Raw genomic sequence first — 115,582 nt, 5'->3', positions numbered from 1 at the left:
TCCTATGTTAGTCTTTTAATTGGTTAATAAGCAAATGTATTATTGCTTTAACTCCAAGACAGAATATAAACCAGCTTGTATCGATAGCCTGGTTATAATGACTGATGTGGAAATCCTATTTAAAAAAATAGCTGTGTTTTGAGAATTACAAATATGAATCAATATTAATACATTTCTACGTCTGTAATTCTCCTGGAATATATTGACTCTACTGAGCATGCTCAGTGTGGGTGTATTTCTGAATGTTGCACTTACAAGCACTTTAGCTAGGGATGCTTTCAGTTTAACGCGGAACACCTAGCTGGCCCTTTCCCATTCGTGGATTCCTTTTCTCGCTGCCGTCATTCATGTCCACACCATCTTGCAAGGAGCACATGTGAGACTTGGTTAGGTGATTTGACACGAAGGATAAAGGGTGAGTGGTCTATCTGTTCATCTTTATCTTGAACATCTTCTGTGTTATATTATTATAATGTACTCTGTGAGTGAAAGCATTTGAGTGTGTGTACACTGGTTATCCATCCCTAATGTGTTTGATGGGAGGCTCCTATATGTAAGGGTTTTCACATGACTATACTACTGTGTCACAGTTCTGAACATCGCTATTCTAGTTTCTACAACCGCTCAAAATGCCATGGAGATAATATGTAGTACAATTTTGTTATCACCTGGAAACCAGGTAATTAACCCCTAAATACAATTTAATTTCACTCTGAAAATGGATGTTGGATGTTAAATTTATTCTGAAACTAATAAATTTATTACTTTAACTGTTTGCATTTATAATAATTATTAAATTCTGGCAAAGATGCTTAAAGATAGACTTAAGGTTAATTTGTAAATAATATCTGCATATATAAGCAGTCATGCTTTATTCCATCACTGCGATCTTTGCATTTTGAAGTGAATAAAAAAAATGATAGGAAACATATATTTTACATTGAGATTCATTCTTGTCGGTTTTCTGTAGTATTAGAGTGGTTGAGGCCTTTACTCACTTGAGGTATTTTCATTTACTTTATGTGTCATATTGCCAAGTATACGCATAATTGATTACTACTTACATTATTGATGCTATTGATAGAAATTATATTTATGGCTCTCAGACCTCTTTAATCCTCCAACTTTAAAATATTGAGGATATGTATACTCCAGGTACTGTTATAAAATATTAATTTCAATGAAATACTACTAATGAACCATGTTTGCTTAGTTTGAGTGCATTATTTCAATCGGCTGATCTTTAGCTGTCTGTGTAGCAGAATGATCTTAAATCTCGGTGTAGCGGAGTGTCAATAGAATATCCAGTCCATGTGCGCAACTGACAGTTAATACATTGTATCCACATTAGATTAGTACAAGCACACCGTAACTATTGCCATATCTTTATTTGCATATTGATGTCATGGTTCATTTAACAAAGATTTTATCTTGAAAATCTTCCAGCTATCTTCAGTATTTTAAATGCAAATGCCAGTCCATATGTACATCCAACAGTTTCACTTTCCATCTCTGTTGAGATTTATATATAATTTATTCACTTCATACAGCACTGTATTCACTTCTGCCTTTAACACTAACTAATTAAATTTTCTTGAAAACAGCTTCCCAGCTGAATTTTTGATAAGACATATTTGATTAAATTTGCACTCCAACTGATATTATTGTGAAACCCTGGTTGTTGTGACTTGCACATCATAAAGTTCAGAATATATTTACATATTATATCTGCCTGTAATATGATATTTGTTTTTCCCATGAGTGATATTTCGAGATTTTACTCGAAGTAGATTATATCTAGTTTGGAGATTTAACTCTAGAATAATTCTGAAAAATTCATGTGATGCTGAGTTTTATTGCTTGGGAATGACAATTGAAAACTCTGAATAAATTTTTATTTATTGATTTAATAGGAAATTTAAGTTATTACTTTAGTGACCACAAAATATTATATTTTAGGACACATCTCTCATTTTTGCCATAGAAGTTGCACTTTTATTATATGAAATTGTAAAAAAAAAAAAAAAAAAAAAGTTGTATTATGTTGACAAAAATGATAACCAGTAGTAAGATTTTGTTTTCGTTTTTGATATTGAAATTCTAATGTGTCATTCTAGAAGACGATTGTTACTTGACATTGTATTCACTTAGTTACTTTTTCTCAAAGTTCATTTCTTTGTTCGCTTTTTGATCCTGCTCGTTAATAACATTTCACTAGTCTGCTTGCGCTTGAGATGAAGTCTATGACTCAGTGATTACAGCTTACATTGCTGTATTACTCTGGGAATTGAATCCATGTTTAAGGATTATCAGTATGTATCCAATTTGACTCAATCTATGAGAATTCCTCTTCTAACCCAGTACATTTGCTGTAAAGTTCAAAGGTCAATATGAAAAAACTGTTAGCATATAATCGTACTAGGAAATTTGGTGTAGTCTCATCAAGATTTTTTTCAGTTTACCAGGATTACATTTCTGAAACCATAAAAATCATTTTTGAGCATTATATTTAATACCCGGTATGTTTGACTATTTTCGCAAACTGATGAAATTTTTTGATCATTTTTCAATACAATTCTGTATTGCAGAATGTAATAATCCTCAAGTGTTATATCATTTTTTGTAAAAATCAACAGAATTATAAAATAATAGATTCAATTTTCTTAATCAGGTGATTGTTATCATGCTCATGATCATCTTTTTATCTAAATAACCATACTCAGTACTTTCTGTCAAAATTTTGCATCCTATCAAGTAATAAAAACAGTTTGCTCAATTTCCGTCCACTGAATATAAACCAGGGAAAGTGTTCAAATGCAATGTCAATAACCATGAGCATGTCAATGTTAGTGTTGTAGTTTGACCAGATTTTCTCCCCCAGATTTGTTTGCACTTTTTTCTTATATTCTTCAATATTTCTGGAAATGAACTCCAATTTTGGAGCACACAGACAGAATTTGAGTAAATTTTCGGTTTTGACTAAAAAAAAAAATTGGTCATTTTTGTCTCAATATTCTGAAGGAAAGTGCCCTAAATTTTGTGAATTTGTAATGAAAATGGAAAACTGATGGTGACAAGGTTATCTCAAATAAGAGAAGGTTTTTCTTTGCCAGTAAAATTTGTAATATACACTGCAATAAGTGAGAAGAGACATTATGAAAGAACATGGTATTTTGCAGATTAAAATTGAAATATGTTACTCGTAACATAGACTTATTGTTTAACTTACTTTTCCTGAGGCTGATGACATGTTTTAAATTAAATAGTAATCATTTTTTTTCAAAACAATCCTTTGCTTGTAATTTGTCTTTCGAGGTGAAAATGTCATAATTTGATACCATTACTATATCAAGAAAACAGTCTGCACTGACAGCAAGATTATATATTTTGTCTATGAGCCCTGAAAAAACCCATGTGACCCTGACATGTATGCTTCTGATAGTGATTGTACACTACAAAATTAAACTAACTTTGCTTGCAGTCATAATAACCTTTTCTAGATTTATCCATGGTTTAGTAGCGTCACAAAAGAAAATCCGATACAGCTTCAAGAAACAAAGTCTTACAGCAAAGTCTTGCTTGGGCTGTTTTGTTAAAATGCTTCTTATCTGTGCATGCCATCTTGGGGGTATGTAATTCTATTCAGAAATGATAAAACTATATAATATCTTCACACTAAAGTTTGGAAAATACATAATGGTACAACTGAGGTACATAATTCAGTAACATAACATTCTTGTGTCAAAATTGTGTTTAAATACAACGTCCATGTGTTCTCGAAATGCAATGCCTTCAACTCATAGTCTTTGAGATAAAGAGATTCGTATACTGCATCCCACAGCCCACTCAATTGCAATCTGTGCAAATAGAAACTTCACTCTTGCAATTTTTAGCCATACATCAATTTTGATCTTCACAAACTAAAAGTATGCACAAAACATATGTCGTAACTGTATGTTTGTATACCCATGAGCAGGAAATAAGTAAGCCAACTTGAGTGCTGTCTATAAAGGTTCATATTAAAATGGGGGATTCGTCACCCTGCGCATGCCATAGCGTGTCATTGTTTACAAACAAGCGTCTACCCATGAGCCTTTGCGTTTTTAGTGTGTGTTATTGTTGCTTGGGACTCAATTCCCGCACATGCGCAGGTGACCACTCTCCCGCTTTAAACCTGTGGTTTTTGGCACTAGATGTGTGATGTAATGTTTATGTGATATTGTAGTTTAAAATTTGTAATGCTGTATAAAGTAGTATTGTATATCAGACACTAAAAAACAAAAGAATTCGGTGTTCCACAACGCTCGTTCTAAAATGTGTCGGCACTCTTTTGAATTTTTCCTTGGGGTAAACTACCACACCCACATTGACATGTTCCACGGTTATTGACGTGACATTCGAACACTTTACACTGTTTATATTGGACACAGAAGTGCTATAGCGTCACTGAATGCAACGTTCACGCAACTCAAAATGTTTTTGATTGCCATTTTGGGCTATTATCTCTCAGTAAATGATTACTACAAGCAGAAATAAAATGTATAATAATAAGATTAACATGTTTTTATGGCATAGGAATCAGAGAGCACTTTTCCCGGTGCAATCAATGGACCTGTTCATTTTGCAAGAAGTGTATTTTGATAGCAGAGAAAAACTTTTCTATGTTTTGAGGGCAGGGTATATTGTGTGCAATTTTTTGGGACAATTTTGAGATTTGTTCAACAGGAGAAGCATTTAATTAGATTATCTTTAGGACACGGAAATATAATATTTGCACATTGCTTCAAACTATCCCTGTCTTGGCGCCTGCAACTCTATTGTTTTTTTTATTTGGCTTGTATGCACAATACAAGATATTCCTATTTGGATTTTTAATAGTCCAACATTTAAAGAGAACCCTCTCTGCCAAAATGAAAATAAGATAATGATCGATTTTTCAATCCAATTTTTTATACATGTACCGGTAAAAGTAAATTACACTCTTTATTCAGCGTCCCTGTGCTTTAATGTCATAAAAAAAGTAATATCAATAATGTATTTTTTTTATTGCTGCATTATGTAATCTTTTTACATTTTGCTTTGTAAGATTATAAGCATTAACTTTTCACAAAATATTTAATTCATCATAATGTTTTTTTGTATTTAGCCCAAGTATTGATCAAAATTGATTTGATTAACCACTAATTATTTTTTTTCAAATTATACTATTAACTAAAATTAAATTATGCCAAATTTCACAATGGAGTCAGCTGATAAGTACATGTAATACATACAAAAAACAGTGTCAGTTGGCAATGTATTGAAAAGCCAGTATGGCGTACTGACGGTGCAGCTTTAATTATTCGCTGTGAAGCAGGGCATTTGTATTCTCTGCTCCTATCAGCTTTGAGAAAATGTAGGGGGAAGCAATATACGAGTATAAATTAATGTGGGACCCACACATCAAATTGAATGGATATTAATATAAATTTGTGTATTGGGTAAAATGCCATTTTATACCATTCATAATGGCCATCTGTGGAAGTATTCAGCAGGGATGTGTTTAATAAAATATCAGTCAGTTTTTCCCTTCAAGTAGTGTTGTTTTTGATAATTGTGTGGAATGACCTTTCACATTTGATGTGATGTATACTTTGTTAAAAAAAAAGAAGCATTTCTACCATTCATATTGAAGGTTGAAGTGTGTTAAACTGAAATAACACTTCAATGACTTTGCAATTGTCATATTGCGAGATTTTTTCCTAATCGTATTTTTTAAGCAGATAATAAGGATGAAAGCTTCTGGTTAATGAACCCTTTGTTAAAGCTCTATAGAAATAAATAAGGATCTATTGAAGTGTGTTGTGCTTTAGGGTAACACATCATTAGGTTAATCATGATATATTTTGGAACTTCCAGTACATGACTGAGATGGAATTTTTTGGTCAATCTGTTATTTACTGGCCATCAATAATCTTTGAGAGAGAGTACCTCATTAGCATAGTACTAACGGTTTTTCAACCATCATTTTGCTAAGGTATTGTACCACATGCATGAACTGGAGAGTCAACATAGATATTATAGTTGAATAAGTTCCCCTTTTATAGCGACAACCACCTGTTAACTTGGTGTGGTGTTCCTTCCTACAAAAATATGACAAGCATATCACACATAATTAGGGTTAACGCAATAAAATTTTAATATTTTATTGTCTCAACTCATCCCTAATGTGATTCATTTAGTTTTTTACATAGTAACCAAAAACACAATACATAAATACATAAACCAAAATTTGTATTCAGTGTGCAAGACTCATTATTATTATTATTTCAGTAATGTAAAAGTTTAACAAAGTCTTTCCCTACAGATTTTCTATTTTCTGAAAAGTGTACACACATGTACATATGACTTCAGTTGACCATAGACATACCTCTGTCATTTTCAAACGTGTCTGCATTACTGAATGATCAAATGTATGTAAGTTTCGTATATGCAATCTATGTACCCTAGAATATAATACTAGTGCATGTTTTATTTTTTGGAGGATTGAATTTAAGTATTATTCAATTACCTCCCATCCAAAAGTCCTGTATTACTGTGTCTTTTTCTGGTTATCATCCACACAATTAAAAATGTGCACATCACAGCTTTTTGTCAAAATTTCAGAGAATAAAAAAAAAATAAGAAAAATTTAAATTAAATAAGTATGATTTAATGTGGGACCCATACATCAATTTATTTATCATTATTATAACATTGACGTGATTATAAATTTGTGTTTGAGGTAACTATTTTATACTATTCATAGTAGCTATCTTTTGTCATTTGTGGAACTATTCAGCAGGGGGTGTGTTTATTGTTTCTTTGATAATCGAAATCAGTCAGTTTGATAATTGTGTGGAATGTCCTTGAAAATTTCATATGATGTATGTTTTGTTATGACTTCAAAAAAACAACAACACTTCTCCCAATCATATTGAAGGCTACAGTGTGTTAAACTGATAAAATATTTATGTACGTTTTTCGGGGTTCTCGTTGTCACTCATGGAGTTAAAAATGTGCATGTCACAACTTTTTATCAAAAGTCAATTTCATAAAAATAACAAAAGCAAAATTCATAAGAAAATTTTATATAAAAGCAGATTTTATGACAATTTAAAAAAAAAAGCCTGCATGGATTTTAGGACAAACGCAAATTGACCCAATTTTTTGAAGTTTTAATCTGGGGTTGCACTTGCTTGCCAACACAGCAAATGACATATGCACACAAATATTGCTTTTTCTGAGCCTTGTAATACCCAGTCAACATAGAAAGGAAATAGAATGGCGTACTCCAGTGACAATGTACACACTCACATTTTTCCAGGCATAAAACTGCATGAATACAAATGGTTTTTCCTCTGTTATGTTTTCACAATACACATCCCCTATTTTTTATAAATGAGTTCTATTAACTATGATTTGCTGTAATCACGTTGCTTGTATGTGTGCCTATAATTATGTTGGCGTCAAATGCACAATTGTTTGTCAAATTTTACATAGTATACATGTATATCTTTGTCACATTTGTGGATAATACACTACCATTCCATCAAAGTTTGACATGCCTTCGTTTAAATTAGGTGGAAAATAATTTTATTTGCATTCTTATGTACTGTTAGTTAAATCTCTTAAAAAGTTTCTTGGATAATTCCAATTATTCCAATCATTTGTTCATTTCATTTCTACATTGAAATAGTCAGTATTCAGAAATCTTATATGTAATACTTCTCATTCTGTTAAAGTATGTGTGTTTCTAAATTACTGCCATGTACAGCAGCATGGATGGACTCTTGTTTTTTGTATTCAGTTCACTGTGCATGTATTTTATTCTGCTTGCTATACTTGATTTACCTAAATCAATGATGTATATGTAGCAGACACAGTCACAATCCAAGTAATAGGAAATTTATTGTTACAATCAACTTTTATTCGCTACATTGAATATACATGTACCATTCAGAGTTAGATAAGTGTGCTCCTAAAAATAAATTGAACACCCTACATGACCCACCAATATGTTGAGACCATTTAGATTGTTGGATTTCTTCCGTTACAGTGTGCGCATGACTGAGCTAAAGTTGGATTAGCTACTGCTACATGTAGATTAATACAGTGTACATGGTGTGAATACGTAATATGGGATTGTTCGTGAAATCTTAATCAGTATGCAGCAAAGCAGAATAATGTTGTCTTCATTTGTATGCACTGTCAATCTAGGATGACAAATTGGATACTGTCTGAGTTTGACAATGTAGAGCTGTAAAAGTGTTATGTAGAATTAATTTAAAAAACAACTCTATTTGAAAAATATCAGGCAAATTTTCTTAAAGTATGCTACTGTAACAGAAAAAATAACGCTGTTTCATGTTACCATGGATATGGAGCTTTTAATTATTGTACGCGATAAACTAATGAGCACTAATTTGTCAAGCGTTTTATGATGAACTAGCTTAGGTTCATTAATTCAGCAGTCATCTCACCCTTATACCTTGGCGGAATTTTCACTAATAAACCTGTATTCACACTGTCATCTGAATTATACACAAAGGTCCAAGGTCTGAAGCTTTTCCATGGTAAATGGAAATCAAAGTCACATCTTGTGATGTGTTTCCATGGAAAATTGAATTCAAAGTCAAAGTTGTTTGATTTTCGGTTAAGTTAGTAACATGATGCAAAATGACAGTCATATCATTCAATTTAACGGAGAAAAAGTACAGCTTTTGAACCTTCCTCCATGGATGGTCGGCTTCAGGGACCATTTTATTTTTCCTAGTCATTAACAATGCAGCAAACTGCAAGCCTGTGCTGATCAGTGAGCGATATTTGTTTTCAAACTTTCACATACGGTTTGGCAAAAATGTACCCATATAAATATGGCCTATATAAAAGTCAAGAATAAATTTTAGTATACATTGTACTTGGAAAACCTCACACAGACAATATATTTAATTTTTTAGTTTTAAGAATCTATTCATTCTTTGTTTGTTCGGATACATGTCTATGGCGATTTGTTTCACGATCGAATCAAAGACTGGCAGTGATTTTGTTTTTTGTAAATGTGGTATCTTGTGCATGGTTTATCATTTTCATTCACATTTGTTATATACATTGTACATTTCAGATTACATGTCCATGACAATTTGTTTTACAATCAGATCAAAGATGGCTGATGGTGGCCATCTTGCTTTTTGACCATACTACTATTATAACTCCAAGGCTTAGGCACAGTTTTCATTCATACATGTATTTGGCACATGCATCATACATATTTTATCAGTTTGTTTTATAATCAGGTCCAAAATGGGCCACTGGCTGTTCATATTACTGATTGTCCGTTGTCGTCCGCCGTCGGCATCAACTTTACAATTTCACCTTCTTCTTCGAAACCGCAAGTCTGATATGCAAGTACCTTGGATGTTGTCTCTCAGATTTGTTCATTTCATGTCAAAATCTCAAATTTTGTATTTTTGCTGAATATTTTTGTGATTTTTGGTCAAAATTGATATTTTTGACTTTTTTTTTGAAACCACAACTCTGAATGCTTGCTAATTTGGTATATAGGCACCTAGGGTGGATCGCTCACAGATTTGTTCATCTCGTGATTATATCTTCAATTATTTAATTTTAATGAATTCTTTTTGTCATTTTGGTAAAAAGTGATATTTTCGACTTCTTGTTGAAAACTGCAAGTCCAATTGCTTTGATATTATTATACATATAGGTACCGGTACTACATGTGACCTCTCTCAGATTTGTTCATTTCATGATGATATCTTCAATTAATAGTATGATTATGCATCAGCATAGTCTGTGTTAATGCTGGGCAACGATGCTCCAGTCTTAATCTTAACACATGACTTGCACAACACACGCCAGTCGCATTCCCCCGCACAATGACATCAACTTGTCCTCCCATTCATCTTCAATTATCTAATTTTAATGAATTCTTTTTGTCATTTTTGGTGAAAAGTGATATTTTTGAATTTTTTGTTGAAAACAACAAGACTGATTGCTTTGATACTATACATATTGTTTATTTTCTAATGATATCTTCAGTTCTTTAATTGAAATGTGCTATCTCAGCCGACATGCTGCTTGTTTTTGATTTCTTCGACAGGATTTGTTTTCATTCATATTTGATTAACATTATACATGTTGAGATACATGTCCATGAAGATTTGTTTTGTGTTCAATTTCAAAATAACAAACTGTTAGCCATCTTGTTTTTTTCAAAATATATAGTTGACATGTTGTTTTCTCTTCAAATTATACATGTTAGAATTCATGTCCATGACAATTAGTTTCACAATCGCATCAAAGATGGTTGACTGCCTACAATCTTGCTTTTTGACATGAGTCTTGTTTAATTTCTGATCGTATATTAAGATTTTGGAAGAGTCATTTAATACATCTAATTTCTGTTGATACTAGACCAGCCAATTATTAGTCCCCGTTCGGACGAAGTCCGAAAACGCAGACTTATAATTCGGTCTCCATCTGTCCGTGCGTCCATCAGGAGTCATATTTCAGAATCCTTTGAACCGATTCCATTCATTCTTTACATGTGTCTAGTACTTTTTGTGGGACATATGCACATGCAGTGGTTTAGCGATTCGATTCAAAATGGCCTACTGGCAGCCATCTTGTTTTTTGAAAATGTTGTATTTTGAACATGCTTTGTCAGTTTTCATTCAAACTTGGTACATAAATTATACACGTTAGGTAGGATACATGTCCGTGACAATTTCTTTTGCGATTGGATCAAGGAAAGGGTCGATTGACAGCCATCTGACTTTTTGGCCTTACTACTATATTTCCAAGACTTATGTACCATTTTCATTCGCATTTTGCACATACATCATACATGTCACGTTGTTTCATAATCAGATCAAAGATGGCCGAATAACAGCTGTTTTTATTTTTGGCCATATTACTATATCTCTGCCACCCATGTATCATTTTCATTGATATTTAGTATGTCATAAATGAAAACATGTACATGCCAATTCAATTTGCAATTTGATCAAATATGGCCGACTGGCGGCCATCTTGTTTGTTTAAAATGTGATAACTTGGACATGCTTTCACTTGTGATCTATGTTTTTCTTTGCTATGTCTTAAACCGGAGGGGTTGTCGTGCAACACATGTTCGAATTTGATGTAAATAAACAATCTGTTGTATTCGCCATTTGGGACTCAAGTTTCAAGGACATGCTCGCAACCACACCTCCACTTTATTTATGACAAGCACAAAGAGAACTTTAAAAAATTTAACGGGGACTGTGTAATTTTCAATGACTTGTTCACTCTAAATTATTAATTGGCATGAATAATATTTTCCCCTAATTTCAACAAGGACTATGTCATTATTAATGTGAGTAATATTTTCTGGTTTAAGTAATTCTTGTAATAATTGGTTGACGACTTGATCACTATTATTCTTGGACAAAGCATTTTTTTTTCACATTTCAGATAGCTTTTCATCTACTATTGTCTTGTCCGTGCAAATTTTAAAGATGTTGTATGTATACAATAGATTTTATGGCTAATCTAGTGAGTTACTCTCAATCATTATTAAACAATTTGTTAATCATGTGGATAAAAAATGTATCTCAAATTTCAGATTTGCTACATCTTGAGTTGGTGGCTGACATACATGTACTTGGGGCTCTGCGTTTTTTTTATTTAATTAATTGTCAGTATGAAACTTGGATGTCATACCTTTGTCACTTTGTAATAAAATTATCTTCACACATGAATGACTACATGTATAAATGTGTGACAATAAGACTTAATGAATCATAATCTGAATAAAAATTGTATTGAAGTAATTTATTGAGGCCAACAAAAAGGTAGACCCTATTCTTAAAATTTATGATGATGACTTGTACGCTTCACAGAGGTATGTTACTCAATTAAAGTAAGATATTCAAGATGGGTGTAATGTTATTTGTCTAATTATAGATGCATGAACATGTAACAATTTGCTGTAACTTCATAGTATGAAAAATAACATTGATCATTTGTCACTGTCTTCCTTACAAAGGCAATGCTCAATTTTTAACCAGTATTTATGTGTTTCTTGTTTCTTTCAATTATCTCTTGGGAATGCTACTTGAAACCAACTAACCTGGCTCAATTCAGTCAGTCAAATACCTAATAGTTTTCATTAAAATGTCAAGTCTTGGTTGTCTACCTGTGTCACTTACATTTACAAACACTACAGTGTATCTAGAGAAATGTGTGCAAGTATTGGGAATGGGGGTGGGGGTGGGCGGGCTGTGTTTGTTTTTAAAAAGTTCATAATATTTGGTATACATCATTCAGTTTTTATTTTATTAGTCTCTGTTTAGACATAGTCTAAAAACAACCACTATTTTAGTGCTAACAATTTTTCAAAATCAAACATTTCTGCCAGTCCGCAACTAGATCTTAGTCGTGCATGGACATATTTCATATTTCCTGGATTTGATTCAAAATTGCTGACTGACAGTAAGTTTGTTTTTAATGGATACTGTTTTTGGAGCCATATTGCTAACATGATTGGACTGATCATGCTCAAACTTTGTACATGTATCTGTTTCAGAATTTGATTCAATGCATTATAGATGTGATGAGCAGAATAAAAGGGGGAATCGCACAAATAAATTGGCTCCACTTTGTATCATATCTATCACCTGCATAATGCATAATTTAAAAAAAACTAAACTAAACTGTGGTTATTAATTGCCTAATCAGCATACTAATTACTTTCTGCAAGTTTTGTTCATATTTTCACAATTATCTCAAAATTGTTTGGAATATCAATCTGTGAATATTAATTAGCCAAGTTGCTTACTAATTATAAACCATGTTTTTTTTTTATTCACAGTTTTCTCAAATTAATAGATACTAGGTACAAGATGTTTGTGTAGATAAATGAATATTAATATATATATTAGTCTGCTGTTTACAGCTCAATTAATTTGCAGAGTTAGCAATTAACATGCAGGAGCACATTCAGTTAAATTTTTTTTACTGAATACATTAGTGTTTGAATAGAAAATCTGCATTCACATTTAAGATCTCCAGAAGTCTGCGTGATATAATATATCATATTACTTTTCACTCTAGTAATTTTATTAATTGTCCATACATGTATTGTCCAGGGTGAGCATTTACTATTAAAAGAGAGATGCCTGGAGGAGGCGTGGCCTCAACAATATATTGACAGTTATATTAATGGATAAATCTGGATTATGCAGCCTTTGAGTTCAGATTTACCAGCAAGATTTATGTAGATGGTTATTCTTGTGTTCCAACAGAAAATTTTGTGATCTCTAATGCCCTGTCTGTGAGTACCAAAGAAATATTCTTAAACTATAAGCAAGCAAAAATCATCTTGAGCAAAAGAGAAATCTTGACACAATCACCTTCCTCAGATAATGATGAACTTTAACTTTCGCAGCTTTGTTCTTTTCTTAATGATATCTTCACTTCTCTAATTGAAATGTGCATTGCTAACACTAACAGTAGAGCTGTCTCATCCTAGAAGCTGCTTGTTAAGCTTAGCCACGCCTTTTCTTTCTTGGTTGTGTTTTGATGCATTTTATCCATTCACATTCATTTCAATGGCTGTTCAGTGATTATAATCATACTAAAATACATAAATGTGATTTAATTAAACCAGCTTAGTATTAATACACTAATAGGCTCCTCGTTTAATCTGAAGTGCTTCTGAATCAGTTTGACATATCGGTATATTGATATACAATGTATAATTAAAGATGGGACAAACAAATTACTCAAACAAAGCCTTGAAGGCAGAGGAGCTCAATCTTCAAATGCACTGCCTTTTAACAAATTGCATGTTGTAAGCTTCCAAAGACATACCAAAATAAATAAGGGAAAAGGGGTGTCAGCAGGCAAATTGCTAAAAATTAAATCCCATTAATTGAATCAAAGTTATTTGAAAAGTCAATATCTATTTCTTGTATGAATACAATATTGCTGCATAGATCACCAAGTAGCATGAGCAAGCCCATTTTTTGTATTGTACATATTCTTGACTATATTTCCATTAATAGTCTCTAGGGGAATTTTATATTTAAATGAATCTTTCAATCTGTCTTTGGGGGATATTCCCAGGCGTCACTGGTTTACTAGCATGTTCACTTCTGAGGCAAGGTGATCTGTTTGTTGTATTAATTCGGAGTCAGGCAGCACATTTTACTTGGCCCTAGACAGAGTTGTGACTGGCATGGGAATGAGTGGTATATCCACACCAGAGTGATATCAAGATAATTAATTGTTCAACTTTAGTGAGTTTATTTATAAAAAGATTGTCATAATACAATTGTATAAGCACTAAACATCGGAAGTGCATGATGGGAAATTTTGTCAACATAAACATTTTAGATACATGCCTGTTATGTCTTGCAGTCTAAGAACGTTGAATTACAGTATAGGCGGTTGCACTGTGACATCATTTTGCCAACCAGCATGTCTGATAATAAATTCCGCTCACTGATCAGCAACAGCTTGCAATCTACTTTGACAATTTTCCCCACAAGTTGTTTTATTAACAGGAACACATACAAGTATATTTGATATAAATAACAGCGAACAACAGTTATTTTATCATCATGTGTACATCATGGATCTGTACATCAATGAAAAAAATAATTTGCACATTAAGAGCTTATTAGGAACTAGCTGCGTCAATTCCGTTTTTTTCAAGCAGGTGAAAATAAATAATGCTCAGTAAAGGTTATGTGCGTTTAAATTAATAATGTGATTTTGAGTTCAATTTGCTTAGAATGATTGGGGAGTATAAATTGAAGTCCCCCTTCAATGAAAGCAAGGTAATTTGCATGTTTGATTCAACATGTTTGATCAAAATGGTTTTCACAGTGCAAATTATAATTGGTGGCCAGGTACACATGTAGCAATTTTAGTATACATGTAGTTGTTATAAGCTGAGATGGTAATCTTCCAGGGATTCTGGCTGTGCCAATGGCTGACAGACTTGAGTTAGCTGCTCATGATTACACATCACAGATTAATTCAGACATTTCAGACGTGGAAAGTTCTATTGAGTGGATCACAACACCTTTTATCTATTGAATTTCAGTAGTGTATTATCCTCCTTATTTCTGACTACTTTCTTTTTGTGTTAAATTTAAAAGCTTTTGGGAATTTACATTACCCTGGTAACCCTGATTAATAAAATGTGATGCTAATAGATTTATGGGTTGTTTTCAGTAAAATAGACCTTAGAGAATTACTTTATTTATGTCTAGTCCTTTGGTAAACCATAAAAGGAACGTCTTGCAGTGGATGATGAAGTTGTTGAAAATCTGCGTAGGTGTCACTTTATACTCGTAACTAAAATTTGGCAGTCTTTAAAGATCATACATGTAGTACTTGTTTGTATTCATGCTTATGGCAAACAGGAAGCATCTGTGAATTAATATCTCGTTTAGATTTGTTTGATTGTATTCAGTTGCTTACTACGGTACATTAACAAATGTTCATTTCTTAGAAAAGCCATATTTAATGCATGATTAATATATTCATCTGTTTGACTGCAATCTGATCAAATAGTAGTCATATCTATTTCTGATGACATACCGTATGTATGGTAATCGTACTCTAGGAGCTCTTTTGTGATAATGGTATTAGGTAATTTGATTGTACGTGTTACATTTGATGCTTGGAAGTGTGTTATGTCATGTGTTCTATGATGGATCTAAAAGGCTTGTATGACATGTTATCTATGTTTTCATTGAAGCTTAAGGACCTTATACTACTGATCAGAGTTATGTAGTCACGTTCTGTGTTGGCATGTTGTTTAATTAATGTCGTAGACACTCAGGATGTCTTTGATCATATTATGCAATCAACTGCAGATAAGCTACGACAGTGTTCTGCCTTTCCTCTCAAGGGAGTACATCAGCTTAGAATCATAAAAAGCACCAAAGTTTAGGATCTAGTCTGGTGTATTATTCATCACGTCTCTATAATGCAATACTCAACTTACTATATGCATAATTCATAAAATTAATTGTAATTTTTGATCATACTTACAGTATCTTATAAAGATTATAATTAATTTATTTTATAACACTCTTGTACATCATAAATAAGAATGACTGCATTCGTCATAAAAATGCATTTTATCAATGTGTGTTTAATATATTATGTTTATGACACAAATCTTGCCAGTTTCTCGCGTGATCTTATGTTCATGTGACTTCGCAGTTCATTGTTGTTATTCTTGGCGCCATTTTAAAGTCAATTTCTCTGTTATTGTTCCTAAATAAGTGTTGTATTCTTTGATCCCACCACCATCTGCAAACACACCTCCTGAACTTTGCCATTGTTTCATGGGGCTTGTATCCCCCCAAGATAGTATTTTTAGCTCCGCTGTCGACTTTGTCGAGTGGAGCTTATCGTATGAGTGATTGTTCGTCGTCGTCCATGTCAATGTTTTACTTTTTCGACTTCTTCTTGAAAACTACAAGCCGATTGTTTTTATATTACATATATAGGTACTACATATGGACCTCTTTCAGATTTGTTAATTTCGTGGTGATATCTTCAATTATCTAATTTTGATGATTAGTTTTGTCATTGTTGGTGAAAAGTGATATTTTTGACTTCTTGTTGAAAACAGCAAGTCCATTGCTTTGATACTATACATATTGTTCATTTTCTAATGATATCTTCTGTTCTTTTATTGAAATGTGCATTGCTAACAGCGAAGCTATCTCAGCCGACTGGCTGCTTGTTTACTTAGTTGTACTGTTATCTGTAGTTGTACTTTTATCTAGATAGAGATTTATGTATTTTATTAATACCTCATTAACCATCCATTTGCAGCCATGCTGCTTCAAACAGCTAACCTCGGTAGTTCGCAGCCACCCCGCATCTACCATAACTACTAACTTCTTGCAGCCAACGCTGCTCCTCCACAGTATAGCCACAGCCTTCGCTGTCTATACCTCAAATTGCAGTCATGCTGCAATCTCTCATTACACTACAGTGCCGCGGCTGAAGCTTCATTACTAACACATGTTTTTGAGTTGTGTGTTATTTCAGAGTTCTTGCGTTGATTTGGTGAGGGCTCATGACATGTACATCCTGGTATATTTCTTGTATAAAGCCAATGGATTTCGTTGTGTGTCCACCTGTTTTGCCTAAGTAATAAACTATTTAATTTTCATATTTGTGTTTGTGTCATAAGTTCAAATTAATTAACCATCACTTTTATGAAATGAAGGATAAATTCTGGAAGATAAAAATTAATAAATTTCTAATTCTAATGGTATCTTCTACTTTTGTTTATATAGAATAAAATATTACTGAATACTGTTTCATATAATGGATAATTTATTGGAGTAATTCTTGGAATCACAAAAACAGCAATGTTAAACATTCTCTCTTCGACATTTGTTATCACATGCATTAGGAGAATTGTATTTATAGCTTGAACTTGGAGAATTGCCATCAATCAGGTGATGTGAATATTAAAAATGCTTTTCTGTGAAACTATAGAACACTATACATGTGATGGAATTTCTATGGTTTGATAGTTTGACAGTGTAGGTAATTTATGTAATAATAATAATAATAATCTTTATTGATAAACGTATCCTTAATTGTTTGTGATGCAATAAAGGTTAAATGTTGAAAGTTAAAAATAGAAAAATAAAAAAAAATAAGAATTAGAGAACAAAAAAAAAAAATGTATGTATAGCTTGTATATTATACTCATTGCATATGTTACATCTTGGTATATATATATATTTGCAAGTAAAATATTCATACAGATACACATGCAGCCCAGATGTGTCAAAAGATTATAATGTATTCAAGTCTGTATTAAAAAGTGTATTTTCATTAATAGGTGTTCATCATAATGCTGACACTGTGAGATCTTTTCCTGACATTCACATATCATCTATTTCACTGATGTGTGGAATTAATTGAAATTTTACATTCTTTGATGTTGCCGATAACCTAACCTAAATCTTCACTGCCACAGTGTCAGTTTCTTAGCAATTTTCACAGCCAGCATGGTGTCTTCAAAAAAAGAGGTATTGACATTCAATCTTATAACATTAAATTATTTACAAATATAATATATTATATAATTGGATTAATTGTAGTCTCAAATTCAAGATAATATGCAAATTATTCAACTGTATTGAATGAAAAATGGAGCAATAAAAATTAAAGTTAGTATTATCAGTTTCTTTTTAACACATTTCTCAGAATAGAATGTCTGTCTAAATGGTAAGCTACCAAAATGCATGTTTAATTTTTACACTATTTATTTAATTTATGTTAATTTATTTTGTGGCATAATTTCTAGTAAATTACCATACTACAGCTGCAATGGTACATGTACATCTAGGACTTTGCAAATATGAAAATCAAAATCATTATGTCCTCCACTGTGATGATTCAGTTAATGTACTTATATTTAATATCCTGCACATTGTACACTCAATTTTATCAAATTCATGAACACAAAGCTTTAAAATAAAACCAAACAATTGTAATATATATGCTGTTTTAATCTTCCATGACAGGAATCATTATCATTTATGGTTTACTTTCTTCATGATCAGTTTTCAGTCAAGGTTGAGAAATAAAGTGAAACGTATTTATTCAGTTATACCATTTTGGTATAGAAATGAGCAATTTCATATGCACCAGGTCTGTCTTACCTGATCCTGTTTCTTTTGATATATTGTTTGATAGAACCATTAAGATTGCTCACTGACACCCAGATGGAAAGACAGACAGACAGACAGACAGACAGACAGACAGACAGACAGACAGACAGACAGACAGACAGACAGATCAAGCAACGTAGGCTTTGTATGCTCTGTACATGTGAAAATTACAGCTGTCTCAGTCAGTACATTTAGTACGTGCCATTGTATAATACGCCTTACTTTCATTATGTCAATTATAGTTTTCTATGCATAGTCACATACAGCTTTTTGTAAAGATTTAAAAATCATGAATCTTAGTGGTGCTTTTTAAAACCTTTGAATTTTAATATCACGACATTAATAATTACCTTTGTGATGTAAAATTGTGTAATCATGTTACATTTATTGATTGATTGAAGCAGAAAAATAACTCAAGTATTACCTGTCCAGGCCTCATTACCTGTGAAAATGCCCAGTGCTGTAAAAACTTTAATGCTGATGTGACTGAGTACATTGAATGTACCTTTCCTATTAAATTTTCGTGATATTCAGGCTACAGTAAAACTGTAAGACTTTAGAAGCTGTATTCTACTTATTAAATTCATCTTCCATTTGGACAGCTGGAAGCTTAAAGATAATTCTTGCATTTGATCAAATTCCGAAACTAAGCAGCTGACTTCAAATCCAATTCAGAAAAGTATAATTGCACAGAAAACTACTACCGTGATCAATTTTCAATGTTCATTCCTTATTGTCTTTGAATAAACTGTGTTGTGTGCATCTTAATATACAGTAAGTAAAGACCTACCAGGGAACAGGGACTTGTGCATTCATACATTAAAATCTTGGGACTGTAAGGCTCTGAATTTTTCACTGATTGCAGGAAATATAATGCATGTACAAGTTGCTCAAATTTCAAAGATTTTTAGTGCTTTCAAATGATTGTTTCAGCTTCCCACTTAAGTTTTATTTGCTTACATTTTTGAATAATGTTCCAACACACATGGATCCACAGTGACTCATTTCTGCTACCACTAATTCAACGTGAGGATAACTCCAGAACAATCTTCAAATCTTTCCCCGCAACTCATATTCAGACCATCGAATAGTCATAAGACCCCAATGAAGCCCAGGAGTGATCTATCCCATAATGCATCATTAAGTAATGATACATGTACATAATCAGGAACTAACAACGCAATACCAATTGAATTCTTACGTTGGAAGTACTATCACTGTTAAATCATAATGCCTCCATAAAACAATTGAGAAGAAGCAATAACTCTAATTCACCCATTAATGGTCTACCATTCCACTTGTCTGATTAATTAAATTCACTTAATTAAATTAACTCCCTTGTTGAGCAGTATTTATTGTAGGTATTCCCCAGTACCTTTAATTATTTCCCCACGTAGAACCATTTTTGCATTCTGAGGTCGATATCAATAATTACCACCCAGTGAGTGTTATTGGCTAAGACTGAGGCCAATATAAAAAAAAATACCATCCCTAAGTGGTTGTGTGTTATTGGCTAAGGCTGAGGTCGATATCAAGAATTACCACCCAGTTTGTTTTATTAGCTCCGCTGTCGACGGAGCTTATCAAATGAGTGATTGTCCGTCGGTGTCCGTGTGAATGTTTTACTTTTTTTTGGACTTCTTCTTGAAAACTACAAGCCTGAATGCTTTGATCCTTGGTGTGTATGTACCTAGGGTAGACCTCTCTCAGATTTGTTCATTTCATGATGATATCTTCAATTCTCTTATTTTGGTGAATAGTTTTGTCATTTTTGGTAAAAAGTGATATTTTCGACTTCTTGTTAAAAACCAAAAGTCCAATTGCTTTGATATTACATATATAGGTACTACATGTGGACCTTTCTCAGATTTGTTCATTTTGTGATGATATCCTCAATTCTCTAATTTTGGTGAACATTTTTGTCATTTTTGGTAAAAAGTGATATTTTCGACTTCTTGTTAAAAACCAAAAGTCCAATTGCTTTGATATTACATATATAGGTACTACATGTGGACCTCTCTCAGATCTGTTCATTTCGTGATGATATCTTCAATTATCTAATTTAGATGAATATTTATGTCATTTTTGGTAAAAAAGTGATATTTTTGAATTCTTGTTGAAAACAGCAAGTCCGATTGCTATACATACTATACATATTGTTCATTTTCTAATGATATCTTCAGTTCTTTAATTGAAATGTGCCTTGCTAACGGCGGAGCTATCTCAGCCGACAGGCTGCTTGTTGACTAAGACTGAGGTCGATATCAAGAATTACCATCCCAAAGTAGGTGAGTGCATGTTATGCTGATGTTGATATCAATGATTACCACCCGGTGAGTGTTATTGACTAAGACTGAGGTCGATATCAAAAATGATCATCCCAAAGTGGTTGTGTGTTATTGGCCAAGGTCAAGGTTGATATCAATAATTACCACCCGGTGAGTTATTTGCTAAGCCTGGGGCAGAGAATTACCATCCCAAAGTGGTTGTGTGAAATTTTATTGACACAAAAGAGGTATGGTTCCTCCCATAAACAACACAACACAAACATGCAACATCAAATGGTACCCAAGTGGGTGGGTGTTAATAATGCTAAGAATAACAACCACTGGTAGATGCTAATCCTTGATATAAGCCAAAGCTGAAGTCCAGTAAGTGTTATCCCTGATAATGCTAAGAGACTGTTCATAAGATATCAGATATCGAATGTGAAAACTGACATAGCTTGTATTGGTATACAGTTCTAACTCTTCCCATCGAACATGATCTAAGTCTTCCGCACTGGCACACCATAAACCAGGTTTATAGAGCTATAACTTAATTTCAGATTAAAATTGGTCCCTGGAGCTGGCAAATACTGTAATACATGTTTAGCTGTATATTGAGCATTAACACAATTAACAGAATCTTAGTTTAGCTGAAGTGTGAACTATCGCATTATGAGAATATACTTCCTGTTGAATTAGCTACATCTTTAATTAGTGAAATAACAGATTAGCTAAATTGGCTAAAATAACATGCTAGCAAAAAAAGCAGTTACTGTAGTCTTCTGTATCAGCCATATTGTTTCATCTGCTGATTTCTATGTCGTAGCTATATTGATGGAGAAGCCACTTTCAAACAGTCATGAATTGAAAAAGGACTAATAACATATTTGCAAAGATTAATAATTACTGATCTTGTAACAACCAATCAAATTAACTGTGTTATGAAGGATAATAATCACATTTCTTGAACTCAGTATAAAACTATAAATATCACATGTGATCAGTGAGTGATCATGTTACTTCATTACTACACAATACACCTGGATATCTATCTTTACTTGTCAGCAATGTGTCACCATGCATACAGAAAACTATGCAATCATGCAGTCAATTCTTCTTTTAAGAGACATTTTTGACAGCTTGCAGCTGGCCTTATCTTCATTAAAATTCATTTGGGGCTTGGCTCATAATATTAAGGCCCAAGGAAAAAAATTCTACATTTTGAGTATCAGTCTAACAACAAATTAGGTTATCTTATATTTTTTCCCCCAATTTAAGACTTTAATGTTATTTCTTTCCCAATTTAACCATGCTTTAAACACAGACTAATGATTAGTTTGAGAAAGACCACAATTGCAAGTCAGTGTTTTTTTTCCAAACATGTTCAGATCATCAAAAGTCATTGGGTGGAATATGGCTAATTTGCATAAAAATAAAATAAAACTAATATATTATATTTTTCATTGAACCTAATAAATTTAAATTTGTATTTTCTTCATAATGTAAGCATCAAGACGACAATGTCAGAAAATGTATAGTCCAGTTATATAATTTAATGCCCTATTGGTAGCATGTCCTACATAAATAACAAGTGTGTAAATAAGTCTGATTTTAATTATCCATCATACAACAAACACAATTGTTATATTAGAGATGCACTACTAATAAAGCAATTACAGTACATGCAGTTAAGGTGTGGCCTTATGCTAGCAGTCATTTCTCAGACATTATTCACGATATGGGCTTGACATTTTAACTACATTTGTATCAAGATAATGAAGAAAAACCTTTTTAATTTTTTTTTATATTGTCATTAAAGCTGAAACAATAACATTTAAGAACAGCCATTGGGAGAATGTATAATAATTTTGAATTGTTGGTATGTATATTAGGCTTGGTGTCTGTTCTGTTTTAGAAAATATTTAATATTAAAAATATGAGAAGACTCATACGACTGATAAATATAATGGTAGTAGGAAATCTTAATCTTACCAATTTCTATTATAGATTACACTTAGAATATTAATGTTTTTAACTAGATTATAATAATGAATAATGTTATTATAATTAGTCATAATGTATATGAATATAAACTTAACTCCTGAGAGATTTTCATAATAAATAATCAATTGATCGATTTGGAGTTTAATTTGTTTTCAATTATCACAAATGTTTTAAAGGAAACTTAATATTACTTTGTCCTTATTTCAATAAAAGTGAAAGTTACTGAAATGTTCAGTTGTGATGTATGGGCGCTATTGAATCAGTCATGCACAACATCTGTCACATGTAATTACTCTCTCATTAGTACAAGCACACCTGCTGGCTTTGAGGTCATTTCCCATCATGCAACAGTTCACTATATGATCTTAAGGTGTGTATATCTTGCTATAAAAAGAACAAAAGAGTGATTTTTAAGTTGTGCTATACATTACCAAACCACACCGAATATAAACTTTCGTTTATAAAGTAATAACCAATTACGATGTGTTGATGATAAATTACTGCTACGAGACGAGTCTGTCCCATGGGAAACAGAATACATGTATGTACAAGAAACATGTAGCACTGACCTAGAGTTCACTATTGTATGGATTAGAATAAACTTTAACAATGCTTGGTTCATTATTAGCAGTTGCAGGTGAGTTAAGATGGATATAATATCTTTACTTGAAAGAAGGGTTTATTAATTAAGGCCTTTAATGCTGTTCCAAAATGTTGTCACCATAGGTCTGCAACTTGTATATAGTATATGTTCAAAGTTAGAGTTTATTAGCAAGCAAATTGAACGTAAGGTTATTCAGTTCACATGTATTAATCTGAAAGGTGCATTATTTACTTGTACATTGACTGTAAAAATGTGTCTAGAATTTGTTAGTTATTTTCAGAAATTCACAGAAAATTAGTGTTTTATTAGTGTTAGTTTTTCACATTTTGTCACTAATCCTTCAGCACAAGATGTTCTACTTGTAATGCCTTTGGGAAATCTCCAAACCGACCGTTCTAAATGTGAGCAATGAAGTTCTAAATGATACACATGAAAAACCTTTAAATCTATGTTTTAGACTTAGCTGTATAGAATCTGATCTCAACATGCCCATTTTTGGGGCAAAATTTAAGTGCCTCAGAAATTGATCAAAGCTCCAGAGGGAAAGAATCTTGTTTCATATAAGGGGATTTTGTCAATTTCATGTGTTTCTTCATTGTGTGCTACTGTGTCACAGACTAATAATAAGACATATTAATACCTACTATCGTTAATCTTTGAATAAAAAAAAATGATCAAATGAAAGTGATTTTGAAAGTTGACAATGTCAGGGAAAGGGTCACTCTTATTGATAATTAATTTTGCAAAAGGAAGCAATTGTGAATTGGAAAATGGCAAAATGATGTAGCAGTGAAATTTAACGATGTACAGTATAATTAGAATTTTTTTGATATTCTTTATTTATTGCATTGATGTCAAAATACCATTGAGGTGGTGAACAAGGCCTTTGAGGTCTCAATACAAAATTTGATTTTGTGCATTTTCAGTAAACTGGGGAATTGTATTTGCATTAAAACATTGAGAAAATGAATTATTCATGTTAAGTTTCCTGGCATGTTATTTTTATTTCAGAATAAATAATGCAACAGACATATCAAGCAAATATGCTTGATATAACTGAGGCTTAAAATCCAATATGCATTTTAAATATTAAATTTGCAATTCATTCACAAGCATAGGAAAATATACATGATAATTGATGTGTAAGATTGTATTATAGGATTACAAATTGAAGACTTGATTTTTAGCATTGTTTTTGCACTCTTGCTTCATTTTTGAAAATAACTCCCCTGTTATTGGGCCCCATCAAATAATTATCTCAAAATGAATTTCATATATTACGTTAATTCACACCACATACAATGAAATATATTAAGTGCCGGTACACTGTCAGCGGTTCTCAACTTTGTTTTGTTCAACTATATACTATATAGTATATATTGCAATTTGATTGTAAGGTTTCCTGCAGAATCCAACATGATGAATCAATTAATATACACTTCACTTCAATGCAGGTACTGTACATTAAATTGACAGTACATGCTTTCCCGTTGACTCAAATGTGATGCATGATTTAGAATAGGAACATCCAGGGTATTTTGAGGTCTAATGAAGTGACCTTTATTTGAGCTGAAATTGCTAAAAAATGTATTTTGGCTGTTTTGTATGGCATTTATTTTAACTGAATTTTGATGAGTTGAATGTAGAACACAGGGAAAAAATATGTTCACTAATTCATCCCTTCAGCGAAAATAGCAAAAATAAATTCCAATTATTAATAATAAAGTATTTTACATTCTGGAGAGCTACCTAGAAACATAACATAATACTGGAAGTGCATTAAATATTCACTGGGTTTTAGTTATTAAGTTCATTGTTATTTTTGCTGATGAGTAAAACCCGCTAAAAAATTCACATGGACTTGTAAAATTACAATAGAACTCATTATTTTGCTGGTAATTCTGCGAATTTAAAATTCAGTCAATATTCAAAATGTACAAATAGTGAAATTAAATGCCAGCAAAAATATATGGTTTTACGAGACTAAGTAACTTAATTGAAATATGTACTTTTGTACCCTTGTGCAACTATCATGTTTACCTATATTATTGCAACACTTATATCATTTAAACTTCTAAGTAAATTGGAAAGAATATGAATATATGAGTAGAGGTCGATGCGATTGTCTACTGTCTGACTGCATACTTCAGGGTATCCTTGTGATAACCTTATTTTCACTGACTTACGAAATTAAATCAGCTTTCAGCATATTCACACTTTGTGATAGAAACAAGAAGGCTAGTGTAGCTGTCTCAATCAGTGTATTCTCCACCCACACAGATTTCTCTTAATTTATTGAATAAATAGGAATAGTGAGTGGTGTTAACTAAATACACTGATGAGATTTCTTCCCCCAATGGGATTATATACAGTTGCACCAGTGAATGCAAAACTGTTTCATTTAAAAAAAAAATTGCTAGATTACATATATTTCATATATTAGCTGACAAGTATTTTTTACACTACTGTGAAATACTTTATTTTAGCTGGAATTAATTTTCGCTGAATAGACTTTTTGGGTGTTTTGTATGGAATTTATTTTCACTGATTTTGATGAGTTCAGTGTAAAATATAAGAAAAAAGGTCTATTCACTGAATTTTATTTTCACTGAATCCTTCACCAAAAAAAGTGAAAATCAATTCCAAGCGAAAATTAAGTATTCTACAGTACCGGTATATTGTATTATTTTTCAAACCACTTACATACAATTGTTATCCCTTGAGTTATCTGAGGCCTGCTGTTACCAGGAAGAGCAGCATTTGTGGTCATGTGACTGTGATTATGATATCCATCTACTGTGTCCTGGACAATTTTAGGTTGGCTGTCATTGAATGAATCTAATTATGCATAAAATCAATCAATAGTTTCACGACTTTGCTTATCAATTGAGCGCTAAATTCTTCCATTTAACGGTTCTTAGGTCTTTATGTGTAATTGTGTGTTCATAAAAGAATGATGCTAAGCTTTATGTGTGACAATTATTGCTCACATAAAGAAAAACTACCATTATCATAATTTTACTAATACTGAAGTCCAAGCCCTGGTGTATATTGTTCAATGTATTCCTAGATAAACTACATGTATATTTGTTGACTGTTATTAAGCGTACCAAAATATGTTTTCATCCTTACCTCATCAGATTTCAATGAAATTTTGTGCACTGGGTGATATGGGGATAACTGAGTGACCAAAATAGTTCTTTCTTTTAATCTATGCATATTAATCATCTAATTTGTCTAATAATATTACCTCAAATTTATATTCAATGGATGTTCTCATTAGACTATAAAAGAATTCATTAGAGACTGGGATTTATGTGATGTGTGATTTTTTAACACCACATTTTTGCAAAGTAATTAGTAAACACTGTTTTTTTATAGAAATATATTTATTATGAACTACTTGTAGCTAATATGCTAATTTAAGTTATCAAACTAATAAAAGTAAAATATTTTATTTTACCTTCAACAAGCTAATTTTCACCTTTGTAATATCTAGTAAATGAATTAATTGTATTTAGAATTCAATTTAACCCTATTAGAATAGTAGTAGTATATATTCGTCCATTACAAAATAGTCGAGCCAATATAGTTTCAAAATGTTATAGCAGATTGATGATTCTTGATAATATTGAGGTCAGTACATGGTAAAATATTTGCCATCTCTAGATTTCTCCATTTTGTAAAATCTTGATAACAAAAATTGGATTTATTGATAATCATCTAATTTGATCTTTATCTTGTGTCTTGTTGTAATGAGCTTGTTATTACCGGCTCACAATTGATGTGTATGTGTCTTCTCTGAAAGTCACAAATACTGATACTTTTTGGCGTACTGATGCTCTATAAAAATACTTTCACCTGGAACTATTTTCCTATATTTTACATCAAAAATCAGTGAAAATAAACTTCATACAAAACTGTCAAAGTGTTATTTTCAATGAAAATTAATTCCATCTAAAATAAAATATTTTACACTACTTCAATTTTTGCCATGTACTGTTTTTGAATTTTTATGATTACTGCTTTGGGGAAAATAATTGAAAAATTTTCATTTGACCTTGGTGGACTTTGTATTTTGGATTCCATCCATGCAAATCATAATGGGATATGCATATGCACATCAATTTGTTTGGTTGACGTGTGGCTGACTGTCAGCCATTTTGTCCCAAATTACATCCAAACTGTTTCTCGGGCATACCTGGACTGATTTCATTGTGCCATTGACATTGGTATTTTTTATGTAAGTCAATTGGTTCACAATTTGATGCATTATTTTTGTTATAAGTGATACACTTTCACAGATTTGTTTAATTTTGGTACAAACACAAGTCTTAATTGGTTGCATGAATTGGTTTAGTTTTTTAAATAGTGAAATTACATACATACTGTGCCAAGTAAATTTGTCTTTCTCCCATTCTGCCCAATCACTGTCAAAATTCAGTAGCACGTACACCTCCCTAAACTGCCAGTCAGTTGATAAATATTAATTAGTGAGTGCATTTTTGTACCCTATTTGCATTTTAATTGTGAATCAATCCTTTTATGGGCATGCCGGTAATGACTTCCCTGTTTAGGTCATAAGAGATTATTTTTAAAAAAGTACCAACATAGACTCTGTCATTTTCAATGACTTGATAGTGAATTAATTGTACTTTCAGAGAGTACCAGAATGTGTGATCTTTCGGAGATCATGCATGAGTACTATTGCCCACTCTGTCTGTATGGCATTGCGTTTCTTCCCAATAATCAAACACAGGTAGAGATGTCACTTCATTCTCAATTTAAAGGTTAACATGGTAGTGCTTAATTGGCATCACATCTCATGGGATTTAATTATTATCTATGAGTGTTCAATAGTTACAGTGTATGTGAACTGTGTGAAAATGTGACTGATCAGTTTATTCAATGTCTATAATATAAATGGTGCAACAGTAATGTAATATTGTGCCAGACTGATTTATCACTGAGTAAAGGATTCAAATCACAAAAAATTTGTGTCTCTTACTTTTAAATCACAAATTTTGATTAGCTCCACTGTCGACTTTGTCGAGCGGAGCTTATCATATGAGTGATTGTCCGTCGTCATCTGTGGCAATGTTTTACTTTTTCGACTTGAAAACTACTAGCCTGAATGCTTTGATACTTGGTGTATATGTACCTTGGGTAGACCTCTCTTAGGTTTGTTCATTTCATGTTGATATCTTCAATTCTCTAATTTTGGTGTTTTGTTAAAAACCTCAAGTCCAATTGCTTTGATATTATATAAGTACTACATGTGGACTCTCTTTCAGATTTGTTAATTTCGTGGTGATATTTTCAATTAGCTAATTTTGATGACTATTTTTGTCATTGTTGGTGAAAAGTGATATTTTTGACTTCTTGTTGAAAACAGCAAGTCCCATTGCTTTGATACTATACATATTGTTTATTTTCTAATGATATCTTCTGTTCTTTAATTGAAATGTGCCTTGCTAACAGCGGAGCTATCTCAGCCGACCTGCTGCTTGTTTTGAATATACATTCTGCAAATATCAGATACTGTTTTCATATTTGTTTATTTAATATTTATAATTAATGCAAATTAATTATCCTCATTGAGACATGTTCTTGAAAATTATTATTATAGTTTTTTGGTATTCAATGTTGAGATACAACCTTGGCATTTACATTAAATAATTGATTAAATAGCAAAGAGGTCAGTAAGTTATTATGAATGGAACATTTCATATTAACTCCATTAAAGAAAATATTGATTGCTATTTTCAGCAAGTCAGAATATATTATCATAAAGGTATTGAAAATTTAAATATTAAAATGCACTAATAATGTTCATTATTTCATATTCTATTGCCAAAATCTCTAATCAGAATTGGATGGAACAGTCAAACAGAAGTAATATAGACAGCAGTAAATGCACTCTGCTTAACAATTTGTTTTGCCTAAGGTCTGCAAAACACATATTTACTGTTGAAGCTCATTATAATACGTCTGATTTATTTTCTGATATGATCCAGGTTTTTGAATAGTTCAATTTATGAAAGATAATCACTTCATTATTTCAGTGCTTTATTGCATCTCAATATGAATAAATTGAATTTTTATTTCTAAGGGATTAGAGAAATACTTCACTCCAGATGCTACTAGATTATTCTTACTTCTGAATCACTTTGGAGACTGTCAGTATGAATTTGAAATTCTTGTGATATTTATATATCATAATAGTCATTAATATTTCAATATACAGTATACTTTATATTCAGATATATGAAGGATATATTTTTTATTACTGATAATAATAGAATGCCATGTCCTCGACTTGAGGTTTGTGGGATATGGAAATTATTTTCATGAGTGATTTGGATATCCTGCAGCAATATTTTCACAAACAGAGTGAGTGAAAATACAGCATGTATGCATCACATTACATATCTAATAGTATGACAGATAGTATATTTGTTAGTATTTTCACAAGTTATGCTGTACATGTAAGTGTAAAAAGTGAAAATAAAGCAATGGATTCACTGCAACACTTTCAAAATATAATTTTTTAGTGAGTATCTTTGAGTATTTTTAAATTATTAATGTTTGAGAAGATTACAGTGTATGTGAGGCGTGATAAATTTGGAATGGTACAAATGCTATATTCTATCCTAAGGTTTATTTTATCTAGTTGTCTGAATTGTGACACCTTTGATAATCACTTCAAGTAAATCATTCCAGAAATACCATAAAAAAATATATTTTGTCTTTTTCACATACTCACTCACAAACATTTCTTTTTTTTCCAGACAAATGAAGTGTGTATGCTAGAAGATTGGATTCTTATCTGAGTGATTCTAGGAATATTAATACCTAATGGAAACAATAGATTTTGTGTGATTCTACAGTATATAGAAGATTCAACAATAATTATTCAGCCAATCATCAGGGACCTAATTTACGCTTGGATGTACTGGTTTGCAGATAAAACTGAAGTTGCGATACGATATAATCCTATATTTTTTTCATAGTAAGGTGATATTATTTTATAGTTGCGAATAAATATTTGAACTCTATTGCACCTGCTGTCGAGAGAGCTGGTTTTCTTATTTTTATGTGGCTTTGTGACAGTTGATTTATACTCAGTAACCACAAGAACTTCAGCAATAATTTGATCCGTAGACAGTTTGTCTGCCGAGTGTAGTCTTATTCCGTACTTGCTATTACATATTGGCCAGCTGTCAAAGAGGATATTACAATTGCGGGTCTACCTCGTATAGTGAAATTCAATTCAACGCTGGCTTCTTATTGAACTAAAATCACCCGCTTTAATTCAACCTCAAAAATGAATTTTTTGAGGCGTCGTTTTTCTGACCCTAATGCTGCAGCAAACATTCCGAATGGGTACCTGCAAGGTATTGGTGTGGATGACAACAGAGAAAGAGTTTTGCAGGCTGCTGGAGCCTCACCACAGACAATACGAAGGGACTTAGGTTTTTTAAGTTCATTAACTGGGAGAACAGAACCTAAAGGCAAAACAAAGACCCTTCTGGTTATAGATGACCCACATACAGACTGGTAAGTAAAGCCACTGTCAAATTTATTATTTTTGATGTTTGTATTATTCAAAAAGAATCATATGTACTACATGGCTATGAGAAATTAGATTATTCTTTATGCGTTACTAATAATCAAATAGCATTGTTTGATATATTCAGTCTAAGCTGACATACTAGTACCACTTTCTCATCATATTCAGTCTAAGCTGATATACTAGTACCACTTTCTCATCATATTCAGTCTAAGCTGACATACTAGTACCACTTTCTCATCATATTCAGTCTAAGCTGACATACTAGTACCACTTTCTCATCATATTCAGTCTAAGCTGACATACTAGTACCACTTTCTCATCATATTCAGTCTAAGCTGACATACTAGTACCACTTTCTCATCATATTCAGTCTAAGCTGACATACTAGTACCACTTTCTCATCATATTCAGTCTAAGCTGACATACTAGTACCACTTTCTCATCATATTCAGTCTAAGCTGACATACTAGTACCACTTTCTCATCATATTCAGTCTAAGCTGACATACTAGTACCACTTTCTCATCATATTCAGTCTAAGCTGATATACTAGTACCACTTTCTCATCATATTCAGTCTAAGCTGACATACTAGTACCACTTTCTCATCATATTCAGTCTAAGCTGACATACTAGTACCACTTTCTCATCATATTCAGTCTAAGCTGACATACTAGTACCACTTTCTCATCATATTCAGTCTAAGCTGATATACTAGTACCACTTTCTCATCATATTCAGTCTAAGCTGACATACTAGTACCACTTTCTCATCATATTCAGTCTAAGCTGACATACTAGTACCACTTTCTCATCATATTCAGTCCAAGCTGATATACTAGTACCACTTTCTCATCATATTCAGTCTAAGCTGATATACTAGTACCACTTTCTCATCATATTCAGTCTAAGCTGACATACTAGTACCACTTTCTCATCATATTCAGTCTAAGCTGACATACTAGTACCATTTTCTCATCATATTCAGTCTAAGCTGATATACTAGTACCACTTTCTCATCATATTCAGTCTAAGCTGACATACTAGTACCATTTTCTCATCATATTCAGTCTAAGCTGATATACTAGTACCACTTTCTCATCATATTCAGTCCAAGCTGATATACTAGTACCACTTTCTTATCATATTCAGTCTAAGCTGACTTACTAGTACCACTTTCTCATCATATTCAGTCTAAGCTGACATACTAGTACCACTTTCTCATCATATTCAGTCTAAGCTGACATACTAGTACCACTTTCTCATCATATTCAGACTAAGCTGACATACTAGTACCACTTTCTCATCATATTCAGTCTAAGCTGATATACTAGTACCACTTTCTCATCATATTCAGTCTAAGCTGATATACTAGTCCCACTTTCTCATCATATTCAGTCTAAGCTGATATACTAGTACCACTTTCTCATCATATTCAGTCTAAGCTGACATACTAATACCACTTTCTCATCATATTCAGTCTAAGCTGACATACTAGTACCACTTTCTCATCATATTCAATCTAAGCTGATATACTAGTACCACTTTCTCATCATATTCAGTCTAAGCTGATATACTAGTACCACTTTCTCATCATATTCAGTCTAAGCTGATATACTAGTCCCACTTTCTCATCATATTCAGTCTAAGCTGATATACTAGTACCACTTTCTCATCATATTCAGTCTAAGCTGACATACTAGTCCCACTTTCTCATCATATTCAGTCTAAGCTGATATACTAGTACCACTTTCTCATCATATTCAGTCTAAGCTGATATACTAGTACCACTTTCTCATCATATTCAGTCTAAGCTGATATACTAGTACCACTTTCTCATCATATTCAGTCTAAGCTGACATACTAGTACCACTTTCTCATCATATTCAGTCTAAGCTGACATACTAGTACCACTTTCTCATCATATTCAGTCTAAGCTGATATACTAGTACCACTTTCTCATCATATTCAGTCTAAGCTGATATACTAGTACCACTTTCTCATCATATTCAGTCTAAGCTGATATACTAGTACCACTTTCTCATCATATTCAGTCTAAGCTGACATACTAGTACCACTTTCTCATCATATTCAGTCTAAGCTGATATACTAGTACCACTTTCTCATCATATTCAGTCTAAGCTGATATACTAGTACCACTTTCTCATCATATTCAGTCTAAGCTGATATACTAGTACCACTTTCTCTTCATATTCAGTCTAAGCTGACATACTAGTACCACTTTCTCATCATATTCAGTCTAAGCTGACATACTAGTACCACTTTCTCATCATATTCAGTCTAAGCTGACATACTAGTACCACTTAATTTCTCATCATATTCAGACTAAGCTGACATACTAGTACCACTTAATTTCTCATCATATTCAGACCAAGCTGACATACTAGTACCACTTTCTCATCATATTCAGTCTAAGCTGATATACTAGTACCACTTTCTCATCATATTCAGTCTAAGCTGATATACTAGTACCACTTTCTCATCATATTCAGTCTAAGCTGATATACTAGTACCACTTTCTCATCATATTCAGTCTAAGCTGATATACTAGTACCACTTTCTCATCATATTCAGTCTAAGCTGATATACTAGTACCACTTTCTCATCATATTCAGCCTATAAGCCGATACACAATGTATACCACTTCTTCAATTTCAACTGGTTATATGATTCTTCTAAAACTGTAAATATTTAATGATGTCAGCATCCATCATTCCAGGTCATTTCTTTCTGAATTCCTGTTTTTTTTAATACATTAGTCTTTTTGGAAGATAGAAAAAAGAATAACAGAGCTACATGTAAACACTAAATGAATCATTGAGTATATATAGTTATGGTTCCATTTCATGTACAGAGTTTGGTTTTGATTGACATTGTATGTGCATGCATGAAATGAAGGTGGAAATTACATTGCAGTCAGTTGTAATTTACCTCACACATTGGAATTGAAGCCCATTCATGAATAAACAATTCTCCCTTTCACATGTTGTAGGCACGTTTTGCAATTCTGCATTTTCTTTGATCTGCCGACAAAATGCTAGAAGCCATGAGTGTGTATATTCCACAGTGACTAATTACACATTAGTGAAATGACCCATATAATCCTTTATCTGGCAAATAATCCCTGCTATATATGCAAAATGATTCATGACTGGTATATATATATTTGTATTGTAATTAGTGCCAGAGCAATTATTAAACTAAATCATTCAATGTACATGCATGTATGGTGAATAAAGGAATTCTCATTAGTGACATTTGCAGTGTTCTCATCAAGAAGTAATTATGTTAGGAAGAATTGTCCACAGGTTTAGACAGTATGAGACTATTGCCAGGCAATGTGTGACTTAATTGCGGCTGAAACATGACGAATTATCTAATATACAATTTCAGGATTATCTGTTGTAATATGACCTAGTAACACTTGCTCAATGTGGAAACAGGTTTGTTTAAGGTAGCAAGAGAGGAAAAAGAAAAACAAGGCATTTTTTTTTAAACGTCTGTTATTGACAGTTTATTCATCGTTGGTATCTGGTGTGTAATTTCAGTTCATTTTCCAAAACACAGTTGTGGATAAATATTCATCCGCACATTTTCATTACCAGATTAAGTGATGTATTATAATACAGTTGATTAGATTTGCTTATTGATTGAAGCTGTTTCAACATAAGAAAGGGTCTTGAATAAATTAGTTGTGTGATACGCTATCTTCTTCAAGTTACCACTCACTCTCACTGAAATGTTCTTAGTTTTGTCACTTTCTGGGTAACAGTTCACCACTTTGTCTCAGAATAGCAGTCCTATTAGATCAAATACTTGTATTTATAAAAGTATGATAAAAAAGGTGTACATTTGATAAGCTGTTTATTTGCTGCCAATTAAGTATAGGGAAATGTTTAAAATTGTATCACAACTACTTCATCTAATGTCATTCTGCTACACTTTTCTTCAAAATTACACCATCTATTCACACGAAAATGGACTAAAAAATTATGTATCATAGACATGGCTGTGCACCAGTGACTTTAAGTTATGACCACAAGATGACAAATCTGTTCATGAAATTTAGTTTCTCATGTTTGACGAGCTTGATCTCCAGAAATAAGATGAACAAAACAATTCCAAGACCAGAGATTATTGTCAACAGTAAGAAATGAACAACAAGAAACGGCCAATCCTGCAAACAAAAACAATGTTATCAAGGTTCATGGGAATCTTTATTATTACATCATCTTTTGAATTCATCAAGAAATTTAATTTCTGGAGATCATTCTGTGTTTCTTGTGGAAATGTAATGTCTTGTATGATTTGTTGGCATATTAATTTATATTGAAGCATATCATAACAAAGTGCAGTTCATCTTCATTTCATTCTGTGTACATGCATTGTCTGCAAATTCTTAAGCAAGCATTAACATAAAAAGTATATTATCCCATTTTTCCATATTCCATTTTTCTGGAATCCTATTGTCATAGTTGCTCCTTCCATGATGCTTTAGTAACTGGCGGAGAATGCCCTTATCGCAATTGCACTTTTTCACTAGTTACGGACTGTGTTCTCACTATCCGCACATTTTCACAAGCACAAATACCTCTCAATAGACTCTATATAGTGAGTTTTAACATGATTATGAAGCTTAATGCCACTTTAATAGAATTTTAAACTTCATTTTACACTTGTAAATTAACACTCTGTATTTCCTTACAATTTTGTGAGACAGTTTGTCTCATCAAAGTGAAATGTCTCAGTGGAGCAAAAAGCACTGTCTTTTGTAGGACTACAAATGCTCTTTATCAACAATTGACTCAAACTGACATCTGAATTGTAATTAGTTCCCATGGGGAACACGCATAATCTGGTATAACTTCAGAAAGATGAGTGTGTTTCCAGTTTGTCATGATGTTAATGTGACGTACAATGGTACTTTGAGTCTGTCAATCATTCTGCCATCCCTTGGATAAGGGTACTAGCTTGGTTTACTTTTTTATGTGTCTGTGCTAAAGTGGGGGGAGTCGTCACCTGTGCATGTGTCAGATGGCCATAGCGTGTCATTATTTACAAACAAGCGTGAGCCTTTGCGTTTTTAGCGTGTGTTGTTATCGTCGCTTGGGACTCAGTTCTCGCGCATGCGCAGGTGATGACCCTCCCGCTTTAATATTTAGTGTGAGCATAGACCTTCTCTTTCTAAGGTCTATGGTGTGAGGTACACTGCTTCTTTTGGCTCTCATTATTTTGTTAAATTTTGAATGATAAGTACTAATAATATTTTAAATTAATGTGCACATTGATTTTACTCCTTGATTACTTTCGCTATGCATGTTCACATTAGGAATCTTTTACTTGCTGGAAAAACTTGATCTTGAAACTTGAACTTAATACTTGAACATATGACATGCTCATCAAGGGAGATGATAATATTTTCTTTCAAGTTGATAGCTCACAGGAAATCAAAAAACATGTGTATCAAGCAATATGAATTGAACACAGTGTTTTCTTATTTCTTATTGAAATGCTATATCCATGTACCGGTATATCAGCATGAAATAATAGCTGTTTTGCAAAATTGTCATCGCCGTTCTTGCATGAATATAATAATGAATAATTAATACCATAACAGGAAATACACTAGCATTAGAAATGTGTGCAGAATATTCATCTTCCATATTTGGGTCAAAGTACAGATAAACAACTGTTGTAATCCCTCTCAAACATGAAGGATCAACAATACTCGACACAACCTGAGATATTGTACCATGTATGTAGCTTTTATTTTTATTATGTTTAATTCTGAATACCTCAGTTTTGAGTATACTTTATATATTCTCATTTTGTTTCAGGTCAAAATATTTTAGAGGTAAAAAAATACATGGAGAATATGACATAAGAGTTGAACAGGTAAATAATATTCTTTTTAGTACTTGTTATTTATTGTATTCACCTCTGTATATCAAACTTCACACATACATCATATTCATCCAATTCAAAATAACCAATTGGTGGCCATTTTGTTCTAATGAATGCTGTTCTTGAGCCATATCTTGAACAATCATATTTAAATTTCACATACATGTCAAACATTGTATCACTTATTGACATTTATTTGTTTGAAGTTCTGATTCAAAATGGCTGACTGGCATTGTTGTAGTAGAAATGCACCAAGATCATGGCTTTGTGAAATTAGATTTCAGACTATTAATGGGTCGCTATTGTTTAATTGTGGTAATACATGTAACTATAAGATTTGTCAGAGCTTTCAATTTGACTCTTGTTTTGAATTATTGCATTCAGCTCTTGGTGATGTGTATCTTGGGACAAACGTTTGCATGTACTTCTATACAAACTTACATTGAAAGCAGTCACTGCAGTGTGTAATGCAATTATTAAGGTTTCCATTATTGAATTGATACTAAAAAGCAATTAACATATTTCTATGGCATGAATTCTCATGCATAATTGTGTATTACATTGTACATGTTCATGTAATCTGATTACTTCATGTAATTGTGTGAATTGCATGCACCTTTTATGTTATTTACATGTATGTGCGTCAATTCCTGTAACAGTTTGAGCTGAATTCAAATTTTGTATTACTGAGCATTTTACTGAGCAGATGTGCAGTGCATTGTGGGAGTATAAAGTCTGACTTTTTCAGCACATGTTAATGAACAAAATGTTGGTACTATGAAAAATTATGGAGCCATTTGAACTCGTCCTTCTTGAAAAGTTTACCCCAGTATATTTTTCATTTTTTATGTACTATGAATACTAGTTCCTAATAATGAAATAACGATATAGAGAAAATAATTACATTTTTCTATGGCATAGCATTCTGATGAAATATTATTAAAGAACAGATTTACAACAATGTATTAATGGTAATAAAACTAGGTCATCCTGAGCTGTGAACCATCTCATCATGCCTTACAAGTATACGCCCTCTATAGTTCATTTTAGAATATTTTTGATGATGATGATGCAAGTTCTATTGGAGATTATGAACAGGAAGTGAACAGACTAGTTCATGTAATGTCAAATTTCATAGCAACACTTCTTGCCCTATTAGAGATTTACCTTAAAAATAATTCCCTGTGCCTGGCTACTGTAAAACCTTTTATTTTCACTGGCATTTAATTTCACTATATTTGTATATTGAACGTATTCACTTATTAAATTTGCCGGTTTGCCAAGGAAACAATTTATATTATTGTAATTCTACATAAGTTTATGTAGATATAATTTTTTTCAGTTAATTTTACTTTGTAGCAAAATAGAAAAATAAAACCAAAGTGAATAATTAAATGAGTATTCAATCATTGAATATGGTTACAAAAAAAAATTATTAACCATGGTTTTAAAAAATATAATGGAGAACAGGAACTCAGTTGACCAATTGTCAATTAAAATTTCTGCTGAAGTATGGATTAACGCTATGAGAAATTCAAAATGTCAATATTTCTATGGAAACGAAGATGAATAGCACCTCTATTTATTTGCCTGTTTAACTTGACAGAAACTCAGCAAATTCATTTAGCTGTAGTTCTTTAAATTTTCTGCATTTTTGTTAGCTTTTGGAAGAAGAGTGTTACTGAAATGAACAAATGTTATTGACTCTTGAACATCAACCCTTTTTTATTTGTATTTAATTTAATAAAATATATAGCTACAATGAAAGCATATTGATTGTGGTCGCTGATCTAAGAACTAAAAAAATTCATTATAAGTTTCAGCAGTCAATATTCACCCACCCCCTAATAAAACCTAAAACATAAAACCTACCCCCAGTTATAAAAACTTGTTAAGTTGTTTTGCGCACGTTAGCAATAATAGTAATATTTATTTTAACCTTGCACTGTATACATGTAAACCTGATAGTATCTATTCTATTCTATTCTATTCTACTCTACTCTACTCTACTCTACTCTACTCTACTCTACTCTACTCTACTCTACTCTACTCTACTCTACTCTACTCTACTCTACTCTACTCTACTCTACTCTACTCTACTCTACTCTACTCTACTCTACTCTACTCTACTCTACTCTACTCTACCCTACCCTACCCTACCCTACCCTACCCTACCCTACCCTACCCTACCCTACCCTACCCTACCCTACCCTACCCTACCCTACCCTACCCTACCCTACCCTACCCTACCCTACCCTACCCTATTCTATTCTATTCTATTCTATTCTATTCTATTCTATTCTATTCTATTCTATTCTATTCTATTCTATATCACATGACACACCGTTACGACTACTGGCCTTTAATAAGCTTAGCGGAATGTCAGATTTTGGAAAAAGAAACGGTAGATACTTTTACAAATCACTCCTGAAAATAGTCATCTATTTTCTTGGCTTTACAAAAAAAATAGGTTTCACCACCCTCTCCAATGCTTATTCACCTTGTATTACAAGGACTGTTTTGGGAATAAAACATCTGAGATGCATTGCTTTTTAACGCATAAAATCAATCACAGAGTAGTTCAACAAGTTCAGCACCAAAAAGATAAGATCATTCCTAATACTTAAAGATAATTTTTCAATCACTAGAGGTAATATTTACTGTTAAAATGAAGGCTATTCATACTAATGCCTTGAATATGTAATGAATGAATAAGTGAATGATGGGTGAGCAGATGTGGTATTGGGCGTGTTGTGTGAAGTGATAGATATGGGATGGTAAACATGTACGGAGCTTTTAAATGGATTAGTGGATGGATGAAAATAATGATTGAACGAATAAGAAATAGATAGATGGATGTATAAATAGATGGTAGAATTAATGGATGGGTGGACGAGGAGTCATTGAAAAAATAATGAATGAATGAATGAATGAATGAATGAATGGAGGATTGGGTAGATGGAGGAATGATTGAACAAACAAGGAATGAATGAGTGAATGGAGGATGAATAGATGGAGAAATGATAGAAAGATAGGGATGAATGGATGGATAGATGGAGGAATAGTTGAGTAAATAGAGGAATGAATGAATGAGTGGGTTGACGTGATAATGGGTGTGTGGTTGGATGGATATGGGGAGGAAAGAATGCGTTGGTTATTGTGTATGGATGAATGGATGGGAGAATTTTATTCATTATAATCAAATACATTCATATTGATGTTTTTTTAATTAGAATACACTGTATTGCCTTATCATTAGAATTGTACAGTACATTACAACTATTTACACAAATTTCATGTGTCCTATATAATAGTTGATTTTGTTCATTTTGTATGCCAACAGTGTGAGTTTTCTGAACTGAATCTAGCCTCGTATTCTGATGGTGGAACAATGGTTGACATGCAACTCTACAGACAAGGCACTAAAATTGTTAGGTAAGATACATTATATCTCATCACTGTATAACTGTAATATAAAGTCATGTTATCTTGATCCTTCTGAGTGATTGTCTCCATCCAGCCTTGGTATAGCTGATAGAAAGTAATGAGCATTTTGTTCATTTGTGTGTGGAATAAATAGTAATAATACTGTATATCTTAATACCACCTTTGCAACATATTTTTACTTGTGCATTCATTAAATGTTACCTTGAATGATTACCCATTGGCTGCACTTCTTCCTTGAATTTACCATTTAAAATGCACAAATTTAGTTTCTCTTATTTTTTTAATAACAACTAATAAAAAAAACAAATAATAATTTTTGCTCTAGATTTGATGAGCTATTTTTTTACCCCTCTCCCTTTTCAACCGTGACTTATCAGCCACGTGAGATCATTATTATTATTGCCTCATTTTAGCAAGGGCATAGGAACTAGAGTTATTCGGTGAGTTTGTTGGTTTTCAGCTAGGTGTGCACAACCTTTTATCACTATATCATCTCATTTTTTGAACCCACTTCTTTCCACAACTTATTTATTGCAGCTTTTTAATAACATTATTTCATTGCCTGGTTTTTCAGCTATAGCTGTTTATTTGTTTAACACTATTAAATAACACACACAGTAAAACTAACGGTTCTTAAAATAGGATGTGTTGCACTACGTTTTAACATTTGATTTGATTGTCTTTATAGTGTACAAGCTTATTTGGGCAATGTTAGCTAACTTCATATTAAACAGAAGTAGATACAGTTTTAGAATAAATACCTTTTAAGCTTGAACTACACATCATTTCAATTCTTGATGGCAGTTCTTGTTACAAATTGTTGGAATTAGGCTTTTATAATCTAAACATTGAAAACAGTGAAATTAGGCTGCCCATCTGAACCTTAATGGCTACAGTTAGTACGATAAAATGAATGTGTTTTTTAATCAATCATGTTGCACAAAGGATGCATCTCATACCGACTTGAATGATTGAAAAATACACAATAAAGATCAGAATTCAGTGTGCCTTATATACTGATTTGGAAGAATACGTAAGCATCAGAATTCAGTGTACCTCATTCGCAGATTTAGATGATTGAGGAATACTTAAGAATCAGAATTCAGTGTACCTCGTTTTCTGATTTAGATGATTGAGGAATACGTAAGAATCAGAATTCAGTGTACCTCGTTTTCTGATTAAGATGATTGAGGAATACATAAGAATCCGAATTCAGTGTACCTCGTTTTCTGATTTGGATGATTGAGGAATACGTAAGAATCTGAATTCAGTGTACCTCGTTTTCTGATTTAGATGATTGAGGAATACGTAAGAATCAGAATCCAGTGTACCTCGTTTTCTGATTTAGATGATTGAGAAATACGTAAGAATCCGAATTCAGTGTACCTCGTTTTCTGATTTAGATGATTGAGGAATACATAAGAATCCCAATTCAGTGTACCTCGTTTTCTGATTTAGATGATTGAGGAATACATAAGAATCCGAATTCAGTGTACCTCGTTTTCTGATTTAGATGATTGAGGAATACGTAAGAATCAGAATCCAGTGTACCTCGTTTTCTGATTTAGATGATTGAGAAATACGTAAGAATCCGAATTCAGTGTACCTCGTTTTCTGATTTAGATGATTGAGGAATACGTAAGAATCCGAATTCAGTGTACCTCGTTTTCTGATTTGGATGATTGAGGAATACGTAAGAATCAGAATTCAATGTACCTCGTTTTCTGATTTAGATGATTGAGGAATACATAAGAATCAGAATTCAATGTACCTCGTTTTCTGATTTAGATGATTGAGGAATACATAAGAATCCGAATTCAGTGTACCTCGTTTTCTGATTTGGATGATTGAGGAATACGTAAGAATCAGAATTCAGTGTACCTCGTTTTCTGATTTAGATGATTGAGGAATACATAAGAATCAGAATTCAATGTACCTCGTTTTCTGATTTAGATGATTGAGGAATACATAAGAATTCGAATTCAGTGTACCTCGTTTTCTGATTTGGATGATTGAGGAATACGTAAGAATCAGAATTCAGTGTACCTCGTTTTCTGATTTAGATGATTGAGGAATAAGTAAGAATCAGAATTCAGTGTACCTCGTTTTCTGATTTAGATGGTTGAGGAATACGTAAGAATCAGAATCCAGTGTACCTCGTTTTCTGATTTAGATGATTGAGGAATACATAATACACTATTATCCAATTTAGTATACAAGGTACACTGGATTGGATGATTGAGGAATACTTAATAAGAATCGGAATTCAGCGTACATCATATACTAAATTTGGATGATTGAGGAATACTTAATAAGAATCAGAATTCAGCGTATTTCATATACTAAATTTGGATGGTTGAGGAATAGGCAATAAAAACTCACTTGTGGCATTGATCTATCTACTGTGGTCATTACACAGACTAGTACAGAGTTTCATTTACAAGAACAACCTCTTATCAAATTGTGAAAATTTGTAGCAACAATATTTTTGGTATATGTGCATTCTGATACTGCCATATGATGGCCACTCATCAAAACAAGTGGAGGTCTCATGTTAAATTATTTTCAAATTGGTTCTGTTAAGAAATTGTTTCAGCGAGGTGCATCTTTTTGACTGATAAGTAGACATAATGTTTCTGGATTCTATACACTTCAAACTACTTGTTGTTGGCTTTTGCATGCTGACAATGTTTGTATCTTTCATCCAACTACTACATCTAAGCAATAAATGCTTGCTGAATTTGCACACTTAATCTTTAAAACCTTCTGTAGACTACCTCATATTTGCAGGACATGGCGTGTCTCTTTCTAGTCTCTAAAATTATAAAATGATTTTCTTTTTAACTAGCCTTTTCATTCCTTCTCACTTAATAGTCTTAATTCTCTTTCTGGGCTGGTTTACCATATAGAAATAGGCAATTCATAAATAGATCATATATCTTCCACCTTTACAATTATTATAGTATGCCTATTATCATTCCAGTGTCTATTACCTTGTGACTCTAATGTATTGATTATCATATATGACTGCTACTACCATGTTTATTGAATGATGTACTGCATTGCATAAAAGATGACTTCTCCCACTTTTGTTGATCTTTCTAATAATCTAAAATTAGTCACACTTCAATAATGCAAATGCAATATATACATTGTATCGATAACAATAAAAAGATTAAAATAGCCTGAGTTTTATGAGCCTTTGAAGTGATGCAAGTTGTATTTATGAATTTATAATTGGGCAAATGAAAACAATAATTATTCATCAAAATGTGACTTCCATTTTCTGAGAGTTTTGCCTCCGTTACCAATGCTTTGTCAGTACAGTAGCCAGTGTGGTTTGAATCCATGTTTAGCCAATTTAAATGTATGTGCATTATTTCATCATAAATGCATAATTCCAAAGCTTAAACAAGAAAGTGCCAAAAGTATTCATCAGGCAACTTGGCAAAAACCTGTTCCTAAAATACTCTGACAATCATAAGTGCCATTATCTTTTTTGTTGGCAAATTACAGCTCCCTATTATGCATAATTATTCCACTCCAGCTTGTATAGAAATTTATTGAATTTAACTTTTGATTATGCCTTTCTGACTGACATCATATGAATAATGGGCCTTGTTGCCAATCTGTCTTGTTATTGTTATCTGAGATTTCAGTTGTTAGGAAATCTAGAACAGTAATTTGCTTGAAATTGCACCCTCTAGCCTTGAAGCTGATAAATCTTTTGTTTTTATAATATAAACTCAATACCTTCCTGTCAATGACATTTGACTGCAAGTAATTGTTTTAATTGTGTTTTCTTTGTTTAATTGATAGGTCTTTTAAACCAGCATTTGTGTTAATCCGACAACATGCTAGAGGTATGGGTGTGCAAGAAGACTGGAAGAATCTTGTACTTGGCTTTCAATATGGATGCATACCTAGTGTTAATAGCTGGGAATCAATCTATAACTTTATGGATAAACCTTGGGTGGTAAGTGTATGTTTCTTGCCAAATAATTGCAACCAGAGAACATCAATAAACAAAGTATGGTTAACCATTTCAATTTTATAAGATACAAAAATTTGCTAAGACATGCAAAAACATTATTATCTAATTATTATTTATTTGATACTGGACAATTGTACTGCATATTTACCTTAGTCATTATGGAATATACATGTATTTCATCTAAAAAATAAATATATTGAATATAATATTGATATTAATCAATATTTTGCAAAACAAATAATGCCTGTTTCATTTCCAGTTGACATAATTTTACTTTTATAATGTCCAAGTTGATAATTTTTTGCACATTTTTATGTGTTTTATTTTCTATAATTTTTTTTGTTAATCAAGTTCATGTAGTTTTTGAAAAAAATATGGAAAAAACTGTAGGTTTATACTGTGAAAGGTGGCAAAGGGACCAAGCGTTCAAAGACTAAAAGCATTGAGGCGAGACATATCTTGTTAGGACGAGTTGGGTTATGAGAAACACAAACAAAATGGCGGCCTGCTTTTATTATCTAATACAAACAACATAAAACTGATCTAACATAAGAGCCAACGCCACATTGATGCTGGAGGTCGGCGTTCTTTCAACACCAATCTGACGCATATCACGCAAGGTATGCCGGGAGTTTGTTCGAAATTTTGAACGTTTCGAAGTCAGTTGTCGGCCGGCCGGATATAATAAATTGTTTCAGGGGCCTGTTTACTAAATAATGATAAATGAGACTTAGAAATACTAAAGATTAAATTATGTATGACATCAATATTTCACTCCCTAAACAATATTTCACTAAAATATGTAAAAAGCAATATCAAGTTTCGTGTATAAACACTGGTGTAAAGAGGCGATGGAGTGCTATTCTAGCCAAAATGACATATGACACAGGTTTGTGCTGGGACACCGCTTCCTGTGACGACACAACGCCAACGCCATCCATGGTCAGCACTGTATAATTCTCTCTGTAATATCATGTGAGGGCGCCCTACAATGAATACATCCTGACATTTCCTGCTGAGATTCTTTACATTCTGACTAGGATTCTGATGAATCAGGATGATGCTAATCAAACCAGATCTTGTGAAATAAAAAAGTTGTAATAAATGATAACAAACTATTAAAAGAAATTATACGTGTATATCACAATGAAATAATAAACATCATCATTGTTATGGTATTATTTTTCATTTCCTTTCAGACAATATCATGAATGAGCTTAAAACCAATTTTGTTTTGTTTGTTTATTCTTTTGTTGCAGTTCGCTCAACTACTGAAGCTTCAAGATAAACATGGCAAGGAGAAATTTCCAGTTATTGACCAGTCATACTTCCCGAACCATAAGGAAATGGTGAGTCAACTGAAAGATTTTTCAAGATTTTGTCCCCTTGGCTGTTATACAATATAACATCCCACTTTCAATGTTTCATCAGTCAGGTAGTTCTTAATTTTAAATAACATGTTTGGAATTGTTGTTGTTTCCGTTGAAGCTAAGCTCCACCACACCATATGCAGTAACATTTTTATGTACATTATATGTGGATTTCATTTCACTTTTCTGTCCCCTATCTTTTTCTGCTATCTGAACACAGGTCTTAATTATTTAAAAAATCATGTGAAAAGTGAAAAACATTGACTTTGGGGTTGGAAGGGTCTATTTGAGATATTACTTGCAGCTATGTATCAGTTATGGCAAACAGTCAAATAAAATTGTTTTACAATTTAGATTTAAGTGTGTTTAAATGGAATTGGAAATTCTATACCTTCTATAGTTTAGCAATATAAATATATCAATTTATGAAATTATTAATAAATAAACTTGTTTTAATAATAATAACTAATTTAATTCTACATTCTTATTACCACTGATTAAATCTAACTCTTATGATTCAGTACTAAACTCAAAAATATATTTATTTCAACAATTTTGCCAACTTCGTCGAAACAGTTAATTGCTTGTGGTCCAATTCAATATGGAAAGAATGTTGTATTTGCCATATGCAGTGTTTGAATTCACATACGTTGGGCCACCTTCAAAAACAGTTATTTGCTTGTGGTACAATTCAATATGAAAAGAATGTTGTATTTGCCATATGCAATGTTTGAATTCACATACGTTGGGCCACCTTCAAAAACAGTTATTTGCTTGTGGTACAATTCAATATGGAAAGAATGTGGTATTTGCCATATGCAATGTTTGAATTCATATACGTTGGGCCACCTTCAAAAACAGTTATTTGCTTGTGGTACAATTTAATATGGAAAGAATGTTGTATTTGCCATATGCAATGTTTGAATTCACATACGTTGGGCCACCTTCAAAAACAGTTATTTGCTTGTGGTACAATTCAATATGGAAAGAATGTTGTATTTGCCATATGCAATGTTTGAATTCACATACGTTGGGCCACCTTCAAAAACAGTTATTTGCTTGTGGTACAATTCAATATGGAAAGAATGTGGTATTTGCCATATGCAATGTTTGAATTCACATACGTTGGGCCACCTTCAAAAACAGTTATTTGCTTGTGGTACAATTTAATATGGAAAGAATGTTGTATTTGCCATATGCAATGTTTGAATTCACATACGTTGGGCCACCTTCAAAAACAGTTATTTGCTTGTGGTACAATTTAATATGGAAAGAATGTTGTATTTGCCATATGCAATGTTTGAATTCACATACGTTGGGCCACCTCCAAAAACAGTTATTTGCTTGTGGTTTAATATGGAAAGAATGTGGTATTTGCCATATGCAGTGTTTGAATTCACATACGTTGGACCACCTTCAAAAACAGTTATTTGCTTGTGGTACAATTAAATATGGAAAGAATGTGGTATTTGCCATATGCAATGTTTGAATTCACATACGTTGGGCCACCTTCAAAAACAGTTATTTGCTTGTGGTACAATTTAATATGGAAAGAATGTTGTATTTGCCATATGCAGTGTTTGAATTCACATACGCTGGGCCACCTTCAAAAACAGTTTTTTGCTTGTGGTACAATTCAATATGGAAAAAATGTGGTATTTGCCATATGCAATGTTTGAATTCACATACATTGGGCCACCTTCAAAAACAGTTATTTGCTTGTGGTACAATTCAATATGGAAAGAATGTGGTATTTGCCATATGCAATGTTTGAATTCACATACGTTGGGCCACCTTCAAAAACAGTTATTTGCTTGTGGTACAATTTAATATGGAAAGAATGTTGTATTTGCCATATGCAGTGTTTGAATTCACATACGTTGGGCCACCTTCAAAAACAGTTATTTGCTTGTGGTACAATTTAATATGGAAAGAATGTTGTATTTGCCATATGCAATGTTTGAATTCACATACATTGGGCCACCTTCAAAAACAGTTATTTGCTTGTGGTACAATATGGAAAGAATGTGGTATTTGCCATAAGCAGTGTTTGAATTCACGTACATTGGGCCACCTTCAAAAACAGTTATTTGCTTGTGGTACAATTTAATATGGAAAGAATGTTGTATTTGCCATATGCAATGTTTGAATTCACATACGTTGGGCCACCTTCAAAAACAGTTATTTGCTTGTGGTACAATTTAATATGGAAAGAATGTTGTATTTGCCATATGCAATGTTTGAATTCACATACGTTGGGCCACCTCCAAAAACAGTTATTTGCTTGTGGTTTAATATGGAAAGAATGTGGTATTTGCCATATGCAGTGTTTGAATTCACATACGTTGGACCACCTTCAAAAACAGTTATTTGCTTGTGGTACAATTAAATATGGAAAGAATGTGGTATTTGCCATATGCAATGTTTGAATTCACATACGTTGGGCCACCTTCAAAAACAGTTATTTGCTTGTGGTACAATTTAATATGGAAAGAATGTTGTATTTGCCATATGCAGTGTTTGAATTCACATACGCTGGGCCACCTTCAAAAACAGTTATTTGCTTGTGGTACAATTCAATATGGAAAAAATGTGGTATTTGCCATATGCAATGTTTGAATTCACATACATTGGGCCACCTTCAAAAACAGTTATTTGCTTGTGGTACAATTCAATATGGAAAGAATGTGGTATTTGCCATATGCAATGTTTGAATTCACATACGTTGGGCCACCTTCAAAAACAGTTATTTGCTTGTGGTACAATTTAATATGGAAAGAATGTTGTATTTGCCATATGCAGTGTTTGAATTCACATACGTTGGGCCACCTTCAAAAACAGTTATTTGCTTGTGGTACAATTTAATATGGAAAGAATGTTGTATTTGCCATATGCAATGTTTGAATTCACATACGTTGGGCCACCTTCAAAAACCGTTATTTGCTTGTGGTACAATATGGAAAGAATGTGGTATTTGCCATAAGCAGTGTTTGAATTCACGTACATTGGGCCACCTTCAAAAACAGTTATTTGCTTGTGGTACAATTTAATATGGAAAGAATGTTGTATTTGCCATATGCAATGTTTGAATTCACATACGTTGGGCCACCTTCAAAAACAGTTATTTGCTTGTGGTACAATATGGAAAGAATGTGGTATTTGCCATAAGCAGTGTTTGAATTCACGTACATTGGGCCACCTTCAAAAACAGTTATTTGCTTGTGGTACAATTTAATATGGAAAGAATGTGGTATTTGCCATATGCAGTGTTTGTATTCACATACGTTGGGCCACCTTCAAAAACAGTTATTTGCTTGTGGTCCAATATGGAAAGAATGTGGTATTTGCCATAAGCAGTGTTTGAATTCACGTACATTGGGCCACCTTCAAAAACAGTTATTTGCTTGTGGTACAATTTAATATGGAAAGAATGTGGTATTTGCCATATGCAGTGTTTGTATTCACATACGTTGGGCCACCTCCAAAAACAGTTATTTGCTTGTGGTCCAATATGGAAAGAATGTGGTATTTGCCATAAGCAGTGTTTGAATTCACGTACATTGGGCCACCTCCAAAAACAGTTATTTGCTTGTGGTACAATATGGAAAGAATGTGGTATTTGCCATAAGCAGTGTTTGAATTCACGTACATTGGGCCACCTTCAAAAACAGTTATTTGCTTGTGGTACAATTTAATATGGAAAGAATGTGGTATTTGCCATATGCAGTGTTTGTATTCACATACATTGGGCCACCTTCAAAAGCAGTTATTTGCTTGTGGTCCAATATGGAAAGAATGTGGTATTTGCCATAAGCAGTGTTTGAATTCACGTACATTGGGCCACCTCCAAAAACAGTTATTTGCTTGTGGTACAATATGGAAAGAATGTGGTATTTGCCATAAGCAGTGTTTGAATTCACGTACATTGGGCCACCTTCAAAAACAGTTATTTGCTTGTGGTACAATTTAATATGGAAAGAATGTGGTATTTGCCATATGCAGTGTTTGTATTCACATACATTGGGCCACCTTCAAAAGCAGTTATTTGCTTGTGGTACAATTTAATATGGAAAGAATGTTCTATTTGCCATATGCAGTGTTTGAATTCACATACGTTGGGCCACCTCCAAAAACATTTATTTGCTTGTGGTCCAATATGGAAAGAATGTGGTATTTGCCATATGGAATGGGTTAATTCACATCCACTGCATCCTCTGTCAGTCTCCATTCATGACTGTAGGACATACAAATTCACTGAATCATGTGGCCTTAACTAATCCATTACTTAATAAAGTAATTGGTAAAAAATATTACCATTGACATTCAATATTTATTTATTAACATAAAACTCAGGTTAGTTCAGCAGTATGATTGCCACCACACCATGTTTAAGAAGAGTACAAAAATAAAAGCAATTACAAAATCAAAAATAACTAGATTAGTAATATCATGTTCACGTGAAATAATTGCAAGCTAATGACAATGCAAAACAGCTGATTTCCTCCCTAATACAATCATGCGGAAACAGACTGAGTTCCTCGCTGTTCTCTTAAGGGAGGAAATACAACACCACAGATTAGAAATGCATATTTCTATGGCTCTCATGCAAAACAAATTGAGGAGCATGACAATAAACAGATACATATAGAGTAAAGTATACAGCACAGTGCATGCTTCAGTACACGCTTCAGACAAATTTCTAAAAGTGCACTTCTGGAAGCCAAGTAATGTTGTTGAGTGATTGAATTACTGGTATTTAACTGGGATTATTATGTGCTTGTACATGCTGCAAATTGCATGTGGCCAATAAATAAAATCTGTGTATACAGGTCAGTCACTCAGCTAATGATCACCTGCAATAACCTCAGTATGACCCCCCATTAGTCTGTGTTTACCTACGCCATAGTTATTGTGTGTAAACCAGGTACATTTTGGGGGATGGATTTCCACATGCTGTATTGGGGGTATTTTATTTTATGTATAAATCCTCTCCTTCTTTCATCTGTCCCTGTCACATCAACCAGTTAAACCACATACATGTAATGAGTTTATCATTGTGCTATTTAGGAAATTTTATATTTTATGCATTATGTCAATTTTGAATCTATTGTTCGATGGTTCCTAGTTTCCTAAAATTTATCATATTGTTGGCAAATTTAGTTATACTGATATATATTCTTGAATATTTGTCAAATCGTCAAACAATATTCTCTCTCACATTTGCCTTTTTAATGATATTATACGATTCCTATCATATAATAATAAATAATTTCAACACATAGAAATTAAAATTTATTCAGTAATCTCAAAGTCAATTAGTTCCCCCTCTTCTTCCTTTTTCTTTCTTTTCTTTTTGTCTTGTTTCTCTTTTTTTGATTTTTTGTCTCTTTTTGGTTTTTTGCCTCTCTCAGGTTTTGTGGAATCGAGGCATTTCTTGAAATTTTTGTTTATATTCCAGTCACAGCTTCCATCTTCTTTCATTTCACATGCTGAATATTCGGCATAACACACTGCATCATTGCTCTCAAGCTTAAAAGTACATCCATCTATGATGGGTTTTGGATCTTCCACCACTTCAGAAAATTCAGAGGTATTGTCGTGACATTGAGAACTGAATTCATCTTCTCTGAAACCAAAGCCAATATCATCTATGTTGTAACATATGGTAATCTGTGAATATAATCAACATACAAGTTCCTATAAATCACACCTCAGATCAATAACAAAGATGTGTAGAAACAGTCACAGGTTCACTGCATTTGCTTGTGCAATATAAAATGATGTGAAAAACTGAATTGTTTTCACCCAGCAGCACTTCATTTCTTGTGCACTTTAAATAAGTTATGTATGACTATGTTTCTGTGACCTCAATCTCTCCTTCACCAGTAAATCTTCTAATAGACTGAGTCCCTCTTTCAGTAATTCACCCAATGAATTAGAGAGTTTCACTTCCTCATTAGTAAATCACCTAATGAATAAGGCAGTTCTCATCATTAAATCACCTGATGAGTTATAACAAGTCTATCCCTCATCAGTAAATCAACCAATGAGTTAAAAATTAGTCTCTTCCACATCAGTAAATCAACCAATGAGTTAAGAATTAGTCTCTTCCTCATCAGTAAATCAACCAATGAGTTAAGAATTAGTCTCTTCCTCATCAGTAAATCAACCAATGAGTTAAGAATTAGTCTACCCCTCATCAGTAAATCAACCAATGAGTTAAGAATTAGTCTCTTCCTCATCAGTAAATTAACCAATGAGTTAGGAAGTTTCTCTTTCTCATCAGTAAATCAACCAATGAGTTAGGGAGTTTCTCTTCCTCATCAGTAAATCAACTAACAAGGATTGTGTTAACCCCATATTTTGCTTCCCGGACTCCAATTATTGAAGAGGGACCCAGTTTGTCAGGCAAGCTGGGATCCAATTTCTAATGAAGTTATCCAGAGTCAAATTTCAATTTTTTTAAATTTTGTAAGTGGGACTCGTCTTGCAGAGACAGTAGCGCAAACCCTGAACTAATGAGTTAGGAGTTTCTCTTCCTCATCAGTAAATCAACCAATGAGTTAGGGAGTTGCCCTTCCTCATCAGTAAATTAACCAATGACTTGGGGAGTCTCTCCTCCTCATCAGTAAAACACCTAAGGAGTTAAGGATGAGTATCGCTTTTGTAAATACATTACCCATTTGGTTTCTGTCTCCCATTACAAGAAAAACAGAACTACCCTAATTTAAACATATGATTCTTCTATGTTAAAAGGTTGATGAAAAAAAGTTTTGTGTTTCTAGTTATGGGCTATAACAAAGCAATAATTGCAGTTAGTTATTAGGATTTTCTTTTTTTGCTACATCCAAGGAGTTAAATGTAAGTCATTTCTGCGGGTAGAACTAATTTACATAAAATAATAAAATAATAAAAAATATATATGGGTGATAGTGTTATTGAAATTTTTTTTTTATGAAGCTGACTGTTAACAATGCCATTGTAAATGGTAAATCAACATTATTCATTGTATTTCATCCTGCATAATGTTAATATATTGATTTTTACTCACCGAACATCCACAATTGTTTTTATATAGGCTACGCAGTAAGTTTTTGTTTCTTTTCTTCACCGTCTTCCATTGTTCATTCCAGTCACATACACTGGTGCTCAGTTGATTCTCATGCTCTCCATATTGTCTCATACCTATAAATTATAATTTTTTGAGAATTCATTGGCTGACCTGGTCTAGTGGTGAAACCAAAATTGGTCTCACCTGTTTTTGTTTTGATTGAAAGAAAAGTTTTAGATTTGTGTATTTTCTATAGTAGGTCTGTTACTCCTAAAACAAGAGCTATTGTTAGATGCAGATTTAAAGTAGCTATTGGTCATTAAAAAATGAGTAATTTAATTACATGATGTTCATTAAATTTTGTCATTTTGTTATCACACATGTGCTTGTAATGAATAAATATTATTATTATACAGCTGTCACCATAACGCCATAAGTTACAGTGTGCCATAATTTTGCAGTATTTTACAGTGTATTTTCATTCTACCATATAAGGAATTGTGAATTCTAAATATTGGAGTCCGGTCAAACCCTGGTGGCAGCCATGTTTGTTACCAAACGCTTCAGCGTGGTATTAAGAGTTTGTTTTCAGGGGTGGGTGATATCAAGGTGGGAAATGGATGCACATAAGGGGTTAATTCCTTGAATTGCAATATAGAGGGTTCAGGCCGAAATACAATATTAGTGTTTTCATGTTTCGTCTGATATTTCTGTGGTATTCTGCTGCTGTAAGTAATGCACGATTTGTTCCGAAATTCAGTATTTTGTGTGCATTCCAGGGTTATTCGTTTTTTGCTGAAAACACCTCTATTTTTTAATGACAGAGTCGAATAGTTTCACTCCCACTGGGAAATCTGCATTGTTGCTTGAATGAGAGCTAATTAAACACATTTCCCAGACCGGCGAGAGAGTATGCAACAGCCAATTTTAACCGCCTGTCACATGATTTTACTCTGAATGTCAACATGAAAAGAGGCTAGTCCATTATATGCAGGAGTAATTGGGAGTAGAATATGTGAGGGATAGTATCAACAGAGATGTGTATAGTGAAAAGTAATATCTATCCTACTTTTGCACTCTGAGCATTCCTGTTTTAGTATATTGGTTTGAAAATGTTGAAATGATTTGCAATGTGTTTTTTTTTTTTACTGAAACTCCCCTATTGATCGAATTCCGGGTTTGAACGAGAACGGCACACCACGTGATTCATTTGAATACAATGCTGAAGGCAAGCATGCCGTGTTACTGTGGTACTCCACTGACGGGATGACTTACTAGTACTGCATGCTACAACTTCGCATTTGATGTTGCTTGCTAGCCGTGGATTGAATGAATCTTGATTACCGGTTAAAATGTTGCTCATTTGGTGTTGGTAATCTGTATTTGGAACTGAGTAATGCCGCAACGTCGCCAGCAGAAACCTCTTGGTACTTCGTACTATGTTAAAACTCAGTCAACATACATCAAGTTCTCTCAATCGTAGTATTCCATGTGATGTACACCTAATATGCAAAAAATGTTGCTAAACTGGATAAAATAGCAGACGAACATTTATTTACAAAATAAAAATACTTTGGTTGCCAATGAAAACAAGCCGGTAAAAAACAAGCAATATGTTTTCGGCTGTTACCATGGTATGGTAGGACATGAACATGAAGCTAACATCGGTTTATAACTAAAACCAGGCACCTTATACGAGAATCGCAAAATAATATTCAGTCTTTAGAAGTCAATTTATTTTATTGCTAGGACGTATTCAGCCGTTAAATGTATTATTTCCAACCGTTTTGCGATAGTATTTTCTAGATTGGAAGCAGCATTCAGATTTTAGTTCAATTGGGATTACGTTGACAGTGTAACAATGTCGGCGCCAGTGATCTCTTACCAGTGCGCAACGTAGCCAGAATAAAAGGCATGATCATTTGGCCACTGCTATTACAAGACTGGTAGGAGGTAATAAATTTGGGGCGAAAGTATTCAAAAAACAGATTTTGGCTGTTGCCATGGTAGCGGTGGGTCAGGATTGTTTTTCCAATTAGTGATGGTACGACCTGCCTGTCAAGTATGAACAAAATCAGCCAAGCCAAAAAAAATCACAGAAGAGTTAAAAAGCCATTCCTGGTGAACAGTTACTCTAACTTTGGGGTCAAATTTCTCATTAATGAAAAAAGATATCGAAAATTCAAATAGTAACTTTGTGCCCACACTCAAACCGAGTACAATGAGCTATGTCTGAGGTGTTGTATCACAGGGAATTGGACAAACTTATGTATTTTAATAAATTATTGAATAATAAAATGTTATATAACTTTTCTTTTACCCCCTCTCCTTCCTGGTATCTAAATCAAGTAATCACTATTTTTATTTTGTAAACACATTTCTGTCTGCTATTTTTGTCGGGTTCAAATTGTTCACCAGCATTTTTGGCATGTTAGATGTACATCACATAAAATACTAGGATTGGGAGAACTTAATGTATGTTGACCACCTGGAAACTGAGTTTTATCAATCTTGAAGGGCTCTCTGAACATCCACTCGCAGCCTGGACCCGCAGTAAAATAAGCCTTTTCACTTTGGCGCGTAGATGTTTTGACTTGACAAGTTGTTTGACAGCTAGCAAAAAGATTGTGCGACGCGCACCGTCGGCGGCGTCTTTTTTTATGACGTTTTGAACATTTAGTCAATTTGAGCAGTATTTATTCGGACAATGACTCAAGTTAGACGTCTGATTATTTTATTTTCACACGTACAGTGACACGCGTTCTACACTGACACGCGTTGCTAGGTCGCAGCACTGTCTTGGAGCATATTAATGGGCAATTGGGTTCCCCAACCTAAATTTCTATCCCGATTTGTTGCACGTTATTTCTTTAATATGAAATAATCAAATACGGGACATATGTAATAATAACAGAACCCCATACCCTCCCAGTGGTTTCGCTCGTGAAAGTACGGCAGCAGGATACACCGCATCACTCGTGAAAATAACTTCCATACGCAATGAAAGCCACGGGGAGGGTATGGGGTTCTGTCATAATACTTCATTATCACTGAAAACATTTTTCCCCTGAAATAAATTCCAGTGAAAATACCCCGTTAAATACCGCAGAATTACGGTGTGCTGTAACTTATGGCGTTACAGTGACAGATGTATAATAATGTAACATCGTCTCACCTGTTAGCACATAACTCTCACCTATTCGTAGATGGGTTACACCACACATAGTACTACTTTTTGGAGTCCACAATTCAACGACTTGTCCTGATTTCACTAGCTGCTTGCCTTTGTATACTTTCTTGACTTTAACTGTCCACACTATAGCATCATCACTGCTTGCGATTGGTATATACTCAGATTCTGATTCTGACCCATCTTGTGCTGTATATTCCTCAGTGTCATTAATTTCTAGAACTCTCAGTTTTGTAACTATTCGGTGACGGTGAATATTTGCACGTATAACTGTTGGCAACAAGTTAGAAAATCATAATTAGGACAAGACAACAAATTGGGTTACTAGGTCAGACATAAATACACAAGTATGAGCATTAAATCATTGTTAGACAGTTAACTGTTTGGGAGATAAAGTAAAACATTCTATTTTCATGTGTATTGACTTAAACAACTGCCACTGTGTTGTCAAAAAGTAAATTTATAATATAATTGATATACTCTGTAGATGACTGTAAGCCTGAGAGAACATGAAACACCATCAATTTGATAAATGTTTTAAGACCATGCAAAAAATGTGGGGTATGCAACAAACAATGATACATGTATCAAGAATGTCCCATCTACTGCCAGTTCAATCTTATGGTTTATAGTTGCTCTTGCAACTCATCTGAGATTTCACCAAAGGAAATAATGACAACATGAAATCATCCTTATAAACACTAATTTTCCTTTGGGTTTCAAAGAAATTTAACCATTTTGTGTTTATTTTTCAATTGCTCTCTCTCAGCCTGAGCTATTAAACCATGTGACATACCTGTATACCTTTGGACCACTTAATACTTTTATCCATAGTTTGTTTTCAATAAATTGTTTAGTCCTTCTCGAAACTAGTCTACAAATATGATACATAAATAATCCCCCAGCCTTTATTTCTCAGTTATGTACATCATCTCGGAATTGTTAATCCCCATATACCGGTAGGTTATATACAAATGGTGTATTGGAGCCACTCATTTTTGATGACATCACGCATACATTCAAATTGCCAGGGAAACCATATTTGCGCTATTAATAGTGCATGCATTTTATGTATATTACAGAGGTGTTCTGTATTCAAAATTAGTCATATCTGAATAATTCGGTATACATCAAATGTAATTTTATAAATATCTAGTATGTATAAGTAACAGTTGCTTACCCTAATAAATCTTTGATAGTATGTTCTGCTTGATAGTAATAAAGTGTGGAAGCCAAAGATCCATTCACTGCTACAATAATTAACCTACTTTCATATGTTTGTGTAAGTTATGTGTGATGTGGTGTAAGTATTATCAGTCTCTGAGATAACCATCTGACAAGTCCTTCAGAATAATTGCTAAACAAACAATTGAACTTAGTGCATTATTGGTCAAAGTAGACCATAACCTTCTGTTCACCCCCTGCTAAGGCTCTAATGAAATGGCCATTTCTGTCAGTCACCTGAAATGTATCCATTTCTGTCTTGTGAACAAAATACTAGTAATACTGCACTTCAGTATCTATTGAAATGTTTAGTCTGTAGCGTAACCTTTTAACCCTTTGAAACAACATTTTTACCGCCAAATTCGTATTGATCATTTTTATGTATTTTTTTTTTATAGTTTATCTGGTAACTTTGGACCACATCAATCTAATTTTCATCTGGCTACCAGTGTTGAACAAAATTTAAAAAAAGAAATTTCTGTTTTGTTGAAATGTGAGAAAAGTTGATTTAGGTTTATCGCCGGTTAAATTTTATTATAAATATTTAGCTTTCTTGAGTTAGATCCGCAGATAAATGTCATGGATTTTCAGAAACATTCACTCAAACAACTACACATGCTGTCTGTAGTAAAATAAAATTATTCTGCAGTTCAATATTGTTTTCAGCATGCTGGTTTCTAGAGATTGTTTTACTTAAAGTCACTGACCTTCAGTGATATTTCACATTCCACACAGACTCTCATGAAACTTTATCTTTTCATTCTCTGGGCTTGCTTCTTTTGCACAAATCATGATGACATTCATCTTAATTTCAAGTTTTTTTTTAGTCAAATTTACTACTCATGTGTTGGGAGTTATTGAAAACTGCATGTTTTTTTTAACTTTGTCCTGGTATGATTTTTCAAAATATTCGCACAAAATTCAGAAGACACATGTCTGAAATAATAGTTATAAATACAACTGGCTTTTTAATTAATTGCGACATTTATTGGATAGTTTAATGCATAAAAATTGTGCTACTTACCATAATCGGCAGAGCAGTACTGGACTTGTGGATGTCTAAGTACACAACTACATGGCTGCACCATTTCCAAATAACAGCATAGTATAACTGTAAGTGCTGTCCAAACCATCACCTGTAGTTGGACCATGTTGTTTCCTTCCCCAACAACCTTTAATTACTCAATCAGTCACGGCTGTTCTTTCAACAAAGGCTTTCTTAGTGATCCCACTCACTCGTATCTTTTTATCCAACTCTTTATTTTGAAAAAGACAATTTGTCTTTAAGATTGTTAAAATATTTACATTTTTCGAACAGCCTGGTATGTTTGCAGATTGTCTTTATTTACAGCCTATGAGCAGGTTCACTGTCCAATGAAAGCATTTAGAGGGAGTGTGTTTTATCAGTGGAAAAGCTAAACTGATGACATCATACATATTAAGTAGGTGCTTGAATTTTATATCAGTTGACATTGTGCAATGAGCTGCCTACTTTCAATGTTTCTATGCAAGGTCTTTACACAAACCTATGCAACCATCAGCTAATCCAAAATCCAAGTTTTATACAAAAAAAATACTATTAATCTGTGAAAACTTGTTTCAAATATGAAAAAGTGGAATTGTTGTATAGTAATTCCTCAGTGTAGATTGTTTTAAAACTGTAGTAATCAATGAAACCGTACTGACTACAAGATGCTCTGTAAAATTATACAGCCCATTTGATTTGATATGTTCACTTTTGTGTAACATTTCACAATTAGGGAAAGTTGACACTTGACTTTCTACTCAATGAGCTATAGAAATGGGGATAATGCTACACAACTAGCGGTGTGTTCTAATCACTTTCTGTCCTCCCACTGATAATTATTCACATTAATTAATACTGGAGAAATATTAACAGTTTAATTTAAGCAGATTTGTTATTCAGTTATTTTGAATTCACTGATTTTGAAAAAAAGAAAATTTGATGCATTTATATTCTCACAGACACAACGTATTAATTCAGCATGTGCCAGAAAAATAAAAAATGATTTCTTTTTAGTCAGTCTTCTTGTCGGGGCTACTCACAACTTTGATTTCTGGTTTCCGCCAGAATACAGTCAAAAATAAAGAGAAAACAAGAAATAAAGACATGGCCCCACCCCCAAATTTTTTTCAGCTATAGCCATCAGCCAAATAATCAAAAACAATGTCTATAGAATAACTGTGCTATTGCAGTATTTGATTGGTACATGTACATAATTATGTCACTGTCCTCCCACTAAAACTTCTATATATATATTGAAAATACTTTGAAAAACAGAGATTACTGACGTGAGAAAACCACTATAGTGTACTTTCTCATGGGATTAATGTAGAAAAAACACATACTTTCTCATCCTATGCATGAATAGTTTAATGATGAGCTTGTTAACAATAATATTTTAATTAATTTTAACAATATTGTTACTTTTGGGGATCATATACACATGTCGTCTAATAACCAAGTCAACAATATTCTTGAAATGTCTAGTGGCTGTTATTTTCTTCATCCCTCTCCCTGTGGTGATCTGTCAATTGTTGCTGGTCTGTTGTGTATGTAAACTTCAGTGATAAGCTGCTATCCTGGTGGTCTATTGCACTTTATTCATAGTGGAAAAATATACACTAGACATTTTGTGAATATTTCAGTAAGATTTAATAATACCATCATGCATGTGTTTATCTCCACAGTGTAATGTAATACAGGACAGATCAAAAATGCATATCACATACTTTGACCTCACTTTAATACTGCTAAACTTTTGCACAACTCATTGTATGACCTTCCTGAAAGTTGTCCAGGGATTTTGGTTTTATATAAGGTTCAATATACCTGTAACTACGGATTGTGGTAAAAATGGTTCATTTTCACTAGCTCACATGTATATTTTCACAATTATTCAGTTTCTGATTGAAATTAAAAAAGTATCGCCTCATAGCATATACAAGAAATAGAACAACTTAGCATCAACAAAATTTGATAGCATATAAAGCACACACACACACACACACACACACACAAGGAGAGAGGAAAATCTCTAAAATACAGGCTTAATATAGATTTTGCCAAAAATGTAAAATAAATAATATTGAAGTTGAGGAGCACTTTATCCTTGACTGCTGTTTCTTTAACGAAGAGAGTGTCTTTTGAAAAATTGTGAAATAAATGTTCTTGTATATTTACAACAAACAAAATATCACAAATTATTAAAATTATGAATTGTAGCGTGCAAGTAGCAAGGTGTCTGAAAAACACAATCTATAAAACAGTAACTTGAATGAAAAGGTAGGATAGAGCATAGGGAAAAAAGAATCTTGTTTTGTGATTTGAATTTGCCCTCTGACGGTACAATTGTGTGATAAAGTTAATATTACACAATGATATATTCATGTTCTGTGTTATTTAAGCAATAATTACACTTTCAACTTTACAACATTTCACTTTTTTGGACTATGAAAGAATGCATGTAATAAATAGTTAATTCCACTATATTTTCTCTTAGAATGACGTCAACAGACACGCATGATTACCGCCAGAGTAGCATCAGTGCTCGCCTGCAGCTTGGATTGGTATAAAACTCTGGTGGTACTCACGAAAACCCTAAGAGAAAATATCATGGGATTATATTATAAATATTTAATTCCTATCATTCTTTCATAACAATTTAACTGTATTCACTGTGTTTTCATCCACTGAGAACGAGGTCAAATACATACAAGTACATTCAAGGGTTCATAAAAACTAAGGGCTGGTAACCACTCTAACTGTGTTTGGTGATGAGCAAAAAGATTCTAAACAGTAATATTTAATATATGTTAATACAAATAATATATTTAATAATATTTTTTACTCTACTGTTCAGAATTTGAACATGAATTCAAAAAATATAAATGCTCTCAAGAAAGTGATAAAAACTGTATACATTTTAATTATTTCTGTTTTTTTCTGCAGATTTTTTCGATTGATGATTTCTAAAGAAATCAGTTTGAAATCAAATGAATACATTTTTCCTTGAAATTTAAAAATAGTTACAGAATGAAAAGCTGATAATATCTATGAGTTATAGATGGGGATAGCTCCTAAATGAGTCACAGAATGAGAGTATGGGGAATATAGCTCCTAAATGACAGTTATAAAGAGTAATTGAAAATCAAATTCATCATATAAATAAATTATGTGAGAAAGTATACACCTTTTTAATGTAAATTTAAAAAATCAACATTACTACAAATATTAAATATGCCATCTCCACATAGTATTACAATTTGGGTACCTCATCAGTAAAATTAACTATTTCACACTGTACCTTCAAACCTACCTACGATTCCAAATCTCTCTACTACCCTCCTCAGTGTGGTGGAAATTGTCTGTACTTAATAATAATAATAACTTTATTGCATCCTTAGAAATACAATGTTTCTATCAGTTAATAGCGATAAAGATTAGTTGTGATAACTACTACTACAAAAAAAAGTTAGTTGTTAATAGGATAAAGCAAGTGTTACATATCAAATGGCGTTTTCATTCTTCGATTGAAATGCGTTATGAATATAATTGCCAATCGTTTTTATTATTACATCATCTTTGATATTAAACGGCCCTGCACTTTAGGATAATTGACCTTTGCAAAGCTCTCAATTAAATACAAAATATGCAATCATTGTTGCTTTATAAGAACATTTCTAGGAAATGAAAACTTCCAACAGTCAGTGAAAGAGCAATAACATTAGATGTTGGGATGTTCAGCCAGCAGATATTCAGCACCTTATATAGCAAATTTGCTTAAACATATCAACTTAGCTATTCAATCATGCATTATCCCAATGTACCAAATTTGATCAAAATTCACTTTTGGAGATTTTGCAAACACAGACTGAAATGAGATAATTAATGAGCAAATTAACTATTTAATATTCATTGTCATGGCCTTTAAAAGTATTCATGTCTGCGTATTTCCACAAGTTACCAATGTACTAAATTTGATAAAAATCAGCTCAGAGGTTTTTGAGATTTTGCTTACAGAGAAATCATCACCTCCTCTGTGTACAGGAGATAATAAAAATACTTGGGAAATTCTATGCTAATAATGCAAACAGTTATAAAATTAATCTTGCAGCTATCTCTAGGTTTTTGTTTTTTTTAATTTTGCTCAGAATTACATAAATCCATATTGGCAATCAAATGCAGCCAGGTACCCTTTAATCCAATCAAATAGACAGAATAACATTTGTATGGATGCATCAAGTTTTGAACAGGAAAAATTTCACAAAAAGTCACAAGACTTAACCGTGATGGAGAAACAGTTTAAGGTAATGCTTCCTTACAGGGTTTTTCATAACTTCTGATAAACTATATACATTAATTACTTTTCCTTTTGCAGGATGTACAAAGGTGCATCTATTTCAGCATTTCAAAAATTATGTACATGTCACCCATATATTAAACCTAACAAATCTAACACAGATAGTGTAATTGTAATATTGATACACTGTCATGATACCCTGTTTTTTTAAATGGCAAAACTTAAACATCTGTGTGAAGTTTTGGAACACTTGAAATACATTTTCGCTTGGAATTAATTTTCGCTATTTTCGCTGAAGGAGTACGTGATTCAGTGAAAATAAAATCCAGCGAATATACCTTTTTTCCTATATTTTACATTCAACTCACCAAAAATCAGTGAAAATAAATTCTATACAAAATACCAAAAAAGTCTTTTCAGCAAAAATTTATTCCAGTGAAAATAAATTATTTCACAGTATTTTCATGGAAATCAAGTTGAAGACCAATTAGCTAAATTAGGAATCAATTAGCTGAATTAAGAATCAATTAGCTGAATTAAGAATCAAGTAGCAATAATTAAAAATCAATCAGCTGAATTATGATTGTTATCAACAGAAAATGAGGATTATACATTTGTGGGGTGAAAAACTGTATCAGAGTTGTTCTGCACTATGTGCTACTGTTCTGTCTCATCTTCATCTTCACCTTGGCATTCTTTCAGAAGTTTGTTTCTGTGCCAACCACATCCGCCTTTCTTACTTCGGATGCACTTAGAGTACAAAGCTTCACAGTCAGGCTTCATGAATGGCATCCATGTACAGATGTCTGCATTTGGAAGTGCAACACATTTACCAAAGCAGGTTTGGATCTGAAAAATATACCAAACACATTAAAAAATTAGTAAATTCAACGTGTTGGGGTCAGAAGGGTGGGTGGTGGTCGGACAAAGTGGTACAATATACTATTTACTTTTACTTACATGTAACTAGAAGCAAGTTTTGTGAACCTTAACATTCTTATGGGTGTATAGGGACAATCTACATGTAGCTAGATCTGTTATTTTAATTGTTTTATGTACTCTTGTAACCACTTAAGACTTTTTTTTATTGCTTCATATTGGTGAGTGCTTGCTAAAGTTATTTAACAGATGCATGGAGCTATGCCAAAATAGCTTTGAAAATATCCCAGACTATATAAAGTTATAGCAAATCAACATTCATGTCCCAGACATATCCCAATAACTTGATACTTGGAGACAGTCCAAGTCTATAAATACTTTACAATGACAAGTACACTACCCAGCATATGGGTAATGTATAATGCACATGTATAATTATTTGAAATGTTTTTAAAAACTTGTCTGATGCCTGAAATGCTGATTTATCTTTTAAAATGAATACATATTTGAATTTGTATGGTGGGCTGAACAGACACATTTGTGTTGTGTCGTATGTTTTATACGGGTCTCATGATGCAAACATTGTTTGAACAAAATTTGAGCATGTGCTGTGTTGTGTGTGGCACTTTAACTTGTTGTAGTTTTGATTTATCCGAGATTCTGCAGCCAGTACTGTAACCATTTTTCAGTCCATGTTTTTGTTTTGATGCAAGTTTCTTAGGTTTTACTTACCCGACATTCTCCGCAGCCAGTACTGTAATCTTTTTTCAGTCCAAGTTTTTGTTTTGATGTAAGAGTTTTGTAGGTTTGACTTACCCGACATTCTCCGCAGCCAGTACTGTAACCTTTTTTCAGTCCATGTCTTTGTTTTGATGTAAGAGTTTTGTAAGTTTGAGTCCAACCACATGCATTGATATTTAATCTTTCATCCCTTGAGTTACCTATAGGATATAAAAAACATTATTTAAGTTGAGCCAAACACTTCACTGGCCTTACCGGTAATCTTTTAAATATAAAATTTTCTTATTTAAGGTACATGCGCATGGAACTACAGTTTTGCAAGGTAGCTTCAAATTTGCTTGGAATGAACGGTTTGGGTGGGCATGCGATTTGGACCGTATCATTATCTGAGAGGGGGGATGAGAACACGCCTAAATAAACTTAATAAGTGTGTAATGTAATGTATTTATGTACGCAATCAACATAGTAATTCACATAATAAACTGTTTATTTAAAATAAAAAGAATGTGTATGCCAAATTGTTGTTAAAATACAATTAGCGAGCTTCCTAAACCTGTGCTCCATGTGGAAATGTAACAAGTCCAATATCACAAGGTGGGTTGGGGAAACCCCAGAATTTAAAGTAATTACAATGTAATAACTGTTAAGTAAGATGAAATTTCTGTTTATTTTTTCTTACTTTTGTTTGATAAATATAAATTTTGAAACAATATTTTCGGCAATCCCAATGTGAAGGGTGGGATTACAAATAAGTGGCACACAAAGTTGTTAGACTAATGTCTCAGTTTGCCACGCCCCTGTATTTTCCTTGCTTGGGCGTCAGTTAGCTGTATTGTAATTTAGGTAGCAAATTTGGTAGCTATCTTGTATAACTGCTGTTTCATGCACATTTATTTGCCATACCAGAAAGTCAAACACATCACAGGGCTTTATCTGCTAAATATAACATTTTCTTATTTAAGTTTAAAAGCCAAACACATCGCTGAATTTTCTTAGTCAAACTAGCTTGTTTATTATTATTTATTATTAGGTTATTATTCAGGCATACCTCAACAAGAAGGAAATATTCTTGTCTAATGGAGATTCATATTATTTACATAATATAAACAGTTCACAACAACAACATGTATTATTTTGTCAACCAAATTTCAACACTTGTCATATGCTGAAAGCCTTCAAAGGTAACCAAAATGAATGTGAAATAAACACATCCGCTGTCAATGTGTTGACATGTACCGTACTTGCTCTATTAAGTTTTACCACAGACCCTCGACTGTAGGATTTTACAGTGGCTTGTTAAGCACTTAGTTTTACTGATATTTAATTACCGGTACATTTTCTGATTGGTATATTGAGCTTCATCATAGACCCCACAATAGATTGTAGGGTCTATGTCCTCATTAGTATTTATACATTTACACAGGAAATGGCATATACACCACGCTCCATTTCTACTTATTAGTGAGGTGTTAAACTATCAGAGGTTTCTGGAGTATAGCCAAGGTATCGTGTACAGTAAGACAGACAGACAGGAAAGAGGTTGTACATGCATAGACTACTTATCAATAACTACCTGATACTTATGGCTTAATGTACGGTATATTTGCTAACATGTCTGGGTATACCGCTACCAAATTACTAATTCTACACTTGATGTTGTACCAGTAAACTCAACGGCATGATTATTTCATTTCTTAAAAGTACAACTCTAAATATTCTATTATTCCTACTGGAAATACATATTAACTTGTTGAATGCTATCAATTTTCATACTGAAATTATTTTAATAACACAACAGTTATACACCTGTCACATTTTAGTTTCTTATTACTGAGATGTATTTGTATAAATCAAACCTTATGCATATTCATAAAATGATAATGGCATACCTCTGTATGCAAATGTATTATGATTATTATATTAAAGTAACTCACCAGTAAAGACATAATGTTCATCCATCTCAAGAAGTTCAACACCACATAGACTGTCTATTGGAGGTGTAAACAATTCAACGTACTCCTTTTCTTTCATATAATCCAATCCTTTGTAGACTTTAATCACCTTGACTCTCCAGGCTTGCATCATTGGTTGTGGTCTACCCTTCATTGCTTCCTCCAGAGATGGCAATGGTTCTAAGGCTTTTCGAAATCTTTGCATTGGTATCTCATTGTCAATGTCCATTACTTCGGCAGTTGTGATGTCTGGGACCGGCGTCGTTGGTACTTGCTGCCAGGTTGTGGCTGGTTCATGTGTCGGCTCTTTTGTTTCATATATCCATCTATGGGACAATACTTTTGCCTTTATCACTGTAAACCAATAATATATTTTCTCATAATAAATAATACTAAAATCTTTGAAAATGAGAGGAACATTATGAAGTGCGGTAAAAGGGGAACAGAGAATAGCAGAGCCAGTCTAGTTTTAACTGTGTTATAACCTTAACTTATTTTACATCGAGTTCTAGCTGGTGAAAATGCTCTAAAATAGTGTCTCTATCCACTCCATTCCACTATTAAAACTCAATTTTCACTTAATCTTGAGATTTCAGTAACACAAATCAAATCTGTGAAGTTTTAATTGTGTTTTTGAGTGTATTGTATTGTGTAGGTAACTTTATTGTTAACGGAATGGTGATGTAGCAATACATGGTTGAATGGATAATATTTGATTGCCATCACTGCAATGGTGATGTAGCAATACATGGTTGAATGGATAATATTTGATTGCCATCACTGCAATGGTGATGTAGCAATACATGGCTGAATGGATAATATTTGATTGCCATCACTGCAATGGTGATGTAGCAATACATGATTGAATGGATAATATTTGATTGCCATCACTGCAATGGTGATGTAGCAATACATGGTTGAATGGATAATATTTGATTGCCATCACTGCAATGGTGATGTAGCAATACATGGCTGAATGGATAATATTTGATTGCCATCACTGCAATGGTGATGTAGCAATACATGGTTGAATGGATAATATTTGATTGCCATCACTGCAACGGTGATGTAGCAATACATGGTTGAATGGATAATATTTGATTGCCATCACTACAATGGTGATGTAGCAATACATGGTTGAATGGATAATTTTTGATTGCCATCGCTGCAGTGGTGATGTAGCAATACATGGTTGAATGGATAATATTTGATTGCCATCACTCGAGGTAATATGTCTCTCACATGGTCATCCCATTGTTTTGACACCTTCCTTTCTTAGCATTGAATACAGTACTTTCTGCACCATTAAGCTTGAATAAAAGATTGGTTGTAAGTGTCTGAATTGATATATATCAATACACTGCTATGGTCATTGACATTGAACAGTGCCTTTAGTGTTCTTGGTATTCTTTACAAACTATGCCTAGCACTTAAGTAAGAATGATACTTTGGAACATTGTAGATGTTTCTTGATAGTAACTTTCCCTATTAAGTTTGTTATTTATTTCTTGTGTCAAACAGTTTTGAAACTGAGTAAAAACACTTTTTATTGAAATTTTTTAAAAATTAGCCATCATTTTTATTCAAAATGTGTGAAATTGGACCAGGGTGCCATTTACTTTAAGATTCTTTCAGTGACCTCCAAATGTTGTTGTTTATATTGTTTAGTATATTGTGTGTGAACAAGTTAAAATTATTACACAAATCTTCTTCACCAAATACCCAACTCTAATTTAAATACCAGTATATTTTTGTTCTAATCTGTCAAGAAACAGGCTTTAAGATGAAATAATTATTTTTGAAAAAAAAAAAAACATTATGCCAAAAATTAGGATTTGCATCTTGCCATTGTATGTTTCACACAATTTCCTTTGTGCTGTGAAGTGCTTCAGTATGTGGTAGATGATTGAAATGTTTGTTTTTCTATTTCAAATGATGTTTTTGTAGATTCATAAATCAAATAATTATTATAAAACTTTGAAAAAAAACTGGGCTAAATATTTGTTTAGTTTTGAAAATTATTGACTTCATATGTCCTGAAAACCTGCAGAAAAGTTACTTTTATTTTTACAGAATTCAGGCCTTTGAATTTTGAACTTACGCAGTCTTTGTTGCTTAAACTGTACAACAATGCACATGTTCAGTTGCCATCATCTTTGGACTTGCTTCAAGGCCAAAGCATTGACTAAAAAGATGTACGTGCAGTGGAAGGTTAATGCCACCCATTGTATTGAACTTGGGACTTTGTATCATCCTCAAATATTTCAAATCAGTTCAATTATATCTTATAATATTTCTCCACACCAAATTTTCCGTTAATTTGCAAATTGTTTTGATATTTACTGGAAAAAGGTTTCCTTAACTGCAGGTCAAAATTATTGAACCTATTTTTGAAAAGAAGTGAAGAGTGTTTAATTGGTGACAGGTAATAAAAAGTTATATTTTTTTATTTCCAGGTAGATGCCAAGACATGCAATATTCATATTGATTTCTATCTAACAAACAAAAAAATTCTGCTACAAATCTCTTATGTTGACATATATTATTGAGTTTCTCAACTGGTAAATATGATAATCTAGTTGAACAGTGATAAGAAGTGTCTTGATTACTTGTTATTGTCATTGAATGATATTAACTGATGACTTACCAAAGTTTGATCTACAAAACTGTTCTTGGGGATGACTTGGCATACAGGAACAACCATAAGTATCTTGTATGGTCATCGTCAACAGTACAACTAGACCCACAATCAACGTCATACTAGACATCATGTTAGTCTGCTAGACTCTTTATCCCACTGGTCTGTGTTGTAGGATGTATTTATGTGTTTATCTGGCCTGTTCTGGTTAGTATCCACCCACCACATTAGATTGCAACTAACACTGATACGAAATGGTGTTTTGTTTTTATTAGCCGCCCAAGTTGCCTTTCCTTCTATGTCACTTCCTACATACCTTATTCCCAGAATCGCACACATTTGCATATTCTCTAAACCTGCCTCCTGCAGGAAACTCCTGTCTTCACTGGGGAGTGGTGATAACATATAGAATAGCAGCATCCCTTGGGACCAATCGCATTATTCAGCATGTATTAGTGACGTCTAACTGTCTTTGTGGTTAAGGATCATGTTTCTTAGTACTCAAAATAGGTCTTATTTTGGTTCAATATGACATACATATGGACTTAGTTTATCTAATCTATTGGTTGCAGTTCTTGGTATAGACCATGTTTGTGGTGTGCAGTGAGGTTGTTTTCAAAACAAATATGCCTACATTTAGATATACATTTTCATTACTTTTCTTTTCACACATTGAATCTACTTCAACCAGATTGGCAGAAAGATGCCATTATATATATTTGTAACCATGAAGTTAATAATTTTTTTAAAATTTTTCATAAATATAAATGCAATGATATTTCAATAAATGATTGTGAGTCCATTTATTTATTGGATGCTTTGAACACCCTTCAAATAAGTTTTTTAGTTAAATAATGAAAAGCATTTTATTTTTTCATTTTGACTGTACAGCAACACATTGTATGAATTGTATTTTCCTGATCATTATTAAAGATATTGTAATATATATAAGTTTAAATTTTGATAAAACAGAAGGCAAAAGACATTTGTAGGTAATATTCATAAACATGCCGTGTTTGTTTTCAACCCTACCCTTCCTATCAAAGTGAACTTTGACCTCCGTACTTCTGACCCCCATGACTCGGATATTGTTATTTCCGGCATGTCAATAAGTAAATGCAAACTTCTTGTGAAAGAAGATCACGAGAATCTGGGGGTGAAGTATTTGACTTATGTCACAGAGATTTATACTTTCTTTATTTTTATTTTAACTACTGTATTGTGCATAATCCTGGATTTTTGTTCGCTACTGAATTGTTAATTAGGTACTAATTTAATTGATCAGACACACCTTGTCAGGCAGTGCAGGTTCAGCTGATGGTAATAACAATTTTTTTTTGAAATCATATTTCTCAATTCAAATCTAGATAAAAATGCAATAAAGTTTGAGCAACAACAATAAAATGAAAATAAAAAATAAAGAAGAGAAAGAAAGAATTTGCATGTACACATAGTATTTGATCAACTACATGTCTTACAATAATCTCTGCTCTAATAAATGACGAAACGTGTTCACTGAATGCTCCAAAAGTTTATTGAACCCATTGTCATTAATGTTTTTCAATTTAGTCTTGAGACAAATACTTACTTTGTTATTCCAGAGCCGGCAATAACCAGACTTAAATGGTCATAGCTGTAGGCATGTGTATATCAGTAACGACTATGGCATGTTGACGTCTACATTAAAGCACATGGTACAAGGGTGTGCTTAGCCCCATGGGTGCTGTGGTCACAGGAAATGCAGCTAATTAATCTGTGATCCTAATACACAAGTACCATCTACTTGAATGGCACAATTAACAATTAACTGAATTCCTACACAGTTTCCGAGTATTTTGTCTTGGGTATATATTAACTAGAGTTTGAGTTTGTACTTAATTTAGATATATAATAACTTTATAATAACTTTATTACACTACTAAAAAACCTTCAGAGGGTTTTTGTATGGTAAGGAACATAAATACATACAATACATAAGAGATAAAAATAAAATGTTAGTAAAATAAAAGAAAAAAAAATTAATTAATACTTTCTGTGGTTTTAAAAATTGTGCTCTTTAAGTATTTTGCTAAAGCTATATTATTCTCCATAATCTTTTTAAATATGGAATTCACATCCATTGTGTAAATATTTATTGAACACTCATCAAACAGTTTTATATAATGCAATTGACATTAATTTTCCAAACTTTGTTCTTTTATTTCCGAAAACAGTTGATATTTTAGTTGAAAGTAGAGACGATACTCTTTTATAGTTGTTAATGTGTCTAATAAAAAAAAATATTAATGGGGCAATACTTAATGGTCATTTGTTTCACAAGAATTTAACTTTTATTTACATGACTTGAAGGCTTCTGTTGCTGTTATTGTAGTTTTAAGATTAAAACTAATAAAAGATACTTCATTTCAAGGAAACAAAACATTACAAGAAATAAAAAAATTCATTTGTCATAGTTTATGAAAAAACACTATATGTAGGTGATATATTGGGTTTCAGAGTCAAAAGTGTACTTTTTATACAGAAAATGGTTCTCTTTTTTTCTTGGGAAAATGTAACAGGAAATACCTACTTAGTGGTTTCAAGTATTGTTTACTTCCTTCATTTCCAATTTTGCAGTCAACTAAGATGAGATTTTCACTTGAAACTTAAACTTAAACTGGTGTGATAATGGGTTCAATTTGCATCTCAATTTGTACTTCCTTGCGCTTAAAAGGCTGCGTGTAAGTTACTGCAGACTTTTAAAATGAGTTAGGAGTCATCCTGAATTTTCAGAAATAAGAAAAAGTTTTTACCATTGAAAGTCGCGTTCATTGTCACTATAACAATTCCTTTTTCCCGTTTATTATTAAAAGCACTTCACTTGAGATGGAATATGTGTTTTTTAAGTGCCTACTATTAAATGAATGCAAAAGAATTATATGATAGAATTCTTTTTCTAAGTAAAATATGGAGAAGGCCAGTCATGCTACCAACCCATGTTTTAGCATGAATGACAAAAATAAACAGTACCGCAATTCTGTAAATTTAGATTTTTCATTATTAAACCCTATAAACCCCGTTCATTGACCCTTGAACACTGACTCCTAATGCCATACATCAACCATATGTCATGCATGTACAATGTACATTTTGATCTGAAACACTGTACGCCCAACCACCAACCCAAACCCAGCTCAACCCCAGGTTTGATAACGTGTAAACAAGATTTGGGGAGCAAGATGCGGTGGGCAAAATGTTGCAAGTCAGTGGAATTTTGCTCATCAAATCAGAAAAGAAATTTTGTCGTAAATTGAGCAAAATTTCAATTTGAACCACATTAAGGGTTTGAAATCACATTTACTGTAAAGGGGTTAATTATTCACTGGGTTTTAATTTAGCTTATTTCGCTGACTGGAAAATGCGCTAAATTAAAACCCAGTGAATATGTAAAATTTAGCATAGAACACATTATCTAAATGACGAAACCGTGAATTTAAAACCCACTGAATATGCCTGAAATAGTAAATCAGTGAAATTTAAACCCAGTGAAAATTAGTCATTTTACGGTATCCAAAACCTCAATGATTATTAAAAATAAATATTAAACAGCAGCTGACTGGTTGGTTAGCATAATGTTGCTCACTAAATTTTACTTGCCATTTACCTGTCAGCTGTACATAATTCAAGATGTCAGAATGATTTTGTGATCATGCACTTCATGACTTTCTCAAAAACAACTACGTTCTGCAGTTACTTGCAGTGTAAGAAAACAATAAATCTGTTGCTTGACATGTTAGCTGATAGTGCATGTTGTGAAACATTAGTTTTTCACTCATTCCATTCTCGCTTTATATATATGCTATTATTATACATTTTTCACCGTAACGCCATAAGTTACAGCGTGTTGTAATTTTGCGGTATTTTACAGGGTATTTTTATCCTACCATATTAGGAAATGCGAATTCTAAATATGGAATGATTAAACACGCATCCTCTAATTATAAAAACAAACATGGCTGCCACCACGGTTTGACCAGACTTTTTACAAAGAAGTTCACTGATTCTGTTCTAAACTGTTTAGATTTCGGTATTCCCATGATGTATCCTTCGTAGGCAAAGATGTATAATAATAAGGTTATTACGAAGATACCTCAAAATATGTGCATCGATTGATACTGTCGCTGTACTGTCTTCATGCATACTTTGAGGTATCCTCGTAATAACCTTATTAATATCATGAAATGTGACCATGTGATATATTTTCATATCACCAAAAGATTGAATTGTGATAAAAATAAAGGACATTGGTCACGTAATTTTCAATTCTGCTAACATTGATATGCAAATGATGGTTCATGTAGTATTCAATGATATATGCATATAGCAAAACCTACAAAATAGATATTTCAGATAAGTAGAATTCATGACTTTATAATTGTGTACAGAGATTGTGTACCATATAACACCTAATTTGCTTTTTTTTCTGCTTGTGTACATTTTTTTTTTCTTTTTGTTTATTGCTGTCTTTAGAGTTTGAAAACAGGGCAGTACAGAACACAAATAATGCAGGTTAGACACTCTAAATATGTATCTCTATCACTTCAACTAAACAAGTATTTCTGGTTTTGTTGTTGTTTTTTGCGTAGACTCCATAGTTTATTTTAACAATTCACAATCCTTTCATCTAATCCTATCAGACCCCCTAAGACAGAGCATGATGTCACCTTTATCACAGTATATTGAGAAGCCAAACTTAAATTTTAAGAATAGTTACCTTAATTTAGAAAGTAATTAACATTAACAAACAAATACTGCCTCCTTCTTCATCCCTGTTCAAAGTTTTCATAGATCATTCTCGTTGCTGGTAGTAATCAGAAAAATTTGCAAATACTGTACATAAGTGATTATTATTATTACTTAGCATGTAAGTATAGCAAAGTATATATTTTCGGAAAATTTGGATATAAACATGTAAACAGGTAGCTTTTTACATATTTGTACAACTATTTGTACATGATTGGTCTGTGTTTTTACCTACTGGTATAAAACTACTGAAATATTGAATATTGGCGAACCAAGACAGATAGGTTTTGTATATTAGCATTCTTTTCTCTACAGATAATGGGAATCCCTTGTGAAAAAAAGGGCTTGCTTTATCAAAGAATAAGCATATTAATATAATTCTTTATAGAGAAATTATGAAACAAACACAGTTGTGTTCTACCTACTGTGTATATAAAAATAATGGGACTTGTATATCGTTACAAAATTGTTCAACTCTGCAGCTAATCATACTGCATGTTGTGTTTATAACTGCCCAGAAAACTTCCCAGTAAGGCCTACAAAAAGTATGTTTCTGGTCAGCATGTGCACCACCAATTTTCACTGCTGAACAGTGCCATTTCTTGACAAATTAATGAAACCTGCAAATTTTTTGTCCTGTGAAATATTTTAGTGAAAAAAAAAATGATGCCAATTTTTGAAAAAAAATGTGACCAGAAATATCTTTCTTAGGAGACCCAAGTTTGTTAAAGTTGAATTTTCTTTGAATATACTCAACACGTTCCTATATAGTAAGTAATGATTTCCACCCCAGTAGAGGCCGCAGTGTCAATTATAAGTTGCCCTGTTTGTTAATACTCTGTAATGTACTATGTAGTGCACTATGTATTGTTGATGTGCGTTTATGTTTATATGTGCACATTTCATGCTGTAGCATGTCATGCAACAGGTTATGTTTGTTAACATAATTGCTTAACTTTGTTAACCCACCAAGGTCTTATAGTAGCATGGATTGTTATTGTTGATATGTTACTAATTTATAAAGCTTTTTTACAGTGAAGAATTTTAGTGCTAGATGCGAATAAAATGAATCATTGAATAGAATTTACCAGTTTAGTAAATGTAAAAATAAAATAGCACAGTATTATATCATCTATACTATGTTGTACATCTGTCATGGTATTTTCTCAGCTATACTATATGTAGTATATCACAGTTTTCTCTCAGCTATACTATATGTAGTATATCACAGTATTCTCTCAGCTATACTATATGTAGTACATCTATCATGGTATTCTCTCAGCTATACTATATGTAGTACATCTATCATGGTATTCTCTCAGCTATACTATATGTAGTATATCACAGTATTCTCTCAGCTATACTAAATGTAGTATATCACAGTATTCTCTCAGCTATACTATATGTAGTACATCTATCACAGTATTCTCTCAGCTATACTATATGTAGTACATCTATCACAGTATTCTCTCAGCTATACTATATGTAGTATATCACAGTATACTCTCAGCTATACTATATATAGTATATCACAGTATTCTCTCAGCTATACTAAATGTAGTACATCTATCATGGTATTCTCTCAGCTATACTATATGTAGTTCATCTATCATGGTATTGTCCCAGCTATACTATATGTAGTATATCTATCACTGTATTCTCTCAGCTATACTATATGTAGTATATCTATCATGGTATTGTCTCAGTTATACTATATGTAGTACATCTATCATGGTATTCTCTCAGCTATACTATATGTAGTATATCTATCACGGTATTCTCTCAGCTATACTATATGTAGTACATCCATCACAGTATTCTCGCAGTTATACTATATGTAGTACATCTATCATGGTATTTTCTCAGCTATACTATATGTAGTATATCTATCACAGTATTCTCTCAGCTATACTATATGTAGTATATCTATCACGGTATTGTCTCAGCTATACTATATGTAGTACATCTATCACAGTATTCTCTCAGCTGTACTATATGTAGTACATCTATCATGGTATTCTCTCAGCTATACTATATGTAGTATATCTATCACAGTATTCTCTCAGCTATACTATATGTAGTATATCTATCACGGTATTGTCTCAGCTATACTATATGTAGTATATCTATCACGGTATTTTCTCAGCTATACTATATGTAGTACATCCATCACAGTATTCTCTCAGCTATACTATATGTAGTACATCTATCACGGTATTCTCTCAGCTATACTATATGTAGTATATCACAGTATTCTCTCAGCTATACTATATGTAGTATATCACAGTATTCTCTCAGCTATACTATATGTAGTGCATCTATCATGGTATTCTCTCAGCTATACTATATGTAGTACATCTATCATGGTATTCTCTCAGCTATACTATATGTAGTACATCTATCATGGTATTCTCTCAGCTATACTATATGTAGTATATCACAGTATTCTCTCAGCTATACTAAATGTAGTACATCTATCATGGTATTCTCTCAGCTATACTATATGTAGTACATCTATCATAGTGTTGTCTCAGCTATACTATATGTAGTATATCTATCACTGTATTCTCTCAGCTATACTATATGTAGTATATCTATCATGGTATTGTCTCAGTTATACTATATGTAGTACATCTATCATGGTATTCTCTCAGCTATACTATATGTAGTATATCTATCACGGCATTCTCTCAGCTATACTATATGTAGTACATCCATCACAGTATTCTCTCAGCTATACTATATGTAGTACATCTATCATGGTATTTTCTCAGCTATACTATATGTAGTATATCTATCACGGTATTGTCTCAGCTATACTATATGTAGTACATCTATCACAGTATTCTCTCAGCTGTACTATATGTAGTACATCTATCATGGTATTCTCTCAGCTATACTATATGTAGTATATCTATCACTGTATTCTCTCAGCTATACTATATGTAGTATATCTATCACGGTATTGTCTCAGCTATACTATATGTAGTATATCTATCACGGTATTTTCTCAGCTATACTATATGTAGTACATCCATCACAGTATTCTCTCAGCTATACTATATGTAGTACATCTATCACGGTATTCTCTCAGCTATACTATATGTAGTATATCCATCACAGTATTCTCTCAGCTATACTATATGTAGTACATCTATCATGGTATTTTCTCAGCTATACTATATGTAGTATATCTATCACGGTATTGTCTCAGCTATACTATATGTAGTACATCTATCACAGTATTCTCTCAGCTGTACTATATGTAGTACATCTATCATGGTATTCTCTCAGCTATACTATATGTAGTATATCACAGTATTCTCTCAGCTATACTATATGTAGTACATCTATCATGGTATTCTCTCAGCTATACTATATGTAGTACATCTATCATGGTATTCTCTCAGCTATACTATATGTAGTATATCACAGTATTCTCTCAGCTATACTAAATGTAGTACATCTATCATGGTATTCTCTCAGCTATACTATATGTAGTACATCCATCACAGTATTCTCTCAGCTATACTATATGTAGTACATCTATCATGGTATTTTCTCAGCTATACTATATGTAGTATATCTATCACAGTATTCTCTCAGCTATACTATATGTAGTATATCTATCACGGTATTGTCTCAGCTATACTACATGTATATGTAGTACATCTATCACAGTATTTCCTCAGCTGTATTATATGTAGTACATCTATCATGGTATTCTCTCAGCTATACTATATGTAGTATATCTATCACTGTATTCTCTCAGCTATACTATATGTAGTATATCACAGTATTCTCTCAGCTATACTAAATGTAGTACATCTATCATGGTATTCTCTCAGCTATACTATATGTAGTACATCTATCATGGTATTGTCTCAGCTATACTATATGTAGTATATCACAGTATTCTCTCAGCTATACTAAATGTAGTACATCTATCATGGTATTCTCTCAGCTATACTATATGAAGTATATCTATCATGGTATTGTCTCAGTTATACTATATGTTGTACATCTATCATGGTATTCTCTCAGCTATACTATATGTAGTATATCTATCACAGTATTCTCTCAGCTATACTATATGTAGTACATCCATCACAGTATTCTCTCAGCTATACTATATGTAGTACATCTATCATGGTATTTTCTCAGCTATACTATATGTAGTATATCTATCACAGTATTCTCTCAGCTATACTATATGTAGTATATCTATCACGGTATTGTCTCAGCTATACTACATGTATATGTAGTACATCTATCACAGTATTCTCTCAGCTGTACTATATGTAGTACATATATCATGGTATTCTCTCAGCTATACTATATGTAGTATATCTATCACAGTATTCTCTCAGCTATACTATATGTAGTATATCTATCACGGTATTGTCTCAGCTATACTATATGTAGTATATCTATCACGGTATTTTCTCAGCTATACTATATGTAGTACATCTATCACAGTATTCTCTCAGCTATACTATATGTAGTGCATCTATCACTGTATTCTCTCAGCTATACTATATGTAGTATATCTATCACAGTATTCTCTCAGCTATACTATATGTAGTATATCTATCACAGTATTCTCTCAGCTATACTATATGTAGTATATCTATCACAGTATTCTCTCAGCTATACTATATGTAGTACATCTATCACAGTATTCTCTCAGCTATACTTTATGTAGTACATCCATCATGGTATTATCTCAGCTATACTATGATTTAGTATGCATATGTCAACACACTTTATTCTTGAAAACAAACACCATACTACTAATGTCAGGGGATATTCTGCATAGCAATGATTCTTTATAATATATCAGTTCAACTGTGGTCAAACAAAGTTCAATGATGAAAGAGATGTACGTAACTAGCCATGCCAATCATATTGTAAATAAAATACAATATATAGATGTGAATTTTATGTATGACTAATCAGATTGCAAAATTCTTTGTCTGTAATTCTTTTCTTTATATATATCTGTCAAATTATTTTTTTATTTTATAAAGAATAAATATATTTCACTAATTTTCAGAACTTGTAAAAGTCCAGTAATATCCAGGTCTGTGTTTGTACTGATATTTGGGTGTATATAGTGGTGATGGGTATTTACATTTGGGTATAAGGATAAGTGTAGCCATTCCCTGCATAGAATACAGTAGATCTCCTCACTTATAATAAGATACAATTGGTGGTGGAAAAAATTATCAAATAATACATCTTGGGATATGTACGTTGCATGTTTTGTCATTACCTCATTAAGTAAATCCACTTCCTTAAGAAGAGTTCTTCTTTTGAATTATGGTAAACAAGTATTACCGAGTAGTTATATTTGCCTGCATTTAGTATCTGAAGATTTAAAAGACTTTTCAGTGTGTAAATCAGTGTATGGTTTGCCCCTTATATTAGGTGCCATGCATTTCCATCATGTGACTAGACTACATAGAATATATCTAGTTTAATATATAATTAATTACAAAATATTATGCTATATGCATTACTATAATGATTTTCCTTCATGTAAAGCTGAAGTATTGAAAATTTAACTGTAGCTTACAAATTGAGATCTGTCATTTTATCACTTTTCATAATTTAATCATCTAATTATATTATGCTTATATTAGTTCAAGTATCAGTCACTTTGTTCATTTAGGCAGTCAATGTAATCACCCAGTTTTATTGGCCAGTAAATATAATTATTTAGTTTCATTGACCAATAACCATAATTACCTAGTTTCATTTGTAAGTAACCATATTTATCTAGGTTCATTTACCAATAACTATAATTACCTAATTGCATTTGTCAGTAGCTATAATTAGCTAGTTTCATTTTGTCAGTAACCATAATTATTTAATCTCATTGACCAATAACCATAATTGCCTAGTTTCATTTGTCAGTAGCTATAATTATCTAGTTTTATTGACCAATAACCATAATTACCTAGGTTCCTTGACCAATAACCATAATTGCCTAGTTTCATTTGTCAGCAACCATCATTATTTAGTTTTATTGACCAATAACCATAATTGCCTAGTTTCATTTGTCAGCAACCATCATTATTTAGTTTTATTGACCAATAACCATAATTGCCTAGTTTCATTTGTCAGTAGCTATAATTATCTAGTTTTATTGACCAATAACCATAATTACCTAGGTTCCTTGACCAATAACCATAATTGCCTAGTTTCATTTGTCAGCAACCATCATTATTTAGTTTTATTGACCAATAACCATAATTGCCTAGTTTCATTTGTCAGCAACCATCATTATTTAGTTTTATTGACCAATAACCATAATTGCCTAGTTTCATTTGTCAGTAACCATAATTATCTAGTTTCTTTGACGCATACCATAATTGCCTAGTTTCATTTGTCAGTAACCATAATTACCTAGGTTCATTGACCAATAACCATAATTGCCTAGTAGGTGTCACCCTGGACTGCTGCAAAGCCCTGGGCGCCACCTACGCCAACTTGTCAGGCTACATTGTAATATAGTAATCATTGTAAGTTACTACAATAATACCAAAGTTAATCTATATCAATTACCTTCCTAGGCTTTTCTCCGAAGATGTTCGGCAACTCGTTTGCAACATTAAATTATCATTTGTCTATCTTTTTTTTATTTCATAGTTGATGACACCAAAGTTTCCATGTGTTGTGAAAATCGGACATGCTCATGCTGGTATGGGTAAGGTAAGTAACCAGCAACATAACATGAGTTTATGAAGAGTGCCACCTAGAGTCTGTTAAGGCAAATTCTTTCTTCATATGTGATACACTGTGTTCAACAGATTTGTAAGAGATGTACATATTATTGATACTTTTATTTATTACCAGAATTGTACAATAAACAACAGTCAAGTTCGAGGGTCATATTGTTCTTAGGATGTGTTTTTTTTTAATTACCACCATTTTTTTGAAAACATTAACAACCAGATTTCATTATGTGATTTTCCGATCTTGCGTAATGTGTGAAAGAATTGAATCGAACATCTGCCACAAAAATCAAATGATTTAATTTCTCTTTTTTAAAGTTCAATGTCAAAATGCCTATCTTTCAGAGAGAAATATGGTGTTGACATAGCTTTCAAAATTGAGCATCATCAAATGTTTACAGCTTGGAAATGCCCACAAAATATTTTCATGTTTGTAGCTTTAATGTCACTATGAGGCTATGACCTTTGTCTGCCTTATATTTTTATGTTTGATTTCATTCATAAAAGAATCCCACTGTGAACAGAAAATCATGTTCTTACATGTGTTGAAATGTCATGTCACCACTAGAGGGTGCTGTACATTGCCAGTTATTCACTCTGGAGAGTGTGCACGTTATCATTGCCATCTCTAGAGGGTGCTGTATACAATCATATGGTCACTCCCAGAGGGAGTTGCACCTCATAATTTTGTCACATCTAGAGGGTTAAGCACATCTGTTTGAATTGGTGAACATATACCAGTAATTTCCTACTTTGACATTGCTTGTCAGAAATAACAATATGCAATCACAGACTGTCAAAGTATTAATTTTTACTGATTTCATTTGATATTTGATCAATTCACTAGGTTTTATAATCTAATAAATAATTACCGTGCATTGCCTTATTATATATCTAGCTACAAATAGGAATAGAATATAATATCATTTTCAGTGAAAAACATAATATCAGCATTGGCTCTGAAGATTATATCAGTACTCCATACTTTGCCTTATATGGGGTAAACTTTGCACCAACATTGGATTTATTCCAGCTTATTGAATCACATTCGATCACATTTCTTTGTTCACATAGATCATGTCATCACACAGCAGAAATGTCAAAGAATGCAAATATTTTCACAATGCAACAGATTATCTATTCATTTGCCATTTCTGGCTATACCCCCGGTAACTTAATTAAATTATTATTGGGTTCTGTTGCTCAGCTATCAATACCTAGAATTGTTAACCATTATCTCTTGTAATGTTTTTAGTTCTTTTCAAAGAAGATGGAAAGATCTCAGTAAGATTCTATATTAAACAAAACTATATAATGTATTTATTAACTTGTGTGACAATTTTATTCTTGTATTGTGACAGGTAAGAGTTGAAAACCACCATGATTTTCAAGACATAGCCAGTGTTGTAGCTGTTACCAACTGTTATGCTACCATAGAGCCTTATATTGATGCCAAATATGATATAAGAATACAAAAAATTGGAACTAATTACAAAGCATTCATGTAAGTATGCTGGCTGCTATTAAGGTAGAAGCCTACTCATAAATTGACAAACCCAGAATTTATTCATTTTGCAATAAATTGTACTCCAAGGCAATAGAAGGATATTGACCTAAAAAAAGTTGGGTGTCACCAGCATTTTTTTTTTCGAGAAATTGATGGTTTTATTTTAGTGGAAAATCGCCATTTTGACACTATTATAATGCTTTTACCACAGGTTTCTATGGCAGAGATATTTATGCAATATCTCAAAATCTAGCCTGGTGACATAGGCTGAAAAAAATCATATATTGTTAATGATGGAGTACTTTTTGTTGTTTTGAATTATTTAAAAAATCTGGGTTTTAAAAAGTGTCAAAAAATGCAGTTTTTCTTTAACATTGTGTTCTATGTAAATGTTCTAAAAATAGCAATTTTCAAGAAATATTAGGGCATGTTTCTAAAAAAGCATAACTGTAACACACAAAATAATGCTATTTCATTGTACCATGAGACATTAGCTTCATGATTGTACATAACAAACTAATGAACATAGTCATGCGATTTATGACCAATTTTGTCAAAAATTATGACTAGGCTTCTACCTTAATAGAAGTTTCTACTCTTTTGGTGTAGAAAGGTGCTACTTGTAAGCAACGTTAAAATTGCTTGCAGTCTGAAGTATGTATGTACAACATTGTGATATTTTTTCATATACTTTTTTATCCTTTTTTCAATTGTACATTAGATCAAGTCAAAGATGATAAAATTTATCAAAGGTTTAAACCCTCTAACAACTCTTGCTGTCACACCGACAGACAACTATGGTGAAGAATTAAACAACCCTAACACAATTCACCCCACCCCCTCCCCCTCCCCTATTTCCTGTTTATCAGTATTCATATAAAACAAATTATATTTAAAGAAAGCCTTCATTGTAATATGATTTTGTTGATAGGAGGACATCTATATCTGGTAACTGGAAAGCAAATACTGGATCATCTGTGTTGGAACAAATTGCTGTTACAGATAGGTAAGTACATTGAACAATACCTTAGCCAGAAAAGAAGACATGGAGGTGTCATTGTGATCATGGTTTACAGTGGATGTATATCCCATCAAGAAAGTCTATTAATAGTATATGTATATCCTGGAGTAAATAATTTGCAAACAATATACAACAAATCAAAGAGTATGATAAAAACAAATTGTTTATCACCACCAATTTTGTCACAATTTAATTCATCGGACTGATTTGGCTTGAAGAAGATATCTGGTTGATTCAATCATCTTGTTTTATGAACCAATAACTATAAGTTGCAACATCTTGTATCAAAGTGATTCTGTGATGTCAAATAACATGTGTGTCATTCAAATAGACATCACTATTTCATTCATCTGATTTCATTTAGGATATAGTAAATCTCTCAAAAACAGTATTTTGTTTAGAAGGACACCAACATATCAAAAAAATATTGACAATGTGAATAGCACTTCTTGCATCCATTTACGTCACAGAATCATTACACCCCAAGAAGGAACAGTGTTTTGAAACCCATAGACACTACTTTTACTAAATACAACAGGTGCTGTGGCATTAATGATGGCTCATTTTTGTAATCTGTAGATTTAAATTCTGGGTTGATGAATGCTGTGAGATATTTGGTGGCTTGGAGGTAGTTGCAGTAGAAGCCATTCATGGTAAAGATGGCAAAGACTACATTATTGAGGTTGGTTTTAACGTAATACATGTACATTACTTACTGTCTATGTTGTAAACATACTCTCAGCACAACAAAGGTATTCTCTTCATCTTTATAAATATTCATAAATTTCTCAATTCAAATTGAAACAAAAGGTTTTTATTGGCTGATTAAATAACAGAGGAATGTTTTCAATTGATTTTGCACATTGTGCTCATTGATTGATTGGTTGGTTGAATATATCTGACATTGCAATTGATAAATATTTATAAAGATGAAGAGAATGCCTTTGTTGCGCATTGAGTAAACAACACACTTCTGCCACTGAATACAATATATGCTTCCAGTGAAAAGCTCTGTCTAATGGCATTTCTAATTTGATAGTTTGATATGCAATCAGTGACCCATGATATCACATATTACTAATTGGAATTAGAAATTGGGAACTTGAAAATGACACATTTGATTAATGTCTAAAACTAAATTTCAGATTTACTGTATCCTTATCTGGTCACATCAATGTAGCAGGATAGGGGTTAAAACATTCATTCCAAAAATATTTTGTCTATTTGGCAATTGAGGCCATATTTTGGCATCTTAGGAGATTGTCAGACAGTGATGTCACAGTCTGTGTGCCAATTGCCTATAGTGTGTGACCAAGGCAGTATTTTATTTTTATTGTCAGTTAAATGTCTAAAATATGACATCACATTTGTCTGTATGATACATGTGATAAATTAAGTACAACCTTATAATATTCCTTATTCATAATGTACTTTAGGTCTTTGAATTTTATGCATTTCTAAAACTACTGTCCAGGGTATTTTGTGGTCCAGTGATGTTTGAATGGACCATTGCCATATATGTCCATGTACACATACATTAATTTACTTGTCTCTGAATAGGCATTTGTGCATCGTCCGCCTGCACAGTGTTGCTCCGTTCGAACATTCCTCCCTCCACAACACCGTGCGGTAATTCTATTCATAACTGTGTATGTCACATGGTTGCGCGATAGAAAGTTTACTGACCAATAGAAAGCTTTGTTACAATGACTACCAAAAAGCGCTTGGGGCTTTGCATTTCTGATGTCTTCATCTTCAGCTTTGTTTCTGTCAATATATGTTGCAGTGACACCATGAGCTTTGAGGTATAACACCTACTCTTCTATAGTACCCAACAATGGTGACAACACTATTACCATGCTCAATAGTCGCAAGGCTGGTAAAGCATAATAACATAATGATTTACCATTTCCAGTGCGACTAAAAACGAACACATCAGACTCGGAACTAAGTACCCTGAACGGCTTTTGTCCGAATATTGTATTGCCTCGACATCCACTGCAAGCCAACACAGCTTCCACTGTGCGAGCATTTTCACCGCCTGGCAACCATCATGGTGAAAACAAAGGCCCAAAACTCTCAGAAAAAAATACTTTGGGATGGTTGTTGACACCCCCTGAACCGTGTAACAAGATTACGCCTGCATATGCAACATATTTAAATTTCGTTGTTTAGGATTTCTTTAAAGTTAAGTTTGTGCTGTTTTTTCGATTTTAGCTATTTTCAACGGCTTTTCGACCAGCATTCCACAGCAGCTCGCGCAGAGCCCATAGAAATACATGGCAGAGTGGTGCGCGTCTTTAAAGCGTCTTGTGACTTAGCTCCGCCCCGACAATGTTGATAGCTTGGCCAAGCCCATTGATGAAAGAAGCAATATGATTGGCTGTTGGTAAACTGATTCCAAACTGTGAGGGCATTGTCACATACACATATTCCTAATGAAATACTTCAAGGTGATAGTGGAGTGCTTCGTCGGAACATTCACCTTGAAAATTCAAGATGGCATTTGTGGTGACACCAAATTTCTGCTTCACTCTGTATTATTGTTATTAAGTAAAGGTTAAAATGCATGTATATTAGCTTTGAGGCATGTACTAATTTTACTGCCTTATTATGGTTGCATTTAGTTATCTTGCCAGTTCACTTCATAAGCTATATACTTGTAAAATACTGCCTTGGTCAATCACGTTTAAATTTGATGATTAAGTTTCCTTCTACCAAACTGATATACATCCCCTTACATGGCGGTATCATATATATGGGTCTAATATAAACAAAGATGGCGACTTTGACTGTTGCGCAGATCAACAAGTTCAAACTGAGACGTTTCCAAGCTTTAATTAGGTAATTTTTAGGTGATTGGCAAGTCACGCCCAGGTCAAACCTCATACTTGTGATTTCCATTTGAAGAGCACATTGGATTGTGGGAAAATCAATGTTTATTACAGAAATGTCGCACATGGGCAGCACGACGACCACCACGCTTTAAACTTAGTCTTACCAAATCAAAAGTTTAGGTATCTTCTCTCTGATGGGATTTCTCAACCAGAGGGCATCTAACTCAAAAATGATCTGTAACATGAGCTCTGATTGGTCAGATGTACACTGGCGACCAAAATTCAAATAAATTTCACATTTCTACAATCTGTAGCTTAGTGAAAAACAGAATATTTCGTCAATCATTTGTTTAATCACCCCTGTTTAATAATATACAATCTTTTACAGGTTAATGACAGTGCCATGACCTTACTGGGTGAAAACCAAGATGAAGATCGTCGCCAGATTAGTGACGTTGTTGTCCAGAAGATGAACGTGCTTGTCAAGTCAACCCCCCCTAGTATGCGGTGAGCCCTAGTAGTATCTTTAGGGGGCTCTTTCCATTTTGTTATCAAATCTCTCAAAATACTCTGAATTGATCTATTTTCACTTCGCAATTATTCGTTAGCTATATGTTCTGATTTGTCAACCAGTAGTCAATATTCAGTTTTCTCATGAAATTGTTCATTAATAAGTATTATTATCAACCTGGGTAATGGTATCATGGTTAGCGTGTTGCCTAGCAAAAGGGAGGTTCTAGGTTTGATTATTTTTGATTATCACTTAGTAGTATGAATTTAAGTATTGTCTGCCCTGCATGTTGCTAAGGATACATAAAAACTCACCAAAACTAAATTGCATTCAGTGTTCAGTGTACACATGCATACATACATACATACATACCCCCCGGTACATACGTCCTAATACGTTACAGGTAAGGATACATTATACAAAAATTATTACTATAAAACACCATAGCCAGATTTTTCTTTTTTCCATGGAATAAATCTAAAAATATAAGCATGATCATATTCTTACCTTATTCTGTTTGACTATTTGATTTGGTGTGTAAATTCTATTCTAATAATAAGATTTAGGAATACAGAATTCACAAAAATTCATTTTTTGAAAGTTAGTATATCAGTTTATATGTTATATTGGTTTGTGTTAGCCCCCTAGAATGGGATTGTTGTCACTTATCTCAATTTTCTATTTCCATGAAAATTTGAACAAAATTGCTTCTCGGTTTTTAAGAGTATAAATTTTAATCCTGTAAACATGTATTACCTCGGTATATATATATATATATAGTTCGTAGCTTTCTGCGGCAAACTATACATAGCATCTCTTGCATAATAAGGCAGGAGAGAAAACAGTGAATGCATATAATGTCTCAAACTGTCAACTGGGAAAAAATATACAAAAATAAAATGTGATTTATTTATTGGCAAATCAAAACAATTGACTTATTTGTTTGCTTCATAGAGAAACCAACTCAGTAGCTTTTTAACAGGTAAATACAAAAACATGTCAATTAAAACTTAACAAAAACAAGTTGCTTTTTTTATTTTTACGAAAATAGATCATATCACTGTATTTATTTTGTTCACTTTATAAGTATGCATATGGCTGTTTATTGCTTTGCACTCTAGCACTGCCTTGAATAACAGATTGCCACTCAACCATATTGTAATGAATACTGGGAATGTTGTATGAAATATCAATTTCTTGTGCTGTACATGTTGTGCTGATGTGGCTATAACTTTATCACAATAATCATTTTAGCTTTTGATCATATTTGTATCTAAACTCCTGTCATAGCACACCAATTATCACCCACCATGTATGACAATGCATATATATATATACTCTGCCATTCCTATAATGATGGTATGACCCAGTCTGCCATTTCTATAATGATGGTATGACCCAGTCTGCCATTCCTATAATGATGGTATGACCCAGTCTGCCATTCCTATAATGATGGTATGACCCAGTCTGCCATTCCTATAATGATGGTATGACCCAGTCTGTCATTTCTATAATGATGGTATAACCCAGTCTGCCATTCCTATAATGATGGTATGACCCAGTCTGCCATTCCTATAATGATGGTATGACCCAGTCTGCCATTCCTATAATGATGGTATGATCCAGTCTGCCATTCCTATAATGATGGTATGACCCAGTCTGCCATTCCTATAATGATGGTATGACCCAGTCTGCCATTCCTATAATGATGGTATGATCCAGTCTGCCATTCCTATAATGATGGTATGACCCAGTCTGCCATTCCTATAATGATGGTATGACCCAGTCTGCCATTCCTATAATGATGGTATAACCCAGTCTGCCATTCCTATAATGATGGTATGACCCAGTCTGCCATTCCTATAATGATGGTATGACCCAGTCTGCCATTCCTATAATGAGGGTATGACCCAGTCTGCCATTCCTATAATGATGGTATAACCCAGTCTGCCATTCCTATAATGATGGTATAACCCAATCTGCCATTCCTATAATGATGGTATGACCCAGTCTGCCATTCCTATAATGATGGTATGACCCAGTCTGCCATTCCTATAATGATGGTATGACCCAGTCTGCCATTCCTATAATGATGGTATGACCCAGTCTGCCATTCCTATAATGATGGTATGACCCAGTCTGCCATTCCTATAATGAGGGTATGACCCAGTCTGCCATTCCTATAATGATGATATGACCCAGTCTGCCATTCCTATAATGATGGTATGACCCAGTCTGCCATTCCTATAATGATGGTATGATCCAGTCTGCCATTCCTATTATGATGGTATGACCCAGTCTGCCATTCCTATAATGATGGTATGACCCAGTCTGCCATTCCTATAATGATGGTATGACCCAGTCTGCCATTCCTATAATGAGGGTATGACCCAGTCTGCCATTCCTATAATGAGGGTATGACCCAGTCTGCCATTCCTATAATGAGGGTATGACCCAGTCTGCCATTCCTATAATGAGGGTATGACCCAGTCTGCCATTCCTATAATGAGGGTATGACCCAGTCTGCCATTCCTATAATGAGGGTATGACCCAGTCTGCCATTCCTATAATGATGGTATGACCCAGTCTGCCATTCCTATAATGATGGTATGATCCAGTCTGCCATTCCTATAATGATGGTATGACCCAGTCTGCCATTCCTATAATGATGGTATGACCCAGTCTGCCATTCCTATAATGATGGTATGACCCAGTCTGCCATTCCTATAATGATGGTATAACCCAGTCTGCCATTCCTATAATGATGGTATAACCAAATCTGCCATTCCTATAATGATGGTATGACCCAGTCTGCCATTCCTATAATGAGGGTATGACCCAGTCTGCCATTCCTATAATGAGGGTATGACCCAGTCTGCCATTCCTATAATGAGGGTATGACCCAGTCTGCCATTCCTATAATGATGGTATAACCCAGTCTGCCATTCCTATAATGAGGGTATAACCCAGTCTGCCATTCCTATAATGATGGTATAACCCAATCTGCCATTCCTATAATGATGATATGACCCAGTCTGCCATTCCTATAATGAGGGTATGACCCAGTCTGCCATTCCTATAATGATGGTATGACCCAGTCTGCCATTCCTATAATGATGGTATGACCCAGTCTGCCATTCCTATAATGATGGTATGACCCAGTCTGCCATTCCTATAATGATGGTATAACCCAATCTGCCATTCCTAAAATGATGATATGACCCAGTCTGCCATTCCTATAATGAGGGTATGACCCAGTCTGCCATTCCTATAATGATGGTATGACCCAGTCTGCCATTCCTATAATGAGGGTATGACCCAGTCTGCCATTCCTATAATGATGGTATAACCCAGTCTGCCATTCCTATAATGATGGTATAACCCAGTCTGCCATTCCTATAATGAGGGTATGACCCAGTCTGCCATTCCTATAATGATGGTATGACCCAGTCTGCCATTCCTATAATGATGGTATTACCCAGTATACCATCATTTAATGATGGTATGACCCAATCTGCCATTCCTATAATGATGGTATAACCCAGTCTGCCATTCCTATAATGAGGGTATGACCCAGTCTGCCATTCCTATAATGATGGTATGACCCAGTCTGCCATTCCTATAATGATGGTATTACCCAGTATACCATCATTTAATGATGGTATGACCCAGTCTGCCATTCCTATAATGATGGTATGACCCAGTCTGCCATTCCTATAATGAGGGTATGACCCAGTCTGCCATTCCTATAATGATGGTATAACCCAGTCTGCCATTCCTATAATGATGGTATGACCCAGTCTGCCATTCCTATAATGATGGTATGACCCAGTCTGCCATTCCTATAATGATGGTATGACCCAGTCTGCCATTCCTATAATGATGGTATGACCCAGTCTGCCATTCCTGTAATGATGGTATGACCCAGTCTGCCATTCCTATAATGATGGTATGACCCAGTCTGCCATTCCTATAATGATGGTATAACCCAATCTGCCATTCCTAAAATGATGATATGACCCAGTCTGCCATTCCTATAATGATGGTATGACCCAGTCTGCCATTCCTATAATGATGGTATTACCCAGTATACCATCATTTAATGATGGTATGACCCAATCTGCCATTCCTATAATGATGGTATAACCCAGTCTGCCATTCCTATAATGAGGGTATGACCCAGTCTGCCATTCCTATAATGATGGTATGACCCAGTCTGCCATTCCTATAATGATGGTATTACCCAGTATACCATCATTTAATGATGGTATGACCCAGTCTGCCATTCCTATAATGATGGTATGACCCAGTCTGCCATTCCTATAATGAGGGTATGACCCAGTCTGCCATTCCTATAATGATGGTATAACCCAGTCTGCCATTCCTATAATGATGGTATGACCCAGTCTGCCATTCCTATTATGATGGTATAACCCAGTCTGCCATTCCTATAATGATGGTATAACCCAGTCTGCCATTCCTATAATGATGGTATAACCCAGTCTGCCATTCCTATAATGATGGTATAACCCAGTCTGCCATTCCTATAATGATGGTATGACCCAGTCTGTCATTCATATAATGATGGTATGACCCAGTCTGCCATTCCTATAATAATGGTATGATACAGTCTGTCATTCCTATAATGATGGTATAACCCATTCAACTATCCTTATTCATTTGGTATTACCCATTTTGACATCCCTCTTATAATTATATGATCCGCTCTGCAATCTTTTTGATAATAGTATGCCCCTCTCTGTCTCCCCTATGATAATTATATATCCCAATTACTATGGTAATGGTATTATCAACTCTGTCATCTGATAATATTGTCACCCACTCTGCCATCTTTTTGATAATATGATCCAGCCTGGGTATTACCTTATTCTTATTTCCATGGATACCAACAACCCTCCATGCATTGCGTAGGTGGGTGATGACACATTGCAATATGTATTGGCTAGTATGTATATTTGTTTTTACTGTATTCTTGATCATTCTACAAATTCAGAGTGAATCTTATGTTCCTTTATGCTAAACTACATTACAATCAGACTAAGATGAACTTTTAATCATTCTCCCATTTTATTTTGTTTACAGCAAAACCCCTTCCGGTCAACAATTACTAGCGAGTTCTCAGAGTAGCTCACCAACTGCAGCCAGTGGCCCCAGTGGTAATGTGACACCTAAAAGTAACACAGGAGCACAGTCACCAAGTACCCCTAAAGTAATCACCCCATCAGCAAGTCCACAGAAACCATCAACATCATCACCAGCTTCCTCACAGAGGAGTACACCCCCCACTGCACACAGATCACCACCAAATATCAACCCACCTCCTAAAGTATCGCCACCAGAAGAAGAAGATACTTTCAAGAACCTGAAGAGGACATTTGCCAACATTTTTGGTGATATCAATTGAGATATATATAGACTTGCTGTCGAGTAAAGAATTTGCCACCAGCTGATGGTTGTTCTATAAGATATGCTCCACCTGTAATTCCGAAAAAAATCGGTGAAGTCCATTGTCCATTTTGTAGATTTTCCAATAACCTTGTGTCTGATTTAGTGTCCATCAACACATGGTAAAAGTGTTATTGGTAATTATTGTTGCATGAAAAGTTTATCACTAGGAAAGTTGTCACTGCCTCACTAAAAGTATGTGTCCACCCCTGTCTTGCTAATGGTATAACCTGAACAATTGATAATTAAATTGTAAAAGGTTATTCCATTGAGTAACTACGGGGAGGAGATGAACATACTTCCCCATCAGTAAGAATACATGGTGTTATAAACTAATATAGTAATACCATATATTATTTTAGGCAGAGTAAACTTTATTTTGGACCAGAGTTGTCATATTGAACTGACACAATATTATCTTCATGATTTGTTTAGGTGTGACTTTGTTAAAAAAGGGAAGGCTGCAATACTTGTTTCCATGGTTACTTATTTTGGTGTAATTCTCTTAGACATAACAAAAATTGATGTTGATATTGATGTTTCTGGTCACTGCGTGCATTAGTTACAAATTTGCATGTGGCATTTTTTTTAAATGTTTTTTGTCAAAATTTTAGAAAAAATGAAAGAAAAATCATGAATGTAAAAACAATTTCAGAATAAAAAGTCATTCAGAAAATTAATGTTTTCCTTCTTGGTCTTGGATGCTGCTGCAATGATGAATATACACAATAAATTATTGTATAGTATCAGACATCAACAGACCTTATTTATCAGTCACTGAATTGTATATACAAGTTTTGTCAAACTATCCTACGTGTATTGTCCATTTGTGATCAGTATTTGTATAGTGAATGTAAGTATTAGTGAAATGAAGCAGAAATTATAAATGTAAATATAATAATTGAATAATACTTTTGAATTTATACTGTATGTTACTGTGATAGTTATATGGGATGCAATGATTGGTCACTACAAACCAAATGATAAAACTACCTGGTCAATATTAATCTGCAATGAATACTGGGTTTTAAATGTAATCTGTAAAATGTCCACATTACTTTTTATAAACAGTGAGAAAATGTAATAACTTCAAAGCTGAAAAAAGAAATATATTTAAAATGAACATGCATTTTAAATATAGTCAGAGTCGGTCATTTTTAGTCACACTACCATTGAGCAAATTTCATGATAAATTTTTTCTACACACTATGCCAGTTGCTGAAAACTACCGGTACTCTTATTTTGTTGTTTTATGTGACTGGTGATTGTGAATCACTCCAGTGTTTAGATTGATGGATTAACATATAATATGAGTACCTCTGACATTGAGTTCTGCCAACATACAGTATCCACTGTGAATATCTTGAAGTAGGCATAAATACTTTATTATACTGTATACCAGTATGTTATATTGTGTTGAGTCAAAAAACTTGGTACATCATTTTAGTTTGCTATAACTTGTAGACTAAGGCTTTGTTTCTATTCTTAACATTATGGAAGATTATATCACTGGAGACAACACCCATGTCAGTCTCTGTTAAATCTAAACACGACAATTGGATTGGCTAGGCAGATGTCCTTCTTTTCATTGACAAAGTCCCTGCATGGGCTTGTATAATAAGTAACTGCTTAGAAATATTATGTGACCCTGTACTGTCTGAGTGCATATTTTGCAGTATCCTTGTAATAACCTTATTATAATACATCTTTTTCTCCCAGGAATACATCATGGGAATGCCGAAATCCAAAATGTTTAGAACAGATTTAGTCCAGTCAAACCCTTGGGGCAGCCATGTTTGTTTTTATTATTAGAGGACAATTATGCACGTAATCATTTCATATTTGGAATTTGTGTTTCCTAATATGGTAGGATGAAAATACCCATTGCAATACTGTAAAATTACGGCACGCTGTAACTTACAGTGTTCTGGTGACAGATGTATAATAATTAATAATATATCAATATTTCAATTGTCTGAATACATCATTCTGATTGGTAGAAAGCATGTTTTCAATTAATGTACTTAGTATTTCCAGAAACCAAGTTAATCTGTAACTGATATAGAAAAACTTTATGATGAACCATGTTAGAGCGATAGCAAAATATATTACAAGATCATTTCAGAAAAGACGAGATAACCTGTTTGTGTAAGACATTAGTTGATATTATATTTTACAAGAATACATACAATATCTTTATTTGACATACACCCTCTATAGGTGAGTACATATACATGACTCCAGTGACTTGTAAGCCCATTGGGCTGGGTGACAGATTTTTATTTTCAAGCTATGTATTTACTGAATATTTTCTTATTGTCACACGTCACTTTAATAAACATAACTACTACTATACAAGCCATGGTTAAATAGAATAAACGTAAATAATACATAGCAGAGTTATATCCTTCTGTCAGCTTAAATCAGGAATAACTGTATTCTGTCCTACAGACTGATATTGGATAACTATGATAGTATGGAATATCATGAATGAATGTGTCATATGCTTTCGTGACTCCTGTGTGATTGAAGTGTTGGTTTGTGTACTCCATACATATGCACTGTGAATAATTATGCATCATTAATTTATTAAACATTAACCATTTATCAAGATGTGTTTTACAAATTTAACATGCTTGCAATACTTCTTATCATTCTTAATTCAAATTGTGTGTATAAAGTTGTTTTTAGTGATGTAATATTATTGGTGACATGAATGAAATACATTTATGTTTAGTTATGCCCTCTATAGGTCAAATCAAAATTAATTTTGTTTTTATAGTAAATGTTTATTATCAGTAGTGTAGTAGTTATTTGAATAATATATGTACAGTGGTTGTTCACATGCTCCAATAATTACTCACATTGTGTATGGTATTTTCAATCTAACCTATGTATAGTACATTTTACTATATTCATACAGAATTTATTGCTTTGTTCTATGAATCAACATTCCATGAAAACAATTTTAATGGTATAATCAAATTAAGTACCATGACACTACTTGTGAGACATCACAAAGCAATATCAGTAAATGTGTTGCTTTAATTTCTACATACCAGTAATTCAGAACTTGATCTAAAAATATTTAATTGTTAATCAGTGTCCCAACAAAATCGACATTTATAACATATTTAGAATACCACCAAATAATAATATGTTTTGTATTTAATTGTCTCAATGAACGGTGAAGTTCTATTCACAATTTCTTTAGTATTTCTAGACAAGGTGGGTAGCACACATTTTACCAGATCTGCACTAACCATCTTGTTTAAATCTGTACAGAGAAAAGCTGTCATACTGTAAATTCATTAAGTTTTAATTTTGCTATTTTCGTTGATAAATTCAATCTCATGAGCATAGCAATATAAGTCATTGTGTCCCTGCCAAAGTTGTAAACTTAAAAGCTACTGAGTCCGCTCAAACTACTGAAATAGTGAAAATAAAATGTTTTACAGTAATGTCAACCAACTCATAATGTATTGTTTCTGTGCAATATATCTTCAGAAATAATGTCTGTTGGAACTAACCAGTCTATTTGTACATATTGTGTTGTAAAAATATTTAGAGTTTCAGGAATAGAGAATTAAATAAGATTTCTGCCAGTTACCTTGCCGTGTTGTATGACGATAGGAATGTGTATGCAAATAAATGAGCATCATATTATTGTTGTCTGTCAATTAGCTCATTATTTTGCTACAACAGTTAACAAATTATGCACAATGTGAGAGGATCTGTGGTTTACATACATTTTATATTTACCAATGTCGTGTTTATTGTAGTTAAAGTGACAACAGATTTCTCAGCCAAGTCATTAAAGCGACAGCTGTGATTTTGAACATTTTTGTGTTTAAATATAACCTCATAAAGATGACCAAATCTTGCCAAAATATTGTTTTAGACACAACTGCATGGACGAAGTAACCCTACATCAGGCTAATATTACAAGAAATGCATTGTGAGAACTAAGGGCCGAGTAGTCACCATTTCGTAATAGATGGCGCCCTCTGGAGACCAGAATTAATCCATGCAGGAACTTAATTAATACATGCAGGCTGTCCTCAATACTATGCTAAAAAAAATACCTGACCAAGCTCAGTCTGATCATATTGGAGTAACTAGAGTCACTATTATGCTAGGTGTATGCGGAATCATCTTCCTGATCCCTCTATGTTACAGGAGGAAAGGTCTCTTTTATCAGTGATAAATATCAAGTTAGCAATTAATTGAAGGTCAGTTTTAGGTGAGGTATTTCCCAGGAAGATGTGGTAAAAGCACATGTGAAGCAACCAGTAGAAACTACTAAAGTCTGGTCCTTGTGCCCAGTCTGGCACAACCTCAAATGTTACACTCCAGCCATTAGCTGTTATGTAATTATCTAGTTGGGTGTTGAAAATATCAGTATTGTAGCTGAACAGGGAATGCCAAACTCCTCACTCAAACACTGAATGTACACCTCTGACTTTGCTATAAAAAACAATCATGTGTGTTTGACTTTAACCCCGTGTAAACAGACTTGCCATTTGACTTTAAAAGCTAGTTCATAGCTTATATCATTGCCCATCAAAGAGCATTATTCCTTTCCGAATATTATTTATTTTGGCCACAGTGATTCCTTTGATGGCGTATAAAAGACTTTATAGGGGTAGCATACTGAAATGTCATACTTTTAGATGTTTATGTCCAATGGACCTGTTGGTCATAAGGTACTGCTTCCATCACAACTCCACTGGACTCAGGATGAATGTTAAAGCGCGGTAGTCGTCGTGCTAAGCATGTGCGAGATATATGGGTCTCGTATAAACAAAGATGGCGACTTTGACTGTTGCGCAGATCAACGAGTGCGAACTGACACGTTTTCAAGCTTTAATTGGGTAATTTTCATGTGATTGGAAGGTATCGAAGAGGTCACCAGCGGTAATCAGTGCAATTTGCGCCCGAGTCAAACCTCCTACTTGTGATTTCCATTTGAAGTGCGCATTGGATTGTGGGAAAATCAATGTTTATCAACACAAATGTCGAACATGCGCAGCACTACGACTTCCGCGCTTTAAATATACACAAATGGGGCCAATCCAGTAAGAAGAATTGCCACCTGGTCATCAGGTACAGATTCTGTCACAACTCGACTGGACTCAGAATGGATGTTAAATATATACAAGTTGAGCCAATCCTGTAAGAAGAATTGCTACCTGGCCATCAGGTACAGATTCTGTCAAAACTCCAGTGGACTCCCAGCCACACTTATCAATGAGGTAAAACCCAGTCATCACTTCTCCAATCCTTCACACTGGTGATGCTAGCCAAACTCTCAAATGAGGTAGAACGCAGTCATCACTTCTCAAATCCTTCACACTGGTGATGCTAGCCAAACTCTCAAATGAGGTAGAACCCAGTCATCACTTCTCAAATCCTTCACACTGGTGATGCTAGCCAAACTCTCAAATGAGGTAGAACCCAGTCATCAATTCTCAAATCCTTCACAGTGGAAATTCTCAACTGATGAATGCAGAGTGAGAGTAAAGTGCAAGTAAACCAGGAGAACGCACAACACCATTGATGTTACACTTCCGCAGACTCTGAGAAAGTTTAACACAACTGAATAGCAGGACTGCCAGAATGCCGTTGGATCTCCTAATGGTTATAACACTCAACCAACACAACAGTCAAGAATGGAACATTACTCATATTGGCACTGCTAGTTGGCCTATGAGTACTTGCCAACAACTCACAATTGCTACCAAAGCTGTTTCATCTTCATTCTTCATACTCAGATAAGCACTTGGCTTTTCAGGCATCATATAGACTATTCTCAAATCGTCCTATCAGAAATTTAATTATTGTTGAATAATAATAATGTAATATATAATTCATAACAAAATGTCAATACAGCCGAGACCGTGATTCAGGATCAGTGGTCCCAGGCTAAGTTCTAATAACAACACAATTTTTAAAGGTAAAATTACCAACTAAAGACTGTAGTCTAAGAATGTATTGTAAGATTTTGTACTTATACAAATCTATATAGAATATTGTATCTGACAATAATTCCTGATTAGACACAAAGTTCTTCTAAGATGTCTTTGTATTGTGATGGCATTTGTATGTTGCTCCTGGTTCTTGTAGAATGTGGTATTCCCATTTTCGGTGTAGATTATGAGGGTGCACATTCATAGCTTGGTGGGGGTTTATATTGTATGTTGGTTATGTACCTATTCATTCAATTGTATGTTGATGTGGTTTATTTCGCTGCCTATTGGTTGTTGGTTGAGTATTTGTGTCTCGTGGTCTTAGGTGGATTATATTTCTATACAGTATCTTTTTCAATATTGTAAGAATGTGGTATAAGTGCTGTGTTTACAATTTTGGATTTTACAGGATTTTGAAAATTTACCTGATGACCTTCAAACAATTCTGGTAGAGGTCTTGCACTTCGATTGTAATGTTGTGCATTGATTTCTTGATGAGTTGAGATACTGATGTATCTCTTTGTTGATCATTGGAGGGTATATCGTGATTGGCAAAGTGTTTTTATATCACCTTCCACTCAGTAATTCTGCTGGTAATGGGATTTTGGATTTCAGTTATGTAGTGTGAAGTGACAGTAGTAATAGCTTAGGATCAATTCCATATTTTGTACATTAGTTGGGAATCTTGACAACTGTCTGGATGTTTCTCTCAATGAATTCATGCCTTTTTAGGTAGTATGGTTAGGATGTTACGATTTTGAATCCATACTGTTCTGCAAGGCTCTGTATTCTTTTGCTGTGAATTGGCTGCCATTTTCACAGACTAGTGCAACTGGTATGCCTTGATTTGCGAAAAGGCATCTAGTATCATTGATTACTGTGTTTGCATGCACGTTTTTCCAGCTTTCTGATAAATGGAAATTTACATGTTACATTAGTATAAAATGGTCCTTCAGTGTGTTATGGTCGGGGTGAGATGTCTGTGGGAATCTTTGGTTTTTTTCTGTTATTAGTTCTGGAGCATCTGGCATGAAGCACATCTTTTTAATATTATTTTAGATGCCTGGCCATTACACACTTAATTTGCATTCTTCAATTTCTAAATGTCCCTGGTGGATATGTTGTAGAATGTCATCTAACATCAATGTTAAGAATTACAATTCTGCTGTTTATTAGAAGTGTGCCATTCGGTTATGTCTCGACTTTCCTTATGGGATAAGGTCAACCTTGTACAACTTGAGATCATGATTGTTGCATCTTTGGTGGGTTCCTCCATAATCTGGCACAGTTTAACTGGTGTGACGTTTACTTGATGACGAATCTTAACTTCCATTTCAGGTATCTTAGTTTTGTCAAATGGGGACAAACAAGACAAAGCATCGACTAGTAGCATTTATTTGCCTGGCTTATACATAATGTCAAGTTGCAAGGCCGAAATCATAAAAGCATTCTTTCTGGACGCAGCTGTACATGCGTTTTTTGTTTAATGTTCTAGTGTATATTGATTGTCTCTCACATATAAATATGTGTTCTCACATCCGTATGCTCGTATACTAAGAGTAGTTCTCGTTCATTGTTGGTATATCTGCTTTCGACCTCTTAAGTGACTGGTTTCTACTATAGTAAAGATTGAGTAGTGCCCAAAAGTCTCAATTCATGTCTTCCTATCAATTAGATGTAATGTCTCAATATGAAAAATGTTGAATTATCACCTCCTATCAAATCCTGCGACGTTAACCTAAACAGCGCCCTCACCAACATATTGAGGCCTGATGCCTAATGGTGTCAGCTGAATATATTGCCAGTTCCATTTTCTCCGCATAAATCTATTTTATTTCAATGAACTTTTGCTGAATGGTTTGTTTGTTTTGATAAAACTGGACAAAAAACAGTTTCTACTCCATTTGCATTGAAAGGGAAGAAAACTCGTCTAAAGCCAGAATTGAAAACTAGGCAGAGAAAACATTCTTTGTTTTTGCTCACCAATGATCTACTCAATAATGTCTATCTCGTGGTCACAAATGTTGCCATTTATCTATTCATCCTACACCATGGCAGAATATAATATTTCTGATTTCCTTTGATGTGGAACAAGAACCTCAAGAAAGACGTCATTAGCATTTGCTGTTGGGGTGAATTTGAATCATCTGTTTCACGATAATATATTCGTAAATATGCCTCACTTTACTCCATGCAGTGAATCACTGTTGCAGAATCAAATAAACACACTCACTTTCAAACTTATATCACTGTGATATTAGATTATCAATCAAACCATGCCACACATAATGGCCATTAAACAGGAGTTCAACACGTAAAATATTCACAATCCCATAGAACTTGACCAGCATAATCATTTTCCAAACAAAGACACAATTTTGTTTACTAAATGACTCTTCTATAACATTGAGCTTTGTATTTTGGCGTCAGTTATGCTGGATGACAGACATGTAAGGGTGGAAGCCTACTATTAAATGCAAACCTTGTGGTCTATTGAATTATATGTGGAAAAAAATAAGGACAAGTTTATCAAATTAAGTCAGTATAACAAATGAAGGATGCTATTTCATGGTACCATGAGTTAATAGCTCCATAATTTTACATATTAAATCAATGAACATTGTCATTGTCAATTTTCTCAAAAAAACTTGGCTTCAAATATCAAACCAACACCGAAAACTTTCAAAGCATCGTCCGCCTATTGACCTCTACACGATACCGTGCGGGATCGCATAGACTAATTGCGTATCGAAATAAGGCGCCCAATCAGATTGGACGTACCAAATTATAAAACAAAATTCCACTTCCTGTCTTTGTCGCTATGAAGACATCCTTCCCACACAAAACTGCGTCGATTCCCTGTACCTAATGAGGCTTGAGGGCACCAACACCAAAAACTTTCGCAATTTTATCATCACAAATATCACGAATCATGGGCGCTGCCGTTTTGTTTAAAATGAAACGCCAAAGAGGAATTTGTAACACGCAAACTGATTGGACAATGATTAGCCGAAACTGACTACTGGGGGCGCATATTTGATGGTCGTTCTGCCAGGGTCTGTTTAGAGGCTTGGCCGAATAAACTTAGACCTTGGCTAGCGAAGATGATATCAAAGCTTCAGTTGCCCCAATTAAATACCGTATTTAGTAAAATATTGTATTTTTGCTATTAAGGGTGATTCAGTAAAAATAAAATCAAGAGGATATACATCTTTTTCTATATTATATATTCAACTCATCAAGAATCAGTGAAAATAAACTCCATTCAAAATACAAAACACCCAAACAGCTGTAATAGATAAAATAATTAAACAACAATGTAATAATTCATTTATATTGCGCTTTTTACAATACTGAGTCATCAAGACAATAGCAAAATGTCAAGCTGAACAAAAGGAAATAAATACTATTTATATTCCTAAAAATGTTAGAAATCGCAACGTGTAACTGGACATAGGTAATTTAAGTAATCCAATCCAAATGTTACATGTACATCTAGTCCTGTGTTTGGGAAGCTATCAGGGACAAGTGACGTGATGGCATCTTTTTCTCCCGAAAATCAGCCTTGTCGCTGCATTTTTGACATCCTGTACCCTGGGCAGTGATCGAGTGTGGAACTGAATAGTGCATGAATGTAAATTTTGGTATTTTTGTCAGCCACTTCTGATTTGAGATATTCTACGTAGTTGTTAGACAGATGATTTCTAAACATCACACAAAGATGTCTAGCTTACATTGGATTGATTGATATAACGTCACCTACCGATTATCGAAATATCTGTTTAAGTAGAATTCAGTTAATAATATCATAATACACATGAAACGTCAAACGTAGTGCTCCGAGCGGTGAGCCCCGAGGTACACTCGACTTCAAACACGCATGGATGATGTGTGCCCTCTGACAGAAACACTCTACCGTTCAAATAGTAGTTAAACCATGCCAAGTCTGTTCCACTGATACCGAATTATTTTTTAATAATATATCATGATCCGAAGACTCAAAAGCCGCACTTAAATCGGGAATCACCAAAACAGAAATTTCCTGGTCATTATTAAGAGATTAAATTGTTGTAGGACATTTAACAAACATGTACACGTATATTGAGGGGAAAGCAATCGAATGAAAATAACAAATGTAACACAAACCAAAGAAAGCTTACAACATACAGATTATATAAAGTTTATTTTGGATTTGAAAATTAAATACCATTCATCACTTTGGATTAGGGAAATAAGTAAATTGCGAGTGGACACAAGCTGAAATATAATTGGGTGGACGCCTAAAATCTAAAAACTCTAAAAGGCAGTGCAAATAAATGCAAATTTTGTTGAAGATGAACAACATTCCGTATTGGAGTACGAACTGGTTAATATGGTTAATAATAATTTTCATTTACTATGATTGGGCTAGATAAAATGTGTAAATTTTAAAATCGCTTCACACTCATCATTATCATATTTTGCTCAATGTAAGGTTCTATGAAAAAATTATAAAAATTGGGTTTCCCTGCATTTTTTCCCCATAGGATGACCACCCTTTCCTAGCGATCATTTTGGAACAGGAAATGGAAAAAAGTATATACAACTGAATTTCATAAAAACCAGTTCAAGTACCCCAAGTTTGTATTTCAAATGAAAAACACCAACCCCAAAATATAATTCAGCAAAGTTTAAGGAATATTCCTAATACGCTTACTTTTTTTTATTGAAAACGTTAGCAAAGTTAACGAGTTCGAATCTCGTATTTCATGTTCGTATGTGCATGTAATTTCGATCATTCCTGCACACAATACTCTTTAAATGTATTGAGATCTATATCTTTCATTTGACTAATCAGTATGTCTTCTCTTCTTGACTGATGACACACAAAAGCTTCTGACAAAATGCCAGTCCGCTGTCTGAAAAGCAATTCAATGTAGTTTGGGTTAATTGATGTAATAAATTAACTAAATGTATCCACAATAAAAATATAACACTATGTTTTCCGAATTTATGATGCAATGCAATTGTCTGTGTTAATGTTTGTGAACTTTTGATTCTGCATTCTGGATGTAGTAATATACCGGTAGTCTGGTACGGGCAGTTGATTGGAATTTTAGTTAGGGTCAGTGATTGACAATAAATTCAAATTTGAAAATCACCAGATGAAAAATATTCATGCTATTTACTAAACAGTAAGTTTGTTGCAAAGCATATATTTTCACACTAGAAATAAAGATTGCATATCTAATTACATCTATTATTGACATGTGCTGTGCATGGGTATATGGTTATGATACATTCAATTCAAAATTAAAAACGATATACTAATTTCATAACAATCCGATCTTATTCAAAAAACGACATGACTGTGATGAATTTGTTTGCACGTATCTGTTGTCCGACTTATTTAGCTGATTACCAGTGAATGGCTGTGTTAATTCTGTCATCGTTTAGGCTCATGCGAGGTCCTGGACGGAACTCGACTCAGTGATTTGGAACTAATTACGATATAACCGTCGCTATTTAGACTACTATTTCTGACAGTTGGTATTCGCAGTTACTAATATAGTGAATGATTAATCAAAAGATATGACGTGTCCAGTACTTAGTGTGATTAGTTGAATGTGTGAAAGCCATGCCTTAGGGTCTTTAAACTGCTTTGTAATAGGTTAAGGTTTTGAAAGTGAATAAAGTTGTTTTGAGTTGGTCTTGGCGAGTACACCAGGACAGACGGAGTCTTGGAGAGTATTGGGCTAGTCTTGGGTCAGCCTTGCGATAGTCTTGGGCACTTTTCCCCAGGGCGCTGTGTCTTATAGAGTGCTCGACTGACCGACTAAAGACGAGAGCTGAAACGCATTTCCTTATGTGTGTCTTATTTGATTGTAAGGTTTAAGTGACTTTCCCGATCCCGTACCTCAAGGGGACGCAATATAGAGAGCAGACGAGATTCCCCCCTGGCACGTGTGGAGAACCCAGAAGAGAAGAATTCCCCATGATATGACGATCAGACATTCCCCTACTCGTTCTCTCCATTGTTATTAGATGACTTACTTAGAGTATTTGCGAGCCAATTTGGTTTGTTTTTCCACCAGTTCCCATATAAATAAGCTGGAATCCCCGTTAATATGATGACAGTACCAACGAATGCTTCAAATGGCATTGAAAAAATAGACACAAACACTAAGAAATAACAAATGAGGGAAAAACAGATGGCGATCACAACCGGGATCTGAAACGATACAAAATGTGGGTTAATTGTCAGTTTCAAATCGTGTTTTATATTTTTAGATTTTACGTGATGTGTTTGTTCGAGTACTTCATGAAATGTGCCATGATGTTCAGGCTCGTTCGCAGCTATGTCATTGGTAAATAAAATATTACCATTATTAGGCATTTATTATATTTAATATATATATAATATGTAATTTAAATCGACTGCATAACTACCGTACAATAACGAGTAAATTCGCTTGATGCAATTTGTTTTATATTTATAGTTCCCTTTGTTTCATGATAAATCGTGTTCATGATAAATACCTTGAATGGCCTCTCCATATCCGGTCTCTTATAACGCAGCCAAACTAGTCCGGTGCCAACTATGGCAACAAACAACCAATACGAGAAGCTTGTGTAATTGATTAAGCTACCAACATCCGGGTACAGTCCGTAAAGGATGGATAAAAACATCTGTGAAGAAAATGTTGTGTTGTTTTACTCTTATGTGAGGCCATAATCAAATAACGTGTCATAGAATGAAATGATATGATTAGTATTATACCGTGACGTGATCATAGTATATACATTTACCCTATACATATACAAGAACGGTCATAGTATCTGCACTTAACCTATATAATATATTAACAGTGACCCTAGTATATATATAATGAACATATTATATGAATACGGAATATGGTCGTTTGTTGGGCGTCGCCAATCGTGACAAATTGTTCGCTGATGTATGCAAACACAACCAACACGTATCACATTGGAGCCCACCTGATAAACTACCGTGTGATCTGACCGTTTTGTCAATAGTAATTATTTTATAAATTATGTTTTATTTTGTTGTGTTTTTAAACTGTAGAGTAAATCCTGGCTTATAGTGTCTCGTCCTTAAATTAAAAATTTCTTTAAACTGTAGATATTTAAAATTGACTTTTGAAATGGTTGCTCTCACTACCAAAGTCACGCAACTAGCGTAGTACTATTTTAATATTTACAAAGACGTTGTAGTTCATACTATCAAAAATAAGACGTTTCAGTTTCAAATATTGTACTATATCCATTGCTTTATTCCACGGACAGTTTCACATATTAAACATACATTTTCCAAGATTACTAACGCTTCTGTCTCCTTCCTGAAGTCAAATGCCTTCTTCTTTAAAAAAAACACAATCGTAAACGGGTATTGAACAATCCATGTCTACGTTCAGTGAATAATTTCACCAAAGTTTTATAACTCTGGTTTCCCAGTTATGCCCTTCGCCGGGCATCCGAGGCTCAGTTACAGTAGCGCAGAAGCAAGAGTCTGATGAACAGTGGCATTGTCAGTGTACATGTAAACATGAAGATAATATATGAAGAGTAAACATAGCATATAAACAATAAGATTGGTATTACCATGGAAATTAATGCTGGCATAGGAGTCATAAATTGAATATGCACCATTCCAAGTAGATCTGGCATTAGACCGTCACGAGCGCCAACAAATATTAGTCTACAATAGAAATTTATTACTTTATTGTAAAACGACAAGTGAGTTAGATCAAGAGAATTTGACCATTGTGTTTACTCAAACAAGTTATATGTTGACCATATGTACAATAATGTTGGTCTGGTGAGCAACTTACATATATATTAAATGGGATGGTATATGGATATAGGTATGTATGCCTTATATTACCTTGATAGCGCCATAGCTTGTCCGTTAGCAGCTCCGAACGTTGAAAGGGCAACAGCGACTGGCATCAACCAGGCCATACTGCCGAGAGTTTTGTCACCGAACGTCTAATAATATAAGAAACGTAAATCAGTTCGAAACTGGATAGTGTAGAGCAGTGTGATGCAGCACCTGGTAATTTGACAGTCATGCATACCAGTGAGATAAACAACTTATTTAGTATTTCGGTGTGGGCCATTTGTCGAAAAACTGTTTAATTACAAACCAACTTACAACCGCGACTGCCGGTGAGTTTAACATTTCTGTTGGCGTCATTGCTGCAAAGTATGCCACGTTGGTGAGAACATACACAACGGTAATGAGAATCATTGATGAAGTCAATGAAATCGGGAAGTCTCTGAAATGATAAAAAAAACTCTTAGAGTTTCTGTGCAGCATAAAACGTGGTCGAAAATATACGCAATATGTAGTATTCAATGTGTATTAATTTACCGTTTAGGGTTGGTCATCTCCTCAGTGATTGCGTTGATGCATGACCTACAAATAAAAATGATGCGTTACAACAGCGGCACTATGTGGCAAATGCGTGGATAGGGGGGTGATCCTGGAAAGAGATTGTTTGTTTCCATGACACCCAAAGTGGTTAAATTATTATGATCACTATTAAAGACTTTCACTTAGATTATTCGAGGTTGTGTGTTTCGTCGAATTCTCTATGTGAATACTAACACTAAAACGACTCATACTAAAAATGTAACATTAATTTCCACTTAAAAGAGCGGGATGAAAAATTGGTGAGTGCTTTGTTCGTTGGATCACTGTTAAAAAATAGATACAACTAATATTTAAACTGTCAGTATTATCACAGGCAAAGATAATCCTCCTTTATTAAAGTAAACATTGGAAGAAGTGCAAAATATATGGGCGTGTATGTTGATATCTCCATAACATATTTGTGTTTCCGATCCTCGTTCGTTCCTTCGTTAATATTGTCCACTTCTCTCCTCAAATACAATGTGGCGAGAATAATGCATTTTAAAAACCTTGTTTTACCACAGAGAAAGATGCATCATTTAATTCTGACAATGTCGCATCTTTCTAATTTGTATGATAATAGGTTTCTGGCGCTTCGAAAATTGTCATTTTTCATTTTTGTGGTGGTCAACATGTAGCGAGCGTTCGAATGTTGTGGAAACAGTCAAGTTATTATTAAAGCGGGAGGGTCGTCAACTCCGCACGCGCGAGAATCGAGTCCCAAGCGACGATAACAACACACGCTAAGAGCGCAAAGGCTCATGAGTAGACGCTTGTTTGTAAACAATGACACGATATGGCCACTTGACGCATGCATAGGTGACGACACTCGCGCTTGAACACGCGCGTTGTATGCATTACAACTGATGCGGCGCGACGACTGTGACGTTTTAACGTAAAACTTCTTACCATCCGGCATATGCGAATAATCCATTATAAAAAGCTAATGACAAACGTGACACTGTGGTACCAGGTCCGTCGAAAGAGAAGTTTTCCGTGTTTCCTATATATTGACATACAAGATATATGTATCATTACTGCATGGAATCATTCGCATAATATACAGATTATTGTAAATATGTCAAGTTCATACCTTGGGTATTTTTGAGCGAGTTTGAATAATATTTCATATTTTATTATGGTACTATTATTTACTGCCACAGACAGTTTACTAGGGCAGTTCCATGATTTAAACACGTGCTGGCGACGTTGCGTAGGCGCTAGAATTAACCACTTTTGAAGAGGACGTTCAGAGTTTATTAATGAACGAGTGTATTTGACTGTAGAGTATAAGTGACTTTCCCGATCCCGTACCTCAAGGGGACGAGTTATAGAGACGAGACGAATTTTACCCCATGATAAACGCACTAACTGACAAAAAAAGAACATTTCATTTTGCGAGCAAATTATACTAAACACATTATTATGTTTTGACACGTCGTCGCCAGAATCTATGTACTCAGGGACTTGACAATAACCCGGCAGACGTTCAGTCAATTTCTTGGCTTTTATGGTTTTCCAAATGGAGATAAATTATTATAATAGTATATTCCATCTTTATATTCGTCTGAAATCCGTTGAAACATTCCGCGGGTGACTTGCCCCGACACAGTCAAGATGTCTTCAATAAGTAACGTTCCTGTGTCTTGGTTGAAGGAATTTACCATTGTCGGACTATTAGTTTCTTCCCTTGGAATTTACATTCATTATGGAACTAAAGTCACTGTTTGGGCGCAGACGATCATTTATGCGATTACAATTTCTTACTCAAAAACATTCATTACTAAACCCGCTATGCTGCCGGTGGCACTGGAAGTGAATTGACTATTTCGATAATTAAGATTTCAAAACTATGAATGATCCAATAATGGAAACGCACCAGTCAATTGTCCGCTGGTGTATAATGAAATAATGAACGCCCAAAGGCGGCGGCACGAAATTTAGCCTAGGGAGTGACCTTACTATGGAGTCCGGGCATGATCTCCTTCAAAATGTTTATTTCCTGCATTTTGAGGGGCAATTTTTGCTGACACAAAGGATTTCAGCTTGATTTTGGAGGGGCGACGACACCTCTCCCGAACATTTTTTCCCGAAGAGAACGACGCCCCCCCCCCTGTGCCGCCGGCACTTACGCTGTTTAGACAGTAAACAAAGCAGTATTCGTTAATGCACTAATGAAAACTCTAGTGTGTGTGCTCTTTTGATTATCTATATGCGTGTATACTAGTAATCACATTAGGTAAATTTTTGCGCATGCGCAGTTGCGTTTTAGCCGAAGAGAACGGCTATAGTGTGTAGGATATATAGAAGATAATATTTGGTAATCGTAGTCCTAAATAACTATTAAAAATAGCTAGACGTTTCGAGCAATGGCTCTTTATCGATAGCATAGAAGAAAGTGTACGACATTGATTTGTCGTGAAATAAAAACGATGCTTTGCAGCAAACAAATTTACTGTCTTTTTGGAATGAAAATAAACAAGATTAATGCGCACATGTGCTGATTATTACTGCATGTACCAAAACACTATCAACTTACCCTGCACCAAAAGAGCGATACCGACTATTATGATGATTGCCAGCCCAATTAATTTAGCCACAGTACACACGTTTTGAACCCAGGCAGCTCCTCTCACAGTGATACAGTTGTACGAATATATAAGAACTGAAAACAACGATGATTTAAATTAAGTGAAATAATTTTACCCATGTGATACATAACACAATAAATGTATTAGCCATACTTTCACGTGAATACTAAGCTGACACCTATGAGGTGTTCAATATTTGAGTCGTACTGGGAGAAACAATGACGTTTTGCGTTTGGTGTATTATACTGATCTGCGATGTTTTGGGTCTGTGCTTTATTGCAGATGAACCCATGAATGAATTGTCCTGGTTGGTGTACCAATGCGAAACGCGGTTACATTATAACCTTGTTGATATGTAGACGAGGACAACAACAATAAAAACAAGAGTATGATGTAACTTCAGCGTTGGTTACAGAATTTCTTTACAATATTCATTTTAATCTTCAATAAAGGATTTATTTACTTAGCAATCACGTGACGACATGATGGTTTTGCATGTAACGTAATACTGAATTTTAATTGATGGCATGTTAAAAGTTAAAATTATATACTGTAAAGAGGTATCCGATCGCGCGAGAAACACTTCAACAAAACAAAATGGCCTCTAGTCGGCCGTTTTGAATCAAAACAAAATAAATGGCAAAGCAAAATGATGAAGTGCATAAATAAAGTCAAAAATAGGTTTTTCCTCTTGTCCTAGTAAAAATTGGTTTTTGTTTTTGTTTTTTAAACGAATTTAACAATATCACAGATAACTGTTGAAAGCCTAATATTTATTTAATAATGCGTTCCAGCATGCATTATAGAAAATTGATTTATAACACACACAAATTTCACCCATTCAACCGTAAAAAGAAAAACGTACATATGACTTGTACCAAGTTCAAACAAATCCAGAAGAAATGTCGGATGCTCGGACTGCGTCAGATGAGGGGCAATAAAAAAGTTGAACTATTACAGTGTCAACTGTAGTCACCATAAAATATAGCGGCCTGTGTTAATCTAGTCAATCGTATTTGTTTAAGATTGTAATGATAATTTACCGTATCAGGTGAAGTTTCTAAAAATTTTCTCACACTAGCAACGCAAACATAAAACAGACTGAGTTCGTGGATGTCTGTCAGTGATAATCACTTGTTTTAAACTTGTTTTGTGCCAGTTATTGCAGTTAAATGAGGCGGGATGTTGGGAAACTCGATTTCCTTGGCAGCTCACATTGGATTGATACCACAGGAAGTCTATGAACTATAATCAACTGTACGCCCATTCTGTATATACGCCCATCCTGTAGGGATGTAGTGTGTAATTAAAGCAAAAACAAGGGATCACACATTTTTTTAAATTGGAAAACAGACGAAAAAATGCCGAATACTTTGGTTTTATTTCCCAATCGAGAATAAAATCGGGAAAACTGAACGGATTGACTTTATTAATAATGTCTGTTATTAATAAATAAAATTTGACTTTCGGTCAGTGGATTTGGCCTCAGTGCTCATTGAGTCTGTAGCGCATTTCCATCTAAGGTATGGGTGCACCATAGACCTTACTGTATCCCTTTATATTGGAGGGTATATGTTTACACAAAGGTATTCAACCAAGGTAGGATTTGAGTAGTCTGATGCAATAACCACCACGCATCCAGTTGAAACTCTAATCAAATTTTAAATGTCAGCGTTAAATGCGAGTTTCGGGTCCAGATAGTAGTACATGTACATCATGAAAACTATAGGGCGATGGCAGAATTGGTAAAAAAACACACACACAGGCACACACACACACAAATTCTAATGATTCACTATATACATGACACCGTTCAATTCGTCTAATATATTTGTCATCAAGAATATATGTGTTTGATGTGTACTTACTGATGCATGCTTCTGCTATCAGGGTCACGGCCCAGCCAGGTGGGTCACAATCGCTATAAAATGGAACTACTGCATATATAGCAAACGTCTGGCAAATAATGGACACATTGCCTGGTGCTACAATTAAAAAGTTAATCCAAAGCATGAGAAACGCCAGAACTTCCCCAAACGCCTCATTCAAATATGTGTACTCGCCGCCGGACTTGGGGATGGCGCATCCTAGTTCAGCGTAACACAGTGCTCCTAGGAATGCGATAAAACCACATGCGGCCCACACGATAAGAGCAGTTCCAACGGACCCACTGTAGTATAGTACACCTTTGGGCGATATAAAGATTCCCGATCCTATAATGGAACCCATTATCACACAAGTTGCTGCGAATAAGTTAATTTGTTTCTTCATCGCGACGCCACTTTGTTGGTCGACACTGCCGTTTGGCACCGCGACGATCGACATTTCGCCACCACCATCTTCAAGCTCTGGCCGCTTTCGCTGTTTCAGTTCAGAGTCTGACATTATGTCGGACGTCGCCATATCGCCTTTGAAATTGATTCGCAATAGCACACCTCAACATGTGAACGATCGCTGTCTATAAATAAGTGATAATAATAAGTGACGTATCTTGGTCACGTGACTGTCATAATCGACTGGCGATTTATTTACACACTTTGCTTATTAAGATGTACGAGCAGCGTGTCCATGTATTGCGTCATCTTTCAAAGCGATAATGAATATTTGATTGACAAATTTATTTACCGTCATTAATATACAGCCATGACCGGAAAAGGTCATCTTGAATGACGACATCCTTTATGTGACCTGCTTCTTCCCGTGTAAGTGTCTCATGTTTGATCTTATTTTGTTTTTCAAACGGGTTTCATACAAATCGGTGATTTTTTAAATCAGCGGATCTGTGTAAATGTTTAAAAGGCGGTGGTCGTCGCGCCGCATCCTGTTCGATATGGGACTCATAGCGACGTATACAACGCGTGGAAAATACGTAGTTTATTCACATGAAATTTGAACACGCGCTGCGCGACGACCACCGCGCCTTAAAATTTACTTCCTTGTAGGATTACCTGAAACTGTATTTGGGACAGATTCAGTAGTTACGACTGTAGCCTACCGTCCAAAATTAATACAAGTATGAGATTTGTTCAAAACACCAAGAAAGTAAACTTCGATGTAGAACTGCAAAAAACTCGAGTAGGATATTTTGTGTTGCTTCTTTCATATGAGCTGTAGGATTATCTTCACACTGATCTAATAATAAACTTCTTTTGTAGCATGCTTATAATATATGTCTTCAACTTTTCACAGTTCTTCTGTCACCAGGTAGGAATCATTTAGTTTGCAGTCGGTTGAAAGCGGGGGGGGGGGGGGGGTCGTCACCTGCGCATGCGTTAGATGGCCATAGGTGTCATTGTTTACAAACAATCGTCTACCCATTAGCCTTAGCGTTTTTAGCGTGTGTTATCGTCGATTGGGACTCAATTCCCGCGCTTGCGAAGGTGACCACCGTCCCGCTAGAATCGACCGCATATAAGATTCGTACAGACAATTTATAACTTCCTCTGTAAAGTCATAGCAATGTGGTAACAGACAACAACGTACCTCGACAAAATTTAAGTAGTCCCGAATCAAGTGGCACCAGGAGAATAAGCAAATCGTTGTCATAACATTGAATCATTTGGTAGCACCAATAAAGAATTCCTTTCCTTGTAAATAATGATTGTTGCTCTCATCTATATTATTGATACTGTTATCATATTTTTATTGATCTCACGAGTTGGCTGATGAAACCACTAGTGCCATACATTTTAAAAATATGCAAATTGAACTTCTTATCTAGTGTTTTAAATTGGATTATAGTCTGTCAGCATAAAATGATGTAATTCCCTATCCCTATATGAAAGACGAGTGATTTACTTTATTTAATGTCCAAGCTCTTTCAATATATAAACAACAACATCGTCCTCGTATTCGTGTTTATTCAGCAAACAGTGGACTTTGTCACGGTCTCCTTGCTGAATTTTGTTTGCATTTAATGTGTCAGGTACAAGCAGCGTGTTCTTTGAGTGACAGATTTATGTTTTTAACAAGAAGACAAATATGTTGTCTTTGTACTACAAATGAGAATGATTGCATGCGTCATAGTACTGAACTTGATTTCCCAAATTTTAATTTAGCTGTATTCTGATTTACAAAATGGTACACAAAGATATAAATACTAGTATATTGTCGTAACGCATATCTCTGGATATTTTAGCAAAAACATGGACGTAAAACATAAATATACTGATTTTGAATTTATTGTATTGTTTACACACTATGATAAGCCAGAAATTATGAATTTTCCATATCTTTCAAGTAACATTTCTTCAACTCCAGCTTATGGCGAATACATGTCTCAAAGTTTAAGGTAGAGTAGAGCTAGAAGGTGAATGTCGAGTAAGACGTAGCTCTCTAGCTACAAATCGTGTTAAGCAGGGTTACCCGAGAAATAAACAGGTAAGACCTTCATCACGAACATGTTACCAAATAAGACTTGACTGTCAGGCAAATCATGCGAGACAGCAATCTTAATTATATGACTCTATGAAGTTCTTCTTTGCCTTGTTACGATTAGATATTTATTATAATACACTATTAGACCAATCATAGTGAGTGTAACTAGTCAGCAAAGTATGCTTACTCATTTCACTGTCTGAGTGGTCCACCATATGACACTGTCTGAATAGACTACAACACGACACTGTCAAAACACATGTATAGGTGAAACACCACCTGGTACTGTACCACAACACTATTAAACCAATCATGGAGGATTTGACGAGTCAGAAAGTTAGACAAGGTATGCTTACTCACTCCGGACACCGATGGTTCATGGTCAGTTGGTTAACTCTCACAGCACAATGTGGTTGACCACATAGACGCGAATATTGTTTTACGTGATTTGCTCAGGAGGTTTTTGTGGCGATTTGACGAGGGAGTGTTGTGCGACTGTGTTTCTGTGTGCCGACCAATTATACATGTAGCGTTGTGGCCCACCTCAACAGCCTAGTGTTGTGGTACAGTGTCAGGTGGTGATTAGATTCTATCTGGTTGGAGTAATTGACCCTGTGCCAACATAGTCGAGGGTAACTATTGAACAGATACTGCTATCATTAATATCGATAATCTTGACATACGATATTAGGAAGGTGAACTCCCTAGGTCATCGTTGACAGATACAAACCACATGGGACACCCTACTCCTGCGTTCTTGCGTTCCTGAGTTCTTGCCATATTTGCCTAAATAAATAAAATTAAATGCCGGTATAAAATTGTATTTACGTATACTGAACAGCATGTGTACGATTATTGAGATCTAGAAGCTTCCAAGTATTATTATAGCTGGTTTGTTTTCGCATGCCTGACAAAATATACTAGAAATTAAATTCATTTTCTACTTAATTATTGTGAAGAACTTAATCACAAATTAGGTTTTATATTGAATTTTAATTATGCAAATGTCTGCATGTTTATGAAATGGACAAACATGATTTGATAAATACTTCTCGTTATATTACATTTTATTACAGTTATGCAAGTTTTTTGTTCAAAAACATCTTTCATTTCACGATAAATCAATAAATTATTTTATTTTTGCTTTCCTTCTTTTCTATTACTAGTATTGTGCTTTGTGACAGTGTTGCATACTTAGATGAATACTCACTGATTGTAGCTATACTACTTCAATATGTCGTATATTCTAACAAGCTTTCACCGAGGACCCGGTTTTCCAGCCTTCCTGTTTTTTAATTTGTAAAGAAATTAAATAACTACGTAATTTTACAGGATATGGTAGATTTTCTACTTAATAAACTGGTTTTACAAAATAACATTCCAAAATGTTGGATTTATTTCTGACATTTTATTTAAGATATTACCAGACAGATTTTGTTACCCAGTTTTCATGCCAACACTGCTATCATGTTTCGCGTTGAATATGAGTATGTTAGGTACGAACAGCATTTAATTGCATTTCATCATCTTTCAAAACGACCCCCTTTTTTATGAGTGATAAATTTTGATTTCAATACAACAAACAAGTAACTGCCAATCGCAAATCCGTTGTTTTTACTCGTTTTACAAGTGAATGAAATATCTATATGTACTTATGTGGAAAGGCTTTTTGACGGTCAGTCAGACATGCGAGACTGTGGTGTATAATTGTGGGTGTTCATACATGAAAAAACAAAACATCAGAGATTGCAATTGTAGATTGGTGAAACAAATCTACGTCGCTGGAGATGAATTTCTCCTTCGAAAAAAACAAAAGATGGCAGGTGGTTTTTTAGCTCCCGTGAAACGGAGCTTATGTGGTACCGGTGTCTGTGACTCTGTGACTAAAATTTGTTCCACTGATAACTCAAGATCTAGAATTTCAATTCAAATGAAATTTGGCACACAGCTAATATATGATGAGTAGATGCGCTGATTAGATTTTGGTGCAATTCCATGCATATTAATTAGTCAATTGATGCATTTATTAGTCCCCGTTCGGACGCCGTATCTGTATCTTAGAAATGCCTGGACCAATCACAATCAAACTTCACACATACATCATACATGATATTATACATATGCACGTCAATTTGTTTCATGATCTGATTCAAGATGGCCGAATTGCGGCCATTTTTGTGCTAAAAATCATCAAAATCAAGCATTTCTCGGCTGTTTACAGATGGATTTTGTTCAAACTTGGTATATACATTAGACATTATAAGACCTTGATGCACGTCATTTTGTTTTACAATCTGATTCAAGATGGCCGAATGGAGGCCATTTTTGTGTTACAAAATCCTAAAAATATAGCATTTATTGGCTATTTACAGATGGATTTTGTTCAAACTTGGTATATACATTAGACATTATGGGACCTTGATGCAAATAATT

At 33.8% G+C, this 115,582-nt stretch overlaps 4 protein-coding genes across 5 annotated transcripts; 1 reads left to right on the top strand and 3 right to left on the bottom strand.

The window, feature by feature from the left end:
* Nucleotides 1-314: 314 nt before the first annotated feature.
* LOC144357838 (synapsin-2-like) lies at nt 315-95,459 on the top strand. 2 transcript variants are annotated; one of them, XM_085497179.1, is made up of 13 exons: nt 315-415; nt 30,413-31,181; nt 37,053-37,110; nt 40,463-40,554; nt 44,386-44,542; nt 45,820-45,909; nt 80,366-80,428; nt 81,813-81,955; nt 82,890-82,964; nt 83,559-83,661; nt 86,205-86,323; nt 87,282-87,309; nt 91,431-91,552. In XM_085497179.1, exons 2-12 carry the CDS (start codon nt 30,949-30,951, stop codon nt 87,304-87,306), a joined length of 1,158 nt encoding a protein of 385 aa, XP_085353305.1. In that variant the 5' UTR covers nt 315-415; nt 30,413-30,948; the 3' UTR covers nt 87,307-87,309; nt 91,431-91,552. The 2 variants fall into 2 exon arrangements, with proteins under 2 accessions (XP_085353305.1, XP_085353304.1); XM_085497178.1 differs by lacking the exon at nt 87,282-87,309 and having other exon boundaries at nt 91,431-95,459.
* LOC144357833 (metalloproteinase inhibitor 2-like) lies at nt 51,200-58,622 on the bottom strand. The gene is made up of 4 exons (XM_085496593.1): nt 58,420-58,622; nt 56,157-56,441; nt 52,982-53,115; nt 51,200-51,600 (listed from the first exon to the last, which is right to left on the bottom strand). The coding sequence occupies exons 1-4, from the start codon at nt 58,544-58,546 to the stop codon at nt 51,223-51,225; spliced, it is 924 nt and encodes a 307-aa protein (XP_085352719.1). The 5' UTR covers nt 58,547-58,622; the 3' UTR covers nt 51,200-51,222.
* On the bottom strand, nt 60,049-69,213 carry LOC144357834 (metalloproteinase inhibitor 3-like). Its single transcript, XM_078011862.2, has 4 exons — nt 68,939-69,213; nt 66,274-66,645; nt 64,415-64,539; nt 60,049-63,568 (listed from the first exon to the last, which is right to left on the bottom strand). Exons 1-4 carry the CDS (start codon nt 69,060-69,062, stop codon nt 63,377-63,379), a joined length of 813 nt encoding a protein of 270 aa, XP_077867988.2. The 5' UTR covers nt 69,063-69,213; the 3' UTR covers nt 60,049-63,376.
* A 6,983-nt stretch (nt 95,460-102,442) lies between the features above and the next one.
* On the bottom strand, nt 102,443-111,175 carry LOC100374737 (large neutral amino acids transporter small subunit 1-like). The gene is made up of 10 exons (XM_078011865.1): nt 110,641-111,175; nt 108,721-108,846; nt 107,091-107,184; nt 106,140-106,184; nt 105,921-106,044; nt 105,651-105,754; nt 105,368-105,464; nt 104,282-104,431; nt 103,796-103,973; nt 102,443-102,660 (listed from the first exon to the last, which is right to left on the bottom strand). The coding sequence occupies exons 1-10, from the start codon at nt 111,173-111,175 to the stop codon at nt 102,596-102,598; spliced, it is 1,518 nt and encodes a 505-aa protein (XP_077867991.1). The 3' UTR covers nt 102,443-102,595.
* Nucleotides 111,176-115,582: the final 4,407 nt, after the last annotated feature.

Source organism: Saccoglossus kowalevskii, chromosome 3 (assembly GCF_978046115.1).
Source record: "Saccoglossus kowalevskii chromosome 3, keSacKowa6.1, whole genome shotgun sequence".
NCBI classification, from domain to species: domain Eukaryota; kingdom Metazoa; phylum Hemichordata; class Enteropneusta; family Harrimaniidae; genus Saccoglossus; species Saccoglossus kowalevskii.
The sequence above is the reverse complement of the archived record's forward strand: the minus strand, read 5'-3'. Positions and strand labels throughout refer to the sequence as shown.

Excerpts from the sequence above, each read along its gene's own strand:
- LOC144357838 (XM_085497178.1), top strand. The coding sequence starts at position 30,949 with ATGAATTTTTTGAGGCGTCGTTTTTCTGACCCTAATGCTGCAGCAAAC. Across the intron at positions 44,543-45,819 it reads TTATGGATAAACCTTGGGTG|TTCGCTCAACTACTGAAGCT; the intron begins GTAAGTGTATGT and ends CTTTTGTTGCAG. Across the intron at positions 83,662-86,204 it reads GCAAAGACTACATTATTGAG|GTTAATGACAGTGCCATGAC; the intron begins GTTGGTTTTAAC and ends AATCTTTTACAG.
- LOC144357833 (XM_085496593.1), bottom strand. The coding sequence starts at position 58,546 with ATGGTCCAACTACAGGTGATGGTTTGGACAGCACTTACAGTTATACTA. Across the intron at positions 53,116-56,156 it reads TGAGAGTTATGTGCTAACAG|GTATGAGACAATATGGAGAG; the intron begins GTGAGACGATGT and ends TATAATTTATAG. Across the intron at positions 51,601-52,981 it reads AAAACAATTGTGGATGTTCG|ATTACCATATGTTACAACAT; the intron begins GTGAGTAAAAAT and ends TTATATTCACAG.
- LOC100374737 (XM_078011865.1), bottom strand. The coding sequence starts at position 111,175 with ATGGCGACGTCCGACATAATGTCAGACTCTGAACTGAAACAGCGAAAG. Across the intron at positions 106,045-106,139 it reads GAGATGACCAACCCTAAACG|AGACTTCCCGATTTCATTGA; the intron begins GTAAATTAATAC and ends TTATCATTTCAG. Across the intron at positions 105,465-105,650 it reads CAAGCTATGGCGCTATCAAG|ACTAATATTTGTTGGCGCTC; the intron begins GTAATATAAGGC and ends TTTCTATTGTAG.
- LOC144357834 (XM_078011862.2), bottom strand. The coding sequence starts at position 69,062 with ATGATGTCTAGTATGACGTTGATTGTGGGTCTAGTTGTACTGTTGACG. Across the intron at positions 64,540-66,273 it reads TGAACATTATGTCTTTACTG|GTAACTCAAGGGATGAAAGA; the intron begins GTGAGTTACTTT and ends TATATCCTATAG. Across the intron at positions 63,569-64,414 it reads CTGGCTGCGGAGAATGTCGG|ATCCAAACCTGCTTTGGTAA; the intron begins GTAAGTCAAACC and ends TATATTTTTCAG.